Here is a 112,599-nt window from a genome sequence, read left to right as displayed (position 1 = left end):
ATGGCAACCGGACTAATTGATAACTAGCAAATAGAGGGAGAAAACGTGGAGGCAGTGACAGACTTTGTGCAACTGCAAACGCAAACTGCAGCCAGGAAATCAGAAGACGCTTACTTCTTGGGAGGAGAGCAATGTCCAGTCTCGATAAAATAGTGAAGAGTAGAGACATCACACTGGCAAAGAAGATCCACATAATCAAAGCAATGGTATTCACCATAGTAACTTACAGATGTGAGAGCTGGACCTTAGGGAAGGCTGAGCGAAGGATGATAGATGCTTTTGAACTGTGGTGTTGGAGGAAAGTTCTGAGAGTGCCTTGGACCGCCAGAAGATCCAACAAGTCCATCCTCCAGGAAATAAAGCCAGACTGCTCATTGGAGGGAAGGATACTAGAGACCAAGATGAAGTACTTTGGCCACATCATGAAAAGACAGGAAAGCTTGGAGAAGACAATGATGCTGGGGAAAATGGAAAGAAAAAGGAAGAGGGGCCGACCAAGGGTAAGATGGATGGATGGCATCCTTGAAGTGACTGGATTGACCTTGAAGGAGCTGGGGGTGGTGATGGCCAACAAGGAGCTCTGGCGTGGGTTGGTCTATGAGGTCACAAAGAGTCAGAAGCGACTGAACGAATAAACAACAACAATTTCACATTTCAATGTATCCTGAAGACAAGAAAAACAGTGTAGATTTATTTATTTATTTATTCGTGTCAGGAGCGACTTGAGAAACTGCAAGTGGCTTCTGGTGTGAGAGAATTGGCCGTCTGCAAGGACGTTGCACAGAGGATGCCCGGATGTTTTGACCATCCTTGTGAGAGGCTTCTCTCATGTCCACGCATGAGGAGCTGGAGCTGATAGAGGGATATAACCTACAGTTAGTAGTCAGAAATTGTGCTGCTGTCATTAAGGTTGGAGTCCTATTCAGTGGAGCATCTATGAACTGCTAAAGGTTATATATTCCCATTAAATCAAAAGTGGTACTGTTGGGACTGCACCTCCCATCAGCCCCAGCTTGGTAAGGAAGACTGGAAATTGTAATCCGAAGATTGCACTCTTCCTTTTCCCCACTGAGTTTTGTTTGATACTGCCTCTTTAAGATTGTGAGAAGTGAGCAGCAGTTTGGTGAAAGCAGCTTTTCTTTCTGGGTTGTTGTAGGTTTTTTCAGGCTATATGGCCATGTTCTAGAGGCATTTTCTCCTGACGTTTCGTCTGCATCTATGGCAAGCATCCTCGTCCTATCTCTGAGGATGCTTGCCATAGATGCAGGCGAAACGTTAGGCGAAAATGCCTCTAGAACATGGCCATATAGCCCGAAAAAACCTACAACAACCCAGTGATTCCGGGCATGAAAGCCTTTGATAATAGCTTTTCCTTCCCTTTTCTCTCAGCAGAAACGCGGCTTCCTTGAACGAAGCTTCATGCAGCGGCCAAACCAATCAGAAGAGCCTGCGCGTGCCAGGCTTCTCCCCCTCGCGCGCATGGGGTACGTGAGGCAACGTGATTGCGTCACCTTCGGCGCGGTGGGTGTGGCCAGGTTAACCCCGCCCTCCGCGTGTGTGTGTGTGAGAGAGAGAGAGAGAGGGAGGGAGTGGGCCTCAGGGCCTGGGTCGTCGGCTATGGCTCACCGCTACCTCTGGTTGACGCGGGGCTGTTGCCGGCGCTCTTCTCCCATCGGGGCTCAGCCTCTGCTCTGGGGCCGAAGCCTGGCAGCTCCTTCCCGCTCCCGGAGACTGGTGAGTCCCTTGGGAAGGAAAGGCAAGGACGTCCATAGCTGAAGGCTGTTGAATCCTGGGAGTTGTAGTTTTACAAGGCCTTGAGCCCTTCTCTGCCCAAGAGTGTTGGTGCCCCACTAAACTACAAGTCCCACGATTCCATAGCATGGAGACAGGGCATGTTTTTTGTATTATGCCACAATGCTTTCAAGCAGGCCATTATTTTTCCTACCTTGCTTTTTAATGAGGTTGAAAGAAGAGTTACATAAAATGACCTATTGGATTCCAAAGCAGAGATGAGGTTGAAGCTGAGGCCCCTTCCACACAGCTGTATGAAATCCACATTGAACTGGGTTTTATGGCAGTGTGGACTGAGGAGCCTTCCACACACCTGAATAAAATCCCACATTATCTGCTTTGAACTGAAATATAGGGCAGTGTGGACTCAGATAACCCAGTACAAAGCAGATATCATGGGATTTTCTGCCTTTATACTCTGGAATATAGGGCTGTGTGGAAGGGCCCCCAGTTCACAATGGTCCTACCACAGCCATATAACCCAAATATCAAGGCAGATAACCCACAGTATCTGCTTTGAACTGTGTTATCTGTGTCCACATTGCCGTATATTCCAGTTGAAAGCAGGTAATGTGGGATTTTATACAGCTGTGTGGAAGGGGCCTCAGTTCCAAGTAGATATTGTGGATTATCTGCCGTGATATTCTGGGTTATATGACTGTGTGGCAAGGCCCTGAGAACTTCCTGGTTTTGCAGTTCAGCCTCCTGTGCCAAAGAGGCCTTGAAGGATTCTTGTGTTGCTTGAAGCCAGCTCTTAAATAAACCTAACCATAAAGTTCCTACTCAGTATTGTTTTAAAGTTAACTTGGGAAGATAGCTAGTAGTCTACATTTCCATTCTCACTGGAGAACGATGGATTATTCTGCTCCCCGTCCTCCATGAATGCAACTGCACTATAGAATTAACAATATAAGATTACAATAAACACAGTCACAGTAACAATGGGCAGCTACATGTGCGAGAAAATGATTTAAAAAACTGATTAAAACTGATTAAAAACACAGGTGAGATAAAAGGAGAAGCAGGTTATTTGCGGAGGGGAGCTCATTAAAATGAGGATTGTGGAATTGAGCTTTCCCATGAGATTATCAAGGCAGAGAATGCCACAATATCTGCTTTGAACTGGGTTATCTGAGGACCCTTCCACACAGCCGTATATCCCAGAATACCAAGGCACAAAATCCCATAATATCTGCTTTGAACTGGTTTATCTGAGTCCATACTTGGATAATGTGGGATTTCCTGCCTTGATATTCTGGGAAGTAGTGCTGTGTGGAAGCCTTCCTCCCCACCCCCTCTTCAAGGCCATTGCTGTGCCTAAATTATTCAGCAACAAAATTATTCCAGAAATGTAGTTCTCGGGGAAGGCTGAGGGCTTTCCACACAGCCGAATAAAATCCCACATTATCTGCTTTGAATTGGAATGTGGACTCAGGGCTCTTCCACACAGCCCTATATCCCAGAATATCAAAGCACAAAACCCCACAATATCTGCTTTGAACTGTATTATCGAGTCCACACTCAGATAATTTGGGATTTTCTGTCTTGATATTCTGGGAGTCCACACTGCCATATATTCCAGTTCAAAGCAGATAATGTGGTATTTTATTCAGCTGTGTGGAAGGGGTCTCTAACTGCTGTGAAATATTGGGTGTTGGAATTTGGTCAGGTACCAGCACTCTTTGGTAGAGAAGGCTAAATACCTTCTAAAACTACAATTCCCAGGAGTTCATAGTATGTTACCATGATAGTTAAAAAGATGCCAAACTGCATTTATTCTACAATGTGCATGCACTCCATGTCTGGGTTGGGTGTGGACAAGGAGGCACTGCTTTTTCTGTATTTAGCCCCCAAAAGAAGCAGGTTGGTGGTAGAGAGGTGGCCTGCCAGTCTACTTATCTACATAGGGTCACTCATTATGGTGGCTACACAAGCTATTCAATACAAAACAACCTTAACCACGAAGAACTGTTGTTATTGTTTGCTGTGGTGTTGTTGTCGCCGGCACATCATACCTATCATTCAATTATTCATTTCCTCTTTTAAAAAATCCAACAGATGCCAGGAGATGCATTTGTTTTGAAAGAATGAGAGGCACTTTCAGTATCTGCTGTGGTTTGGATCCAAAGCATCCCAAGGAGACCAAAATACTTTGATGTTTAAATCCCTTCATGTACAAAAACAGGAAAATTGCATTTTAATCCGGGGGGACAAATGTATCACTATTCCCCCACTGCACAGGAATAAGCTTTCAATGTAGCTTGCAGGAATGGAGTGGGAAGGTGTCTCTCTCATGTAATACTGACTAGGGGAGAATCCCAGTAAGGAGTATATTGAAACCAGCAGAAAGTATTTCCAATCAAGCATAGAAACTGTAATTTTAAAAAGCTAGTTTATCAAACAAGTTTTAATGTTTATATTGGAAAGTGTATACTGTACTTTTTAGAGTTGTATTTTATTTGATGTCATGACCAATGACAAGTACAATAAACAACTCATTCATTCAGTAGTGATTACGTGATTTCGAAAAATGTCTTTCAAATTTATATTAAGCTTGTTTTTTCCCAGCTTCATGACCAAGTGGCTACCCAAGTTCCTATGAACAGAAATAACGATGTCTTTGTAAATGTCATTGCTGCTTATAGACGACTATTCTCCCAACCTCCAAAAGGTAACGGTTGCAATATCATATTAATGCACTCTTTATTATTATTCACAAGAAATGTGAATGTGAACTAACTCTGAATAATGAGAGAGATAACTGAAAACCACAAGCAAAAGGTGTCCTACCGTTGGTTTTATCTATACAGTGTTCCATCCCTACTACACGGTTCACTTTTAGCAGACTCGCTGTTTCACAGGGTTCTGAAAATATTAATAAAAATATTAAATATTTACGTCCAAGGGAGGCCAGGAACCCCAGAAGTGCGGTGGCCTGAGGCATGGCGGGAAAGGCCTACCTCCCAGGCGTCCACAAACCTTGGAAGTGTGGTGGCCTGAGGCCCGGCGGGGAAGGCCTGCCTCCTTGGCTGCTGCTGCTTGCGTGGCTCCAGAGGCTCTACAGAGGCCAGGGAGGCAGGCAGACGCCCTTGGGATAGGCCAGGAAGTGGGTAAGGAAACTCAAGTAAGAAAATAATATATAAAATAATGTATAAATATTAAAATTAATATGGCATCCCTACTTTGTGGATTTTCACTTATCGCGGGTGGTCCTGGAACGGAACCCCCGCAATAAGTGAGGGAACACTGTACTAAGTTGGAACCAACCTCCTTCCCAAACAGGCATATTCTCCTTCCTTTTCCCCACATTCAAGGCCATAGCTGTGCCTAAATTATTCAGCAATAAACTTCTTCCAGAAATGTAGTTCTCAGGGAAGGCTGAGGTCCCCTCCACACAGCTGAATAAAATCCCATGTTATCTGTTTTGAACTGGAATATATGGCAATATGGACTCAGATAACCCAGTTCAAAGCAGATGTTGTGGGATTCTCTGTCTTGATATTCTGGGATATAGGGCTGTGTGGAAGGACCCTGGGTTATATGACAGTGCCGAAGATCCAGAGTTACTTGGTGGGAAATTTAATTGCTGTGGTTCTCTGTTTAGAGAAAACACATGCTTTTGTCTCTTATTCCTGCTTGTTGCATTGCCTCCTTTTCTATATGCAGTGCAAGTGGATTTCACTGATGCTACTTTTTTTCAATAGGATTTGAAAAATATTTTCCTGAAGGGAAGAAAACTAGTGACACAAAAGGTTCAGATGGAGAAACCAAAGGTACCAAGAAGTACTTTCACTTGATGCCTGTATGTAGAAGAAATTTATTGATGATCTTTATTACTTTAAACAGAGTCTGTTGTTTATTCCAGTAGTCCCTCTGGCTGTGTACTATTTCCGTATCTAAATTAGAGGAAGTGACCACCAAAAATGCCATTAATTTCCTATGCTTTAGTTCCATGTTGTGCCTTGCTTATTTCTTATGTGGCACCTTTACATTCCACTGAATTTCAAGTTAGCAGTCTGCATTTCTACTAGGCAGTTCTTGGCTAATATAAATTAGGCATTTTAGTAAAAGTCTGGTTCCCTTTACTTCCCTCATTTTGTGTATTATTTGGATTTTATTTATCTTAATGGTCCTAAATGCTAAAATTTGAACAAAAGTAAAGTGAGATGAAAGAACATAAACAAAGCTAGCTTCTGAAAATAATAAAATTCTCGATTTCTCTGTGTGACATATTTTATGTTTGTGTGTGTCTTGAATGTACCTACTAAGATGTTAATAGATGAAACAGAAGTGCTTAATGTTAGAAATAAAGCTGAACTGAGTATGGAACATCTTTCCATTAAACTGGCACTGGTCTTTGCAGAATTTGATATCTAAATGTAAAAGAATGCATTTGTCAGAGACATCCCAGTCACAGACAGTTTCTACCCAGTTGTCTTCCTGAAAGTCCATCATTATTTGTGAATATTACATAGTTCTTCTTGTTCCTTTTTCCAAGTACTTAGGACTTAGCATAATACATTTTAATAATAAATCATTGTAATGCCGGTATAGTGATTTCCTGGATGTTCCAAGTACTTAATTGAAATTTCTATAAATAACTATTGTAACATCTGTGGTAAGGATCGAGATGCTACAATCAAGCTGCAGTGTGATGTCCAATAGAACTGACCTGGAATTGTATGATCATGATATTCTGTTTACCTACAGCTTGCCATCCCCATTCAGTATTGTAGGGAAATTCATAATGTTTTAATGTCATGGCAAGAAGGAATTCTTCCAGAACCTAAATTTCTCAAAGCTCTGGTTGTACAGTACGACCCCCATATCCACGAACGATTTATTCCTGGACTTTGCATGGCTACAGAAAACCCTAGATAATAATGAACCCTATTGAAATTGAGAACTGCTGACCTCGAAATACCATCATGTTATGCTGGACCTTAAAAATACCTATTTTGTAAGACTTAGATACCATTCCCACAGATGTGGGAGTCATACCATACTAGATATTGTGAAGTGAGGCATAGGATAGAATATGCAAAAGCTGGTGACTGACCATTGTCTTCTAAAAATATGTTTTTTAAATATTATGTTAAATTATGGTTTTGCAGAACTGTGGTTTGTACTGAAGCAACAAAGCAAAGCCCATCACAGGGATTCTCATATTATTTTTAGTATTTTTGGTCTTTAAATCAATTTTGAATCACAGAGTGGGAAGAGGTCACAAGAGTCATCCAATCTAACCTCTCAGCCTTCTTTTCTCCATGTGGACATACCCAGCTCCCTCAGCTGTTATCAGAGGGCTTGGTTTCCAACCCTTTCATCATTTTAATCACCCTTCACTGGACACCTTCCAGCTTGTCAATATCCTCCTTGAATGGCAGTGCCCAGATCTGGACACAATATTCCAGATGAGATCTGACCAAAGCAGAATCGAATGGGACTTCGACTCCCCTCGATCTCAATGCCATATGCCTAGTGATGCAGCCTAGCATTGCATTTAGTTTTTTAGGTGCCACATCACACAAGTGACTCATGTTCAGCTTGTGTCTACTAAGATTCCTAGATCCCTCACACAGACTGTTGTTGAGCCAGGTATGACCCATCTTATAACTGTGAATTTCATTTTTGTTGCCAAAGTATAGTACCATACATTTCTCCCTGTAACTATTTATTCTATCAATTTCAGTCCAGCTCTCTAATCTCTTAAGGTCATTTGGATTCTGATCCTGTCCTCTGGGGTATTAGCTATCCCTCCCAGTTTGGTGCCATCTGAAAATTTCATAAACTTGCCCTCTGTTCTGTCACTCAAGACATTGATAAAGATGTTGTACAGCACTGGGCCCAGGACAGACCCCTGTGGCACCCTGCTGGTCAGTTTACTCTAGGAGCAGTTTTCTCTAGGAGCAGTCTTTGGCCGGCACCTCTTGGGTTTGTCCAGTCAACCGATTACCAATCCATCTAATAGTAGCGTTGCATGTAAATTTTTTAGATGTAAAGCAAGCTAATTCCCAGCGACCTTCCAGGACGAGCAGCAGTGGAGGTGGTGGAGGCGGAGGAAAAAAAGGTGGCAAGAAAGAAGATACTGGCTGGTGGTCCAGAGTGCAAAAGGTCTCTCAATCCATCTTTTTTAGTGTTTCTGGTTGTAGCTTTGCTTTGCTCTGAATCATTATTTTTTAATGCTATGATATCCTTTCAATAAACAATTATGATAGCTGCGGTATCTAGATTATTTTTTGTTTGAAATGTTGTTACTGAAATAAAAGGGTGCATGAGGTGAAGTGTATTATGCCTCAGTAGATATTTGAGCTCATAGTAGTGTTGACCCAGGAACATGGATGTGGTCCATTGCTTGGGATGAGCTCTTCCAAAAGTCAGCAGCCCCAGTCACTTTAACACAGGCTGTGGCTCAATGTGTGAACTCCTTGTTTACATATAAATGTCTCCTCTGCAGTGAAGTTTATAGGGACATCTTAGTGGATGTTTTATCTGAAAATATGTGCCTATTCTTTTATGTGGGTAAATTAGAAAATCCACAATGTTCACACATGAAGCTTTTGTCCTGATCTAATATATTTTCCCCCCTATCCTATTTTTCTTTCAGGGCGACTTTCCTTGGGATGACAAAGAATTCCGTTTCTATTTCATGGGCGCTGCTATTTTCTGGGCTGCTGTGACATATTACTTTTTCTTCAGGAATTCTGGGAGAGAAATCACATGGAAAGACTTTGTCAATAACTATCTTTCCAAAGGAGTAGTAAGTAGCATTGGATGAAAGCTCATTATTCAGCTTTCAAATGAACGCTTATCTTTCAGCACTGGATAAGGTTTCATTTCACAGAACAGGCAACACAGATTGATCTAGATTAGAGACAGGAATTATGTGGCTTTCCAGTTATTATTGAACTACAGCTCTCAGTATTCTTCAACATTCATTGGCTATCCTAGCAAAAGCTGTTGACAGCAACATATTGAGGGCTGTATGCTTCCCACTTAGATTCCAGAATAGAGAAATAGATTGGGCAAGATAAAAAAATCATGTTGATGACACACTTTTTAGACATGTATCATTTAGCAACATGGTGTTTCAGTTTTACTTGAATCTCCCTTTAGGACAGTGGTTTCCAACCTTTGGGTCCCCAGGTGTTCTGATCTACAACTCCCAGAGATCCCAGCCAGTTTACCAGCTGTTAGGTTTTGTGGGAGTTGAAGTTTCAAAATATCTGGGGATCCACAGGTTGAGAACCGCTGCTGTAAGAGATAAATACGCATACATAAATTGTAATAATGAAATCTATAAGAACACAACGTATCTCAAGAAAACCATTCACTCACACACACACACCGTACACACACATATATAAATCATGATTTATTGCTTATTTCACACAGACACAGAGGTTTCTCATTTTGTTTGCACAACACACCTACACACTGGAGCCGACACACTAATGTATCATAACACATAGTTTAGAAAGCTCTGCTCTAAATGTTCTCCAAAGAAAACTGAGCAGCATGGATGAGTTGTTAACCAAGTTAGCGCTGATTGCTTGATCTCAAAAGTTACATTGACATTACCCAAATTTGGAAAAAGCACTATTGCCTACACTCAGAAATGTAAATAATTTGATTTGAAAAGCAGCTTTCAGATAATAAGAAATTTGGTCCTCGGAGACCAGCATCCCTTGAAACATAGGATGTTTCCATGCACTAGGAGCAGGGCCACTGGTGTAGATGGCAGTTTCTTCCAGCAGATGGTCAGCTTGCATCCTGCTGTCTTTCTCTCAGCCTGAATTTTTCTTCTGAAAGAATCTGTCTAGAGAAAGCAGATATTTTGGGATGGATTTTTAAGCACACACAAAAGTAATCTTCCTTACACAACTTTAGTATTTTAAATTTTTCTACTACTATTGTATGATGAGGTTGTAGTGCCACGGAGCCCCCAGTGGCACAAGGGGTTAAACCCTTGTGCTGGTAGGACTGCAGACCGAAAGATCAGCAATTTGAATCTGGGGAGTGGGATGAGCTCACTTCTGTTAGCTCCACCTTCTCATGCGGGGACATAAGCAAAGCTTCTCACAGGATGGCAAAACATCCGGGCGTCCCCTGGGCATCGTCCTTGCAAAGGGCCAATTCTCTCACACCAGAAGCAACTTGCAATTTCTCAAGTCACCCCGACACAAAAAAGTGTCATATTTAAAGACATAAATCTGTCATGTTGCCCTCTCGTTCTTTTTCTTTTCTTTTCCAGTCTCATTCTTAATGGCATTTTACATTACATAGGTTAGTGATGAATACAGATGGAAAAATAATCACCTGTTTTGTGTTTTGTTTCTGGGGGAGGATAGTTCTAACTCGAATGTATTTTTGCCATAGTGTGAATAAGTTTGCAAACAAAGGAGAAACAAATGCAATCTCATGCAAGGAAATAGTATTGGTAATAATTCATAATTGTATTTATTTTCTCATAGGTGGACAAGCTAGAAGTGGTGAACAAGCGCTTTGTTAGAGTCGTGTTTACACCAGGAAAGACTCCAATTGAAGGGGTAAATTTTAATTTTTAACTTTGACAGAATTGCCTGCCAAGGTGGCAGGAAGATACCCAAAGACAATCAAAACTAAATTTGGATCCATAATCTTCTTCATGAGGAGCATCCTAATAGGTTCTCTTCTCCTTTATTTTTTTGAATCCCACCAAGTCTAAACCTCACCAGGTAGAGACTCATCCATGATGATAAACTATAGTTCCCCCACCTCCAGATCACCATAGCAGAAAATAACATCCAGAGTATGCCTAGCAGCATGAGTCAGATCAGATCCCACTTGAGGTAGACACATGATTTTTGTAGTGGACATGAAGTCCTCGGCTACTCCCAACAGGGTGGTTGGAATTTCCCAGCTCTACAAATCCTGAAGACTCCAAACAATTTATTGTTGTAATTCCTGTGCAGCAAGAAGTTATGGATAGTTTTTTTATTTTTCTCTCTTAACATTTTTTAACATAATGTTACAAAATGGGTTGCTCAACATCAGTCATAACTTTGAAAGAATATATTGTTGCAATAGTGCTGTTAGTGACTTTTAATGTCCTATTTTTGGCTTGATCTCTGTCCTTGCATTTCAGGAATAAACTGTTCTCCCCAGGGGCTTTTTTTCAAGTCTGAACTTACACAATGAAAATCTTAGGAAACTAAAATTACAGCAGGCGTTTTAGTAGTAGATCAAATGTGACTCAGTCTAATGTTATAATTTGCTCTCTAACCATAAATTGTGTGTTTTCACTGAGATAATATTTAAGTGTACAGGCCCTAACTTGGAAAGCTTTCTATGCTGCTTCAAATGCTCAACAAACTTTTTCTAGACCTCCATACTTACTCCACAAATCAACCACTATACTTTGTTGTGAGCTTCACAAATAGCCATTGAGACAAGACATTAAATATGTTTGCAGATTAGTGTGCTATGGCAGGAGTGTGCTACAGTAATCCTGGGTTTTACAGGATCCCTTTGCAAAAAGGAAAAAAAGGAGGAACCTTGGAGCAAACTATAAATGCACTATAAATGTAGAAATTATAGTTAAACCTTTATAAACGTATTTTTCTGTAATATCTTTATGATTCTTGCCTATCATTGCAAGTACACTGTCAAAATAATAGCATACAAAAATCCTATATTAAAAACATAATAGTAAAGGTAAAGATTTCCCCTTGACATTAAGTCTAGTTGTATCTGACTCTGGGGGGTGGTTCTCATCTCCATTTCTAAGCTGAAGAGCTGCCGTTGTCCATAGACACCTCCAAGGTCATGTGGCCAGCATGACTGCATGGAGCGCCGTTATCGCTGTGCTGGAGCAGTACCTATTGATCTACTCACATCTGCATGTTTTCGAAGTTCTAGGTTGGCAGATGATGGGGCTAACAGTGAGAGCTCACCCAGCTCCCAGGATCTGAACCTGTGACCTTGAGGTCAGCAAGTTCAGCAGCTCATTGGTTTAACCCACTGCGCCACCAGAGGGCCCATAGAAGCCATAAAATCTAGCCAAAGTATAAAGACAGCAGTTAGGAAATCATCCGGCAATCAATTATATGCCTTTTTCTATGCTAAAAAGTAACCACATTAGTCAAGCTTGTTTGATGGAAGTAATTCCACATTTCCATATTCAGAAAAAAGTAAGTGTAAACAGTACAATTAAAATTATTCTATGTCTAGTTGATATGATAAGCCAGGTGTGGGTAGTGTCTCACTTGATAAAACCATTTGTTTTGTTTTGTTTTGTTTTTTATTTCTGTGTGGCTCAGATTACTTATAATTTCTGAAACTGAGGCACTGTTATTTTATTTTATTTTATTTTTTGCTTTTGCTTTGACAGCAATATGTATGGTTTAATATTGGAAGTGTTGACACCTTTGAGCGAAATTTGGAAACTGCACAGCTTGAGATGGGAATTGAAGGGGAAAATAGGCTACCTGTAGTGTACTCAGCAGAGAGTGACGGGTAAGTCTTTTCAATCATAGAAATCACAATAGAATTTATTTCATGTTATCTTTAAAAGATAGAAATCTTGGTAATGAATGTCTGTAGACTCCGCTGTAAAAAATCAGTATCATTGGTCTCGCAAGAAGGTTTGAGTTGACTATATTGGGACAGAAGATGGATTTCATTGAGAAGTCTCTGAGTTGTGACCTCTCAATTCAGAGAAATAGTTCCGCAACGGTTTCATCCTAGAAGTATGCATTCTGTGAAGTGCACCCTTACTCCCTTGGGGTCATCCAAACTTCCTCTTCCATCTATTTCAAATACTGGCTGAGATCAAAATTGCAATTTAAGTTTGCACCAAACAGAATGTTTCATTTTTAAAGTTTTCCTTTTATGGGATGTTACTTCACATCTTATGCAGACAACTTGCCACTCTGAGTCCCCTTTGGGGTGAGAAGGGCAGCATATAAATGTCGTAAACAAACAAACAAACAAATAAATAAATAAATATTGCAAGTGAACATTCAGGGAAAGGAGTATATGCTGTTGGGAATTCTTTAGGGACACTTTCTTGTAGCAAATTGATTTGTAAATGTCTGGTTTTACAAAGTATTGTAATGAACAATACATATATTCATTTTTATGTTCAAATAATCCACTTTGCATTTAGATATTAAATAAAAGCCACAATTGAATGTTGCTTCCTAAGCTGAAATAATATTTTTTGTCCATTGCATTGTAGATCATAAATATTCTATAAATTACTTAATCTTTTTAGGTATCGTAACAAATTCAACTTCACTAAGTGCCATCACTCATAAGATGCAAATGCTTTTGTATGCCTGTATATCCCCCACTTTTTTGTTACAAGTTAGCTAGTTATTAACATTTACGTTTTACTCTTCTTTTTAGCTCATTTCTTCTGAGCATGTTGCCCACAGTCCTTATTGTTGGCTTTCTGCTGTACACATTAAGAAGAGGCCCGGCTGGAATGGGCCGGACAGGACGGGGAATGGGGGGACTCTTTAGCGTGGGTGAAACAACAGCCAAAGTCCTAAAGGATGAGATCGACGTAAAGTTCAAAGACGTAGCTGGCTGCGAGGAAGCCAAATTAGAGATCATGGAGTTTGTGAACTTTCTGAAAAATCCAAAACAGTATCAAGATCTTGGAGCCAAAATCCCAAAGGTGAGCAATTTCTAGTCATGTATTTATTATAATAAAGTTAGCCTAAAATATCAAGCTGTTACAGCTGAAGTTCTATTCCTTTTTTTAAACAAAATTAGCAACCTCGAATTTAAGGCCATTTTTAATTCTCCCAAATCATAGCCATAGGTCAGGTGGGGTTATTTTTGTGATGGTGCTGTGTTTTTTGGATATGTACAAGAAGAGGAAGCCTTGCTAGCATGTGAATTCAGAAGAACTTATTTTATATCTATCAATCTTCCTTTTATAATCTTACGGTATTTACTTTGCTTCTTTTTTCAGTAAGAGGCAAGGAGCACTTGTTCTTTTCCACCAATTTACACACACACACAGACAGAGTTTATTTTGAAACCAAGAATTAGTTTAGAATAGTTTTTTCTAATTGGTCTTAGGGTGAATCTAGGCTGCATAATTAATATGCCGTTTGATGCCATTTTAACTCAGCAACAACAACAATAATAAAATATTTATTACCCTCGCTATGTCTTTTCTTTCAGGGAGCTATTCTGACAGGGCCTCCTGGCACAGGGAAAACTCTCCTAGCAAAAGCAACAGCTGGAGAGGCCAATGTCCCCTTCATTACAGTAAATGGGTCTGAATTCCTAGAGATGTTTGTTGGTGTGGGTCCTGCAAGAGTAAGTCCTTGGTTCTCTTCTGTTATTTCAGTGTCCCTTGTTAAAAGGATGTTGTCCAGATTGGTAGGCCAAAGATGAGATAAAGCACGACACTTTGGTAATTACGCACATCATAGTTCAATAGCTGACTGCAAGCTATTATAAAAGAGAAATGTAACTTCCATTCTGCTGTAGTATTGTAGAATTATAATTTCATCTGATTGTATTCTGAGATAAAAGAATTTCTTCCAAATGTTTCTAATATTTGATGTTACAACTTCGTGATTATTAAAAGAAGACCACATATTAACATTAACATTTTTGTCCATGTATTAACAACAAAAGAAGTGAGAAGTGAAATGGCACCCGCTGGCTGCTATTATTATTATTATTATTATTATTATTATTATTATTATTAAAAAGTACAGTAATAGTAATTTATTTTTATCCTCCTTTTCTCCCATGGGTGAAATTCAAAACAGTGAGCAATGATTAAAACAATAAAAATTGCATAATACTAAAAGCGCTCCAAATAGCACATTACATAAATCAGGTCACGAAGAGTCAGAAGCGACTTAACAAATAAACAACAACAATAAACCATCAACAATAGCTTAATAAATACAACATATACATTTTTTTAAATCCCTAATTTTTCCCTAACTGCCAATCTCCAGAAGACTTCAGTTAGGAAAAGTAATATATACTGTTTAAAATGAATTGGGAAGTAAATATTTCCAATTTATAATAAAAGGAACTACTATATGTGGTGTGAAACATTACTTACACAAGTAGTGTGTTTTTAAAAAAAAATTCTAGCAGGCTATCACAAATTGGTAACACACAGTCCTAGAAATGTCTTGCTGAAGGTCATGTCATGAAGAGTTCTTGAAATATGACAAGTTTTGTATAGTCCAGAATCCATCCTTTTCTCTCATGTAATTCTCTGGGGGCTCAAAATGCTCCAAAAACTCTTGGGAAAGGAAGGTAGAACCAGAGACAGATCTTCATGAGCAGGAAGGAGGTTATACGCACCCCCACACACATACAGCTTTTCCACATGGAATGGCAAATGGGATGTGAACTGTAGTAAGCTGAGACCTCTAAGATCCAACCTCACAATTATCTGGATATTATATCATTCATTAAGTGCACCCAACTTTTGTCTCTTGTTGCTAGAAATAGCACTTGAACCAAGATCTACAGTTCTTGCTCTTACATATTGCTGGCAAGCACAAAACAGTTGTTTCTTACCCAAATACAAAAACGTTTGAATGCTTCCTAGAGTTGTCCTTTCGAGCTTTTAAAATCTCAGCACTCAAATTTATTTTATAACATGTTGAACACAATTATTCGTTCAAATAGAAAGGAAATATTAAAACAGCCATGTAATCTGCTCAGTAGCATTGATCAAACAGTGTGTGGTGTAGCATTACATAATTGCATGTATCTTTTGTTCTTCTTGTTAAGGTCCGGGATTTATTTGTCCTGGCTCGTAAAAATGCCCCTTGCATTCTGTTCATTGACGAAATAGACGCAGTAGGAAGGAAGAGAGGACGAGGTAACTTTGGAGGGCAGAGTGAACAAGAAAATACGCTCAATCAACTGTTGGTAGAAATGGATGGTAACTATTTTTCCTTCTGAAATTTTATGGTGTGAGTCACTGCTTTTATATGAAAGTAATACTGCTGTTGTAAAGAGATTGTCTAGTTCAGTGGTTCCCAACCTTTTTTTTTAATCAGGGACCACTTTGACCAGGGACAGGGACCACTCTCCAACATTAGTAGCAAAAGGGTTACGAATCAGTTTTTGGTCAACTTTAGATATGGTTTGGTTATTTGGGGTGCTGATTCAGAAAATTGCATTGAATAGACCATATCAGCTCTAGTTTCTGATACAGAGCACATGCCATTCAGGAGTCACCATCTGCATGCCCACAGAAAACAATATTTAATAAGCCTCGGCTCTATAAGAGGGTTTCATGAGGCCAATCGCTCTTGTTGTAACGATATAGTAACAGTGAGGCCACAGACCATATTTTAATTCTTGCAGACCACTTGTGGTCCACGGACCACAGGTTGGGAACTACTGGTCTAGTTAGCATCAAGTAGGTTGTTCTGATGACATATAAGTTTTAACAACGAACAATAGCAAATCAAGCGATTGTTTGACCCTGTGTAAAGTAGTAGTAGTAAGATCCTGGCAGATACTAATTAGAGCATTAAGTACTACTTAGTAAGTCATGTTCTTGACCGTGGTTTCACGATGCCAGTTTTTATCCAAAACTGTTTCTAACACTTCAAAGCCTTATAGCTATGATTAGTTCTTATAAGTTGGAGTGAGATGTTCAGTTGTTGGTCTGTGCTCTTTTCCTGTTGCCTTATATAATAACTTGGTGAGTAACACCTTAACCTTCAGAGTAGAGTTGAAAATAAAAATGCCCTAGCTTTTTATTAATAAGTAAAAAAAAATTAGTTGCATATTGAATTTTTAGTCCCTGTAATGGTTAACCAACATTGCAGAATCTCTAATTACTTAAAGATGATAACAGTTCTAACAAAAACAAAAACAATATTTTATTATGGCCCTTATTGCTGCATAAGTGTACAAAATATGCAAGCAAAATGCCATACATGTAAACCTTTACCAGAAAAAAAGTGCAAATATAACTTTCTGGCTTTTGGAATACATTATACAAAATACTTCCAGCTTTTAAGATCCGAGTGCAAAGAATTCTCAAATTCTAAGCAAAAGCAAAACGTTTCCATTTAGATTTCACGGATTGCATTTCTCCATCTTCCAAGTTTAACATATGACATATATAATTTTTTCATAATTATAAATAGAAGCAGAAAGCCTCTGATGGTTTAGATCTCACAGAATGCATTTCTCAACTTTTAAAACCCAACAAATACAGTGTATACAAAGTTTGCTCAGAATATTGAAAGAAACTATTTAACTGTATTGTAAATGCTTGTGCTATAAAGCTTTCATTGCAACTGTTTTGCACTTCCTCCTCATTCTTTGCTGTTGACTTGCTGTGCTCACATGGTGGCATAACTGCTGTTGGCATAGATATTTTCAGCGTGGACCTGTGATAAATTGGACTGACATGAGAAATTTTAAGTTAAATGTTGGAAGAAAACAGTCTCGTTCCGAGAACACTCTCAAAGAAACATGCATTGAATTCATTAGAGTTGTTTTGACAAGAAAGCATTTGCTAGCAAGGAATATATACCTAATTCTTTAATTTTGATCGTTTTTTTGTTCTGTCCACAGGTTTTAATACCACAACAAATGTAGTTATTCTGGCAGGCACCAATCGACCAGATATCCTAGATCCTGCACTGATGAGGCCAGGTCGTTTTGACAGGCAGATCTTCATTGGTAAGCTGTTCTCCATTGTGGTAATTAACTTCATAAAGAAATCAACTTAAATAAATGAAAAAAATTAAATTATGCAGAAAGCAGCTTAGGGATGAGCCATCATGTACCTGTACCAGAAAGGTTGGATTGCTAGTTTGAAAAGATCTTCACAGCAGAAGCTCTTTGTAAATGGAGAGTTATGTTCAATGTGTTGTCGAAGGTTTTTATGGCCAGAATCACTGGGTTGCTGTGACATCACAACCTCTGAGGATGCCTGCCATATATGTGGGTGAAATGTCAGGAGAGAATGCTTCTGGAATATGGCCATGCAGCCTGGAAAACTCACAGCAGAGAGTTATGTTTTTTAAAGAGAATGTATTTAAAAGACTTAATACTATATCCAAGTCACTGGACAAGTAAAAAACATAACTATTGCAATTCTTTTCAAAAGCCCATTTTAAATATATTTTCCTTTTTTTCCTTCAAGGGCCACCAGATATCAAGGGCAGAGCATCTATTTTCAAAGTTCACCTTAGACCTCTGAAGTTAGATGCTAGCTTGGATAGAGATAATTTAGCGCGAAAGCTTGCATCACTTACACCTGGGTTTTCAGGTAGGTATTCTGTACAACAGCTACTGTGTAATGGTATGCTTTAAAAAAAGACAATGAAATTAATATTCAATGATGTCCTAAACCTTGTTAAGGAGTCCTGCTAAACAGACAAAGCTGACGTAAGTGGGGGAAGGAGGGTGGAAGACGAAGTAGCCTTTCCCTTATCAGAGTCATAACATAGTAAGGCATTATTCTGAAGGGTAGTCCTTTGCCAGTAGAGGCTCCCCCCTTAATTTGGGAAGTTCTTCAGAGTAACAGGAGCTCTCCCCTACAGAAAATTGCCCTCCATATATATAGAGAGTGAGGGGGCAGGTTTGTAACAATTCTAGGGCCCTGATCCACTCAGTTTTGGCCAACTAGGCTCAAAGGCTCTCAAAATGAAACTTAAGTCAGAGATGCACTGAAATTATGCTTAATGGTTGCTGAGACGGTGTTGAAAGGAATGCAACAATAAAACATCATGTAAAAAGAGCTCACATCCCTTGAGATGATTAAAGCTATCTTTGGTCACTGGAATCCACACAGTGATCTGGATGTTGCTCCAATGAACTGATTTCCTGGTCTGAACTAAGGCTAAGGACCAAATTGCTGGTCTGCTTTTACTTTAAATGTTCTCTTCCTTGGTCTAAAAAGCACTGACTCCCTCTCAAACGAAAGAGAAGAAGATTGTCCCATTCTAACAAAGGAAGAGTGTTCTCCGCATTCTAGGATGCAAACGTTTTTATCTCTCTCTACAGTGGGAGCTGACCTTGCACAGCCTGCTAGAGAAACTGTAACAATTGACTACTGCGTTGTTTTTATTAGTTGCGAGAGGATTGCTTAATTGCATAATTCAGGGAGGTGAAGAGTGGATACCTTTCTTGAACTGTTCAACAAATAACCAAACCAAATCCAAAATTGACCAAAAACTGATTTGTAACCTTTTTGGTACTAATGTCAGAGTGTGGTCCCTGGTCAAAGTGGTCCCTGGTCAGAAAAAGGTTGGGAACCACTGGTTTAGACAATAGCCAGAACTGATTGCCAATTACTTAGCACTTTATATCTACATTCATTGGGCATACAGCTGGGCTGCTACATTGATTGTATGGATTTTTTAATCAACGGTTATAGCCATATTTTACTGATTCTATTTTAATAGAGGTTGTTTTTCATTTTATATGTCTGGTTAATGTTATTGATTGTATATGTTGATGTATTTTATTTTATGTATTGTATGGCACCTTTGTGTGCTGTTTTGTAAGCCGCCCTGAGTGTCCCTATGGGAGATGGTGGTGAAGTATAAATGATTGTTATTATTATTATTATTATTATTATTATTATTATTATTATTCCTCCCTCGAATACCCCATGGCAAATCTCTTTTGGAATTATTTATGATGCAGCACTGATGCAGGAATTGAATGAAACAAAATCCAGTAAACTACTAGACCAGGCCTGGCCAAACTTCATCCCTCCAGGTGTTTTGGACTATAACTTCCACTATTCTTAACAGCCAATAGTCTGTTAGGAATTGTGGGAGTTGAAGTCCAAAACACCTGGAGTGACAAAGTTTACCCAGGCCTTCATTAGACACCTCTGAAATTGTTCTGGCCAGCAATTTGTCTTTTGTTTGACCGACAATGGCATTACAAAAGTTTTGTTGCTGTTAACTGCTCTAAATTTTACTTCCACTTATGGTCACTCTGTGAATGTCAGTTAAAAGAGAATTACGCTTCTTTAGGTATGGCTTATCAAATTAAAACATCTAAAATATTTCAACAAGCTTCACAGATGGGAGGATTCCACCAATGATGCTCTTCAGCTTATGTTAACCCTATGAATGTGAGACCTCCAACTCACCCTGTTATCAAAAGGCCTGTTTGGGACTTGTAGACGGAGAACAATGGCTTCCTTGTTTGAATTATACTACATACGTTCCCATTGTTCTTACTAGAGGATTTTTTTTTTTTGCCTTATTCCCCCCTTGAAATATTACTTTCCCGCTTCAAATCAATGGTAATATTCATTGTGATAACTGGTAAATAATGTAAATAACTTTTATCACTGCTTTTTTTTCTTTTTGCTTTAGGTGCCGATATAGCAAATGTATGCAATGAAGCTGCCTTAATTGCTGCCAGACATCTTTCAGATTCTATAAACCAAAAGCACTTTGAACAAGCCATTGAAAGAGTAATAGGAGGTGAGGCAAAAAAAATGTGTTGTAATTTCATTACCAGTCATGTTTTTTAGTTATTTTGCTCATTTCTTACGTCTCTATGAGTGCTGTGTTGAAGAGTAAAGTGGGAGCAGGAATAAGGAGACAATTTTCCACAGAAAAATACAGCATCAGGACATTTTCTTCCAATATCCCCGTTTCAGTTGCTGTGTTGAAGAGTGGGAGCAAGAATAAGGAGTGTCCAGATATTATTTTCTCAGCTTGAAATGGAACTTATAAACTGTGCAGAGAATGAGTGTATCAGCCTTGAAAGTACTATAGTTATATCACAACAAAAGTTAAGCTGTTGATATATCAGGTATAACTCTGTTTATGTTGTATTCTATGAAAATTGTATTAAGATACTGTATTTTTTCCATTCTGAGACACACATTTTTCCTATATAGACATCATTAAAAATGGTTGCATTCTGGAATCGTAGGTGTATCTTGCATATTTTTGTTGGTGGCGGTGGTACTGAAATTAGGGTTCACTTAAAATATGATACATTTTTAAAATAGTATTTTTTCTAATGTAGTCCCTTTTAAAAAGTGGAAAAATTATGTACTATTGTGGATATTCTAGAAAAAATAATTTCCACATAAAGCTTTCAATATTTTTAAACTAGATGTGTTGAATCTGTTGTTATTGTTATTATTATTATTATTATTATTGTTATTATTATTATTATTATTATTATTATTATTTGAAACACCACAAGATGAGTCCACAGCAGATACTCTGCTGGCTGTTGTATTGGATCACACGTCAGACACTTCCCAAGTGTCTAGGACTGTGTGATGTATCGGCGAATAATGCAGATCCCAGTAAGGTGGCCTTTTGCAGCTGGCAGATGGTAATCTTGTCAGCGCCAATTGTGTTTAAGTGCAGGCCAAGGTCTTAAGCACTGCACCCAGTGTGCCGATCACCACTGGGGCCACCTTTACGGGTTTGTGCCACAGTTATAATTATAATTATAATTATTTAGCACTCTGAAGTTTTTTCTTGGAATTTTTTTTCTTGGAAAACAAAATCAATTCCGCTTCTCCATAAAACCCCCATCTCTCCTGAGAAGGACACCACAGCAGTAAAGGGATTTACTCTATTGGGTTTTTTCTAAATCACAGGTTTGGAAAAAAAGACCCAGGTCTTACAACCAGAGGAGAAAAAGACAGTAGCATATCATGAAGCTGGCCATGCAGTGGCAGGATGGTTTCTGGAACATGCTGATCCACTTCTGAAGGTACATTGACTTGATAAAAAAAAAACATTCACATATGTGTGATCTTATATTATCTTAATAATGTAGACTATTTGCTCCTCCCTTTGTTGCACAAAAAATCTTTTAATTATCCACAAACATATTTAGTCTGGACTGAGAAACTATCATTACGTAGTTTGCTGTGAATCTTCTGGGCTGTATGGCCATGTTCCAGAAACATTCTCTCCTGACATTTCACCCACATATGTGGCAGGTATTCTCAGAGCTTGTGAGGTCTGTTGGAAACCAGGCAAGTGGGGTTTATATATAAACTGGACAAGTGGGGTTTATTATATATGTATTGGCTGCCATAGATGTGGGTGCAACATCAGGAGAGAATACTTCTGGAACATGACCATACAACCTGGAAAACTCACAGCAACCCAGTGATTCCGGCCACAAAAGCCTTCACCAAAATATCATTACCTATTTTAGAACAAATAAGGAATTTTTATATAAAAAGGTAATTAAATGTAGAAATGTAGCTATATTATATTGGGGTTTTTTCTATCTGCTAGTTTTGTGTTTTCTGCAAGTTTTGTTTTTGCGTTTACAATAAGGAACTTTGTTTGTTTATTTATTTATTTATTTATTTACAGTATTTATGTTCCGCCCTTCTCATCCCGCAGGGGACTCGGGTGGATTACAGTGCACATATACATGGCAAACATTCAATGCCATGGACACACAACATATATAGACAAATACAGATTTGTAGTAGGTTAATGACATTTTTCTAATTAATAAATCTCACCATTTTAAAACATATAACCTTAAAAAAACTTGTTTGCATGTTCTGTTATTTTTGTCTATCTGTCTATCTATCGAACTGTGCTTTTCTGAAAGTCCATACCATTAAGACATTCTTGTTTGTTCTTTTTTTAAAAAAAAAAAATCAAGTTTGTGGCAGCCGCTATTTTGTCTTTGTAGGAATAACCGTTTTGTAAAGGAAATGATAAAAGCCACTGTTGCAATTGTATATAGCTAAATATCTTTGTTTCCCATCTGACCAAAGGTGTCTATTATCCCCCGAGGCAAAGGCCTGGGATATGCTCAGTATTTGCCAAAAGAGCAGTATTTGTACACCAAAGAGCAGCTGCTTGACAGGATGTGCATGACGCTGGGAGGACGCGTGTCAGAGCAAATCTTCTTTGGAAGGATTACAACTGGGGCACAAGACGATCTGAGGAAGGTTACACAGAGCGCATATGCTCAGGTATGTATTTCCCACCCTACATCTCTCCAGCAACTTGGTATTAGTAGAACAGAAAGAAATATCAAACGATTGTGCATATTGCCGGTTTCTACCATTTTTTATACTTAGTTGGCTCATGTGTTTTTATTCAACAAAATCACTATGAAGTTATTTTATTCTTAAGATTTTAGGTGGAAATATTCATTTTTTTCTATATTCTGGAGTATACTGTGTTTTTCCATAAAAAAGTTAGCATGTATAAATTGCTTGCAAATTTTAACTTATATTGTGTGAACTGTATATACTCGAGTATAAGATGAGTTTTTCAGCCCTTTCTTTAGGCTGAAAGGACTCCCCTCAGCTTATACTTGAGTCAAAGTTATTTATTATTTTACTGGGTTATTATTATTTTTATTAAATTTATTATTTTACTCTTTATTATTACATTTATTGTTTTCTTTATTTATTGTTATTACATTTATTATTTTACTCTATTATTGTTATTATTATATTTACTATTTTATATTTTATTTTATTGTTGTTACATTTATTATTTTGCTTTATTGTTGTTTTACATTTATTATTTTACTCTTATTATATTTATTATTTTACTCAATTATTATTACAGTTATTATTTTACTCTATTATTACTGTTACTACATTTCCATTATTTTACTCTATTATTATTTTTATTACATTTATTATTGTTCTCTCTTTATTATTATTGGAAGGATACATAAGCACATTTACATTGATGAAGGTTAGAATAATGTTTTAAGCAGAGTTGGACAGTCTTATCTTAAATTACAGTTTTATGTAAATATTGAAAAAACATTTAGCCTACTAAATGGTATCAATTTTAATTTTGAAATCTACCAGTAGCTGCTGCATTTCCCACCCTCTGTTTTTGCTCGGGTAAATACATTTTCCCAGTTTTTTGTGGTAAAATTAGGTGCCTCGGCTTATATTCGGCTTGGCTTATAGTCAAGAGTATATGTTTGTTATGATTCTTACTTCATCAGAGGTTTAGAAATAAATCAGTTATTCCTGACTAATGGAATAACTGGAACTTGAAAAAATCTGGGATCTTATTGATATAAGGGGTTAGGACTAACATTGAATTAGGTTTTCATATTTAAGAAATACTTAAAGAATTGGATTACTGATGCAGTACATTTATAATATCAAATTGTAATGGTTCATGATCATATTTCAAGTGTATAAACACTCTTTCCCAATAAATATTCACGAGCCTTTTAAGAAATAAGCATAAGAATGCCCAAAAGCCAGTTTTGCCATGTTAACCATGTAGTGTCTGGTCAGTTTTGATGGCTAAAGCTACATTGTTATTTTTGTGGTGAGAACTAACAAGTTTTTATTATAACTTGGCTGAAATGCTGTAGAAATCCCATCAATTAATAAGAAATACTGTATGCCATTCATTTCCCAGATTGTTCAATTCGGAATGAATGAAAAAGTAGGGCAGATCTCATTTGACCTTCCTCGACAAGGGGACATGGTGTTAGAAAAGCCATACAGTGAGTCCACTGCAAGGTTGATTGACGAAGAGGTGCGGATACTTATTAATACGGCTTACGAACGGACACTATCCCTCCTGACGGAAAAGAAAGCAGAGGTTGAAAAGGTATATGTTGTCTTGATTACACTTCCATCGTTACAGGTTTCTTAAGTCATCAGAGGTACGCAACTCTTGGTGGTCTTGATGAATTTAGACTACAGATCCCACCCATTCCATACAACATGCTTAGGGATTGTAGGAGTTATTTCAAATATTTGGCACTCATATGGCCCCCTCTTCTTTTATACACTGGATTTGACCCTCCAGGGTCGTCTTTTTTTTTTCTTTTGATAAAAAGAGGGAGGAAAATTGGTTTTTTGTCAACTCTTCCTTCTACTTTGCAGCTCACATTGTAATCTCAGATATTGTTCTAGACTACATGTATCAAACACAAGGCCCACAGCACAAATCTGGCCCACCTTGCTGTTTCATGTGGACCTCCAGTTGCTGGACTACAACTCCCATATTCCTCAACATGCGACATGACTAGAGTTGATGGAAGTGATTAGTCACAAGATACAAGTCTTGTGGATATGATATCTAACTTTGAAATGTCCTTTAACCTTTCTCCAATCGAGAGCCACAAGTGCAGTTGGGTTGTCATTACCATTATCTCCAGTCAACATCAAAAGTGATGGGAAGTTTTCATTCAGTGGCATCTTGGGACCCAATTTGGGTAAAAACTGGAGAATACTTACGACTATGTACAAAAATTATAATTGGCCCTTTGTATCCACAGATTCTCCACCCATGAATTCATGGGCATTTGAAAGCAATCATAAGGCAAGTGTGGCACTCAATGAAAATGAGTTTGACATTTATGTTCTAGAGCAGGCATGGACAAACTTTGGCCTTCCAGGTGTTTTAGATTTCAACTCCCACAATTAGGAATCGTGGAAGTTGAAGTTCAAAACACCTGGAGGGCCGAAGTTTGCCTGTGCCTGTTTTAGATAGTTTGTCAACTCTCATGAGCAGACAGTTATAAAGAATTCAGTGAGAATTGTCTCTCTCCCAAAACACACATAGGTCATGTCATTCTGTTTGTGAAGTTCGGTTTTCCTCAGAGAGCGGTCAGCAAAGTACTCGTGCAATATGCTATTCTTTGTCCTTTATAAGATGTGCACAGAAATATTAGCCATAAGGTAAAGGTAAAGGTTTTCCCCTGAAGTCATGACCGACTCTGAGGGGTGGTGCTCGTCTCCATTTCTAAGCCAAAGAGCCGGCGTTGTCCATTGACACCTCCAAAGTCATGTGGCCGGCATGACTGTGTGGAGTGCCATTACCTTCCCACAGAAGTAGTACCTATTGATCTACTCACATTTGCATGTTTTTGAACTGCTAGGTTACAGAAGCTGGGGCTAATAGCAGGAGCTCACCCTACTTCCCTGAATCGAAAAATCGCCAACCTTTCAGTCAGCCAGTTCAACAGCTCAGTGGTTTAACCCACTGCGCCACCAGGGGGCCCTATACTGTTTGCCCAAATGTTTTGACTAGATTATTTTTGTGTGTTTAAGCATGGTTTTCCTAGCACATATAGAGAGAATATATGTGTGAACCCATTAATTTCTCAAACTTTTCCATTCACAGCCCCTTTTGGCCCAGTTTTACTTTACATGACCCCAGGTATATAGATATATAAAATAGGTATAAAAACCAAACATGTACTGATAACAAGTCAGCAAGGCTTTCTAAACAGATTGATTTCTCTTTTTATGAAATACAGCTGAAGCATCTTCTGCAGAGTCCACTGTTAATGCTACACATCAGATCCATGTAAATGTCTAAAACAGCCACTAGGTGGTAGTCAGAAAACAGTTCCTGCTGCTATACTTTTTATAACCCCAGCATTGAACCAAGGGGACCCCATTTGGGGTCGGAACCCACAGTTTGAGAAGCAGTCTTCTACATCATAACCTAGTGAACTGTGAAAGTCAGACTACCGTTTTACCTGTTATGCAAAATGTATTGTGTTTGTTTCAGGTTGCTTTACAACTTCTGGAGAAGGAGGTTTTGGATAAGAGTGATATGGTCGAAATGCTTGGTCCCAGGCCATTTGCTGAAAAATCTACCTATGAGGAGTTTGTCGAAGGCACCGGGAGCTTAGATGAAGACACCTCCCTTCCAGAAGGCCTTAAAGACTGGAACAAAGATCGTGAAAAGGAGAAAGAGGAGACCACGGATGAACAGATTGCGAGACAGATTACAGGAGACATGCCTTTTTAGTGCTTGAAATAGTGGGTTTGGCATCACAGACTGAAAGAGATTGGAGACGGTCTGTCACCGTCCTCTGCTTTGCAGAAACAAGCAAGGCTGGAGCTACAAAGGAAGGGGACTTCTTAAGAATTTGACATGAGAATATTCCAGTTGGATGCTATGTGTTCAAACTCCTGACAAAAAATTGGAGCTATCATGACTACTACACTTGAGGCCCGTCTAGCTTTGTCACTTCAGTTTCATATCCAAACTGTGCAAGTCTAGACAATTACAAGATGTGCTTAAGATGACAGAATATCAGTTTATGAAAAAGCTCAGAAAAATCACCTGTCTGTGTTAAGCTCCCTCTATCAGATGCAAGTGGTTCTGATGCAGGAAGAGCATTGCTGGCACTTACCAGGAGTCCAAATAATGTATAAAATGCCTTCTGTTCTGTGGGCACCTTCACTTTTCATCCACCTATTTAAATGTGGCCCTTTGCCTTGCAGTTAAAAAAAACCCTATGTGATTATCAGTCATGAAACTGGGAGAGTTTTTCCGTCTATGTTATAATGACGTGTAAAATCTAAATTATATTATTGCAGTTTTAATAAAGGGTTTTTTTATACAGGCAGTTGTAATATATGGAACATATGAATGTATTCTATTTTGTAAATAGTTTGGGAACAGTCAATAAAATCAGCAGTTATGAGACACTATGAAGAAATGTGCTGTGTCTGCAACAGCGGTGGAAATGTCATGGGCATAAAAGCTTGCCCAAAGGAGGCAGATGTCCTCAAAAGTGATCAGCTAGGGAGGAGCATCTCTTTTGTGTACAGCTTTTCTGTGTTAGCATTTTCTGTGTTAGATTTGGAAACTTTTCAGAAGTTTGACATTTCCTTGTTAAGCAAGGGGGTGGGGAGAATTTAATGTGTAACTCAGTGGTTCTCAACCTGTGGGTCCCCATGTGTTTTGACCTACAACTCCCAGAAATCCCAGCCAGTTTACCAGCTGTTAGGATTTCTGGGAGTTGAAGGCCAAAACATCTAGTTGAGAACCTCTGATGTAACTGGAGCCACCAAAAAAATACCAGGGAAAAGTGATTCTAGGTTAACTGCTCTGTGGTAGAATCAACGTATTACGGAAGCAGCTGTTTTATTTATCTGTTTGTTGTCACATCCCAACAAACAAGAAATGCCAGTGTTGAGCTTGTTAGTTGCTTGTGGTTGGCTAAACTGAAATCAAAGGTTTTATGTTCCCTTGTGGAAAGGTTCTTTGAACCCAGTAATAAAATACAAATAAGTGAACCTCTTGTCTTACAGCATAACATATGACATCTAGAAATGCTTATGAGAAGCTGTTCATATTTGGGGACAATATGAGATACATGTCCACAAACATGGATGCAGCCAAAGAAAAGGGGACTGAAAGATTTCTAAGTCGATATTGATATTCCAAACTAACATGACTATATCTTAGTTGGATGCCATGAAATGACCCTAAAAATTGCCAGCTGGAAATTTCCCCTCCCGTGGTAAAGGTACGCATGGTGTGGTGAACCCATGGTAAAAGTAACAGCCTGAACTGTGGAGAGCAACTGCTGTAGTATGAGGGGCAAGGGAGCATTTTTCTTCTCCTAGGACTTGGAGTTTGTGGCATGGACCACCTAAAACTAAAACAAGACTTAGAGTGATTACAGGTCTACTTTACTAGACAGTGCACAGAAGCTGCAGTCTTTTTAGATATAAAATTGCAACCTCTAGAACAGTGGTTCCCAACCTGTGGTCCGTGGACCACCAGTGGTCCCCAAGAACGAAAATGTGGTCCAGGTTTCACCATTATTACACTCTTGTCTCGAAACCATGTGGTCTTGCAAAACCCTGTTATAGTGCCAAGATAACGGGAATGTCAGGAGAGTAGAGGATGACTACCCACGAAATATTGCTACTACCACATCAGCTCTAGATTATTAAATACGGTTTTCTCTGGGCGAGCAGATGACTACTACTGGTGGCCTATGTTCTGTACCAGAAATTAGAGCTGATGTGGTCTGTCCAGTGCGGTTTTCTGAATTGGCAACCCAAATAACCAAACCAAATCTAAAGTTGAGAAAAATTGATTTGTAACCCTTTTTGGCTAATGTTGAGAGTGGTCCCTGGTCAAAGCGGTCTCTGGTCAAAGCGGTCCCTGATCAAGTAGTCCCTGGTCAAAAAAAGATTGGGAACCACTGACCTAGATGCTACAAGAGAAGGAATTCATTTCATTTTTGGCCAGAAAAAAGGGGGTCTGATGAAAAAACAATTGAGGGGAAGCAACCCACTTCTGTTCATTCCAGGCCCTGATCTAGTTTTCTGTAAGATGCACTTGAAAAGCAAGCATTTTCCAGTGTCAACCAAAGATGTTCTACTACAACATTTAATGTGTTTGATCCCTTAAACATCCCCCACTTCAAAGAGGCTCTCCTCCCCTGTCTTGCCATTAAAATGTCACTTTTTCAACACTAAATTGTAGATAGGTTATATGAAAGATTAGAGATGCCTTTTCCTATTATTTTTATTAACAGAATTTGTTCCCAGCAACTCAGTACAGAACAGCACTCAAAATATTAACTCACTGCAAGTCTAAAACATGTTTACTTAGATGCACATCCCATTGCGTCAAGGAGCTGTGCATAAGACTGCAGCCTGAGCTTATTTTTATTCACAGTTCAAGAAAATAGCTATTTAAAAAAACACACATTCTGCTCTGAAACAGGGACATTTTTAAATATGTCTCCTATTACCTGCATTAACACTTTCAGACAAAATTCTCAATCCAGGAGAATAAATGATTGAAGTCCAGAGCAGAATCTTTGATTATTATGTGGTACAGAGTGCAAAACATCCACTCCAAAGTCAGTAGAGGTTTAGAAGACCCAGATTCTTGGGTAGAGTCCTAAAAACTATCCTGGAAAAGTGTTGAGCAAGTGCTAGCTATTCAGACTTGAGCATTTTTGGAACAGGATTTATTTGACCTTATTCATTAATTTCTTCCTCATCATCTTCAAATGCTTCCTCTCCATCATTTGCTGTGGCTTCTTGATATTGCTGGTACTCGGACACAAGGTCATTCATGTTGCTCTCTGCTTCTGTGAACTCCATCTCATCCATTCCTTCCCCCGTAAACCAGTGAAGGAAGGCTTTTCTTCTGAACATGGCGGAGAATTGTTCTGAGATTCTTTTGAAGATCTCTTGAATCGCTGTGCTGTTGCCAATGAAGGTGGAAGCCATCTTGAGACCACGGGGCGCTATATCACAAACAGCCACTTTGACGTTGTTTGGGATCCATTCCACAAAGTAGCTGCTATTCTTGTTCTGGATGGCCAGCATCTGTTCATCAACCTCTTTCATAGACATGGGACCTCTGAAGACTGTGGCTACCGTCAGATACCTTCCATGCCTTGGGTCGCAAGCAGCCATCATGTTTTTGGCATCAAACATCTGTTGAGTGAGCTCTGGGACTGTGAGAGCCCTGTATTGCTGGCTCCCTCGGGCTGTCAAGGGAGCAAATCCCGGCATAAAGAAGTGTAAACGTGGGAATGGAACCATATTTACTGCCAGCTTACGTAGATCAGCATTTAGTTGGCCTGGAAAACGCAACGATGTTGTTACACCACTCATTGTAGCAGACACCAAGTGGTTCAGGTCTCCATACGTTGGAGTGGTGAGCTTCAGAGTGCGGAAACAGATATCATACAACGCCTCATTATCAATGCAGTAGGTCTCATCTGTATTTTCAACCAGCTGGTGGACCGAAAGTGTGGCATTGTAGGGTTCTACCACAGTGTCAGAGACTTTAGGCGATGGCATGACACTGAAAGTATTCATGATCCTATCAGGATATTCTTCTCGGATTTTGCTGATGAGCAGCGTGCCCATCCCAGAGCCTGTTCCTCCTCCAAGAGAATGAGTGAGCTGAAATCCCTGCAAGCAATCGCAGTGTTCACATTCTTTTCTTACTATATCAAGCACTGAATCCACAAGCTCTGCTCCTTCTGTATAATGTCCTTTGGCCCAGTTGTTTCCAGCACCAGTTTGTCCTGAGATGACAAAACAAAATAAAAGCAGGAAGATTTGAAAAGATGTAGTGTGTCATGAACAGTAAACTCAATATTACCAAAAGCAACATGACCGTGTCATGTTGACATTTCTGTTATTTTGATACTGTATGTATGAACTGCTCTGTTAACACTGAAAGCTCCTTTCACTGCCAAATAATATCCAAAACTTTATGCCAAAAGTATTTTTTTTAAGTTTCCACCCCTAAGCTCATAGAGACATGATGATATTGTAGGAGGAACACAGAGCATATATTATCCATCCTTTGCCACCCAGCACTCTCAATATATCAATATACCCATACACTGAGTTTTGTTTCCATATGTAAATCACCTTTGTTGAATGGGATGACTGCTTTTGTGCCTTATTAAGAGTATTATGCCTGAAATATTGCTAAGAACATGTGGCTAAGATGACTGTTGTTGCATATTAAATTAATGGCAACTATATGTGTTAAGCATGCCTACTATTTCCATTTCAGACTTGAAATTTCTTCTAAATAAGTATGCTTAAAATGCTGCTGTCAGACAGCATCTAATCTGCTATTTTGCACTGGGATGCTAACAAAAGAGACATTAACTAATGTGATGTTTGGGACTTAGTTTGTATCCACTTTTCCCATATGCTGTAGTCCTGATGAGTGAAGGGATTGCTCAAGGAGTTGCTATTTCTATTGCTACATGAAAAGAAATGTGGGAAACTCCAAGTGCACGGTCAGCTATGATGTTGATATGATATCACCCAACACTGAGGTGGTTGTTTTTACTTCTTGTGACTCAGCTCCTTGTTCACTACAGATCATGTAGTCTCATAAGCAACCATTTCACAGACACGGTCCTCTGTGGTTAACTCACAGACTGTACACTTGTGGTGTTATGAAGACTAGGTTCTGGAATTCAATAATGTCAACTTGACTGTGTAAATATATCCAGATTAAAAATAAAACCAAATATAAATATAAAGTATCCCTCCCAGAAGAGCTCTTGAGCAATGTACATTTGGAAGTTAACTGTAGTTTGGGTGCCTCTTCCCATTTCAGGCATATTGTTTTAGTGTTCATTTTTAGCATTACAACCATACAATCAGCAGCTCCTTCCTCAGAAATTTCCAAAAGGACAGTAATGTGGCAGCAAACACAACAGTCATGTGGCAATTTATATTTTTGAATATTTACTGTGGCCTGAGCATTCTTGGGCTGCAGCTGAATGCATTCTCTAATAATTTTGCAGGCTACACAAAAACACACTAGCAATCTCCAGGAAGATTTGTGGCATCATCTCGTTTCATAGGATCATAGAGTTGAAAGAGACCCCACGGACCACTCAGTCCAACCCCTGACATGATTTAATGTACAATCAAAACCACAAGTAAGCAATGATTTCCAAACTTTGACTCTCTTGCATTTCAATGCCTAATATACTTAACAAATCAACAGTGTTTGTAACAGAAAAGTGTTAACATACCAAATATAAAATTATCGGGCCGAAAAAGTTGTCCAAATGGACCGGATCGCACGCTGTCCATGGTTCCAGGCTCCAAGTCCACCAAAATTGCTCTGGGCACATATGTTTGGGCTGCAAAGAAAGGAAAAACAGCTCTGTATGGAGTGATGTCTACAGCTATACAGACATTAGTTTCATTCATTCAGTCCCAGCTGCTTAATGTATCTGTGCATCAGTTCATTATTATTATTTTTTCATGATCTCAATAACAAGGTATTAACTTTCCCATAGTTGTTTAGAAAAAGTCTTAATTGCCTTGGGCACTGATTCATTCACCTTAGGCTCCTCCCTTTATTATGAAAGAGGGTTGTTGTTTTTTTGCAAGTCAGTTTTGCTTACATTCACCCAAGGCATCTGTAACACCCAATGCCTCACAATCCCACAGAGATCTCAGTCAATACCACTCTTTTTAAATGTCATATAACAGGTTTCGGTAAGTGTACAAATATGTAGATGTGCAAGCTGTGGTTGTTAAAAGCAAAACAATAGAAACTTTGAACCCAATATCCAGAGACAAGTGTGAATATTACTAACATGATAATGAAGTAAAACAAAAGTGGGAACAATGTAATAAAAGCCACCAGTATAAACCTATCTAAGAGCTCCAGTTTTCACAAGATTATTAAAGAACCAGTTTGGGGGAAGCAACCTTCTCAAGCCTCCCCTATATGATGTTTGTCTGTTTTTTAATGTGTCATTTTATAAACTGAAGTATATGTCTTATTTGATTTGCAGTTTCCTTATCTCTATATACCTAAAGCAGTGGGAGGGGCTGCAGGTCACATGATTGACTCATTGACAGTTTAGAATGTTCAGATTTAAACAGGATGAGTGAATGTAAGGCATTGTGGGTGCGAGGGAGGGAGGGAGGAGGAGAAAGAGAAGAAGTGCACAGGCTTTCATGTTGAGCTGAGTTTCGTGTGGGGAGGGGAATTCCCATTTTGTGCTTTTGAATAAATGGAAGACACGAAATAAACCGAAGAAGCTGTAAGAACAAATTTTGTGTGCATGTATACAAATAAACTCTGCTACTCTGATTAGATTCTGATCCTAAGAGGCCATGATCCATTATCCCCAAAAGAACCAGCTGTGCTGAACAGAGTGTGAGTTATTTATCAGTCAAGTTTGCAAAGACCAGAATCTCGATGGCACTTATGTTAGCTTGACCTCCAGATCTTGTCCAATGTTAATTTGCTAGTGGTAAACTAATGGAGTTTTCCTGCATCTATACGTTTTCTACTTAATAGCATGGCCCCAAATCAACTACTATTAATATTTCATTTGATTGTGAACTTTGTGGAAAGTATTCACATTTTTTACCAATTAAAATGGTCTGAGAGATGTCATTTTCATGACCACTTGGCAATACCATCTGTTACTCTCTCTTCCTAATGTTTTGAACTTATATGGAAACATACAATTTGAGGAACTGATATTGACTGATCATCTTTAATTATTTAACTGTTATGGCTTGGAATTGTTGCCAGTTTGTGAACCGCTCCGAGTCGCCTCTGGGCTGAGAGGGGTGATATATAAATATAGTAAATAAATAAATAAATAAATAAATAATCTTAAACAGGAGGATTGTTACATAAGTTATTAAAATTCCGGTTCCAGTTCAAGAAAGTATAAAGGATTGCACTTGGTACAAATGTATGCACGTGGAGTGTTGGCTATATCTATCTCACCAGGAATTTTGGAGATGTAATAGACACTTTGCTGAAAATATCAACCCAACATGAAATTGTTGTGAAAAGACAAAATCCATGCTGGTAATAATAAGGGCCCCTGGTGACACAGCGGGTTAAACCACTGAGCTGCTGAATTTGCTGACCAAAAGGTCAGTGGTTCAAATCCAGGGAGTGGAGTGAGCTCCCACTGTTAGGCCCAGCTTCTGCCAATCTAGTAGTTAAAAAACATGCAAATATGAGTAAATCAATAGGTACCGCTTCTGCAGGAAGGTAACAACGCTCCAGGCAATCATGCTGGCCACATGACCTAGGAGGTGTCTATGGACAACTCTTGCTCTTTAGCCTAGAAATGGAGATGAGCACCATCCCGCAGAGTCGGACACAACTAGACTTAATGTCAGGGGAAACCTTTAACTTTACCTTAATAATTAGGAAAGCAATTTAAAAAGAAAGAAAGAAAGAAAGATTTAGGGTGGGAGGATGAGAGCTTTGCCCTTCCCAGATAAGAATTCTGCCCTCCCTCCTTAAATTTTCCTTCCGTTCCCATGCAGAAGTCTTCTTGTTTGCTTGTGCAGCATTTGGCACTCTTGAGCAACTTTCATTGCTTGCAACCATCAATCCGCTGATAACTCCAGGGAATTTCCTGTAACAGCTGTTGATGAACCACAGCTCTTTCCCCTTCCTCTTCCCCTAAGAACAGGCCTTTGGTAGGATAGAGATTGAGCAGCTGCTGTCAGGGAAACCCTTCGTTTGCATTTTGTCAGAATGTGAGAATGTTATTTTTTGGTCTACATATCCCAGAAAGCCCCAGCCATCTACTGGCCCTTTCCTCTATAAAACGTGTGATTCAAATATTACTGTGATGGGTTGTTGTTTTGAAAAGTGAGAGAGATTTTAGCCCAAAGAAAAGGGCATCCACTCCAACTGTCCCAGTCTGGCAGGGACAGTCCTGACACATTTTTCAGCGTACTTCAGCTGCTACAAATTCAATTTCAAGTACACGAGTTGTGTTGTTTTGTTCCTTCAAGTTGCTACTGACCTATGGCAACCCTCAGATAAACTTGTCACAGGGTTTAGTTGGAAAGATGTGTTCAGAAGACGTTTATCATTGTGTTGTTGATGGCTTTAATGACCGGAACCACTGGATTGCTGTGAGTTTTCCGGGCTGTATGGCCATGTTCCAGAAGCATTCTCTCCTGATGTTTCACCCACATCTATGGCAGGTATCTTTAGAGGTTGTTAGGTCCATTGGAAAACAGGCAAGTGAGATTTGTATATCTGTAGAATAATGTCCAGGGTGGGAGAAAGAACTCTTGTCTGTAGGAGGCACAGGTGAATGTTGCAATTGGCCACCTTGATTAGCATTCTCCCGCCCTGGATATTCCACAGATATATCAACCTCACTTGCCTAGTTTCCAACAGACCACACAACCTCTGAGGATGCCTGCATAGATATGGGCGAAACATCAGGAGAGAATGCTTCTGGGACATGGCCATACACCCCAGAAAACTCACAGCAACCCAGACATTTATCATTGTTTTGAGGCTGAAAGTATATGACTTTCCAAGCTCATCCAGTAGATTTCATAATTAAGCAGGGATTCAAACGCTGCAGCCTTTCCTACCATAGCTTGCCTGTTCTTCCTCATAATAATTGTTTCATCTTGACCACAGCCTGACATTTCTTGGCCAGATGTATCTCCATTTTAATCTCTGAGATGCCAGAGCGTATGGAAGGGACAGCATGTCTGCCATCCCTTTCACCAGCCCCCACAGTGTGACTTGACTCCCTTTTCCCCTTCCTATCTGCGAACAATGCTGTGAGCGACAGAGGGATTAGAGCACATCGTTACAGTGCAGAGCATCACAGGGATGAGCCAAGAATGGCAGGGATGGGGAAGTAGGCCTCACCCGAAAGTGTTGGGAGAGGGAAAATGAGCTACCCGGCCTGGAATTCTTCCAGGACAAAAGCTTAGCCTGCTCACATTTGCAAAGAATGGCAGGATTTCATGCTACTGGGCTGGGACAATGGTTCTAGCATTTAGGGGGCAACTGCTATTCGCGAGCCACCATCGAGCGACAGCTGAGGTATTGCAAATGTTGTCCTCATCATTTTCCACAAATGAAGAGAAACAATGCTTTAGACTCTGCAACAAGAACAAGCAATATTTCCACACATTACAGAGCCGCATGTGTCAATGAGCAATGGTTTGGGAGCAGCAGGCACACACATACTCAGATCCAAGGTTGGGAAAGTTACTTTTGTGGGACAACATTCTTCCAGAATCTTTCAATCATAAATGTAACATTTGCTTGTGGAATTAACATAACTCAAAAACCACTTGAAAAACTGACATCAAATTTGGCCACAATACACCAGCTAAGCCAATGTATGTCCTTCACTCTAAAAAAAATTAACCAGAAAGAACTTAAACCCTCACAAACCTAAATGACTATACATTAAAAGAACACCCTCCCCCACCCCTCCCTCCTGCACAATGGGTAAAAACCAACAGTTGAGAGAGAGGTAGTTTGAGAGAGGGAGGGAAAGGTGGCCAGTATATCACTCTTACTACCCCCTGCTCTCTCTTCCCAAAGGATTGAGAGAGAGGGAGGGAGGGAAGGAGGGAGAGAGAGAGAGGACACCCTCCTCCAGATCCACCCCTCCCCTTCCTCTCCTTTCCTTTCCCTCTTGGCTGTTGGCAGCATGGAGGTGCCTCTGCTGGGCTGCTGGGAACTCACATGGGAGGGATTCTGTGTGTGTGTGTATGTGTGTAGGCACATACATACACTTATATGCACACACACACATTTCTACACACCTCAACACCCAAAATAACTCACCCATATTGAGTTATGGGAAGGAATTCTGGGAAATGCAGTCTAGTGTGTGTGTGTGTGTGTGTGTGTGTGTGTGTGTGTGTGTGTGTGTGTATATATATATATATATATATATATATTCCTGAGCTGAAGTCTGATACAGATATATAGGCACACAGGGACATGTCAGCATACAGGAGCAGGAAAGTGAAAGCCTTCCTCCTGTATGACTCTTTTTCTCCCTATCAACACTAGTGATTGACATCAGGAAAACATTCCTAGTGCCAATTTGGGAAAAGGAACAATAATCTTTTTGCATGGAGTAATAATGTATCAGGTTAGACTAGTGCCATTCATCAACATTTAGCCATATCTATACTGTTTGCTTTCTGATCTATAGCATTTTGATCTTCAGCAATGTGTATGTGTATATGTTTGTCTTGGTAAATTTGAATTTGAACTTCATTTTTTTTGCTTTCTTATGAAGTATTTTGAGAATAATTAAAATCCGTTTTGTATTCTACATCTGTTTAGTTTAATGATGATATATATATATATATATATATATATAAAATCAGTATATATGTATGTATGTATGTATATCAGTATATCTACATATATATAAAATCAATGTGTGTGTGTGTGTGAGTGAGTATATCTTCAAGGAGCCATGGTGGTGCAATGGATTAAGCCCTTGTGCCGACTGAACTGCTGACCTGAAGGTCAGTGGTTCGAATCTGCAAGACAGGGTGAACTCCCCTCTGTCAGCTCCAGCTTCCCATGCGTTGACATGAGAGAAGTCTCCCACAGGATGGTAACACATCCGGGCATCCCCTGGGCAACGTCTCTGCAAACGGCTGATTCTGTCACACCAGAAGCAACTTGCAGTTTCTTAAGTTGCTTCTAACAAGATTTCTGAAAAGTATATTTACATTCTATCTATTTCAGTTTACTGATTTCAATATATACCAGAAATAGGTTTTCCCATGGACCCCATCTTTTGATTTCTGCCAAAATAAATTTGCCTGCATTAAAATATTACATAAATTCTGAACAAAAATAAAGTTAAGAAGCAGCCATGCATACAGTATGTTATGCTACTAATATATATGATATACATCTGTAGGTAACACAAACTAACCAGTGGAAGTTTGGCTTTCTCATAGAGAAGGAACAAAAAAATGACAACAATAAGGGGCTGTAATACCAAACCTGGAAGTCATGTTGACTGGCAGAAGTGAGGTCAGCCCTCCACTGCCTCAAACAATACACAGGGCAAGTGAAGGAAAGGAAATGGGAAATAAGGAGCAACTGATATCGTCCCCAGGAACTGCCTGTACTTTCTTAAAGAGTCCTGTAATCTACTCAGAGCACCAGATTCAGACTTTGGATACACTCTGTGTGGGAAAATTAACAGCCAGGAAAATACTGTATCTTTCTACGAGGATAATCTACACAATGTGGCACCCAAGCTTGCACTTTTTAAAATTCTGTATCAGATAGTGGGGTAAAGAAGGACACAAAGCATCAACATCCCTTTCCTGGCCCTGAAAAATCCAAATACTGTATAATTTATTTTTTTGGAATGTGTCCAAAGAAGGGCAACTAAAATTATCAAGGGTATGGAGAACAAACCCTATGAGGAGCGGCTTAAAGAGCTGGTCATGTTTAGCCTGCAGAAAGAAGGTTGAGCGGAGACAGAATAGCAGTGTATAAATATGTGAAAGGAAGTCATAGGGAGGAGGGTTGTTTTCTGCTGCCCTGGAAACCAGGATATGGAAAAATGGCTTCAAACTACAGGAAAGGAGATTCCACCTGAACATTAGGAAGAATTCCTAACGGTGAGAGCTGTTCAGAAGTGGAACTCTCTGTCTCAGACTATGGTGGAGGCTCCTTCTTTGGAGGCTTTTAAGCAGAGGCTGGATGGCCATCTGTCGGGAGTGTTTTGAATGCAATTTCCCTGCTTCTTGGCAGGAGGGTTGGACTGGATGGCCCACGAGGTCTCTTCCAACTCTATGATTCCTATTCTTAGGAGATTTCAGCCCTACTTGACTTTATGTTTGTGCAGTCTTACAAATAAGATCAGTCTACCAGCCATTAGGAATTGAGAGAGTTGAAGTCCAAAAACTCCAGGAGGGCCGAAGTTTGCCCAGGCCTGATCTAGACTGTGAAACCAAAACAAACGTGAGATCCTCAAAGTGTTGAGCATCTGCCCAGTGTCCACTTCTGCACATGTGTGGCATAGTTGCAGGATGGAGGAATGCTCCTGGCTTGGCCATTTTCTCCATCTGCAGTTAAGATTGGAAATCAAATCCAATGTAGTGCGACACCAGGCATGGGCAAACTTCGGCCCTCCAGATGTTTTGGACTTCAACGCCCACCATTCCTAACAGCCTCAGGCCCCTTCCTTTCCTCCCTCAGCTTAAGCGGCTGAGGGGGGAAAGGAAAGGGCCTGAGGCTGTTAGGAATGGTGGGCGTTGAAGTCCAAAACATCTGGAGGGCTGAAGTTTGCCCACACCTGGTGTATATAGTTCACACCCTGGTCCAGTTCCCTTTTCAACCTCCCTTGAGTGAGAGTACAGAAGGTTTAGAACAACAATGGGATGGTTGGTTCCTAAAACAGCACAGCTACACACACAGAGGAAATGGATGAGCAACCTCTTTGCTGTCTTCATCGTCACCTTCTCCCCACACCCCAAAGACCACATACATCACCACCCTTGGCCAGGAAGGCTGCACTCACATGATGATTCATTGTAGTAGACATTGATCCTCTCCAGCTGCAAGGGTGAGTCACCCACATAGCCTCCGGCGGGGTCAATCCCGTGTTCGTCGCTGATCACTTCCCAAAACTTTGGCCAAAGGAGACAAAAGTGAGACAAACCCTGTGACACTCTTCTCAAGAGCTCTGCCAACCTTTCTCTACCCCTTGCCATGCTCCCATGAGCTCCCTCCCCTCCCCACTCCCTTGCACCCTCATTGGGAGCTCTCCAAAGCCACCCAGGCTTGGCAGAGAGAGAGCAGGCCTTCCAGGCATGTGTTGGAGCAACAGCTGCTGAATGCCTGGCATGTTTGAGCAGTGCTCCTCTCCACCCCTCCCTGCTCCTGGCCTGGAGACTGAACAGAGCAGAGAAGAGACAGGGTGGGGCTGGAAAAAGAGACAGAAACCAGGCATTTCTCAGGCAGAGTTCAAACCCAGGAGAAAACAGTTAAGATCCCCCAGTAGCTTTTCTATTTCGGGCCACCCTTTCATTTGTCGTTCATCTTTTCCTTCTCCCTTCATTTTCCCCTCTGCCACTCCAGTATGTTCCCCCCCCCCCCCCCCCCCCGGTTTCAGTTTTTTCCCCAAAGCCTTTTATGGTCAACATGAAACAGTCTGGTTTTAGTTCCCATTTTGATGGGTTGGCTTCCAGCTCTTTCCAACCGTTGAGTCCTCAAAAGCATCTAAAAGCCACAAAACAAAACAATCCACCTCTCGAAAAAGTTTGCTTCAGCAGATGAAACTTTTCTCTTAAACCCTTAAAATACAATATGACAGATCCCTTTCTTTTTAAATCTTTGAGATACTCAGCAAGGAATCTACCTCTCCAAAAATACCTAATTTTGTAATATAAAAGATATCATAATAGTAACTTTATTTTTGTACCCTGCCTCCAAAAATAGTTATTATTATTATTACTATAAATAAAGTTATTATTTTGACCAGCATATATATCTCATTTGCTGTGTCAAAATACTAATAATAATAACTTTATTTTTGTACCCTGCCTCCAAAAAGTTGTTATTATTATTATTCTTATTACTATAAATAATAGTATTATTTTGACCAGTTATTATTATTATTATTATTATTATTATTATTACTATAAATAATAGTATTATTTTGACCAGTTATTATTATTATTATTATTATTATTACTACTACTACTACTACTATAAATAATAGTATTATTTTGACCAGCATATATATCTCATTTGCTGTGTCATAATAATAATAATAATAATAACTTTATTTTTGTACCCTGCCTCCAAAATAGTTTTATTATTATTATAATTATTACATAATTATTATTATTATGTACCCTGCCTCTGGAGCCCCTGGTGGCACAATGGGTTAAACCCTTGTGCTGAAGTACTGAAGTCTGACATGTCGGAGGTTCAAATCCTGGGAAAGCATGGATGAGCTCCCTCTGTCAGCTCCAGCTCCCCATGCAAGGACATGAGAGAAGCCTCCCACAAGGATGGTAAAACATCAAAACATCTGTGCATCCCCTGGGGAACGTCCTTGTAGACAGGCAAGTCTCTCACACCAGATCAACTTACAGTTTCTCAACTTGCTCCTGACACAAAAAATCAAAAAACCATTCTGCCTCCCTCTCCCTGAAGGGACTAAGGATGTCTTACAAATGGCACAGCGTGCCTGAAACAATGCATAAAATAAGCAAATAATACAATACAGAATAAAATCAAAATCATATAAAACAATAATTTAAGCTCAAAACAATGCCCAATAACCTATGGCGAGAACTATTGTAAAACCTGACCAACTGTAAACAATAACAAGGGAATGGATTATGCAAATTGCAGCTGATGACCAAGGGCATGGGACAAAAGTGCAATGCTGTGTCATTAATATAAAAGGAAGCAGGGATGGTTGAACATCATGCATTGATCCATCAAGTGTCATGATCAGATACTATTTGCCAGGACACTCACCACCACAGCTAATATACATATACTACTGAAAGTGATGGCAATAAAGTGACATTAAGAGAGTTTTTCCCCATACCTTGGTTCCAATTTGGTTTCCGCACTGGCCGGCCTGGATATGAACAATCTCCCTCATGGTGATAGTCAAGCTCCCAGTCTCTCTGCTTTTGCTTCTCCGCCTCCTGGTCCTGACTCTGCTCTCGAGAGTTCAGCTCTGAGCCCAGCGCCTGACTCAATGAACGTTTTATTGGCTCTTGCGGGTGATTCACTCTCCCGGCTTTGCTCACTCTGCAACTTCACATAAGAATGGAAATGTGGGAGGCGGCAACCAAGAGGAGCAACTGCTGTGGGCTTTGCCCCTGGCCCACCCTTGGCTGGGATTCCTGTCTTGTGTGAATGGCAAACGCCTCCCTGTTACTACGATGTGCAATTTTAAATGTTTGAACATCAACGGTCTCTGTATTTTTTCACTACCACACACATTTTGATTCCTAATGCTAGCAGCGCACAGTATGGACTGATGCCAAAGTCAAGTGAATAACTGCAGTTTAGAGACTTTATTTAGGATAATACATTTCACAAAAACACTTGCATATATCATTGCAATATAACTGCAAAGCTGAAACTTTAAGCTTATTTACTTTTTTGAACCTAATGCACATGTTCTCTGGTCAGAGCTGTAATTGTTATTCGATTACAATGACATTTTGAATTACTGTAGAGTCTTGCTTATCCAACATAAACAGGCTGGCAGAATGTTGGATAAGCGGAAATGTTGGATAATAAGGAAGGATTAAGGAAAAGCCTATTAAATGTCAAGTTATGTTATGATTTTACAAATTAAGCACCAAAACATCATGTTTTACAACAAATCGACAGAAAAAGCAGTTCAATATATGGTAATGTTATGTAGTAATTATTGTATTTATGAATTTAGCACCCAAACATCACAATGTATTGAAACAGCTATGGATCTGGGTGGGAGGCAAACTACATTGGATAATACAGAACACTGGATGAGCAAGTGTTGGATAAGCGAGACTCTACTGTACATGGTTTCACTTGCATCTGCTACAAGCATGCACTGTTTTCATTTCTGCTGGGTTTTTACTGTTGTTGATTTTGACAAAATCCTGATGTTTTAGTTACAAAATTCTGATCTGGTCTGCTATGGGACAACGATTCATGTGGTAAAACCATAAGTTATTCCATTGGATGACACCAGCCCTAGTGACGCCACCGGCACTTACGCTCTCTAGTCGAGCACTAAACACTCCTCCCAAAACTGCATATCCCAAGTTTCCATAGGATGGAGACATGTTAAAGAGGAATAATTGTGCTACATTTGTGCAATGCAGAATTGGGTTGTTTGTACCTGATGATGACCTTGAGAGATAAGACAACAAATAATTTTCATGTCTCAACCAGTTTGCTACTTATCAACTCTCTTTTCTGTGCTGATGGAGGTGGGCTGGAATATTTTCTAAGGCTCATGTCATTTCCATGGGTGAAATTGGCTACAGACTTCATGGCTGCCACCACTATTATTGGCCTGAAAACATTTTACACTGTTAAAAATTGGTGGCCCATAGGCCTCTTCTTCTTACCCTCCTTGCCAATCTAGATTAGGTCCCTGATAACCAATAAGTAGCAAAGGGAGTGACAGAAAAGCAACTTACACTCAACATGTTTTTTACATGGGTGGAAAACTATACCCCCTGAGGTTACCAGACTGTCCTTCAAATCAGCATATAAGACTGGGATATATATCTAGTGAACAGAATTGCACATAAATCAGTGGTTCCCAACTTGTGGTCCACAAAAATTAAAATATGGTCCGTGGCCTCACCGTTACTACACTGTTGCGACGAGAGTGACTGGTCTCTCGGAACCCTCTTATAGTGCAGAGGCCTACTAAATATGATTTTCTGGGGGCAAGCAGATGGTGTCTACTGGATGGCATATGTTCTGTATTGTAAACTAGAGCTTATCTGGTCTATCAAATGAAGTTTTCTGAATCAGTACCCCAAATAACCAATCCTAATCTAAAGTTGACCAAAAACTGATTCATAAACTTTTGATGTACTAATGTTGGAGAGTGGTCCCTGATCAAGTGGTCCTTGGTCAAAAAAAGGTTGGGAACCACTGGCATAAAGTGTTTTACTTTTTAAACTTATAGCTTCATCACACTAAAGAATGAATCAACTTTAAATCTGGTTTCTGCCTCCTGCAGAATTCTGGGGTTTGTAGTTTAGGGAGGAGCCTTTAACAGCTTCACTGAACAAACCCCAGAATTCTGCAGGAGGCAGAAATAATATTTAAAGTGGATTCATTCTCTAGTGTGATGAAACCCTTAGAAAAAGGTGCTTAAACAAAAGGGGAAATCAAAGTTGTCATAACTCACCATATTGCAAAGATATACAATACAAACTAACACGCACAAGGAATCTATCTCAGTTCTGTAGAACTGTTCTATAGGTAGTCCCCAAGTTAGGAACAAGATACGTTGTGTTGGTTTGTTCTTAAGTTGAGTAAGTATGTAAGTAGGAACAGGTACATTATTTAAGTGTAACTCCAGTCTCCCTCCCTCCCTCTCTCTAGCACAGGAAAGGGTTAACACCTCTGTCGTGTTTGTTTTGCTGCCTGTGCCCCTGTCTAGAAGATTTCACCTCACTTTCTGTCCCTGTGAGAATTGGATTTTGAAAAATGTAGCTTGTTATGCAAACAAGGACTGGTTAGAAAGCTTCAGTGGAGACCCCTTTTCCCCATGATAACTCTTCCAGGGGTGAATTCCCCTTCCACTTGCTCAACTATGAGTCATTTGTATGCCGGATGTTTGTAACTCAGGGACTGCCTGTACATATGAAGATCATATAAGTCGTAAGTCGGCAGGTAACTGGAAGTCACACACACACACACTGGATGGGTTAAAAGCTGCAAATATCTGGGGGCATACTTTGCCCACCTGTGCTTAGATAAATAGCCATAGCTCTCCCTTGCTGTATCTCCCTTGCAGCTTAAAAATTAAGCAGCACAAACAAGCTAGGGAGGTAGGAGCTTTGGTTTCCCTCTGTTACCAGCTGGGTGACTTCAAAACAGAACAATATAAATTGCTTTCTAAGTTTGCCTTTGTGAGGGATTCTCACATTCCAATAACATTCTCACATCGCCTTTGAGAGACCCTCTGTTCTCTCTTCCATGTTCTATCCGTGACTATTAACATCCCCAATAAATGGTGAGTTAGCTGTATATTTATGATGGCCCAGTAGTGAAAAACGACAACAACTTAATGTGTTGTCGAAGACTTTCATGGCTAGAAGCACTAGGTTGCTATGAGTTTTCTGGGCTGTATGGCCATGTTCCAGAAGCATTTAATTCTGATGGCAGGCATCCTCAAAGGTTGTGAGGTCTGTTGGAAACTAGGCAAGTGAGATTTATATATCTGTGGAATGTCCAGGGTGGGAGAAAGAACTCATGTCTCTTAAATGGCCTTGCAGCTTCAAAGCCTGGCTGCTTCCTTCCTGGAGACATCCTTTGTTGGGAGGTGTTAGCTGGCCCTGATTCTTCTCTGGAATTTCCCTGTATCTGCCTAGTTTCCAAAAGACCTCACAACCTCTGAGGATGCCTGTCATAGATATGGGTGAAATGTCAGGAGCGAATGTTACTGGAACATGGCCATACAGCCTGGAAAACTCACAGCACCCAACAACTTAAATTTTACTCTCTTTTAGAATCAACTAGTGGTCCATATGATCTCTGGTGTGCAGTGTCCTTTACTGAGAAATGGCTCTAGATTTCTTTAAACAGATAAGCAGGGACTTTTCTGAGTATGAGTCATGCTGCTATGCAATATGGCCCTTCCCTTCTGCTTTGGTAATGGTCTAAGTGTGATGGACATTAAGGGCAGTTGGCAATTCCAAGCATATGGAATCTGAGTTATGTCCACCTGTTAGGGTGGGACCTGAAACAGGGTCTGGCAGAGTATTGTGATGAAGGCAAACATTTTGGATTTTCCTGGCAGAGAAATTAGTCAAGCCAAGAAGAAGCAGGGAGACGAGTATTGTATTGTTGAAGACTTTCCCATCACCACCGCATATTGTGCAGACGGGTATTGCTTTGGCACTGGTCAGCCAGGTTTGCTTCTGCTTCTTTGTTGACACTTGCTCAACATGTAGATAAACATATAATTACACAACTCATCCAATGTTAAACACTTCAGAGTCCCACTTATTTCAAAAGGAGAGGCTAAGTATGCAAAAAATGCTGTGGTGATGGGAAAGACAATACTGAGGGAAATGTTTCTGCATCTTTATTGAAGACAACGAGAATTCCCCTTCCAACAATTCAACAGTAGCACTTGGGAGAGGGCAAAATCATCCTTCCCTGGTGCTTAATATTAATCTTCCAATTAATATTGTTGGCGCATGCAATTAATATTGTTGGAGCCTGGGACTTTTGGATTCTGTTACATTTCTGTTCAGGCATGAGCCATGCATGTTTTCAAAGAGAAGAAGAAAGAAGCAAAGAGAGACAGATTTTGGAGTGTACACTTGCTCCATAAACTGCTGAAGGAGACCATTTTAAATCTCTCAGAAGTTGACATTATGTGAGCTGATGCAACTGATCACATGATTGCATATACGTTGTTTTATATCATGAAGAGTAAACTACTTGATTTTTATTGATCATCTGTGTGGCATATTTTCTTTCTCTGGCAAGGCAGTGTGTGGGTTGATTAAACGTGAACTACACCTGATATTTGTGGCTTATTTTACATTACGCCACAAATATCAGGACAAAACAAAACTTTTATTCACAGTGGTTTCATAAATAATGTTCACTACGATTGCTGAATGTCTCTAAAGTGGCAAGGTAGGGAAACATTGAATAAACAATCATCACTGATTTTGGTATTGACAATACCTCAAGCATTTTCTTCGTCTCTAACTTAGGACTTCTTAAACTTTTTCCACTTGTGGTCCCTTTTGGCTCCAGAAAGTTTTTACGTGTCTTCAGGTATATAGGTAAATTAAATAGGGGACAAAAATCAAACATTAACTGATAACAAGTAGCATTTGCACAACTTGCTAAGTAGGGTGATTTTCCTTTTTGTGGAGTGCAGCTAAAGCATTTTCTGGAGAGTACATTGTAAACATGGCATGTTGTAGCTAACAGATTTGTGTAAATGGGTGGCGTTCAGAAACCTTTTACTATTTTCAATTTTTTTTGTGACCCCAACATTGAGACCGCATTTAGGGTTGGGACCCACAGTTTAAGAAGCAGGGCTCTATGGATACTTGGAACATAGCACATGCTATGTACTGAAAGATTGTCATGGGAATGGAGGCCTTGGGGTCAGGTGAGCTAGAGCTGGTGTTCTAGCGCTGTGCATTATGCAGTCATGGATCTGTATTGACTATAATAATCTACATTAATGATCATATTAGGAAAGCTTCCTGTCATACATCAAAACCTTTTTCACATGGATTAAATATCTGGGCAGCGAGGAAGTGTTTCTGCCATGGATGTGATCATAGCACAAATCAGCCTCAAAGGTAACGCCAAGTCTCACCGCAGTGCCCTGCCTCTAGGAATGTTTTGATTGTTTTGTCTTTGTAATAGCGAAGACAAAAGAATCAAAGATTTAAAAAATAAAAGCATATAATAGATGGTTAGTCATAGATAGAAAGCTGAACTCTGTAAGATATGTGTTCAAGCAGACAGGGCAGGGACCTGGACATGTTCTTGGAGTGTGAGCGTGTGTTTAGAACTCAAACAATACTCATTTTATATTTATATTTATTATAGGCTAAGCACGCAGTCCTGAGAAAAGGATTCTACAAAAAGGCTGGATATTTGTAATATATTTAAAGTATTAAGAATATGGTATAGATCACTGCTTCTTAAACTATGAGTTCTGATCCCAATTAGCTCAAAGTTGGGGTCAACAGTAAACAGGTTCTGATTGCCACCCATTTACACAAATCTGTTAGCAATTAAGTGCAGTGTTTACAGTTGACTCTGCAGAAAATGCTCAAGAAAATAGTGCCCAAAAGGAAAATTAGCTTCTTTGGCAAACCTTGCAAATGCCGATTTATTATCAGTAAATGTTTGATTTTTATACCCATTTCATATACCTATATACCTGGGGTAACATAAAAAAAACATTTCAGGTGGAAAGGGATAATAAATGGGAAAAGTTTATGAAGTCCTTGCATAAATAGGCAAGATAAAAAGTTAAAATTATTGTGTATTTGTACAATACACAAAAAACTAATTAGACCAGGACCAACAACAAAAGTCACGTGATTATAAACCATCCAATAACTTACCAAGGCATTTCTAACGTTTTTTTTTTAATTGTGTCAGAAGCGATTTGAGAAACTGCAAATCACTTCTGCTGTGGGAGAATTGGCTGTCTGCAGAGACATTGCCCAGGGGATACCCATATGTGTTCCCATCCTGTGGGAGGCTTCTCTCATGTCCCTGCATGGGAAGCTGGAACTGACAGATGGGAGCTCACTCAGTCATGCGGATTCGAACTGCCTATCTTCAGGTCAGCAGTTCAGCTGGCACAAGGGTTTAACCCATTGTGCCTGTGAGAGAAATTAACACATACAATTTAACCAGTGAACTGTGTGATACCCACGCTTATTTTAATACCTTTTTCAAGTTACTGCAAACTAAAAAGAAAAATAATCTCCATACACAAATCTTCTGCAATTCAAGAAAGGCTGTATTTTCAACCATTTTTTAAGCTTTGGTAAGAGTCTTGTTGTTTATTTATTCAGTTGCTTCTGACTCTTCATGATCTCATGGACTAGCCCATACCAGGGCTTCCTGTCTTAGAGATTTGTAAGAGTCTTAAGGATTCACTTTTTTAAAAATGCAGGGGGAGGTCAGGGTAACAACAACAACAACAACAACACACTTTATTTATATTCTGCCCTTCTCCTCTAGGGGACTCAGAGCAGATTACAGCATTTACATACATAGCCAAACGTTCAGTGCCTTTACAATTGTATAGGAGACACACAAAAAAGGCAGAGGCTTCTCCTTTCATTTCTGGCTTCTGGAGTTGGTGCTCATCTCTGGCTCTGGGAAGGTGCTTTCTCCATTTTTAAGCTGAGGAGTTTGAATGAGGATGTTGATTGGTGTAAATGTATTTATAGATATGTATTGACTTACTTTTTTTAAAGAAAATTTTTTCAAAACAAACCAAGTGTCAGGATTCTATGTGGTGGCTAAATTTTGACTAGGAGAATAGCTACCCAATAATAATTATTTTAAAATGCCCTGTAACATTTGCACAAAAATCCCCACAGAAAGTGTTAATGCCCTGGAAAAACATTACACTGCAGTTCCTCCTTACACAGTTGGTCATGAGATCTGTTTTGTTAAGCCCTTTCCTGATTTTCAGGAAATGTATTTAGACTCAGATTATGGCATTGTTCTCAGTAGAATTCCTGTTTACTGGTGCATTTGATCAAGGCCGGTGTGGAAAAAGCTTTCCTGCAGAACGGCACAAGGAGACTTCGGTGGGAGAAAGGCTTGATCTAAATGCTTAGTTTCATGGTAAGAAGAAGCTCATCCAATGTTTCAAGCCACTGTTTACATGCTGTACTTCCCCTTTGGCATTGTTTCTCTTCCTGTCTCAAGAAGTATACTCGGTGTATATACTTTTGTTCTTCCTTCACTTTGCTGCACTACTGAGAAAAATGAAATGGTGACCCGCACACATATTTCCTCACATGGAACAAGGCTGTTCCGTGTGAGGAGAGTCTACAATATAACAAAAGTGGGGATCATGGAGCTCTGTAGCTGTTGTTGGACAGCAAGCCCCACCATCTATGGCTAACACAGCCAATGGTGAAGAATGCTGTAGTCCAGCAACATCTGGATGGCAACATAATTTCCACATTTGGGGTACACTTTCATGAAAGAGTACTCAACTGTTTACACTCAAGGGGCAACAGCAACTAAACGGTGAGAACGCCTTGCAGGGCACCAGCAAGAAGCACATTGATGGACAAGGCCTATTAATGTACAATGCACATCTGGCACAAATGTGCATTGTGTACTAATGTGCATCGATCGCTTTGCTGACTTATCAATAAAACAATAGCTGTCTACTGAATACAGGCGGTATACAAACACGCAGTTCTAATTCCTGCAGGTGCAATTCCACTTACAAAGACACAATAACCAGCAGGATTCCAGTGTTAAGCATTAAGTTCTTTTAAGTAATAATATACTTTATTTATATTCTGCTCTATCTCCTCAAGAGGACTCATAGAGGATTACATAATAAACAGATGGCAAACATTCAATGCTATTATACAATTAACAACAGTGACAGACAGTACATAGACAGAGGCAAAGGCTTCCCTCTTTTCATCTCGGGCATTTGGAGGCTGTGCTCAACTCCATCCATGGGGAGGTGCTGTTTTTCCTTTTTCCATGCCAAAGAGAAGAGTCTATTGTCCGTGGACATCTTCCTGATCGAATTTCCAGCATGTCTGCATGGGCGCCTTTTTCCTCCCTGCCAAAACTATACCTCCTCCTCTGGTACTCCCTCCCTAAAGAGATAAAGTTGGCCCCCTCCCTTCTCTCCTTCAAAAAACAGCTGAAAACCTATCTTTCCTCACAAATGTATGGAGAGGAGGAAGATTAGATAAAGAGAAACTACTACCAGACTGTTGACTGGATAGTGGGCCTTGTTAGATCACATTAGCCTTACAATCTATGCACACATTTGTGAACCTTCGTGTTGTTTTGATATATTGACTCAGATGTTTTATGTTTAAGTTCTATGTTAGTTACAATTTTCAATTGATTATGTTTTATTTAAATTGTAGTTATGCTTAAGTTGCTCTTTATGCGGAGTTATCTTGGGTTTTTATATCTGTATTTACTGTCATTCAAGCATTGAACGTTTGTCTTTTTGTTTGTTGGAATCCGGCCTGAGTCCCCCAGGGGTGATAGGGCAGAATATAAATAAATATTATTATTATTATTATTATTATTATTATTATTCTGACACAAAAATACAGTATGTCGCAGCAAATGAGATATATATGCTGGATTTCGTATCACAAAATCACAAATAATAATAATAATAATAATAATAATAACAACAACAACAACAACAACAACAACAATTAATTGATCTATTGATATTACTGTTTTCAAACTGCTAGGTGGGCAGAAGCTAGGGCTGACGGTGGGAGCCCCCCCACCCCACCTATGGCTTGAACTGCCAACTTTCCAGTCAGCAATATTTTCTGCAGCTGGCAATTTAACTCACTGTGCTACCCCAGCCCCATTAAGATATTAAGATATAGTCTGTACTTTTAACATTACAACTCACAGCTATCTATCAAATGAAATAACTAAGCAAAAACTTAATCCTTCTTTTGATTTAATGTTACTCTGGCCTGGGCCACACATACATGAAAGATACATTATGGTAAGGGGATTCTAGCAAGATCAGTGAGTGAAACATATAATGCAAATAATTAAATTTCTATGCATTTCCAAAGTAAAATATTAATCTTAATGTACACCACCTGCATTCTATGGTAAAAAAAAATATTGAGAGGTCAATTATGATTGTTGTAGTCTTTCTGGAGTGATTGGATTTCTAACAAGATATATTTATCCACAATTTGCAATAACTAGTAGATGACTCTTAGATAATTTACATCATGCAATCTTATCTGAGAATGCACTCATAAATAGAATAATTCAGTCCCTAATCTCCAGAGCAAGGATGAACATGACAACAGAAACTTCAGCTCCATAGTTCCAAAGCTTAAAAATAAAATAACAACAAAGTCTGGAAGCCAACTGAGTGCCTTCTAGAGCTGATCCATTGGTTCAATGGAACTTGGATTAAACACTGACTTATCAGATTCAATGGATCACCTCCAGCTGGGACGAACAGTCATTTAGTCCTAAACCTACTATTGGGTGTATGGAAACCATGGGAGTAAAACCCTGGTCAACGGAGCCCCTTTCTCAAACAAGAGAGCTCTGTAAAGATCACAGATAAACATAGACAAAAGCCTTGTCTTCCAGCAGAGCATTGAAGAATCATGGTAAAACTTCAACAGAAAGGAATTGTCACATATTTGCTTGTGATTTACTTTGGGCATTTTTCTTTAGAGAGGAAGCCAGTTGTTAACACACAGAGGACTGTTAGCAATGCTACCATATGCATGATTTAAAGGCATATGAATGCTGAGAATGTAAAGAGGTCAGTATGGCTTCTGTTTATTCAGAGCCCATCCCACGAACTGCCCACAACAAAAATCCATTTTACAGCCAATACATTAAGCAGTGTCCCCAGAACATGGGGTTACATTACATGTCAACTGAACCCATCGCACGAAGAAACAAGAGCAAAAGGCACAATTTCAATCTCTGATCTGGGAAAATGGAAAGAAGATGGCAGTTCGCTTTGTGAAACCACTGTTGCCCTTACTTTCACTCTAGCATGGGATTTATCATTAAATCCCATGTCAGCTCTCTGTATCTATGGATTCAGAATTAATGGATTCAACCATCCGCACCCTAAAGCAAACCTTGATTTTGCCATTTTATATTACCATTTTATTATGGTACAGATTTTGGTATCCACAGGAAGTTAGGGAACCAACCCCAGCAAATTCAATGGGCCATATTACATCAACGTTTGTTCAGAAAAATAATAAATGGGATATTATAGGAGACTGAACGAATGAACAACAACAAAGGTTTCTCCTTGACATTCAGTGTAGTCGTGTCCAACTCTGGGGGTGGTTCTTGTCCCCATTTCTAAGCCAAAGACACCTCCATAGACACCTCCAAGGTCATGTGGCCAGCATGACTGAATGGAGCATCGTTACCTTCCCACCAAAGTGGTGCCTGTTGATCTACTCACATTTGGATGCTTTCGAACAAGCTGGTAGAAGCTGGGGCTAACAATATGAGGTCATCCTGTCTGTGGATTTGAACCGCCGACCTTCCGATCCGCGTTTTGCATCTTATCAGTTTAATCCATTGCACCCCCATGGCTCCTATATAAATGGTATAGTTGTATTAATCTTTGTAGCAAAAGCAATCAATGTTTTGTAGTCTTTAATGTTCCTCAGGATGATGATGACAACAACAACAGATTCTTCTTATTATTACCATAATCACCACTATTTCTCTTACATGGAGATAAGGACAGTAAGGTGAAACTTTCTGCAATACAAAATGTAAAATTGAGCCGAAGAATATGTTTATCAATATTTTATGATTCTCAAAGAAAAAGTAATAGCAGTTTTAGAGGTTGAATTATGATCCCTGTACCGTAGTGGTTCCCAACCTGAGGTCCATGGTCCACAAGAACTAAAATATGGTCCGTAGCCTCACCATTACTACACTGTTGCATCTAGGGCGACTGGTCTCACAAAACCCTCTTATAATGCTGAGGCTTATTAAATATGGTTTTCTGTGGACAAGCAGATGGCGACTACTGGATGGCATATGTACTGTATCAGAAACTGGAGCTGATGTGGTCTATCCAATGCAGTTTTCTAAATCAATACCCCAAATAACCAAACCGAATCTAAAGTTGACCAAAAACCGATTCATAATCCTTTTGGTACTAATGTTGGAGAGTGGTCCCTGGTCAAGTGGTCCCTGCTTAAAAAAAGGTTGGGAACCATTGCTATAATGCAACCCCCATAAAATGTTGCATGCATGTTATCAGCATTAAAGGAAACAAACACAAAAAGTCCAGTTGAAAGTCAAGGTGAGACAGGGTACAAAATTTTAGCACATTATTCATCAAAGTAAAAAACACACGGATCCCTTAATTAGTTTTTCTTCATGATGAAAGGTGATTTTTTTAAAAATCTGCTAGCAAAAATACCTGATGTACAAGTGAAAAATGCAGCTATTAGGAAACAGTACTACAAGTGAACACATAATTTAGCCAATCAAACTGCTTTTCCACAACCATAAACCATAAAGCAGCACATTTTAGCATGTAAAGCTAAGTAAATGCTAATAAATAAGAAGCATCTAAAGCAATACCTTTTATTGGAGCCAGCACTTGTTTAAGTTTTGAGCTTCACCAAGCTCTTACTGTAGGATGAAGAAATTAGTAGTAGTGGGGAATATTATGATTTACAACTTGCAAAATAACAAAGAAAAGCAGCAGTGAAACCTTGAGGTCACACCTTGTGATCCAACATTTAAAGGGCCTTCACAAAGGAATAGAGGAATTCAACCTCAAAATATGATTCAATTCCCAAATAATAATCTTAAAGTAGTTATGTTTCTTGTCAGGAAAGGATTACAAAGCTATGTAGAAAGAGTCATCACACTAGAAAAATATTACTCTGCAAACCATTATTTGCCTTTGTCCAACTTAATAGCTCTCAGACTCTAAATTATAACTTTTTTTTACAAGGAATTTATAGGAGGGTCTTGCTAAAATCAATGCATGAAATAGATTATCAATTCAAAAGGCAAATAGGTATACATATTTATATCTGATTGTACAAAAACCAATGTTGCTGTTAATAGTCTATACTAAACATTTGAAAATAGTTAAGAAAGGAGAAACCAAGAGATTTATGTGAAATTGGAAGATGTGGGGCGTGATGTGACATACTCAACAATTAGAGATGTAAGACATGTTTGAGATTCTTTCCACTATTAACAGGAGTCCAATAATTAACTATGCGACAAGCAGCGATCCTTTCCTTACCCAGCTTCTTTCATCTTAGATTTGCAAGAACTTCATAACATCTGCTAAGCCTCACCATAAAGCCGTGAGATTAGTAGTTACTCTGAAACCAAAGCTAACGCTAAACATTTTAGCTAGCGTTCAAAGGCCTAATTCTCACAGAAGTGATTAAACAAAGCAAGGTCTATATATTCAGAGATAGTCATGTTGACCACACAGCTAAAGGGAGACTGTATTTATATCTTGTATATATTTTGCTACCAGTAAGCCATATTGAGCACGTTTCTCTACTTAGTTAAAAATTACAAGAAGAGTCTAGGGACCTCATTCCACAAATTCTGGAAAATGGAGTCCCATGGAGGCCATCACATGATGTCAGGGTGCTTCCAGTGGGACTCAGTTTCCACAGCACATGGAAACGGAGCCCAGGATGTAGTTTGAGGAGTCGGGTGCTACCCAACTCCAAATGGGGGAAAGACAGATCTCAACAGGAGGGAATGGAGTAAGACAGTTCCCTCTGCTTTTCCCTGCTCATAGGGTGAGACACTTAGTCATATTTAGTCTAGGACAGGAGAAATGTAAGCCCTGTCACAATTAGGTGAATATTCCTATTGTACTCATGACACAGAAGGTCTTCTGGTTCTGTGATCTGTGTTGGATGTCAGCCTGTAATTGTATCTAATGATCAGGTTGCTTTGGATGATGGGAATGACAGTGTTGTTCATGTACAAGTTGATTCCTCTGATGGGAATGGGGATGCTGCTCATGAAGATGCTTCTGAAGGGAATGGGGATGATTGTCTGTTTCCTGGGCCTAGTTTTAGGGATGTGGGGCCTGAATGCAGTTCAGTTGATGGCTTAGACTGGCCTGTGTTGCTGCAAAGGGAATCTCAAGGTCTTGAGCCTGGGAGAAGCTCTGAGCTGCAGTCCCAGGGCCAGTTATCTCCAGGTGCAGATTTTAATGAAGCCTTGAACAGAAAAAGAGAGTTTAGCCAGCAAAGAAAACAAATCAGAAACTAAGGCACTCAGTCAGATTAGAGCAAAAGCTAGTAGAGAAATTAAAACTAAGGAAAAGCTGTTTGGGAAACAAAGTAGATATATAGTGCTAAATACAGAGTCTAGCTTCAGACAAAGCAATGTTGGATTCACGAATAGTTCTCCATGCCATGTTCCTGGATCTTTGTCTTTGTTTGATTCCTGTTTAAGTGCTTTTGCTGTTATTTTGCCTTTGAAATCAAGCCTCTGGTTTAATGAATTTTCTTGGACTGTTTGTGGATTTATTGCTCTCTGTTACTTCCTAATCAATTGGATTTGTCTTTTTACTGCAGATTACTTTTATTGCTTTGGCTTTTACTATCTTCAATAAACTGCTTGCTATTTTAACTCAACTGTGTGGTGTTGGGAGTCAGAGGGAAGCTTGCTCTGGAGTTCAACAATCTGTAATAGAAGTTGGGGTCTAGACCCTTTTCTTCAGCCAGTGACTAAGCTGCCCTAGATAAGGTGGACTGGCAGCACCTCACCATAAATCTCCAAGTGACAATTTATTTGTTGCTGTGTGTGCTTTGACACCTCAAGTTTGTATAACCTCTCATTTTGAAGCATCTCAGCATTCTCTTCAAACTAGTTACCCTCGTTGGAAATAATCTCTTGTGATCTCTATTGTTCCTCCCAGGATGCTGTCCTCCAACATATTTAATTTAAAAGCAACACAACATTGACCCTTTGTTCACGTGGAGGAGGGGCTCTACTCCCCTGCTAAGTTGCCCAGATAATGAGTGATCCCATTTTAACTGCCACATATATGTATTCTACATACACACTATCAGAATAAGTCATAGCCATTGTTTTCCTATAAGAAGCAACGGCAAAATAAAAATTGGAAACATCAATAATGATTCAGCCAAGCAGAGCAAGTACTTGAAGTTATTCCTTTTTTGGAACGAGTCAGCTGCATGTTTCCGTTAGTATTAGATTGCTTTGTGAAACAGAAAAAGATTAGTCTATATTAGGATATACTACACTAAATTTCTTCAACTTTTATCACATTTTTGACTTTAGCATGACCACTGCTCCTTTTTATCACTGTATTCTTTTTGTTCTGATGAGTTACGATACTTACCAATCCCATCTAGGCCCTATATTTAATGTATTTCATCAAATAAATACTGGACCCTTTGGTAGAGCAGGTTAAACCACTGAGCTGCTGAACTTGCTGACTGAAAGGTTGGCAGTTCGAATCCGGGGAACAGGATGACCTCCCACTGTTAGGCCCAGCTTCTGCCAACCTAGAAGTTCAAAAACATGCAAATGTGAGTAGACCAATAGGTACTGCATCTGTGGGAAGATAACGGCGCTCCATGCAGTCATGCTGGCCACATGACCTTGGAGGCATCTATGGACAATACCGGCTCTTCATCTTAGAAATGGAGATGAGAACCACCCCCAGGAGTAGGACACAACTAGACTTAATGTCAGGGAAAATCTTTACCTTTACCTATTTCAGCAAAAAAGTTTGAGTTCTTGACATAAAATACTCTAGTAGTCATAAAGTTTAAAAGAATGATTATCAGGTTGCAAATTTTTGATAGCGTTTTTGAACTGTAGATTTCCAGCAAATGGAAATATGGATTGTGGTATTATTCTACCAGTGTCTGAAATAAAAGCATATTTTTAAAAAGAGATATGTTTATTATGTGAAATGCCATTTTTCCTCCCAGTGCAGAACTTTCTGAGTATACAGTATATGACTCTTCTTCTAAATATTTTCCTAGATTTGGTATGCATCTTCAAGTCCCAGTCATTTTGCCATCTGAACCAAAGGCTAAAAGGTGTCTTCTGTGATTAAGTTAACCACACTGGCATCTATTCTATGTCTGAGAAATCTGCAGAGCAAGGCATTGAGGACAAAGCAGTCATGGAAAGTGCCTCAGTTGCAATGGTGAGTAATTTTTGAATGGTCTGAAAAGGATCTAATCCAAAGATTGTAAAATTATGTTCTGCACTGAAAATGAAAGCAATGTAGCTTTCTGCCTTAGACTTTGCAATGTAATTTTCATCAGATTACTATAAATGTCAGCTTTTTTTTTTGCTTAGCAAATTGAGACAATATAAGTTTGCATTACCAGGTGCAATGCCGTATTTATTAAAATCTAATCTCAGCTTCTTTTTTTTTTTTTTTGCTAAATGACATAGCTGAAAGTGAAGTGCACATTAGATTCAATGTCACATTAGAATTGTGCAAGTAATGTCCCTCCATCAGCTTCCCAACTGGAAGCCTATGTCCCTCCATCAGCTTCCCAACTGGCCTCATTCATAAGGCTTTCAAAACCTTCCCCTTGGTCTTGAGGGCCTTGTGAATGACGGCTGCCACCAGTCCATCAGGCCAAGACCAGCGAGTTTGCCATCCGAGGTCCGATGGAGGGGCATGGCTTCCTCTTCACTATAGGCCATCTCAAGGCAGGCCAACAGGAAAGGGGAAGCTGCACATTATATTTGAGAACAAATCTTTTTTTTTTAAGTACCCTTCAAAATTGAGGTGTGCATTACAATTGATGGCACATTATACTTGAGTAAATATAGGTAAATGTACTTTATGAACAAGATTTCAAAATTATGACAAATATTTTTTCTGTTTTTTACTGCCGCAAGTCTTCAGACAGTGATAATACGCAAGACCACCATTTTAGATATGTTTACTAAGGTGGTACATAGCTTTTTAACAGAGCGTAACAATCTTTTTTTAAACTAAAAATACTCACAAGCTCTGGAAATAACATCATTCTAGACAAGAACATTTGAGACTTTATCTTTAGCTGCCAAATAATTTATTTTAATAAGCATTTCATTCAGAAAGGTTCATGGCATGTGCGGCTGTCCATTAGCTTTATCAATTTGCTGAACGACAACAAGAATGGTGAATCACATTCGCTCTCACCACTCAGAATGGACTTTGGTTGTGTGATTTTGTAGCCACATTTTCTCTATAAAACTTTTTCCTTACTGTAAAGAAAAGGCAGAAATGCACAGGTTTTGTTCTTCCGAAGGTTTAGCTTTGAGTAGGCTTCCATGCTGAATTACCAAGATGCCTCTGGTAATTCAAAAGTAAAGATCTTCTCTTGACCTCAAAGCACCTTCCAAACACAGCACAAAAACATGCTTGGAGCAAAACAAGTCTGCAACTGAGCAGTTCCATGATGGAAAGTTGTCTGGAACACACCTGCATTTCATGTTTAGTTCCTTACAAAAGAGTAGTATAAAGACAACCAAGACATTGCACTTATGCTAGTTTAGGCCACTGATTTCCACATTTAGAACATTTTCTCTTACAGCAGCTGTAAGGTTTTTGCTTTCCCCAGCCAAATAACAATTTCTGCGATTTACATGGTAAGATGACAGATTCACCAATAGGTCAATGCTCTTTCCCCATCACATCTTTCTTGAAAAGATATGTAGCATATTTACAAAAAAAAAAGTATAGAAGAGAGAATCAACACTCCCAGAAATCCTAACAGCTGGTAAACTGGCTGGGGTTTCTGGGAGTTGTAGGCCAAAACACCTGGGGACCCACAGGTTGAAAACCACTGCCTTACACAGTGTAGTATAGCGTAATCACACCTAAAACTCACACTGGTTTTTCTTATCTCTTCCATAGAAGAATTCTATAGATTTCATCTCTTTGAAGATGTTCATCAAGTTGTGAAACACACATATATGGCTAAATACACAGGCTATGGTGGGTCCCAACCTGTTTCCCTTGCTAGACTTCTCTGCCTCTTTAGATTCCATTTATGATCCCTTCAAAAACCATTCCAGATATTATAATGCAGTGGTTCTGAACCTATGGGTACCCAGGTGATTTGGCCTACAACTCCTAGAAATCCCACCCAATTTTCTGGGAGGCCAAAATATCTGGGGACCCACAGGTTCAGAACCACTGTTATAATGTATTTCGTTAATATTTCAGACTGCTATTTTTTTTGCCTCGAAGTCACTCTGGGCCCTTTATGTCCAGCCTGCTAAACAGAGTTGTCATTGTAACTTTTCTTAAATGGAAGGATGGATAGCATCCAGCCAACTTTGCCTCCTCATATTACTGCAGGAAAAATTGAGAGGTTTGAGCCCTCCAACATATTGTGGAGGTCCAGTGTGGTCCCACAACTCTTGGTAGTTGTCTCATTTTATCTTAGTGCAGAGCACGTTAAATCAAAGATAGTGTGAAGTGCATTGGTGTACTCAATCTGAAACATTTTTTCATGAAATTCCCCTTCACCAAAGTGGGAAATGCTAGCCTTCCAGCTACAGCTGAACTATCATCCTTGGCCACCATCTATGCTGGCTGGCCCTGTTGGGGTTTCAAGTTCAACCACCTCTGGAGAACTCTTTCTTCCCATTCCTGCCCTGTACGATGAAGGAGTGCAAATTAAAAATAGCAACAGAACATTTCTTGCTTTTTCTCCAAATGAAGAGTCGAAAACACTGTACCTTTTATTTTCCCTGTTCTTTGCCTCCCATGCTTATATTGGCAAAGATGTTCGTGGAAGGGGACGAGAACACTCTTATATAATTTTAAGACATGTCAAGACTCAATAGATTGTGTTGAGTCATTTGGGTAAATCCAAGCTAGACAATGAGTTCTCCTGTTGAAACCAAGTTGACCTTCAAGATTTGCCAAGAACTCTACCAAGAAGACTGGTTGAACTCTTAAGGTAAGGTCAGGTGGCTTACCCAGTGGAAAGGTTTCAAAATAAGGCATTAACACTATAGCTTTTAACACTGGAACTTAATACTGATATTTATTTACAAGCTAGCAAAAGTGAGACAGTTTGAAGTGGTAGCCAAAGTTTAGTATTAAGCTTCTACAAAAAGTCACACATCTCAATCCAAATACACTACATGGCTATCAATGAAGAACAACAATGTAGTTGATACAAGCTAGTAAGTAACCCCCTTGCCATGTGTGTGACCTCTTGCTGAAAAATTTGGCACAAAAATTTCTCTCCTTAAATACAATCCCTTTTGCCGCATTAAAAAAAGACTCCGATCACATTTACTATTATGACATCATCATTATCTTAAATAAAAACCAGGACAATAGAGAGGAAAGCTAGTTTAGTTACACTTTGGTAACTTGAGTGTTAACACTTTTAACACATTAAGCTATAATTCCTCCCTCTCCACAAAAAATGCTTAAAGTATCACTTGCAGAACCAATATTATAAGGTTCAATGCTTGTTTTTAGCGCTTTGTTCCTGTAAGCTGGTCATCTTCACAGTCACCCATGGCTTGTAGTACGTATGTTCCCGTGTAGAGAAGCAGTTGTCCTGTCACCTGTGCAATATGCGATAAAAACCGAAGCATTCTCCTGCAAAGAAGTAAAATCATTTAGTTGGTAAGATGTTAAGGTAACATATGCAAAACACTCATGCAGATGCATACAGACACATTATTTGGCTGTGCATGATTGATATTTAAAACCCACTTTAGCAGCCATGCTTCCCTTGCACTTGTTTCAGACTGCTTTTGACTTTTCAACAAGGGACATTGGAAGAATGCAGCAACATCAGTCTAGATCAGGGTCCTCAAACTTTTTAAACAGAGGGTCAGGTCACAGTCCCTTCAAACTGTTGGAGGGCTGGATTATAATTTGAAAAAAAGAATGAATGAATTCCTATGCACACTGCACATATCTTATTTGTAGTGCAAAAAACACTTTAAAACAATACAATAATTAAAATGAAGAGCAATTATAACAAATATTAAACTTATTTAATATTTCAATGGGAAGTGTGGGCCTGCTTTTGGCTGATGAGATAGGATTGTTGTTGTTGTGTGCTTTCAAGACATTTCAGACTTAAGTTGACCTTGAGCGAGGGCTGGGTAAATGACCTTGGAGGGTCATATCCGGCCCTTGGGCCTTAGTTTGAGGACCACTGGTCTAGATGCTATAGCTAATATGTGTTAATCTGATAGTTAGATCTGGATCACAACCAGACACAGTGCAGACATCTGCCCTTGTACTTTGCTACTCTGCTGCTGACTACGCATGTCCAGGGTGGAATACATCGCATCATGTTAAAACAGTGGATATGGCTCTTAATGAGACTTGCCTCATTATCACAAGATGTCTACGCCCAACACTGTTGGAGAAATTATACTGTATAGGTAGTATTGAACTACCTGACATTCATCAGGAGGTAGCAGCTAATAATGAAAGAACCAAGGCAGTGACATCTCTGGCCCATCCTCTGTTCGGATATCAGCCAGCATGCCAGTGCCTTAAATCAAGAAACAGGTTTTTTTAAGTTCAACAGAAATATTTGCTGGAACACCTCAGCAAGTGAGAGCCCAAAAGGGGCAGGCTAAAACCCGGAACCTCAATCAGTGGCTGATTCTGAATGAGACACCCCTCCCCCTGGGCACAAAGAAGACTGAACGACTTGGAAGGCACTGAACAGACTGATCTCTAGGACCATGAGATGCAGAGCTAATCTTAAGAAATGGAGCTACAAAGCAAAGTCCATGACATGAGAGTGCGGAGAAGCTCAAACTACAGACTACCTACTACAATGCAGCCAGAGTCCTGTCACATGCACAATGGAGGACCTCCTCACAGCAACACCAGAGGCACTCCAAGTGGCCAGCTACTGGTCAAAGGACATTTAGTATAATGCCAAGTTTTTAGCTGTGTTTCTTTAAATACAGCTTCTTGGCAGGGGGTTGGACTGGATGGCCCATGAGGTCTCTTCCAACTCTAGGATTCTATATTTCATTTTGTGCCAGTTGTTTTTTAGAAGCTGTACTTTTATTTTGTCATTTATGCTGCAATGCTTACTCAATTAAAATATCCTAGAGTTTAGATCAGGGTATGGCCAAACTTTGGCCCTCCAGGTGTTTTGGACTTCAACTTCCACAATTCCTAACAGCCGGTAGGCTGTTAGGAATTGTGGGAGTTGAAGTCCAAAACACCTGGAGGGCCCAAGTTGCCCAAGCCTGGTTTAGATAAAGGGCAAATTTTATTTAAAGATCAAAATGCAGTAGTACTACAAAGTTTGTTAAGTGTCCCTCTTTTTTGCTGCACCCTAAATGTGCTTATTTTGAATTAAATTCCTCATTATATGCTTAGAATACCCATATATCCAAATACAATGAATGAACCTTACGCTATTTTCATTTGAGAAACAAGACACTGTCACCACCTAGTGTTTGAAGAGCCTGAAACTGCAAGTGCCCACAGATCTCACTAGAGTGAAACCTGCCCATTTTTAATATTCAGCTCATCCAAGTCTTTTCTTCACCATAACTTCTTACACAAATTACAGCAGATAGCCTATTTACTGTATTTCTAGTCTGGGGAGGGTTTAAGAGGTTTTAAACTGCTTCACTGATATCACTTTCTGCTGACAAGAAGTCACAGGTTTAATATTTTAGCAACTCTCAACTCCTTGGGAGTTGCAACATTTAAGGAATGTCTTCTCCATGTAGACCTGTGGTTCACAATCTGAGGTCTAGGGACCAACAGTGGTCCGCAAGAACTACAATATAGTTCACGGCCTCACTGTTACTACACTGTTGCTACGAGAGCGACCCTCTTATAGCGCCGATGTTTATGGTTTCCTGTGGATGAGCAGATGGTGACAACTGGATGGCATGTTCTGTATCGGAAACTAGTGGTAATCTGGTCTATCCAATGCAATTTTCTGAATCAGCACCCCAAATAACCAAACTGAATCTAAACTTGAGTTGACCAAAAATTGATTTGTAATACTTCTGGTATTAATGTTGGAGAGTGGTCCTTGGTCAAAGTGGTCCCTCGTCAAAAATGTTGGGAACCACGGATGGAGACAGTCTTGGGGAGGGGGGCTTCAAAGAATTGAACCAGCTTTTTTATTGGGTTAAAAGTGATAACTCTGGTGTCCATGTTGCCAACCACCACCAGATTATTTAAAATCTGATGGTGGTTGGCAACATGGCAACCACCCTAGCAGCCTTTAAAAAAGATCTAAAAACTTGGCTTTTCTGATGTGCCTTTGGAGAGTGACCATATATTCAATTTTTGTTGTTCCATCTACACTGTTTTCTTCATATTGTACTTCCCCCATCTTATTGAAAGTTTAACTCCACTGTTCAGTCACCTATGATCTCCCTCCCTACAAATTGTACTTTTCATTGCTATCGCATCCAGAGTTTTATCATTTTATGTCATACATTTGGCCCACCCACAGTGTTTGATTTTCTATAATGTTATATTGTATTATTTATTTTATTGGACTGGTTTATTTTGCTGTGATTTTTGTTGTTTATATTTTATGTTGCTGTACTGTTTTGCTGGGCTTGGCCTCATGTAAGCCACTCCAAGTCCCCTTTGAGGAGATGGTGGTGGGGTAGAAATAAAGATTATTATTATTATTATTATTATTATTAATAATAATAATAATAATAATATATTTAGATTAATCTAAATATATTATTATTAATATATTTTGATTGAAAATGGCCTTTGACCTTACAAAAGGTCAAAGGTCATTTTCCCTTCCGATCCTGTCTTGTTGCGATTTCTTTCTATTTTGGGCAGCTCTGAGAGTTGCCTTTTTGGGTGGATTTGGGATTGCCTGGGTGTAAGAAAATCAAGCCAAAAATTAAAATATTTTAGGGGGATTGTTGGGGACGGGGGTCTAAGGGGTTTCTAAGGACTTCTGTGGGCCACAGGAAATTTCATTATTAAGGAATTGAAAATAATTTTAATTATTAGAATGGCAAAATGTTGCAATTGCACTACTGCACATCCCATCACAAAAAGGTAAAATAAAGCTGGTTAAAGTACAGAACATGGTGATGAAAATGAGAGGAACCCTATCCCCCTTACGTTTGTGGCATTTGTTTTATAATGACAGGCATGAGAGGGATCTGTTGGGTTTTTCTTGGTATTAGGATATATATTCCTTCTTCTTTCATACTAAGATCTCTGGTCCTCCAACAATATTGAATATAGGAAAATTCGATATAGAATCAAAGAGTTGAAAAGACCTTGTGGGCCATCCAGTACAACCCCCTGCCAAGAAGCAGGAAAATTGTTTTCAAAGCACCCCTGATAGATGACCATCCAGCCTCTGTTTAAAAGCCTCCAAAGAAGGGCCCTCCATTACACTCTGGAACAATGCTTTCCATTACACCATCTCAGCTTATATTGCTTGCAACTAAAGATGTGTGTACTCACCTTAGTACAGTCTTTGCCCCCATACATTTGATGTCATAGGACACAGAATAGATTTCATAGAACGTAGCTTTGATATTTAGGCATCCAATGAAGTCCTTAGGATTCAGTTTGTACAAGTCTAAGGTGATATTTGCAACCCCCATTTTCTTTGGTTGCTGTACTCTTGCAATATTATAGCTTGGTCCCTAGATCAAGAAAAAAAGGGGAAAACGTATGTGAACATTAACTTTGTTTTATATACAAAATAGCCTGGATTTTATTAATTCACTTCAATCAGTGTGAAATTTGCTATACAGACACTGTTCTGGGGGTTATAAAATGATATTAGGTGATAAAAACGTATTTTATAGTTAATAACTGAGAAGAACAAGTTTTAGCCACTCCTAACTAACTAGATTATGTTTCTAATCAAGCTTTGAGTTCCTTCTCCACAAAAAAATTAAGAGAAGATGTTAGAAATATTTAGTTTGGATTCGTAGACAGAAACTGATTATTCTTCCTGAAATTCTGGCATAATTTAAACAAGCCAGAACTTTAAAAAGATGGAAGATAAAATTTCTGGCTCATTGTTTTGCATGTGCTACTGTAATAATGGAAACTTTGCAGAAAGTTTTTGTTCTTACTCATTCTCCACAATGAAGTACAGTCTTCTGGGAGTTTTTGTTTCCTGCCGGCACAATGGTTTAACGCATTGTGCCATTGGGGGCTCCTGGGACTTAAAAACCACAGGCAGGGTAACAAGCAAGACCAGGACGGCCTTTAACTCTAGGGCCCCTTCTACACTGCCACATAATCCAGTTCAAAACAGATAATCAGGATTTTATAAGGCAGTGTAGAAAGGGCCCAGGTCTTCTTTCTGTTGGGACACAGCTTGCAATGCTAGCCTTCAAGCTCCATCAACAACTAAAGCAGGGGCAGGGAATCTTAGTACTCTTTGTTTTGTACACAACAACACTCAGTCAGTATGCAGGTAAGGAAGTTGGAATTCAAGATATTTGCAGGACTACAAGGTTTCACGCAACATACGAAACCTTCACCTCAACTCACAAACAAGTTTGCCAGCTGTAATATTCCACTCCAGAGAACAACACTTACTGGCTTCCATTTCTGCCCCTTCTCCAGAACCATGAAATATGTGTTGTCTGGCAGGGACTGGAAGAAGTCTTCTGTATCCACTACTGTGCCATCTTCTTCCAAGACCAGTGTTATCAAGCCAGCAGTAATCATTAAGGCATCCAAGGTCTAAAAAAGATAAAGAGAAAAATCGTATTCAAAGTGCCTTGTTATGAGATCAGCCCCGCTTCATTTCCCCCACATTTGAAGCATGTATGTGACATAGAAAACCATGTCCTTAAGTATTGTTGGCCGGAATCACTGGGTTGTTGTAGGTTTTCGGGCTATATGGCCATGTTCTAGAAACATTGTCTCCTGACATTTTGCCTGCATCTATGACAAGCATTCTCAGAGGTTGTGAGACCTCACAATCTCTGAGGATGCTTGCCATAGATGCAGGCAAAATGTCAGGAGACAATGTTTCTAGAACATGGCCATATAGCCCGAAAAACCTACAACAACCCAATGTCCTTAAGTGTTTCATATGTACCAGTCAGCAAAAATGTAGGTGCCACATGAATTCAATTTTCTAGCCACTATACTAGAACCAGAAGAGCAGATTTTCCTCTGTACAGCATTAGAACCACCAAGTCTGTGGATAAGCGTTATTTATGAAGAGAGAGGCATACCTTGCTGATAAGTTCTTGCAGACTGTTTGCTACAACTCCTCTCCGGTTGTTTCTCTCGCAATTACAAAGACGGAAGGGCCGAGCGGCAGGGGAAAGGGGAGCTAGCAGGGCCTGTCTTGTGACTGATCCCATTGATGTTCCTACAGAGACCAGTGATCTAGAACAGAAAAAAAAAATCTTCGTTCAATACATCTACTGCATCATGAGAGTTTGCAATTTAAAATGCCAAATTAAGTACTTTGTGTATGCAGTTTAAATCATTTCCCCCATTTGGAGAGCAACGGATACCCAGATGTGGATGGCTTGCTGTGACTTCTCCCATGGGCTATTAAAATGGGGAGGAAGGGGTTTCGTGTTACTGCAGCGTTTCTCAACCTGGGGGTTGGGATCCCGGGAAGGTTGCGAGGGGGGTGTCAGAGGGGCTGCCAACAACAATCAGAAAACACAGTATTTTCTGTTGTCATGGGGGTTTTGTGTGGGAAGTTTGGCCCAATTCTATCATTCGTGGGGTTCAGAATGCTCTTTGAACTTAGGTGAACTATAAATCCCAGCAACTACAACTCCCAAATGTCAAGGTCTATTTTCCCCAAACTCCACCAGTGTTCACATTTGGGCATATTGAGTATTTGTGCCAAGTTTGTCCAGATCAACCATTGCTTGAGTCCACAGTGCTCTCTGGATGTAGGTGAACTACAACTCCAAAACTCAAGGTCAATGCCCACCAAATCTTTCCAGTATATTCTGTTGGCCATGGGAGTTCTATGTGCCAAGTTTAGTTCAATTAAATCACTGGTGGAGTTCAGAATGCTCTTTGATTATAGGTTAACTGTAAATCTCAGCAATGATAACTCCCAAACGACAAAGCCAATCTCTCCACCACCACCCTACACCACCACCACTATTCAAATTTGGGCATATCAGGTATTTGTGTCAAATTTGGTCCAGTGAATAAAAATACATCCTGCTTATCAGATATTTACATTATGATTCAAAACAGTAGCAAAATTACAGTTATGAAGTAGCAACAAAAATAATTTTATGATTTGGGGGTCACCACAACGTAAGGAGCTGTATTAAGGGGTCACGTCATTAGGAAAGTTGAGAACCACTGTGTTATTGGGTGCCTTCAAAGCAGTTTCTGACTTATGGCAGCTCTAGAATGAATCTTTCTCAGGTTGAGGAGTGTTTACTTTTGCCCTCCCCCGAGTCTGAGAGAGTGTGACTTGCCCAAAACTCAGTCAGTAGGTTTTCCATGGCCGAGTATGTATTCAGACCTGGTTTCCAGGGTTACAGCCCATTGTTCAATCCACCATGCCACACTGGCTCCACACAAGCGGTGTCTTAATCCACATCTATGCAGTGACTGTCCACTCTTTCAACTATTCTGATCTGTAGCCACATAAGTAGTAGAAGTTATTTTCTACCAAAGAGATTCCTGGCAGTATTATCTTTTTGGGTTAGAAGGGGAGGTTTACATAAAAATTTCATCACATCTTGCATTTGCCCTTTGGACATAGTACTTGTTGAACACCAAAACCAGAAAGTCTGGCAATAGGTTTCTCATTCCCCAGGGAACATGCAATTCTCTCGTTGCAACAGCTTCACTGGCTGTCAGTGTGTTTCTGGACAGAATTCGAATTGTTGGTTATGATCTATCGGAGACATCAGAAACTTGGGTCTAGACTGTTTGAAATACCATGTCTATTTCTGAATCTGCAGAAGTTTTAGGAACTTGTCCTAGTCAAGTGTGGAGAGCACACGGGAGAAAGCCATCTCTCCCCCAGGAGGCCCAGTTGTCCCCCTTTTTGCTCTCTTTCAGACAACAGGCAAAATACCTTTATTTATTACATGATTGTGGCAGATTGTCCTTTTAACAGAATGGGCTATGCTGTTTGTTGCTGTTTATTCATTCGGTTGCTTCCAACTCTTCACGACCTCATGGACCTTACTTTACTTTACTTACTTAGGTGATCCCTCATTGGTCGATCAGTATTCTTGCGGGTCCGTAGGTGGCTGTGGAGCCCTATTCTTGATCTGCATCTTCTTTCACAGTGAGGGCACGAGTTTCCAGGTGGAAGGCGGTCTCGGTCGGGGTTGGCTTGACGCACCTTCCTCTTGGCACATTTCTCTTTCACCCTCCATTCATGCCTCTTCAAATTCTGCAGCACTGCTGTTCACAGCTGACCTCCAGCTGGAGCGCTCAAGGGCAAGGGCTTCCCAGTTCTCAGTGTCTATGCCAGAGTTTTAAAGGTTAGCTTTGAGCCCATCTTTAAATCTCTTTTCCTGTCCACCAACATTCCATTTTCCATTCTTGAGTTCGAAGTAGAGCAACTGCTTTGTGAGACGATGGTTGGGCATCTGGACAACGTGGCCGGTCCAGCAAAGTTGATGGCAGAGGACCATCGCTTCAATGTTGTTGGTCTCTGCTTCTTCCAACACACTGACATTTGTCCGCCTGTCTTCCCAAGAGATTTGTGGGATTTTCTGGAGGCAGCACTGATGGAATCGTTCCAGGAGTTGCCTGTGACGTCTGTAGACAGTCCACGTTTCACAGGCATATAGCAGGGTTGGAAGGACAATGGCTTTATAAACAAGCACCTTCGTCTCCCTACGGATGTCCCGGTCCTCAAACACTCTCTGCTTCATTCGGAAAAATGCTGCACTCGCACAGCTCAGCTCCCTGTCAGCGGTCACCACCCCCAGCTCCTTCAGAGTGAAGCCAGTCATTTCAAGGATACCATCCATCCATCTTGACCTTGGTCAGCCCATCTTCCTTTTTCCTTCAGTTTTCCCTAGCATCATTGTCTTCTCTAAGCTTTCCTGTCTTCTCATGATGTGGTCAAAGTATTTCATCCTTCCAATGAGCAGTCAGGCTTTATTTCCTGAAGTATGGACTGGTTGGCTTTTCTCGCAGTCCAAGGCACTCTCAGAATTTTCCTCCAGCACCACAGTTCAAAAGCGTCTATCTCCCTTTGCTCAGCCTTCCTTATGGTCCAGTTCTCACATCTGTAGGTGACTACGGGGAATACCATTGCTTTAACTATGCAGATTTTCATTGCCAATGTGATGTCTCTACTCTTTTCCTTTTCCCTATATTTTAAATGTGCATTTTAGCTTCAGTGACGTCCAGCCTGGGTTGAATGGTATCTTAGCTCATGTGCCAATGGCAAAGCAGAATATTGCTTCAGCTTCCTATACTTAGAAGCGTCATATTCCTCTTCACAATGAGAGGAAGGGACAACAGCAGCCCGAGGCAATGCCAATCCCAAATGAGTGGAAAAAATACTTGTTTTATCTGATCTGTCGATCGCAATACATTTATCTGAATACTATTTTGGTAAAACACACACAGTTAGAAGAAAATGCAATTGATATACACAGTCTTCTATGGCTACCTGGGTTGCAGACCTTTAAATAATCAGGATAAAGTTCAAGCCCTTAAAGATCTACTAATGAGTCAAAGAATATAATAAAGGTTTACTATCCCGTATCTGAAATGCTTGGGACCAGAAGTGTTTGGGACTGGAACACCTGTTTTACATATATTCACATACTGAGATATCTTGGAGAAGGGACAGAAATCAAATACAAAATTCCTTATGAAAATAATTTTGTACAGTATTTTAAAATAAATTTATGCATGGGACCAAACTGTGTTCACTGAACCATCAAAAAAGCAAAAGTGTTACTATCTCAGTCACACATGTGGACAGCTTTATATTTTGGAATATTCTGGAATTATGGATGCTCAACCTGTACTGCAACTTTATTAGGCAAACGACTACAGCATTAGCATGGATTATAGGGCCCATCTGCTGTAAAGAAGCACATAAGGATTCCTGGTGCTTAAGATTTAGTGTTAAATTGAACCATACTTCACTTTCCAGGGGGTCTAAAGAAGATATCGGTGTCAGGAAAGGCACTCCACACAGTAATTCCTAGCTCCAGATTTTGGACTTCAACTTTCGGAATTACTTACTATTTGCCTTGTTGGCTGGGACTTTAGGGAATGGGGTCCAGTAACATCTAGAGCAGGTGTGGGCAAACCCAGGCCTGTGGGCCGGATGCAACCCCCTTGGGCTCTTTTCTCAGTCCCTCCTCTCTCACCATCCTATCCATCCTTCCTTCCCTTTTTCCTTTCTCCTTCCCTCCTTACCTCCCTCTTTCTCCCTCCCTCTTTCATCCTTCCCTCTTTCCTCTCCTTCCTTCTCTCCCTTTTTCCTTTCTTCCCTTTTGTCTTTCCTTCCTTCTCTCTTTCCTCCCTCCCTCCATTCCCTTCAACCCTTTTGTCCTTCCTCCTTCTCTTCCTTCCTTCCCTTATGTCCTTCCTTCCCCCCTTCCTTCCTTTCTCCCTTCTTTCTCTTCCCATCCTTCCCTTGCTCCTGTCTGTCTGTCCGTCTGTCCGCCCTTTCTTCCTTCTCTTCCATCCTCTTAGCAGGAAGTGCTAGCATGCGGTCCCCATGTTAGAAAGTTTGATGTTGAGGAATCGATTCATTAGACACGTATTTTCTGTGTATTTATGTTGGCCCTATTAAAGTTACTCCCCAAATAAGGACTTTGTTCCTTAAGGAGATCACAACATAAGTAAATATTTTCTAAGCTACCACACTTTCTAGAAAGCTGTGCACACAAAGACTTTGCTCCAAATATACAATACCTTAGCTAGTGGTTTCAATTGTCTGTGGATATTTGTCCAAGATCTATGGTAAACAAGTATTTAGATACCTTACAGCAACTTGATGCAAGAGCAGTTTACTAAATGAAGATTAGCATTAGGACATCATCCCCATCTCCAGGATTCAGCCATCTCACCAACATCCATCTAAGACCGTGGTTCTCAACCTGTGGGCAGCCACACCTACAACTCCCAGAAATCCCAGGCAGTTTACCAGTTGTTAGGATTTCTGGGAGTTGAAGACCAAAATATCTTGAGACCCACAGGTTGAGAATCACTGATCTAAGTGTTCTTCCTCACATTTCCTCATTTTTCTTAAGTATATTGGGCTTTTTCCAATTATATCGCAGAAATGTAACTACAGTATCACGCCACATCGCTGCCTTGGCTGTACTAACTGCTGATATGCATATTTACGCAGAAGCAAACTGCTCCATCTGCCTAAGATTGTAATGATTTAATGTTGGGAAGTGTGTGCCTTTGCTATAAGAGGGAAATGGATCTGTAGCCATTACATTATGTAGTACATTACTACATAATGTAATTTCCCATTGAAACTTCATTTCTGTGGTTACATTTCTGCACTGGAATTCATAAAAGTTTCACAACTTATGAAAGTGCAGTTTCACCAGTGTGCTTATTTTTTTCCAGGGCTTCTGGAACAGAGGTCTGCATCAATCCCAATATGATCCAGACTTTAAAGCGTGCCTATTGTGTTTGCTTTGGATGCAGGCCATGCAGGACATTTGTCTCCAGAGAGGTCTTGCTTCTCTGGAGTGTTTACAGCCTTGTGCAAAAAGTAATTTGAGAAGATTAACTGTGGCAAGATCTCCCAGTGGAGTAAAGCTAGACATATGTCAAGAACGCAGATTAGATGCCATATGGCATCTGACTACAGTTGGCAACAGAGAAAGCCCTCAGGTCAGCTCTAATGAAAAATTCAAATATGGAATTTATCTAACTTGGAACTTAAGTCACATTTATTGCAATTCAGATTTGTGTGTATATGTGCCTGTTGCCTTCTAGGGACCCCATTAATTACATAGGTTTTTGTCTCGGACAGGAAATACTCAAGAGTCATTGGCCAGTTCCTTCCTCTGAAATATAAACTGTAATACCTGGTATCCATTGGCAGTCTCCCATCCAACTGCTAACTGTGACTGAGCCTGTTCAGCTTCCAAAATCAGATGGCATCTGGTGCCTTAAGGTTTGCCTATGCATTTCTATGTACCTACATAGAATCATAAGAGTTGGAAGAGACCTTCTGGGTCATCCAGTCTAACCCCTGCCAAGAAGCAGGAAAATTGCATTCAAAGCATGCCTGACAGATGGCCATCCACACTCTGCTTTAAAACCTCAAAAGAAGGAGCCTCCATCACACTCCGGGGCAGAGAGTTCCACTGCTGAACAGCTCTCACAGATAGGAAGTTTTCCCCAAACATATTTCCATTTTTTAAAACTATATCTCATCTATTAAGAGTAGGAGCCCCCAGTGGCACAATGGGTTTAACCCTTGTGCTGGCAGGACTAAAGGTTGGAGGTTCAAATCCAGGGAGAGCGTGGATGAGCTCCCTCTGTCAGCTCCAGCTCCCCATGTGAGGACATGAGAGAAGCCTCCCACAAGGATGGTAAAACGTTATAACATCCAGGCGTCCCCTGAGCAATGTCCTTGCAGACGGCCAATTCTCTCACAACAGAAGCGATTTGTAGTTTCTCAAGTCGCTCTTGACATGAAAAAAAACCTATTAAGAGGAAATTATTTGTTATCATTGCCTTCACCTTGTTTCTAACTTACGGCAACTCTATCACAGGGTTTTTGTGGCAATGCTTGTTCAAAGATAGTTAACAAACGCCTTCCTCTGAAACAGAGAGAGTGTGACCTGATGCATTTCATGGCTGAGCAGGGATTCAAACCCAAATTTCTAGTGTTGCAATGCACCTTAACTATTAACTACACACACCAAAGACAGAAAGCTTCACAGTATATTTAGCTGGTTCAAACTAAATTGATTTCAAGAAGTCTTATCAACCAGCACCTTGTACCAAGTTCAACGTCAATTATCATCACACACCACTGAACCCCATGTAATACCCAAACAATGGGTTGGATTCACACAAGAATGTCTACACCTTAAGCATGGACATTCATTTAGATGTTGCTGTCTTCCTTGAGCAATCCTATTATTTCTTTTGTGTTTCCTGAAGCTGAGAATTAGTGGTTGAGAATTCCTTATATGGAATGAGTATAGTCCCAGTGAATTAGGATAGTTACAGTTATGAAGATGGATCCCAGTTGTCAGAAGTACTTAGCCTTATTGGTGTTAATGGGTCTACTCTAAGGGAGGATTGAAAAAGAAACAGGGAAGTTTAAGCTAGTGCTCTTTTCTTCCCGAGTAGTAAAGTTTCACATATATTAAATTTAGGTACTCCTTATCCACTCCATCCTCACCCCAAACATATACCTACTAGCCCTGTATGTTGTCATGTATGTGCCCCAAGTTGCCTGTTGACTTATGATGATGCTATGAGTTTTGTAAGGTTTTCTTAAGCAAGGAATATTTAGGGCCCTTCCACACAGCCCTATATCCCAGAATATTGAGGCAGAAAACCCCACAATATCTGCTTTGAACTGGGTTATCCGAGTCCACACTCAAAAAATGTGGGATTTTCTACCTTGATATTCTGGGATGTGGAAGGGCCCTTAGAGGTGGTTTTGCCACTTTCCTCCTCTAAAGTATAACTGACCACATATGGAACTTTTTGTCTCCCATCCAAGTACTACCCAGGGATGGCCCTGCTTAGCTTTGAAGATCAGACAAGATCTGACACCTCTAAGACAGTTAAACCCAGGCTCCTAAAAAGGGGCAATTTTCTTGCTTAAAAGTTTCCAGAAATTTATTTTTACTTATAACTAGGTTGTAATTCTTCCATAGGGTTTCAACATGGTCTATTCAGCCCTTGGAGGACCCTAGAGCAGAACGCTGTCCCATGAAAACGACTAAGTAAGCCTAGAGTGTGTGGTGGTGTTCACTGGCGGTCTCCCATCCAAGTACTAACCAGGGCTGACCCTGCTTAATGTCTAAGAATTGGACTGGATCCGCTGCCTTTCCGCTATTCAGGAAATATATTGCCTGACTCATAAAGTCACAGATATCACTATGTATCCCTGGGTTATAAATGTCATTTCCTAATTGGTTCTATCATTAAAACGCGGAAACAGTTTATTATATTGCTGAAGGCTTTCATGGCTGGAATCACTGGGTTGTTGTGTGTTTTCTGGGCTGTATGGCCATGTTCCAGAAGCATTCTCTCCTGACGTTTCACCTGCATCTATATCAGGCATCCTCAGAGGTTGTGAGGTCTATTTATTAAAGTTTATTAAACCGCCAAAACTTTGTTTTTGTGGGACATTCTGCAGCACATTTTGCTATAGTTTTTCGATGAGTATGTTCTAGAGCAGGCATGGGCAAACTTGGGCCCTCCAGGTGTTTTGGACTTCAACTCCCACAATTCCTAACAGCCTACCAACTGTTAGGAATTGTGGGAGTTGAAGTCCAAAACACCTGGAGGGCCCAAGTTTGCTCATGCCTGTCCGAGAGTCTCAACCAATTCAACATAGTTTGTGGCAGCGACAAAAACAAAGTTTCTTGAGTATGAATTACTACTTCAAAGTAAGTACCACATAATTAAATAAAACATAATGCTGTCGAACCAAGAATGGAAAGTTTTTCAAAGTTTGTTTACAGTGTATTAGATCAGTGCTAGCTAATGCAGAAGCTCAGCATCTCTCTTCTATGGAATTCCCAACATGTTTGGATGAGATTGGGGCAGCTTTGCTTTCTGGTGGTTCAATGTACACAAACTCTCTTTCCTGCATTAAAGGATTACAGTAAAACATTTGTGTAAAAATTACCTTCAGGATATTTGTGTAAGTTTATATAGGAAACATAAATAGACTTCATATTTAAACCTGGGTCCCACCTCCCAAGATATATCTCCATACATACAAGTAAATATTCCCAAAACCCTACTCTCTCTGGGCCCGGACATTTCGGGGTAAGGAATGATTCAAACTGTTCCTTGTAAAGAGCGTTTCTAATTGCCTAAAGGAAGACAAAAGAGCAGTGAGGAGTTGCACAAGCCATGGCTCTCCTAGGAGACGCAACAGAAGGCATGACAATTACACTATGCAACAATCTCAAAAGATATTCTGTTTCTGGTTTGAAAGTGTTATTTCCTGTTTCGTTGTCCGGTACTTACTTTGAAAGTAATTCTACTCCAGAAACTTTTTTGTGCCATTCCCAACTGTTTGTGAAGACCACAATAACAAGTTTTTTGCAGGGTTGCTGTGAGTTTTCTGAGCTGTATGGCTATGTTCCAGAAGCATTCTCTCCTGACGTTTCACCCACATCTATAGCAGGCATCTTCTGAGGTTTGTTGGAAACTAAGCAAGTGGGGTTTATATATCTGTGGAATGTCCTGGGTGGGAAACAGAAGTCTTTTGTTTGAGGCAAGTGTGAATGCTGCAATTGATCACCTTGATTAGCATTGAATAGCTTGGCAGCTTCAAGGCTTGGGTGCTTCCTGCCTGGGGGAATCCTTTGTTGGGAGGTGATTAGCTGGACCTATATAATATTTAGAACAATATTTTTGGAATATTTTAGACTATTTGGAACAATTTTGGAATAATTTTTGGTATAACTTTTATAGTATTTGTAATGATTATAGTAATAATAATCTAGTGTGTTTGTGTATCCCACTATCCTAGTTTCCAACAGAACTCACAACCTCTGAGGATGCCTGTCATAGATGTGGGTGAAACATCAGGAGAGAATGCTACTGGAACATGGCCATACAGCCACAGCAACCCAGTGATTTCGGCCATGAAAGCCTTCGACAACACAAAGTTTCTACAGTTTAATAAAACATTTTCCTCCAAGGTTTTTGAATGATAGAACCCCTTAGGAATTGTGTTACATAGTGTTATAGTGTTTTCAAACTGCATGTTGTAGTAGCTGCACCCCAGGAAAGAGGAGTGATATGGCATATCTAAAGCCCTAGGAGGCTCTAAGGAGGAAAAGGAAAGGGAGGGAGGCAGAATGTGGCTGGCCATATCTGTAAATATTAGTGTGTGTATATTACACAGATTATTACTATAATTATTACAAATATTCTAAAAATATTCTCAAATTATCCTAAAAATATTCTCAAATTATCCTAAAAATATTCTCAAATTATCCTAAAAATATTCTCAAATTATCCTAAAAATATTCTCAAATTTACCTTAAAATATGCTAAAATTTACCCTAAAAAATCCTAAAATTTACCCTAAAAATCCTAAAAATTATCCTAAAAACATCCAAAATTTATCCTAAAAATATCCAAAATAATTCCAAATTCCAAAACAATTCCTTAAACAATTCCTTAAACACATACACATATATATACAAAATTTATCCTAAAAACATCTTTAAAATATCCAAAAATAAGTCTGAAAAAAATCCAAAAATAATGCCTTAATAATTTCAAATTCCAAAATAATTCCTTAGATAATTCCTTAGACCAAATTCCAAAATAATTCCTTAAACAATTCCTTAAACACATACACATATATATCCAAAATTTATCCTAAAAATATATTTAAAATATCCAAAAATAATTCCAAAAGTATCCAAAAACAATGCCTTAATCATTTCAAATTCCAAAATAATTCCTTAGATAATTCCTTAGATAAATACACACAAATATTATGCATATTATTATTACTATAATTATTACAAATACTCTAAACACATCCCAAAATAATTGCCAAAATAATTGCCAAAATATCAAAAAAAAATTCCGAAAAAAATCCAAAAATAATGCCTTAATAATTTCAAATTCCAAAATAATTCCTTAAATAATTCCTTAGATAATTCCTTAGATACACAAATACATATTATATATTTATATATTATTACTATAATTATTACAAATACTCTAAACATATCCAAAAATAATTCCAAAAATATCCAAAAATATCCAAAAATAATTCCAAATTCCAAAATAATTCCTTAAATAATTCCTAGATTAAAAATATTTTTACAAATATTTGTACAAATATTACCCATTGACTCAGCTCCCCAACCCCACTACCCTCTTGCAAGGAACCCAGAAGCTGTGCAGCAGGCATTCCAGCCGCTATTCCTGGGTTGCGTGGACGCTAACAAAGCCCTGGAAACTGAAGCCCCAAAGGCTGGAGGGAGCTCCAACTCGGAGGAAAGGCAGGAGTAGCGGCTACTCACCGGATGAGGACTACGGCGCATCCCCGGGCGCTTTCCACAGCCATCTCGGCGCTGCTGTCTCTCCCTCTGCTCTGCCTCCTTCTCTTTATGAGCCCAGGATCCGCCTCCAAACCCAGATCCTCCCCTCGGCACCGCCCCTTGCACTTCTGGAGAAAGTTGCAATTAGGCGCATAGCCTCTGCGCACGTGCAGAGTGCTTTCAATTCTGATTGCCCAAAGGTGCCACCTGGGAGCTGGGATGCCTCTAGAGTAGGCTTGGGTAAACTTGGGCCCGCCAGGTGTTTTGGACTCCAATTCCAACAATTCCTAACAGCCGGTAGGCTGTTAGGAATTGTGGGAGTTGGAGTCCAAAACACTTGGAGGGCCCAAGTTTGCTCAGGCCTGCTGTAGAGGCATCCCAGCTCCCAGGATCTCTGCTGCTTAGGCTTGTAGTCCAAAAATGTTCCAAGCTTGGCCTTTCAATGTAGTAGTAGGAGAGGAGTCCAGATGTGATGACAGGGTCTACTTGCGCCACCTAAACAGTAATTCCATGTCCCTTTGTTGTTGTTGTCCCTTTGTTGTTGCCCCATGTCCATGTCCCTTTGTTGTTGCCCCATTCCTTGTAGTCCCCCAAAGCTCACTCCCACAGCGCTTGCCCTGGATTCAACCGTGCCTGGGCTGAACTCCAGCCATCCAACTTCAGTCTCAAGTCTTTCTTTGTGTCTCTGGAGGGAGGCCAGAGCAGCTCCGATCCAGGGGAAGGAGGACATGGGTCATGAATGCCCAACAATGGCCTTCCCTTTGCAAACACCCTTTGCTCAGAGTGTGTGGATGTGTCTTGAAATCTAATTGGAACAGCTCGCTTTGCCTCAGTCCTAACCCCACACACATCTGAGATACTAAGGCGACCCCTCGTAGCCCGAGGATGATGGTCCTCCTTATGTAGTGTCTTGGTGGTGGGTCCATAGATGGTTGTGGAGCCCTATTCTTGATCCCACAGTGAAGACATCGGTTTCCAGGTGGTCAGGATTGACTTGGCGCACCTTCCTCTTGGCACGTTTCTCTCTTTCACCCTCCATTTGTGCTGCTTCAAATTCCACAGCACTGCTGGTCACATCTGACTTCCAGTTAGAGCACTCAAGGGCCAGGGCTTCCCAATTCTCGGTGTCTATGCCACACTTTTAAAGTTTGAGATACTTATAATAAGATTTTTCTTCCATTGCTCTTCATCCCAAAGCTATATCAGCAAACACTTTTATTTGGACTCCTCCAGTGCCAAATACGCAGTGACTTATCAGCCTGAGTTGGCATTCCTAGTGTGTTTTTGATATACAGTCAGTTCCCGAGTTACAAACATCCAACTTACAAACAACTCATAGTTAAGAATTGGGGTGAGACAACAGAAAGTGAGACAAATCTCCCCCTAGGAAGGGAAAATCACTCCTGGAAGAGTTATCATGGGGAAAAGGTGTCACCACTGAAGCTTTGGCACCAATCCTTGTTTCCACAACAAGCCATTTTTTTTTCCAAAATCCAATTGTCACAGGGACAGAAAGAGAGGTGAAATATTCTAAATGGGAACACATAGCAAAACAAACAGTGCAGGGGTATTAACCCTTCCCTATGCTCTCCAAAGCGCTCTCTCTCTCTCTCTCTCTCTGCTATCCAAAGCTATATATAGCTTTGGATAGCATAGGAAAGGGTTAATACCACACTTGTGTGTATATATCACACAAGCATTAGGAAGAACTTCCTGACTGAGAACTCTGCCCCGGAGTGTGGTGGAGGCTCCTTCTTTGGAGCCTTTAAAGCAGAGGTTGGATGGCCATCTGTCGGGACTGCTTTGAATTCGATTTTCCTGCTTCTTGGCAGGGGGTTGGACTGGATGGCCCACGAGGTCTCTTCCAATTCAATGATTCTATATTTGGCTGTAGCTATACTTAAAAATGAACTTTTCAGGGATTATGATGTTTTCGAGGGTTGAAATCTGCCCTGAGCCCCCCTGGAGATAATATAAATAAAGTTTTTTTAAATAACAATTATTATTATTATTATTATTATTATTATTATTATTTTATTGACACAAAACCACGGTGTGTCACAGCAAACGAGATCTATATGTTGCATTTCGTATCACAAAATCACAATTATTATTATTATTATTATTATTATTATTATTATTATTATTTGAAACACAACAAGATGAGTCCACAGCAGACAAGATCACTCTACTGGCTGTTGTATTGGATCACACATCAGATATTTCCCAAGTGTCTAGGACTGTGTGGTGTATCGGTGAATTATGCATGCAGATCCCAGTAAGGTGGCCTTCTGCAGCTGGCAAATGGTAATCTTGTCAGCGCTGATTGTGTTTAAGTGCAGGCCCAAGTCTTTAGACACTGCACCCAGTGTGCCGATCACCATTGAGATTTATTATTATCATTATTATCCAACTTACATACAAATTCAACTTAAGGACAAACCTACTTGGGAACTGCTTGTAGTGCTAATTGAGCAGCAAAGCAACAATAACAACAGATTATTTGGATCTGGAAGACAGCATTTGCCGTTGGTATCAAATTGTGAAACAAGAGGCCCTCTTCGGGTCTTGGCAAATTAATTGGATGACACAATTGAGAATCAAAAGAGTGGAAAGCATTAGGCAGAATGCCTCCAATTACATATTTCCTCACTGTGTGCACAGCGACCGTTCATTTTACTCATTCTTCATCGCAGTGTTCCTTTCCGTTCTCTTTTTTTGCAATCACTGTGGGTCCTTCCACATAGCCCTATAACCCAGAATATCAAGGCAGATAATCCACAATGTCTGCTTTGAAGTGGGTTATCTGAGTCCATACTGCCATATAACCCCATTCAAAGCAGATAATGTGGGATTTTAATAGCTGTGTGGAAGGGCCCAGTATTGCAGGCATAGGCAAACTTTGGCCCTCCAGGAGTTTTGGACTTCAACTCCCACAATTCCTAACAGCCTACCGGCTGTTAGGAATTGTGGGAGTTGAAGTCCAAAACTGTTGGAGGGCCAAAGTTTGGCCATGTCTGCTGTATCGTAAAAACTGCAAAACTAAATGTAATTTTGGACTTCTTGCATACCTGAAGTATGTTGAATATGGGCTTTGAGAACAGCAATAGCATGGAAAGAGATAGTACTTCTAATAAGTCTTTCTTGAAATGAATTGGGGTTTATAGTTGACAATTTAGAAAGTGAAATAATAATAATAATAATAATAATAATAATAAGAAGAAGAAGAAGAAGAAGAAGAAGAAGATCCTTACTTGGATCTGCGCGCATCATTCGAAAATACATCACACAGTCCTAGACGCTTGGGAAGTGTTCAACTTGTGATTTTTTAATACGAAATCCAGCATATAGATCTTGTTTGCTGTGACATATTGTGGTTTTGAGACAGTAAAATAGTAATAATGAGTTATATAATATCAACTGGGATTTATTGGAGGGAAAGGAGATGATATTGAGGGAAGGAAGGAAAATGGAGAAAGAAAGAAGAGCAACTCAGGGTCCTTCCATACAACCCTATAACCCTCCCATACAATCCTATAACCCAGAATATCAAGGCAGAAAATCCCACAATATCTCTGGGTTATCTGAGTCCACACTGCCATATATTCCTATTCAAACCAGAAAATGTGGAATTTTATTCAGCTGCGTGGAAGGGGCCTCGACATATTGTTTTTTTTCCTACTCAACTAAAAATGGTAGTTTACAAAGTTCTAAAATGGATAACACATAAAATGCAAGTAAATAGTACAAATTCAGGCCACATAGTATTTGGAACCAAGAAGAAGTCAGCATGAAACCAACACAGAACAGCATGAAAATCAATATAAGAACATCATTCTGAAGTTCTAGGAAAATAAGTGTTTTCACCTGATACTGAAAAGATTCAGACATGATTCAGGTGAGCTTCCCAGAGGAGAGTATTTCCTCACTGAGCTTCCTACTTACCAGCACCTTTTAAGCCAAAAGTGATTGAGTTGCCTTTTCTCAGTAGTTTTCCAATCACATAAAAGTTTCATTTGACAGCACTCTGGTTACTTTTCCATAGTTTCAGTGACATTAACACATTAAGGAGCCAGTGTGGTTCAGTGGTTTGAGCATTGCAGTATGACTCTGGAGACCAACGTTCAAGTCCGTGTTCTGTCATGAGATCCATTGGGTGTCCTTGGGAAAATCCCACACTCTCAGCCTCAGAACAAGGCAATGCCGAACCTATTTTGTTATTGTATTTATATGTTTCTTTCTTTCTTTTATGTCATTTTGGTGCTGTTGCTTGTTGTTTATGTTTTTGGTTTTATTTTTGCTGTAATATGTTGTCTGGGCTTGGCCCCATCTGCTCCGAGTCCCCATTGGGGAGATGGTGGCGGGGTATAAATAATAATAATAATAATAATAATAATAATAATTATTATTATTATTATTATGAACATATCTTGCCAAGAAAACCCTTTGAGGTTTGCCTTAGGATGACCAGAGGTCGGAAATGCCTTGAAGGCACACAACAATGTATTGCATTAAGTCATATGGGCTAAAAACACATCCCTTTGGATGGATTTTATTAGTGATGGAATTAGGAATTGCCCTTCTTCGTGACTAGTTCATGCAGTTCTTTGCATATCCTTCTATAGTTTGCGTTAAGAGCGACCACGTTCTACTGGGAATTTCGTGCCATCGAGTTTGCACCGTTTATTCATCTTTTTATTTTAAAACCAATTACTCAAGTTCATTGGTCTTAGGTCAGAGGCTTCTAGCATTTCATGATGATGACACAGGAAGGAAATTACTAAATTTATTAGGGTTGTTGTATTAACGTTGTGGTTTATTTGTTCAGGCACTTCTGACTCTTCGTGACCTTATGGTCCAGTCCATGCCAAAGCTCCCTGTTGGCTATCACCACCCCCAGCTCCTTCAGAGTCAAGTCAGTAACTTCAAGGATACCATCCATCCATCTTGCTCTTGGTTGGCCCCTCTTCCCTTTTCCTTCCTTTCCCCCCAGCATCATTGTCTTCTCTAAGCTACCTATCTTCTCATGATGTGGCCAAAGTACTTAATCTTTGCCTCTAATATACTTCCCTCCAATGAGCAGTCGGGTTTTATTTCCTGAAGTATGGACTGGTTGGATCTCCTCGCAGTCCAAGGCACTCTCAGAATTTTCTCCAACACCACAGTTCAAAAGTGTCTATCTTCCTTCGCTCTGCCTTCCTTATGGTCCAGCTCTCACATCCATAGGTTACTACGGGGAATACCATTATTTGAACTATGCGGATCTTTGTTGCCAGTGTGATGTCTCTTTGTTGTTCATTTGTTCAGTCGTCTCTGACTCTTCGTGACCTCATGGACCAGCCCACGCCAGAGCTCCTTGTCGGCCACCACCACCTCTTCACTATTTTATTGAGATTGATCATTGCTCTCCTCCCAAGAAGTAAACATCTTCTGATTTTCTGGCTACAGTCTGCGTCTGCACTAATCTTCACACCTAGAAATACAAAGTCTATCACTGCCTCCATGTTTTCTCCCTCTATTTGCCAGTTATTGATCAGTCCGGTTGCCATAATCTTGTTTTTTTTTTTTATGTTTAACTGCAACCCAGCTTTCACACTTTCTTCTTTCACCTTGGTTATTTATTTATTATTTATTTATTTCCAACATTTCTACCTTGTCCTTCTCAACCCCCGAAGGGGACTCAGGGCGGCTTACAATGGCAGCATTTCAATGCCGACAACATACAAACACATTACATACAACATTATACAAAATATACAGCATTAGATTAAAATATATTTAAAACATTATTATTAATCATAATAATGTTCATCATAATTCATCATAATTATTATAAATCATATAGCCGAATCAAAGTCTGATTTAGAAGGCTCCTCAGCTCCTCCTCGCTTTCAGCCATCAAAGTGGTATCATCTACATATCTAAGGTTATTTCTTTCTTTCAGCAATTTTAATTCCAGCCTTGGATTTGTCAAATGGTATTAATGGCATTGAGTAAAGCTTTGAGAGCTAAGACAAAAGCATTAACTGTGAAATCTGGCAGAACACTTTTCCAACTTTTTTTCATGTCTGGAGCTACATGAGAAACTGCAAGTTGTTTCTGGTTTGAGAGAATTGGCCATCTGCAAGGACGTTGTTCAGGGGACACCCGGATGTTTTACCATCCTATGGGAGGCTTCTCTCATGTCCCCGCATGGGAAGCTGGAGCTGACAGATGGGAGCTCACCCCACTCCCTGGATTTGAACCACTAACCTTTTGGTCAGTGGTTCAGCCAGCACAAGGGTTTAACCTGTTGCGTCACCGGGGGCTAATTTTTCTAACAAAAAGAGTGGCAACAGATTAATGACAAAAGTTGCAAAAATGATGACACCAATTATGCTGTCATCGAAATGAGGTGACATAGCTCATTAGAAAAGTGGGGAAAAGGAGAAAGATACATTTTAAGTGGACATTGACTTAATCAAGGAAGCCACAGCCCTGACTTGCAAGATTTAGAAGGACTATGCATAACAAAACCTCTTTAATAATTGAGTCCCTTTATGAGATAACGTAAAGGTAAATTTTTCCCTTGACATTAAGTCCAGTTGTGACCGACTCTGGGGGTTGGCGCTCATCTCCATTTCTAAGCTGAAGAGCCGGTGTTGTCTGTAGACGCCTCCAAAGTCATGTGGCCAGCATGACTGCATGGAGCACCGTTACCTTCCCGCCAGAGTAGTACCTATTGATGTACTTACATTTGCATGTTTCCAAACTGCTAGGTTGGCAGAAGCTGGGGCTAACCATGGGTACTCATGCTGCTCCCCGGATTCGAACCTGCAAACTGTGCCATTGGGGGCTTTATGAAGGTGATATTAAATAACAACAAGGATCTCCTAGACTCGAGTCTGTTTTTAAAAGGGAATATATTGCAAGTGGTCTACCTCTAAGGTTGTCACATAGGTTATAACTATGTTACGACTCATTTAAGAGTGGATTTATTGCCATCTTCGTTTTTAAAATGCTTGTATCTCCCAGCTGTTGTCGAGGAAAGTAAAACCTCTTGGCTGGACAATCTCTTTGTTAGATGTAATATGCCGTGAAAGGCAAAGGTCAGGAAGATACTTGCTAAACTGGATTTGGACAAACACCTTGTTCCTGCTCCTTGGGTTTAGGAATTAAAGCTCATCTAGTAAAACTAGAGCAGCTGGTGCTCAGCATGCATCCAGTAAGGAGATGCAATGAATTATTGGGTCCCAATCTTCTGAGGGCTTGTCTATGCTGACAAAAGAAAATCTGAATGGTACACTTTCTTGGTTCACACTGACTTTGTTGCGATCCTGTCAACACCACACACATTAAGGCAAGATCAGCCACTTTTTGCCCTCCCAAACTCACCTTGCTGTTAGATGGCAGTCTGCATTTCTGATCTTTCGCTTTCTTTTTGGCAACATGGTCTTGGACACTCTACTTTGTTTTTGTTTCTTCCATCACACAAGTGAGTGAACGTATTTTGTGTTAAGCAGAAGTGTGTTACTATTGATATACTGATATGCAAGTTCCTATACACATCTCCTTTAAAATAATAAAGTGCAATTCAAATTGGGAAAGAACTACTTTCTAGAGCAGCGTTTCTCAACCTGGGGGTCGCAAGGGGGTTTCCGAGGGGTCTCTAAAAACCATTAGAAAACATGGTTTTAGGAACCCCTTTGGCAAACAAGGCTGAAGATCTCTCCGCCTGTCCTTATCTTCCTTTTTGGAAACAGATGGCGAATCCTCCCACCAAAAGCCTTCCTCCGCTGTGATTAGCTGGCCTTTCAGCCAAGAGGAGGGCTGTTTCTGATACTCCAAGTGGGGAGGAGAGAGCAGGCATGCTCAGCACATGGCAGTGTGGTGCGCATGTGCAGGCAAGGGAAAGCGTGTGAGGCTGGAGGGAGGCTCATGCCAGTGAGTCCCTTCAAGGCATGGGGGGTTCTGTGTGGGAAGGTTGGCCCAATTCTATCGTTCGTGGGGTTCAGAATGCTCTTTGATTGTAGGTGAACTATAAATCCCAGCAACTACAATTCCCAAATGGCAAGGTCTATTTTCCCAAAACTTCACCAGTGTTCACATTTGGGCATATTTAGTATTCGTGCCAAGTTTGGCCCAGATCTATAATTGAGTCCACAATGCCCTCTGGATATTGGTGAACTACAACTCCAAAACTCAAGGTCAATGCCCACCAAACACTTCCAGTATTTTCTGTTGGTCATGGGAGTTCTATGTGTCAAGTTTGGTTCAGTTCCATTGTTGGTGGAGTTCAGAATGCTCTTTGATTGTAGGTAAACTACAAATCCCAGCAACTACAATTTCCAAATGACAAAATCAATTTTCTCCAACCCCCCAGTATTCAAATTTGGGCGTATTGGGTAAGGTCTTGCAAGGAATTTTCTAAGAGGAAGTTGGTACCACTACTATGTAGCAGGAAGCCAGCGGAAGTGACCGAGCAATGCCAGTTATCAGTAGCTCAATGACTGGCATTTCGGTGAAGGTTAGAGATGGACGTCCTCATTCTGTTTCCCTCCAAGTGCAAAGTTCACACTATAATACGCTATCTAAATGCTGAGGGCATAAATGCCACTGTGAAATTGTTTGCAGTTTATGGAGAGGACGTAATGTGAAGACAGCATGTGACAAAATGGGTATGGAATATATTGTGAGACCATGAAGAAACTTCGCAGAGCCATCCAAAACAAACGTTGTGGGATGCTGAAGGCAGGAGTCTATCTCCTTCATGACAATACATATCCACACACCACTCATGCAACACAAGAGTTGTTGATTTCATTTGATTGGGATATTTCAAGCCACCCCTCTCACAGCCCTGATCTCACACCCAGTTTTTTCTCTAATGCTGTATCATCTGTTCATTAAACTGAAGGAACACCTGGGTGGAAAACACTTTTCTGATAACGAGGTGAAAATCTAAGTGACAAACTGGCTGGAAAAGGCAGAGGGAAACTTTTATGACACAGGCATTGAAAACTCATCCCACAGATAACAAAATGTATTGAACTGAATGGTGATTATGTGGAAAAATAACGTAATACCTATGCTAAAATCCCTGTTTTCATTCTTTGTATTTTTTAAAAAATCTTGTAACCTTACTTTCAGTAGATTCCCCTGGATAACACTGGTAAGATACAGCATTAGAGGAAAAACTGATTTTTTTGCTGATGCTGCCATTGTGATGGGATAAGCTTGTAAATATGTCCAGTTTTGTCTTTGGTCTGAGTAAGAGTGCAGCTTCTGTTTGATGCCACTTTAACTGCCATAGCTCAATGCTTTTGAATCCTGGGATTTATAGTTTTGTGAGGCACCAACACTCTTTGGCCGAGAACGTTAAAAACCTGTAAAAACTCCTATGATCCCATAGCACTGAACCATAGCCATTAAAGTGATGTCAAACTGTATTAATTTTACTCTGTAGATGCAACAATCTCTCATTCACTATCATGTCAGAGCTTTATGAGGAAGATCTGTTTGGGTTATTTTCTGAACCAAGAACATTTTGGCATGATACTTTGTGCTTCTCAAATCATCTCCACATTCCAGAGAGTGACATGTAAAAGATCAGCACTAACCACAGCAATAGGGGGGGGGGGGGGGGGGAAATAACTGATGTCTGTTTTTATTCTAATTTTCTATGCAGTCTCTTCTTCCTCATAAACAACTCTTCTCCAAAATTCTTCCTCAATGTCAATGGCCCCGTTGGAGTTCCTTGAACCCAAAACAGATGTGCTTCAGTATGTATTCAACAGACTGCATTAAGCTGGTAGATGCTGGCTACCCAATTCCTAATAGAAATCAGTTTCAGAAACAAACCCATATAAAAGCCCATTCAGTGTTTGTAAAAAGATATAGAAGAGAAACAAGAAATGTGGGAAAAGGCTCTTTAGTCTGGAGAAGCCAAAGCCGAATGTTCTGGCCTTGCCACAAAACTTTTAGTTTTGCAAAAATAAACAAACAAAAAAGACAACCAAACAAACTGATAGTGCTCATTTTTATGTTTGCACTGCAAGAAGAGACATGGATCCTGCCCCATTAGGTGCAATTAACTGAGCTTCTATTTCAATAGTTGTTAGGTTCTTAGTAGCACTAAGGAAAATTAACTTACTTAGTAGCAAAATTGAATAGACCCCTCTTGTTTCCTTGCTTCCTCCCAAAACATGGTGCTAGTAAGGAAGTTTTCTAATTCTTCTCAAAGTATGATAGCCACCCTTTCATCCCCTTTCAAACACCCTGGGGTGAAAAAAAAAATACATACAAGATCTCAATTTAGGGTGACTTTATTTTACAGCTCAAGCACAGCTGCCAGCTACAAACTTTACAACATATTTGGCAACGTAGTGCCAGCGAACAGAACGCAAAACCTTTCACCTTCCGATTCCAAAACGTTATCATTTAGTCTACTTTTTGAAAGAAGTGTTTCATTTACAAATACAGATTCTCTTTCATCTTTTTAAAATAATAGAGTTGGTTTTCAAATGTAAGAGTAGGCCAAAAGTCAGAGGGGGTCCTATATATATATATATATATATATATATATATACTGTATATGATGCTGTGATATTGGATGATTTTGTGAGATTTTATTTTTTGTACATAATGTATTTCCTCTGTGTGTGTATGTGTGTGTGAATATATCAAGTCTAGTCATGTCCAACTCTGGGAGGTAGTGCTCATCTCCATTTCTAAGCCAAAGAGCTGGCGTTTTCCATAAACATCTCCAAGCTCATGTGGCTAGCATGACAGCATGAAGCACCATTACCTTCTCGCCAAAGTGATACCTATTGATCTACTCACATTTGCATGTTTTGAGCTGCTAGGTTGGCAGAAGATGGGCCTAACAGCGGGAGCTCACCCCGCTCCCCGGATTCAAACCACCAACCTTTTGGTCAGCAAGATCAGCAGCTCAGTGGTTTAACCTGCTGTGCCACCAGGGGGCAATTCACATATGATGCTATGGTATTGTAAATTATGGTGCTGTAAATAAAGCAAAAATTAAGGAGTTATTACATATTGAAACCCCTTTGTGACTTTTAACTCACCCTGTACTTTAAGGGTTGTCAGATGTGCTGCTCTTTGTTCAGCTGGCTCGAGCTGTATATTTGCGAAAACACTTTTTCCTCTCCTGAGCTCAAGTCAAAAGAGGATTATATACATCTGACATGGCAAATAGACTTTGGTGGTCTTTCCACTCAAATGGATACACATCTGTATCTATCCTATGGCTGTGGTTCAGGCCTATTAACACACAAGAGAGGATGCTTTCCAGTTTTCTTTTGAGCAGTAACCATTTGATACGGGAGACCCCAATTATGCATTGTGTATGTCCTTTGACAAAAAGAACAAAAGTCCCTTTACATGAAAGGCTCTTGGTTGCGTTGTAAGGTTGTCATTGTGCACACAAGTTCACAAATTAAAAGTCCTAATGAAAGTAAAGATTACCATTCAGAAAAGAAATGTGATGTAGACACAATCTGTACTACAGCAACGGTTGTCTATTTCTGCTGACGGACAAACAGAGTTGGAGGAGACCGCAAGGACATCCAGTCCAACCTGCTGCTGATTTGAATGGACTCACTAGATCAAAACAAAGGTCAATCCAACGTTCTACCTCAATTAGTGACAGAATGGATAATCTTTAGAAAATTAGAAAAAAATAATACCAAAAGAAAATACAGTAATAATGACCCCTTCTTGCTTGTAATTGGAAAGCAATTGTAAAAACCAAGCAGGATGTGATAAAAAAAAGAAAATCGAAGAAGAAAACCCCAAAATTACAGACTTTTTTGCAGTTAGTAACTTTCAGTATGTCAGCCCTTCCATGAATGAATGAGACAATTTTTTCATACATGTTTTTAAAAACTAGTGGCCATCGTAATTGTATCATATAGCAGTGGCAAAGGTAAAATATGCATTTGTCTAGACAACATTTCCAGAATCAACTGCAAATCAGTGTCCTTGGAATAACACAGCACTTTAATACTAATTTGACATTTCTAAGAATTTTGAACAATGGAGGTATAATTCTTTTTACCACCGTAAACAGCATTAGAATAATTCTTCTGTATCACATTAGTTATTCCTCATAGGCTCCTATGAGGTAGAAATGCCTGGATCACAAGTTCTTAAACAGCTAATGACAATTTGTTTACATGAAACAGAGGTTCATAAACTTTTATGTACAAACAGTGTAAACCAAGATGTTTTTAAAAGAATATTCAGACACTTGAGACTTGGAGAGTTCTTTATGTTGCCATAGAGACACACAAAAACTCCTTATCATGCATATGAACACTTCATACATACAAAATACTTGATGCCGCACAACAGCACAACGCATTTCTACGAGTGGCATCCAGGTTACACGATCCCTTGTGTTATATTGTTTTCAAGGGGAAAGCTTTCCTGAAAAGCAGAGGTGTGAATTGTGTAGCCCTGTAAGTTTTTTATTATCAAAATCCAACTCCCATCAGGTCTAACCAGCATGACGAATGGTGTCGTGTACTGGGAGCTTTAGTCCTATGTCCTCTGGGGCCCATTGACACTATACAATTATAGCACCATTACTGGTGCTGTGGATATATATTTTCCCACTATCAGAGTCCAAATTCTTTAAAAATGGCAAATGCATACTGATTATAATAACACATTTACTAAGATTACAGGTTGGATATTATTTATTTGAAATGCCTGGGACCAGAAAGTGTCCTGTATTACGGGGGATTTTGAAATATCTGTACTTGGAGTCTCTCTCTCTTTTTGCCACTTGCTTTTGCCATTTGAAGCTGTGGTGGCACAATGGGTTAAACCAGGGGTTCTCAACTTGTGGGTCCCCAGGTGTTTTGGCCTACAATTCCCAGAAATCTCAGCTAATTTACAAGCTGTTGGGACTTCTGGGAGTTGAAGGCCAAAACATCTGGGGACCCACAGGTTGAAAACCACTGAGTTAAACCCTTGTGCTGCTGAACTACTGACCTGAAGGTTGGCTGAACTGCAGATCTGCAGTTGGCAGTTCGAATCCGTGACACAGGGTGAGCTCCCACCTGTCAGCTCCAGCTCATGCCAACCTTGCAGTTTGAAAACATGCAAATGTGAGGAGATAAATAGGTACCACTTTGGCAGGAAAAGGCAGAGACACTCCAAGCAATCTAGCTGGCCACACAAGCAGGATGTGACAACACAGGCTACTCAGCTTGAAAATAGAAAAAGCACCTCCCCAGAGCCAGAGATGAGAACTGCCTCCAGAAGCCGGAAATGAAAGCAGAAGCCTCTGCTTTTGTTTGTGTGTCTCACTGTATATGAAAAGGCATGAATGTCTATGTATGTAAATGCTGTAATCCTCTCTGAGTCCCCTGGGGGAGAAGGGAGGAATAAAAATAAAGTATATTATTATGTGGTTGTGACACTTCTACTTTTTCGCTCATATCCTCAGTCTCCAGCCTCATGTCTGTTTGGTAGCTACTTGTGTTGCGTGAGATCTTTTATTTGCAGTGAAACTAATATCTAAGCCTTGTACTTCCTCCCCAAATTCCTACTGGCACCGCCACACTTCTTTATGAACCATTATAAAACATTTGTTTTGAGCCTTGATGTATATAATAAAACATGTTGCTTGATCTTTAGATACATCATTTGCCCAGATGCTCCACAATCCAAATTTGTTCACATAGTGGCTGAGATATACACTTTCTGATGTACACCAACTTGGTTTCAGGCACAAAATTATTTAAAATATTGTATAAAATTACCTTCAAGCTATGCATATAAGGTATTTATGAAACATACATGAATTTAATGTTGGGAACTGAGTCCCATCTCTAAGATATCTCTGTGCTACTCAACCTGTATTGAGTTACCAGTCAGGGATGTCTAGTTTGCCCTTAGCTTCTGCTGTGAGTTTCCTTGTTGGCCTTAGTCATAATAATAACAATTAGACAAGTCATATTCTCACAGCTTTAGCACAGCACCCCAATTTTCAATACAGCAATGAACCTGACTTCCTGTTAGTACTTTTACCACATTTTAAAGATAACATATGGTAAATGCTATATAAATGCTAAATTCTGGACATTCTGAAGTGCTGTATAAATTCTAAATACTATTAAGCAAGCATCAGTTAAATGTACAGAAATTTTATATATTTGTGCGACAGCAGTGTATCACAGTTTATGATCCTATTGTAATTGTTTATTGGCACAGCATTTGTTTGAAAACTTCTAGTGTCGTAGCTGTTGGAACGACTAGCTTTGTCGTCTAAGGGTGTATATCTTACAGACTACAGAAAGAGAAGAAATTGAGCAGCCACAGATTTTTCATAGCAGCTGCAATAATAGGAAACACTGTGATCTATTTCCTATTTGTTAAAATTCTGCTACCCACTATCTCAGGCATGGGCAAACTTCGGCTCTCCAGGTGTTTTGGACTTCAACTCCCACAATTCCTAATTGTGGGAATTGAAGTCCAAACACCTGGAGGGCCAAAGTTTTCCCACACCTGCTCTAGCTGGCAAAGGAACAGAAGCAAAGGAAATGGCATTCCTTTAAGCTAAAAGGTCAATTATGAGTAAGGATCAGTGTTCAAGTACGACATGAGCTTTTAAGCATTGGCACAATGAGGTTTAGAGTTTGTCCTCACCCCACTAACTGCACCCAAACCAAAGGCTTTAAAAATCCCTTTAAAAACAAAAAAAGTTACCAGCTTAGGAAACTGATGACAGTCTTTTGCATATATAAATATATACACATACTTTTAGGCTCTTTCTGCATAGCTGGCTCAATGCACACATTCTTTGTGTCTTTCTTCGAAGTTTTAACTTCTGTCTGGAGACATCACATTTCCTAAGCACTCAAATAATAATACTTAGGAAAAAGAGACATTTCGCAAAGCTAACACATTCATCGCACTGTATTACTCTGTGGAACAGGACTAACAAAGCAATTTATAGGCACCTGGATATTTTTGTAGTATAGTTAGCAATGAGTGACAGTGCCCGTGTCATAGGGCTGAATTTTGGTAAGACAATTATAATACAATATTATGATTATAACTTCCACATGGAATGGTGAATCAAATACAACACTGCTTTTCAAAGATTACTGAACCTTACAGAAGCACCACTAATTCCAGCAATGCCCTAACCTTGTATTTGCAAAATACTTTTTCAATTAACACATAAAAGTGTTCAAAACAACATGCAGCATTATGACCTTCTCCAAATCACCTCTTTCAATATTCTTATCTTTCTTGGCTCTGAATGCCTGTCTTGTCAAGTAGAGCAGGAAGAACCTCTTAGAAAATACAACTCTATCTATTTAAAAGGGAAGAGGCTGTATTTCTTTGGAAGCATTTAGTCCCAAGTTTACATATTATGCCAACTGTCCGAGACTCTTGCGCAGTGGTTCTCGGCCTGTGGGCCCCCAGATGTTTTGGCCTTCAACTCCCAGAAATCCTAACAGCTGGTAAACTGGCTGGGATTTCTGGGAGTTGTAGGCCAAAACACCTGGGGACCCATAGGATGAGAACCACTGCTAAACACTATATATTTATTTGAAGTATTGTTTGTTTCAGTAGTACTACATTTAGAACTAGGAGACCTAGGAAAAAAGTGGACACAAACAAGAGGCTACATTAGAGCTAATGTCCTCATATCTGGGTAGATATTGAAAATCAACAGCACCATTTAACTCCTATAGTTATTGTGAAGAACAGTAGCTCACGTCATTCTGAGAACGAATACAAACACCAGACAAGATGGGAAATATTTCCCTGTCTGCACAAGTTGGAACTGCAGATATTTGTTTATTGATTGAATAATCCACCACATTGATGGAAAACTGGTATCTCAAAGGAACAGACCAGGTTAAAAATCCTTTCTTGACATGCTTCTTTTCTATATTGAGGGATTTCTGTCTTTTGGAATAGATGACCATTCAGTCATATATCCCATCGTAGCTTCTACAGACCAGCCAGATCTTGACTATTTATCACAACTAAGTCTAAACATGTCAATTGGCCAAGCAAGGTCTGGTCCCATGGCTCTAGCAGCAATGAAAAGCTCTCAAAGCAGGGCATTTTAATGACATAACGAAGTAGATGCATTTCTAGGCATTAAATCTTTAACAGAAAATCTGACACTAAAGGCAAAAATAACATGGAAAGCATAGGTTCTTATCACATAAAAATGTATAACAGCTGAATGTGTTTCAGCAAACAATTTATCCACAATTGACAATGTGTATGTGTGAAATGAAACACTGAGGTCCAGTAAGGGTTGCACAACTAAACAAAAGTTTTGCAAATTTCTAAAGACCACCGGAAAGGTTTTTCTGAAATGCATCGAGGGATTATTTTTCCCCCCTTTACCATTCTCCATCTTCTTTATTATTTCCACACAATAAATCTATGGCTTTTAACATGCTTGGCGGACCTGGTTATCTGTTTTCCCCTTTTGTCTCTTTACTGCTGCTCCTGCATACTCACTAAGGGATTTTGCTATTTGCCTGGCTTCTGGAAGAGAAGCACATAGATCTAGAGAACTGCCCAATTATCGCATTTGGCACACTGTTGCAAAACAATACAATGCACTGTTCCTCCAGCCCTTCTTCACCATCCCCTAAGTACTAATGCTGCTAAACATTCCAGCTACTCAGAGGATGAGAAGGAAAAGGGGAGGGGCCGAGAGGAGAGAGGAAGACTTTGTAAAAAGGAGCTTCATTTTCAGAGGCTTTGTTAGCTGAGGTATGCCTGTATTTGTTAGATGAGCCTCTTCAGTCCTTTAAATATATCTCCCATTATGAGTTTAATACTATTTAAAGAGCTGCAAGACTCTTTTCTGCTAATATTCTATCTAACCCACAATAATGAATGGTACTTCGTGAATTTTGGCATCCTGTTATAGATGTGGGCAGGCTAGTGGGGTCGCCTTTGTTTCTGATATGAACCCTATGGTCCATCATTGAAATCTGGATGTAAAACACTGAATCAGGAAAATACATACGTTTATAGAACGAAACGTCATTGAGAATACGTAAAGCATCTACTTGTGCTTTCCCCTCACACTTTTGTGAATACAGTAACTTAATTTGAGAAGAAAAAAACTTTTTACTGATCCTATTACCAACGTAATATGCTTGCTGATCTACCTTTGAAATTCATCAGGTTTATCATCCTACATTTTGTCCTTCTCTTCCTCATGATTTTTTTCAGATGATATCATTAAAATTGCAAATATTTTGTTTTGCTCCTAGAATCAAGATTTTTTTGTGGGGAAATAGCCCCCTTTTACCTTCTGATCAGCATTAAAAACATTTGCGTCATTATTTACACAAGGACAATACACAATTCAAGGATATGTACCATTATCACTCTTGCGTGTACCATATAAATAAATGTAAATATCTAAAGGTATTTTCAATAAATGTACTTCTAACTTTAGACAAGAATAATATTTTTTTCTCTCAAGTATGGTTAAGCTGAGGGTAATTTAGGCACGCATTTTAAAACTGTTTGTCCCTTGCTGTGGGACAAAAAACTAGTTTACCTGAGTTCTGCAAAAATAAAGGGTTGTTTCTGGTTTGTAACAAAAATGCCATTTCTATTTCAGTCTCAAAAAGGTAACTAAGCAACTCAATCTGGGATATCTACAACATTGAAAAAAAAGAATAGCTGGAAAAAAAATCTTACTAAAAGGGGACCAGTTGGCATACAAAAATTAAAAGTTTCCCTTCACCTTCCTATAACACAATTAAAACCTCTTCTTAATACATTTGCTATATAGACTGTACAGGAAAACACACTACTAAGCCAGTTACCCTATAGGCAATCCATCTTGAAGGAAGAGAAAATTGCTCCAAAATGGCAGGTTTTCTGTTGATTTCTGAAATATTCAAGTCTTGTCAATTCTCATCATCTCTCCTGTAGTGAATTGTCTGTATTTCCTGAGCTATAAATGTAGCCATTTCCTGGGTACCTGCTGCAATGACCCGGCATGACATTAGGTCTAGAGGACCACCTAGGAAAGAGGAGGGATTTTATCAAAATATGTTTGTATATAACTTGGATTCAGAAGTAATACAAGACTCTCCCTCTCTGTGTACTCAAGGCATCAAGTAACTTCTTGATTAAGTCAGTAAATGTAGCTGCTGGATTTCATTGGGGTATATGAAGTAGCAAAAATAATTGCAGTGTTCACCTTCCTTCTATGGAAATAAAAAGCAACTGTTTGTAAAATTGAGACAGCACGTGTTATACAATTATAGTCACAATTAACTTTCTTATATTGTTCATTTGTATTTTATATAAGTTCGCTTGAACAACAGGATCCTACAGTCTGGCCCATTTTTTAAAGCCCATTGTAGCCCAGAAAAAAACTTTCCTGAAAGCTGGGAAGTCCGAGTGGGACAAACAAAATATGAAAATTGGGTAGAGGCAGTTTGCACAGGTCTATATAACTCTGACTTTGGAACTTTAGTTTTCCTGAAACTTCTTGAATCAGCCTCCTTGAATAATAGTAATAATAATTAATATATTTTTATACTCTGCTTTACCTCCCCAAAGGGAAATAACCCTGATATGCTAAAAGGAACTGTTTAACACCATCATAGTTAGGGAACTGATTTGAGTACCAGTCTGAACCCCATTTTGTTAAAAAAAAAAGGAATATAAATAAATATAGCAATAATAATAATAATAACCAACAACAAGAAGGCTCCTTCCAAAGACAGGGTGAGACATAAAGAACTCCCACATTTTCAAAGAATATTAAAAAATGAACAAAGTTATGGAGAAAAATATTGTATATATTTATAAAAAGTACATAAAAACAGTTTTGTTGTAATGGGTTTTAAAAATTATATTAGACAAATTATTTTGTAAGGATACATGCAGAATCCTCCTCAAACTGACTTGATATCCCCAGTACCATGGCATGCTTATGAGCAGAATGCCTTGAAGATTGCTGAGTGGATGCTCTCATTGCTTCCACATTTTCTGACCTTCTAACAGTCCTAGGTCTGCCAGAAATTTTCTTTTTTGTGTGGATCCAGTTTTCCCAAAGATTAGAAATCCATAGCAAAATCATTTTCCAATCTGGTACAGATGCATTTCGACCAAGCACAAAGCATATATAGAATGCTCTCTGTATCATCATCACAGAACAGTTGTTCTCATAATACGCTTGAACAAAGCTCCAATGTTCACTGGCACAACTCATGATGAGTAATCAAAATGACACAGCCTAATCTACCGAATTAGACCTATCCCACCTCTCTACTCCCACTACAACCTTCACAGTGCCCCCTCAAAATATGGGAGATCTTTATGTCCCACCCTATATTTTCTTCTGTGAATTAGAAAGCAGAAAAAAGTCCAACCAGATTATGTAAAAAAACACAAATCCTGTGACTCTTCTTAACAAAAATGTTTCTGCTCACCTGACGTATCTATCACAACACCACCTGCCTCTCGGATAATCACAGTAGCTGCTGCCAAATCCCAGCAGTGCAAGCCAAACTGGTAATAAGCATCTGCAGCACCAGACGCTAGATGGCAGAGGGCTAAGGTAGCACTTCCAATCACCCGCACCCTGTAACAAATTAAGGAAGGGGAGGGAAGGGAGACAGGCAAAAGACATGTAAGAACAACATTCCTGATAAAGCAGAATTCTATCCCCGCCCAAGTCATGCACAAAGGCTTGAAAACTAATAGTCTAAGTTTCTAGTGTTAGAATAAAATACTAGAAAAGAGACATTAAATTAGCTGGATATAGCTATGTATTGACTATTCAATAATGGTTTCAATGGGTCTATTCTCATTTATGCCTTAAACTGTGGGACCAATCTCTAATGAAGTCCCCTTAGCTCAATGTTCAGGTCACACAAAAATTTGGCAACTGTAAAAAGTTTCTAAATGCTACCCATTTACACAAATCTGTTAGGAACAGCATGCAGAAAAGGCTCCACCTGTACTCCACAAAAAGAAAAATCTGCCTGTTTAGCAAATGTTTGGTTTCTAAACCTATTTAATAATAATAATAATAATAATAATAATAATAATAATTTATATCCAGATTTATTTATATCCAGCATATTAAAATCATACAAACAATCCAAATACATAATTCCAAACCAATAAGAAAATAAATAAATATAAAACACCTTAAAATGAGCAATTTAAAAACAAATACAATATATATTTACATTCATGTGGCATCATGACGAGTTATATTTCACTCTGCTCCAGTCAATAACATTTTAGCATTTTCTGGCACTTTATATATACCAATATATCCAGGGGCACAAACACTTCTCAGATGGAATGCAGTTGCGGATGGGAAAAGTTTAAAAAGTCCTGATTTAGGCTAACCATCAGGATTCCAATCAATATGGGTTGGTATCTATTCACCAACTAGTATATATTCTGAACTATGAAAAATATCTGCCCATTTTCAATTTTTTGACCCAATACACTTCTGTTCTTTGTAATCTCGCAATGAATGCCAAGCCAGCAGTGGACAGTTTGTATCTTCCTCATTCACTTTATAAAAGAATGCTTGGTTACTATCGTAAATCCCAGGCAAAAAAGAGGGCAGCTTCCTTTCTTAATAGCAAAGCTGGAGACAGTTTAAAGGCAGTATTTTCTTTGGTGCACAAGAACTTCCCCTTGTACAGGTAACAGGGTAGTCTGGTTCAGCAAAAACTCTGGTTCTCAATTCCTACAAAACCTTTGTGTGTGTTCATTATGTTTCTGTGTACTACTCCTTCACCAAAATGTTGATAAAAGGATTACTACTGAAATATTAAGAAAATCTTACCCGTGAGCTTGGGCCCTGAGCAATCTCTCCATGTTACTAAGAAATACTTTCAAAGTGTCAGGATCACGCTTTGGGCCAATCTCTGTTAAAATCAAGGCCTTTGAGATGTCTGTAAGATAAAATAGATGATATGTATTATTGGAACTGTTTTTCAAAGTAGATCTTTTCCAAATGCTACTGCAAATCATATTTTGTTTTTTATAGTACATCTCAGTTTCCACGTACATATATCTTTTAATGCTGATTCTTGGTAAGTTCTAAATTCCAAAACGGTAATAGTTTTTATCTTGAAACTACCTTTAGCATTACATTCTTTACACTTTATGCAGAAGCAAATCTTAGTCATAGCAGCAATTCAATATTGAACAACTGTTATCTCCTAATCTACAACTTCTGTTTTGGAAAGGCATGACCTTTTGGAAAACCAGAAATCTCTATGGCCTTTTGGAAACGTGACCCATTTGGAGATTAATTGCATTCACACTATTTGGAATAATCATAACCTTTTGTGAAGTACGATCTTCCTGAGAAGAGTTAAATATTTGTTTGAGTGAATCTTCTTCTTAGTGGTAAATACCCACTAGTATTCATGCAAGGCAAATTAGGCTTGTCAGTTGTTAGACTGATATACCCAATTATCTCTCTGAATTGTGAGGAACAAAGATATGCCAATGGACAAAATATATAGCTGATCTTCAGAAGTGTTATTTCAATTGCCCAAAAAAAACCTCTACTCTCCCATAAAATATATTGGTTTTTAAATCATGCTCTCAAGAGACCAAAAGTAAGTAGTTTTTGTTAACAGTAACATAGTTGATTTACTTACAAACTTCATGTATTCAGCATACAGGCACATTTCTTGCCCCACTTTGTGCTGGTCAGTGACCGTAATAAGGTTTTGTATTGTATAGGTACATTTCTTATTGGTTGACAGTTTAAACAGTACGTTCTCTAAAGCATTTTATTTTAGTCTCTTCTTTGTTGCATTCAGACTAACACTCTCTTCAGTCTAATACATTACTGAACACTGACTCAATACAGACTGACTACTAACTGCAGCACACTGACACTACCAACTGCATATTGTACTAAACTGTACTTTACTACTTCTGATGCAAATTGGCTTCTAAAATGCAGTCTCAGTCTGAACAGTCCCAGATCTGGTCACATGGTCTGCAGTCCTTCCCACAACCACAAACAACATAGAGTTAAGGGAAAACTGCATATCAATAGATACATGCAATATAGTAAGCAATCACAATTATGTACATAACAAATAACTGGTATAGGAGTCTTGTAGAAGGTTGCTATTGTTAATAATAATATTAACATATATTAGGAAAAAGACAGTGTTGAAACTAAACTGCAAATTTAAATATATATATAATTTATTAATAACAAAGCCAAACAAAAAGAAATCTTGGTTTCTTGTTTTTGTTCTGTTCCTGGGATTACCTGAGGTGATGATTCAGAAAATTGCATTGCATAGACTGCATCCCCTCTAGTTTCTTAGACATGTTTATCGTGGTTTTCTATGACAACTGGTAGGTGGCATATATATTCTGTATTTCAAAAAACTAGATCTGATGGGGGAAACTGGTGCCATTTTTGGAATCAGCAGGTCAAATATAACCAGGAACAGGTCTAACATCTGAGGCACCAAAATCTGTGATAGCCAGTATAATTTATGTTCATTGAGAAAGAAGCACGAGGCCATGCAATACTTCAACAAGTAATCCCCTTACTATGTGTTCTATCCTAGGACTAACTAATTGTACTGAATTTTTTTGGGAATTCCTCTGCTTTCATTTTGTATCATCAGGATGTTGTAAAAACATTTGAACATTAAGTAAAGGTAAATCTTAAATTAAATTAACATTAAATTAAGTCTAGTTCTGTCTAACCCTAGGGGGTGGTGCTCATTTCTCTTTCTAAGCCGAAGAGCTGGCATTGTTCGTAGACACCTCCAACATCATGTGGCCAGTATGACCGCATGGAGCGCTGTTACCTTCCTGCAGAAGCGATATCTATTGATCTACTCACATTTGCATGTTTTCGAACTTCTAGGTTGGCAGAAGCTTGTGTTAACAATGGGAGCACACTCCGTCCCGTGGATTTTAACCGCCAACCTTCCGGTCAGCAAGTTCAGTAGCTCAGCAGTTTACCCATAACTAATCTTCCAGCCAATGTGAGGAATATAGGAGCTACAATTCAACAATGTCTGAAGAGCCACATACAGGTATTCATTATCTCTGCCTTCAACTCATGGCATCAACTCAGACTATCAGACCCATTCCACTATGAAATCAGGGCTGCTTCATATGTGCCCCAATATGGAATGGAGGCTTTTAAAGTTGATTTCCTTACAATAAGCTTACTACCCAAAATAAGCTTTTCAAGTAGTTTGACCTAAATCTTTAGATCACCCTCAATTGTAACATTTTAAATGTTAGTAATATTTCACTATAGAGTCATCCCAAATAGAAGTGTAGGCAGCAATCATCAGTTCTGTTGCATCCCATTTTACAGCGATTTTTAAAAGTTCCTTGTAAACAAAGTTTAAACTAAATAAATAGTTTAAAACATGGGATAAAAATGAGCAAGAGTTACACAGATGGCACATTAATTACTTGGGAAATAGCATCAATTCTGTGCAATTATAACATTTGAAGCATTTATTTTAGAGTGCTTACAACGTATAAACTAACCTGTCACTTTCGATACCTGTAGCCTTTTGTCATTACAATATGCCCCTTGACCTCTTCTACCAGTGTATAACCGTTCTTCAGTGCAGTGATAAATTACACCAAATTCAAGCTTTAGGGTTTTAAGAAAAGAAAAGTAACATGAATGCAATTTTAGACAATGTATAAATATAAATCAACTAATATTGCTTAACAGCATTCAAGTAGAGTCTATTATTTATAATAATTACTCTAGACCTTCAATTTAATATATTACATAACATGTAAATAGCTGAATTGCTCTATCTCCTTATACAGGTATACTATGGCTCCTAATTACATTCATTATTAGAAATCCAGAAAACAGGTTTTCTTCACTGTACTGATATGACTGGCAACAGTGGCAAAATATTTAGTTTTAGATTTAATCTTCTCAGCAAAGATATTCAGACATTTATGGAAGCTCATAATAAAATTGCTCATGGAATAATTGGCTTGAGTATCATACAAAACTTACCAAAGCATGCAAATCAAAATTAGATTTTCCCAATTGGAAGGACAAACACCTTTAACGGTTTTCTCTAATTTGTGTCCATAACATTTAGATTTTATTAGCCAGATTCCTATATAATGGGCCATTTATTCCTATATATTCAGCCAAAGCGTTACAGACCAACGCACAGAACATTATGTTTTACCTCTTTGTTAACAGCAAATCCAATACTAACAGCTACAGTCGGAAATCTGTATAAATAAAATCAGTTGCATCTGTTTAATACACTTTAAAACAGAATCACTTTCCAGCAATATGACAGTGATGATTCTTGGCCAAAAATATTACATATTTTTAAATGAATGCTTTTTTTAAATTTTAAAACACATTATTAATTTTAGAAAGTGGTTCCATGGGTCAGTTCAGCAGTGCTTTTCCACTGAAGCATGGAAGAAATGTCAAATTCTGCCTTGGTTCAGAAAGTGCCTTTCCATTCTCTTAAATCTTGGGATGATGTGCAAGTAATGGAGACTAAGAGTAGAACCAGTGAGTAACGAGGTTATGCTGTGAAGAGATTAAAGGATGTGGCATTTGATCTTCTAGAATGAAGTTCAGAGCTCAATCCAACTTCCAGACATGGCAAAGTAAGAATTATTTACAAGGTAGACGAGTCTCAAGAATTTCCTCCTCAAAATATTTAAAAGTCAGTTTTTCTACAATTTCAACATGCTAGAACCTGTACAGTAAAAGAATGTCTATGTTATTACGAACAACAGGCTCAAACTTATATTTCGTGACAGCAAAGTAACTTACAAACTGGAATGAAGTTCTAAGTTAATGAAGGCTTTGCTACCATCATAAGGAAAATATTACTATCATTTTCAGAATGATTAGTGATTACACTATGTAACACAATTGATTTTTGTCCCTGGGTTATAAATGTCAATTCCTAATTTGTTCTATCATAAAATCATGGAAAAGGTTTATTAAACTGCAAAAACTTTGTTTTTCCAAGACATCCTGCAACACAATGAATATCTGATAAAGCCTCAACCAATTCAACATAATTTGTGGCAGCCACAAAAATGAAGTTTCTGGTAAGTACCACACAAATAAACAGGAAATAACACTTTAAAAACATGAACAGATTTTTTTTCAAATTTTGCTACATAGTGTTATCATTATCAATAATATTGATGTTTAAACAGTCAAACCAAAAAAAAAAAATCTTTTCTTGGTGTCTTGGTTTTTAAGCCTGTTCCTGGGGTTATTTGGGATGCTGATTCAGAAAATTGCATTGGATAGACCATATCAGCTCTAGTTTCTTATATTATTATGTAGAATGGTATATGGCATATGTTCTGTATCTCAAAAACTAGATCTGATAGGGGAAAACTGCTGCTATTTTTGGAATCAGCAGGTCGCATACACCCAGAAACAGGGCTAACATTTGAGGCACCAAAATGTGTGTTGGCTAGTGTTATGGGCATAACTTTTTCTTAGAAAAGGAAGAGTAAAGAGTAAATACTTTGGAAGATAAACACTTTCAATAAATTGGAAAAAAAAAGAGCAGTGAAGAGTGTCATCTTTTGAATAAGAGGAACTGTAAGCAGACCAGGGTCCATTTTTGTCAGATCCACAGTATGTTGCTGCACCCCTCAATTGACCAAAATTATAGATGACTAGAAGTTTTGAAAGAGTCAGGAAAAATGTACATTTAAAGAAGGAAAATACTTCTGACCTTGACAGATGTAAAAGAAACTCAGCTAGCATTTAAGCCAGCCTTATTTGGAGACATCAGACACAGAAAGAAATCTTCAAACAAGAACACCACACAGTAGGAGAAGAGAGAAAAAGAACTAGGCTCACTGTCTTTATATTTACCGATGAACAAAATTACAGGTGCCATCAACAGGATCAATGATCCAGGTAGGACTGTCATTGAGGATGCACTGTGAACCAGCAGCAGTAGCTTCTTCGGCAATAAACCTGTTAAGTAATGCACATTTACACCATGAATGAGAACATTCAAATTGGAATTTCACTGGAGGCAGACACATTTTTGTACTGGCATCACTCTAGCTGTTCCTTGTGACATTTGACTTCAGAGAGGCAAAACATGAAGTAGGTTCTTGTGGGTTTTTTCGGGCTATAGAGCCATGTTCTAGAGGCATTTCTCCAAACATGAAGTGTTTTTGAAAGTCATTCAATAGGATTTTTACCCATATTTTATGATGTGAAAGCTTCTTCCTCTCACCATGCTGGAGACCCCCCTCTTTGAGTAACAATCCAGAAGCACATAAATTGAAGACAGGCCAAAATGCTCATTTTGGGATGTATTCCAAGTATTTGTTTTCATAATGCTTATTCTCATCTATAGGTTTTCAAGGATAAGGGCATTTACACTGAAATCATTTTTGAATTTGCCTTGTACTCTTACAGTATTTCTGTATGAATGCTATTAAAATGGGAAATAAATTTTATTCAACACAGTATTGCAGTATGGGCAATACAGTATCAATTTTAGGCAAACATTAAGCTCAGCATGATGATCAATAATGGGCAATGTATTGTTTCATCCCAATATGTGCTCTGTTAAATCTGTATGTCAACAGACTATAAACATTTTAGCTGAGAATCCCTATCACATCACATTTTCTGGGGTTGTGTCTCTTAGTATTATGTGAACAGATGTCAGCTAAGAACAGGCAGAAACCACGATATTCATTTCACTAAGGGGAAATCTAATCTGGATTTCAGAAGACAGAGTCTGGAGCATTAAAAAACCCCAACACATAATTGTCAACTGACTCCATATTGTACCAGTCCAAATGCTTCCCTACTGTTTGAAACAGATTCTCCATTGGCATGCAGGAGGAGGAGGAAAGAGAGAGAGAGATACTTCTAAATCCTAAACAATTATATAATATCCAAACTACAAAGATCAATATTGTCATCCATTTGGGAAAATGAGTGACTGTTTCTCATGTCTCAAAATTAACCAGTCTGCAGGAGGTATGTTCCTGAACTTATTGTAGAAACAGGAAACAGGATAGTAGCAAACCCTATTGAAATCGAGAACTTCTGCCAGACATTACTATAGAGTCACCCTGGAAAACATAAAAAATTCTGGGAATTTGCTAGGTCCTTAAGGGCACAACTTCTTAAATTGTGGTTCCAACCCCAAATGGAGACCCCCTGAGCTCAGTGGTTCTCAACCTGGGGTCCCCAGATGTTTTTGGCCTTCAACTCCCAGAAATCCTAACTGCTGGTAAACTGTCTGGGATTTCTGGGAGTTGTAGGCCAAAACACCTGGGGACCCACAGGTTGAGAACCACTGCCTTAGCTCAATGTTGGGGTCACACAAAGAATTTGGTTTCTGCTTCAATGCTATAGAATCCAGGAAGTTCTAGTTTTAGCTTTCTCTGCCAAAGATTGCTGCAAACTACAGCTCCCAAGATTCCACAGAATTGAGACACTGCAGTTAAAAGGGTGTCTAAATTACATCAATGTTGCAACCTATATCCAAGTCAAATACACTTCACAGGACTATTATAAAATAGATTCACAACAGGAAAGAAATATAAATATAACTAGTAGTTTGATTTTCTTCCACCATGCAAGAAAAGTACAAACAAAACACCCCCAACAGATGGCTATCCAGATTCTGATCAAAAACCTCCAAAGAAGAAGACTCCACCACACCCTCAAAGAGCATATTCCACTGCCGAACATAACCAAATAGAGGTTTTTCTCCATTGCATTTATGCAGGATATTATAATTTAAGCACATCTGGCACCAAATGTACAATTGATAACAAGCTCCAGCCAATCCCATTTCACAAAATATTGTGCCCTATGGGACAACCATATGCTCCATTCATACATACAATGCATGAGGCAGCCTTGCTACTACTGACATTACTTGAACTTCTATATTCACAGAATCCCAGAGCAAAACATTAATTCTATAAGGATAACATACTTGTGAGAGGGAAACTTCTCTTTCAGAGCAGAAACAATTAAGTTTTCCACGAAGTGATCCGTTTCTGTCACAAGATCTGCTGCAGAGGTTTTGGTGGACACCTTCTTTTCCTCAGTGAGAGCGTTCTTAATGATCTAGAAAGAGTACATCAGATATTACTTTACAAAGCATTCCTACATCCCTTAAAACCAAGAACAGATAGAACTTTCAGCTCACATATATCATAATAAAACAATTTCTTACCTACCTCTCCTCGTTCTATATGACAAACATATAGAGAAAAATACAGTTCCCAGTTGCACCCGTATACAGTTCTGATAAGATAAATGCTGGCATTTGAAACAGTGAAATCTTCTTTTGTGGATTTAACTGTTTCACAGTTTGATTTAAAATAGCCTCTCTAGGAAACTCTAGGTCATCTAGTATGACACTATAGTCAACTTCCTCCAGTCATGCAGAAGCTGACCATAGTTAGATGACCAAAAAAATTCCTCAATTAAAAAAATAGCATTTTCTTTATTTGAGGTTTTTAAAACTTTTATAGAGTTCCTCTGCGCCCAACCAGCAAATATGGAGGGCTGACGTATTACATCTGTATTTCTATTGGCTTATTTTTGTATCAACATATAAAGTGTAATGCAGCCTTCCCCAACCTGATGCCCTCCAGATATTTTAGACTACAACTCTTATAATATTCAGCTAATATCAAGAACACCAGGTTAGTTGGCCACTGATCTACTCTTTTAATATTAATGTTCTTCAACTCCATTGACTTTTTATCATTTCAAGTTTCAGTATGATGGAAGTCAGATTATTTTCTCTTCAAGCCTTTCCAACATCCTCATGATGCTTCAAATTTACACACTAAATTCAGAAATAGGTGAATACAGTTTATCACTGGAGCCATATTTACCAAAAGTTAAGAGGAGAAGGTATATGGAACACAATAGAATCACGTGTTTATTTTCTCTTCTTATCGCTGTGACATTAGACCAGATACTACTGTGAAACAGGGATCTCACTTTGGCATTTATATGTGATATTGGAGACCTTTCCTGAAAGATAAAGGTGGGTAACTGCATTTTTCAATCCTGCATTTGCCTTCAACAGGCAGCAACTGTGCACCCAACATGACTAGAAGGGACTTCCAGTTTCAGCTGACCCTTTTCTTTTAAAAAGGGTTTTGCAGTATGTGAGACTCTTTGGGATAAAACCCATGCTCTTTGCAACAGATCTGACCCAGATTAAGTGGGAGATTTGCACATTTTAAAGAAAACCTTTATGGGTCTGGATGCTTTAGTTTTATTCAAGACTAGAGCCTGACTGTGAAGCTAGGGAAGCTACAGTGTTGTTGAAGGAGGTAACCGTTTCCCTTGAAAGCAAAGGAATTTCCTTTGAATTAGGTCCTTTTTCTTTGACAGGTGCAGCATTTGGTTCCCCACGTATATAACAAGTGTGAAATAATAGTTTAAAGTATTTAATACGCTTAGGACAAACACTCAGGCTTGCCATTGCAACTGGATGTGAAGTTACATAAGACATAAAAATAACAATAATGGACAAGAAGCTATTCAGAAATTGAGGTAAATGTCAAGGGAACAAAAAAATAGACAAGTTTTCCTTTCTTTGATTTCTGCTCCTCCCTTTCCATTGATAAAATAATGTCATTTTAATCTAATTCTCTTTCAACATTTTAAAAAAGACAATATATGTTATTAAGAAATACCATCATAATATTGATGTTTTCTTAAAGGTATGTTGGTAGAAATATGATATTTTTGAAGTGAATTCAGAGGAGAGATAATGATTACAAGGCTACACTCCCTCAGAGTCATAAATATCTGCATGGGTTATATTAAGCCATATAGCCTCAACCTCAACTTATAGAAATGCCTCTGAAGGCCCCAGCATGACCATCCCATGCTTTGCAGCAGGAAAACAAAATCTTAGAGGTCTTCAGCAGCTTCATCATAGTCAAATGCACAATGATGAGAGAAGTTCTTAAGATTACTTGGAGGATCTTTGTGGATCTCAGTGCTACTGTATCTACTATGTATGCATCTGGGGATGTAGCTAGATGAGTCTTACTGGAAAGGACAGTATAGCCATGTGAAATGGCTTGAGGGGTTTACTTCAAGCTCTGCAGAAGAAGGAAAGGAATATACCAACCCCCATAGAGCCTGAAAAATACATCCTTATATTCTTAGGCCCCTAAGAGAAATTCAGAATTTTGCCTCTTAGGGACCTATTATGAAGCACAAGGAATAAAGGTCACTCATATTCGGCAGTAACAAAACTCTGTTATTTAAATGTGTTTTAATCCTTATGCTAAATAAAAATATACCCACATGCTCATTTGGAGATACTGAGGAATGAATAAGGAAGGGTACACCTACACTGTAGAATTAAAGCAGTTTGATACTACTTTAGCTACCAATGCTCAATGCTATATTATTGTGGGAGCTTTATTTGGTCTTTAGTCTCCTCTGCCAAAGAGCACTGGTGTCTCATCAAGCTGCAATTCCAGTGATTCCATACTATTAAGCCATGGCAATTAAAGTGGTGTCAAACGTTCATTCTACAGTGTAGAGGACCCTCAGCTATGCAGTCCCATAATAGTTATATATATTTATCTTCGCTTTCTTTCAATATACAGACTCAAAGTGGCTACATAGCCACAACAAGCAATGGCTTTCTTTTTTCTTTTTTTTAATAATAACTTCCTGTGTTTTTCTCACTTTGACAGCTAATTGTTTTCTGAGTTGCCTTGTGTTTCAGTTTTGAGAGAGAGGATACAAAATAAATAAAAATATAGCTAAGGAAGCCAGTAAACACAGGTTTGCATGGACTGAGAATTTCAAGTAAATGTGCATTTGGTCTTTAGGATTTTGTTCCTATAAAGCACAACAACATGTACAACTGGTAAGGTATTACCGTACATACTCGAGTATAAGCCGACCTGAATATAAGCCGAAGAACCTAATTCTACCACAAAAAACTGGGAAAAAGTATTGACTCGAGTATAAGCCAAGGGTAGGAAACGCAGCAGCTGTTGGTAAATTTCAAAATAAAGATAGATACCAATACAATTACATTAATTAAGGCATCAGTAGGTTAAATGTTTTTGAATATTTACATAAAACTGTAATTTAAGATAAGACTGTCCAACTCTGATTAAATCATTATTCTAACCTTCTTATGTATCCTTCCAATAATAATAGAGTAAAATAAGAAATGCAATAAAAATAATAGCAATAGAGTAAAATAATGGAAATTTAATAAAAATATTAGAGTATAATAATAAATGCAATAATAATAATCCAATGTGTGATCCAATACAAAAGCCAGCATAGTGAGCTTTTTTTTGCTGTGTACTAAACTTGTTGTGTATCAAATAATAATAGAGTAAAATAATAAATGTAATAAAAATGATAAGAGTAAAACAATGTAAATGTAATAGTAACAATAAGAGTAAAATAAATGCAATAATAAAAATAGAGTAAAATAATAAACGTAATAATAATAATAATAACAGAGTAAAATAATAAATGTACAGTAATGAGGACATAATATACATATTTGAGGAATGCAGTTTGAAACCACTTGAATTGCCATGGCTCAATGCTATGAATTCTTGGAAGCTGCAGTTTGGTGAGGCACCAGCACTCTTTGGCAGAGAAGGCTAAATAGCAGTACCCTGTAAAACTACAACTCTCAAAGTTTCAATGATATTTTAAATAAACATATTGTAATTCTATGGGGTCAATTTAATTCGTACACTTCTGCACTTAGATAAGCACACAAGACTGATAATAAATGCTTTTTCTTAATGTCAATCACTAGAAAATGAACCTCTTTTGTGCTCACTTTAGTCTCTCTCATCCTATGTCCTTCCACAACTAAAAAGGTCATTTCCTATTTCTGCAGCTACGGCAACCAAAAATGTGTGAAGACATTCAGTCCTGTGAAGTCAGCATGGCAGAATGTTGCCTAAACTGCACTTGAGTTTTTGAAATAATAGTACCGTAACTAAATAGTGATACAGGTTTACTGGAAATCTGAACTGCAGCTCGACCATCCCTTATCTGGAAATCCAAAATACATCTTGGGAATTCCACAAATCATAACACTCCAAAATCCAAAACTGCCCACTTGAAATATAGTAACATCTCTGCTTTCTGATGGTACTTGTAAACAAACTTTTGTTTCAAGCACTACATGATTTAAAATACTGTATAAAATTGCCTTCAGGCTATGTGTACCAGTGAATGTGAAACAGAAGTGACATTTCATGTTTAGACTTGGGTCCTATTCCAAGGTATCTCACTATGTACGTATATGCAAATAAAGGTATTCCAAAAATAAATCCAAAACACTTATGGCTCCACACTTTTCCAAGAAGGGATATTTGACCTGTATTTTAAAAAGTAAACAGCACATCTTTTCAGAATATTTCCTTTATGATTTTCAAGACATTCTGAAATAGAGCGCCTTGAGTCAGACGCTCAGAAGAGGCTTTGTCCTTTACCAGTTCCTTTGACCAGATCAAACCGAATCCGTTCACCTTTTGCTCTTTTAATCCAGTTTTATTTCTCAGTTTTTTATGAAAAGTACCATGTACATGTTCCCTCTTTCCTATCCCTCTCCACTCTCCTTACATAGGACAACTCAGGCTTACTTTGACATAAAAAATCTCCTGGACAGACTTATAGTGCATCTATATTGCAAAATTAATCCAGTTTGACACTGCTTTGACTGGACTCAAAGCTGCAAAACCATAGGATTTGTACCTTGTTGAAGTCCAAGAGTGTTGATGAGTTAGTCCAAGAGTTAGATTGGCCCCCTCCAGCCTGACTTTCCGGAAAAAAAGTAAAAACCTGGCTCTTCAAACAAGCCTGTGGATATACACACTATAATAGATAAACACGGTACTATGGAAGAGTGAACTCGGAACAGCTTATACGATGCTAATGGAAAATGAGTTTAACGGGAAGACATTGATGATTATAGTTTGAATGGTTTTATATGTATTTTTATTATGTTCTGTTAAATATTTTAATGGTATTTATTAATGTTGTGGCATCAAACCGCTGCCAATTGTAAGTCGTCTTTGGGCTGAGAAAGGCGGGATAGAAATACTGTAAATAAATAAATAAATAAATGGATGCCAAACTAAGAGTGTTGACGCCAACCTTGTTGATATCCAAGAGTGTAGAAGCCAAAGCAAACTACGACTGCTCTGATTCCTTAGCATTTGAGTTCTGGCAAAGTAGTACCAAACTGCATTAATTCTACTGTGCAGACCAGGCATGGGCCAACTTGGACCCTGCCTCCAGGTGTTTTGGACTTCAACTCCCACCATTCCTAACAGCCTACCGGCTGTTAGGAATGGTGGGAGTTGAAGTCCAAAACACCTGGAGGCAGGGTCCAAGTTGGCCCATGCCTGGTCTGCACTGCAGAATTAATGCAGTTTAGTACTACTATTCCTAACAGCCTCAGGCCCCTTCCTTTCCCCCCTCAGCTGCTTAAGCGGAAAAGGAAAAAGGAAAAAGGAAGGGGCTTGAGGCTGTTAGGAATGGTGGGAGTTGTAGTCCAAACATTTGGAGGGGCCCAAGTTGGCCCATGCCTGTATATCAGACATGGGCCAACTTGGGCCCTCCCTCCAGGTGTTTTGGACTACAACTCCCACCATTCCTAACAGCCTACCGGCTGTTAGGAATGGTGGGAGTTGTAGTCCAAAACACCTGGAGGGAGGGCCCAAGGGAGGACATTTATTTTGTGCAAAATGAATGCAGCTCAGCCCCACATTGAGCTGCCCAGGCTGAAGCCATGAGAAGAGGGAAGCCGGGCAAGGTCTTGCACCTTCTCTGCCAAGAGCACAGCACCCAGCATTCCTGAGCCTCGCTGTGGGGGCAGTTGAGGCGGTGCTAAAGCGCGCCAACTCCTGAGTGCGGCTCCCACGAGGGCGAGGGAGCGAGGGCCCGGCTCACCTTGCCCGCCTTCCGCGCTAGCTCCACGGCCGCCTCCAGGCACTCCTTCCAAGGGTCCGCGGCTCCGGCCTCCTTGCTGGGCTTCATGGCTGCCTGCCTGCTTGCTTGCTTGCCTTCCTTCCCCGGAGGGGCCTGGCTCTTCCCAAGGGCAGGGCGGGCAGGGAGGCCGGAGGGCGGGCCTTTCCTCTCCCTCGCAGGAGCGTCACAACGAGGCGGGGTTGTTTACCTCACACGCGGCGGCCCTTCCCCTCTACGCGAGGAGGAGGCGGCTTTGAGGCCTAAGGCCCGCCTCCCTCCTTCCCCCTAAGGCAGGGGTCCTCAACCTTCCTCATGCCACGACCCCTTGATACAGTTCCTCATGGTGTGGTGACCCCCAACCATCACATTATTTTTGTTGCTACTTCGTAACTCTCGTTTTGCTACAGTTATGAATTGCAATGTAAATATCTGATATGCAGGATGTATTTTCATTCACTGGACCAAATTTGGTACAAATACCAGATACACTCAAACTTGAATGATGATAGTTTGGGGGGAAATAGACCTTGACATTTGGGAATTGTAGTTGCTGGGATTTATAAGTAAAGGTAAAGATTTTCCCCTGACATTAAGTCCAGTCATGTCTAACTCTGGGGATTGGTGCTCATTTCCATTTCTAAGCCGAAGAGCCGGTGTTGTCCATAGACACCTCCAAGGTCATGTGGTCGGCATGACTGCAAGGAGCACCGTTACAAGAAACAATGGCTTCAAACTACAAGAGAGGAGATTCCATCTGAACACGAGGAAGAACTACCTGACTCTGAGAGCTGTTCAGCAGTGGAACTCTCTGCCCTGGAGTGTGGTGGAGGCTCCTTCTTTGGAAGCTTTTAAGCACAGGCTGGATGGCCATCTGTCAGGGGTGATTTGAATGCAATATTCCTGCTTCTTGGCAGGGGGTTGGACTGGATGGCCCATGAGGTCTCTTCCAACTCTTTGATTCTGTTACCTTCCTGCTGGAGTGGTACCTATTGATCTACTCACATTTGCATGGAGCCCCCGGTGGCGCAGTGGGTTAAACCCCTGTGCCAACAGGACTGAAGACCGACAGGTCGCAGGTTCAAATCCGGGGAGAGGCAGATGAGCTCCCTCTATCAGCTCCAGCTCCTCGTGCGGGGACATGAGAGAAGCCTCCCACAAGGATGATAAAAACATCAAATCATCCAGGCGTCCCCTGGGCAACGTCCTTGCAGACGGCCAATTCTCTCACACCAGGAGTCACTCCTGACATGACCAAAAAAAAAATTGAATGTTTTTGAACTTCTAGGTTGGCAGAAGCTGGGGCTGACAGTGGAAGCGCACGCCACTCCCCAGATTCAAACCTGCAACCTTTCAGTCAACAAGTTTTAGCAGTCAACAGTTTAACCCACTGCGCCACTGGGGGCTCCAAGATTTATAGTTCACCTACAATAAAAAAGTAATCAAAGAGCAAAACTCAAACAATGATGGATCTGGATCAAATAATAGAATTGGGCCAGGCTTCCTACACAGAACCCCCATGACCAACAGAAAATACTGTGTTTTCTGATGGTCTTTGGCGACCCCTCTGACACCCCCTCACAACCCCCACAGGGGTCCTGACCCCCAGGTTGAGAAACACTGCCCTAAGGTGGT

The 112,599-nt window shown here is 39.4% G+C and overlaps 4 protein-coding genes across 4 annotated transcripts; 1 reads left to right on the top strand and 3 right to left on the bottom strand.

Annotated features, from left to right (window-relative positions):
* The first annotated feature begins 1,542 nt into the window (after positions 1 to 1,542).
* AFG3L2 (AFG3 like matrix AAA peptidase subunit 2) lies at positions 1,543 to 27,796 on the top strand. Its single transcript, XM_060775023.2, has 17 exons — positions 1,543 to 1,734; positions 4,360 to 4,462; positions 5,496 to 5,564; positions 7,787 to 7,905; positions 8,399 to 8,551; positions 10,266 to 10,340; positions 12,164 to 12,288; positions 13,183 to 13,456; positions 13,972 to 14,109; positions 15,559 to 15,712; positions 17,368 to 17,475; positions 17,942 to 18,067; positions 20,136 to 20,246; positions 21,389 to 21,504; positions 22,538 to 22,738; positions 24,168 to 24,362; positions 26,277 to 27,796. The coding sequence occupies exons 1-17, from the start codon at positions 1,618 to 1,620 to the stop codon at positions 26,517 to 26,519; spliced, it is 2,427 nt and encodes an 808-aa protein (XP_060631006.2). The 5' UTR covers positions 1,543 to 1,617; the 3' UTR covers positions 26,520 to 27,796.
* Positions 27,797 to 29,024: 1,228 nt separating this feature from the next.
* Positions 29,025 to 41,623, bottom strand: TUBB6 (tubulin beta 6 class V). Its single transcript, XM_060775024.2, has 4 exons — positions 41,389 to 41,623; positions 39,343 to 39,451; positions 32,050 to 32,160; positions 29,025 to 30,567 (listed from the first exon to the last, which is right to left on the bottom strand). The coding sequence occupies exons 1-4, from the start codon at positions 41,443 to 41,445 to the stop codon at positions 29,504 to 29,506; spliced, it is 1,341 nt and encodes a 446-aa protein (XP_060631007.1). The 5' UTR covers positions 41,446 to 41,623; the 3' UTR covers positions 29,025 to 29,503.
* Positions 41,624 to 59,796: 18,173 nt separating this feature from the next.
* On the bottom strand, positions 59,797 to 77,055 carry CIDEA (cell death inducing DFFA like effector a). The gene is made up of 5 exons (XM_060775025.2): positions 76,947 to 77,055; positions 65,988 to 66,144; positions 65,341 to 65,487; positions 64,246 to 64,430; positions 59,797 to 60,393 (listed from the first exon to the last, which is right to left on the bottom strand). The coding sequence occupies exons 1-5, from the start codon at positions 76,988 to 76,990 to the stop codon at positions 60,267 to 60,269; spliced, it is 660 nt and encodes a 219-aa protein (XP_060631008.2). The 5' UTR covers positions 76,991 to 77,055; the 3' UTR covers positions 59,797 to 60,266.
* A 10,197-nt stretch (positions 77,056 to 87,252) lies between these two features.
* IMPA2 (inositol monophosphatase 2) lies at positions 87,253 to 111,175 on the bottom strand. Its single transcript, XM_060775026.2, has 8 exons — positions 110,950 to 111,175; positions 104,960 to 105,093; positions 102,859 to 102,963; positions 101,180 to 101,225; positions 100,506 to 100,614; positions 97,798 to 97,906; positions 96,419 to 96,570; positions 87,253 to 94,998 (listed from the first exon to the last, which is right to left on the bottom strand). The coding sequence occupies exons 1-8, from the start codon at positions 111,034 to 111,036 to the stop codon at positions 94,883 to 94,885; spliced, it is 858 nt and encodes a 285-aa protein (XP_060631009.1). The 5' UTR covers positions 111,037 to 111,175; the 3' UTR covers positions 87,253 to 94,882.
* Positions 111,176 to 112,599: the final 1,424 nt, after the last annotated feature.

This window comes from Anolis sagrei, chromosome 4 (genome assembly GCF_037176765.1).
Source record: "Anolis sagrei isolate rAnoSag1 chromosome 4, rAnoSag1.mat, whole genome shotgun sequence".
In the NCBI taxonomy this organism is placed as follows: domain Eukaryota; kingdom Metazoa; phylum Chordata; class Lepidosauria; order Squamata; family Dactyloidae; genus Anolis; species Anolis sagrei.
The sequence above is the reverse complement of the archived record's forward strand: the minus strand, read 5'-3'. Positions and strand labels throughout refer to the sequence as shown.

What these genes read in the sequence shown, in the direction of transcription:
- IMPA2 (XM_060775026.2), bottom strand. Translation starts at nt 111,036, where the DNA reads ATGAAGCCCAGCAAGGAGGCCGGAGCCGCGGACCCTTGGAAGGAGTGC. An exon ending in GAGAAGTTTCCCTCTCACAA is followed by an intron (nt 102,964 to 104,959) that starts GTATGTTATCCT and finishes ATTACTTAACAG; the next exon opens with GTTTATTGCCGAAGAAGCTA. An exon ending in TGTTGTGATAGATACGTCAG is followed by an intron (nt 94,999 to 96,418) that starts GTGAGCAGAAAC and finishes CCTCTTTCCTAG; the next exon opens with GTGGTCCTCTAGACCTAATG.
- AFG3L2 (XM_060775023.2), top strand. Translation starts at nt 1,618, where the DNA reads ATGGCTCACCGCTACCTCTGGTTGACGCGGGGCTGTTGCCGGCGCTCT. An exon ending in TTGGTGTGGGTCCTGCAAGA is followed by an intron (nt 14,110 to 15,558) that starts GTAAGTCCTTGG and finishes CTTCTTGTTAAG; the next exon opens with GTCCGGGATTTATTTGTCCT. An exon ending in CACAGAGCGCATATGCTCAG is followed by an intron (nt 22,739 to 24,167) that starts GTATGTATTTCC and finishes TTCATTTCCCAG; the next exon opens with ATTGTTCAATTCGGAATGAA.
- TUBB6 (XM_060775024.2), bottom strand. Translation starts at nt 41,445, where the DNA reads ATGAGGGAGATTGTTCATATCCAGGCCGGCCAGTGCGGAAACCAAATT. An exon ending in CTACTACAATGAATCATCAT is followed by an intron (nt 32,161 to 39,342) that starts GTGAGTGCAGCC and finishes CTTTCTTTGCAG; the next exon opens with CCCAAACATATGTGCCCAGA. An exon ending in GCCCGATAATTTTATATTTG is followed by an intron (nt 30,568 to 32,049) that starts GTATGTTAACAC and finishes TTGTCATCTCAG; the next exon opens with GACAAACTGGTGCTGGAAAC.
- CIDEA (XM_060775025.2), bottom strand. Translation starts at nt 76,990, where the DNA reads ATGGCTGTGGAAAGCGCCCGGGGATGCGCCGTAGTCCTCATCCG. An exon ending in TGCAAGAACTTATCAGCAAG is followed by an intron (nt 65,488 to 65,987) that starts GTATGCCTCTCT and finishes TATCTTTTTTAG; the next exon opens with ACCTTGGATGCCTTAATGAT. An exon ending in AGGGGCAGAAATGGAAGCCA is followed by an intron (nt 64,431 to 65,340) that starts GTAAGTGTTGTT and finishes TTCTTGATCTAG; the next exon opens with GGACCAAGCTATAATATTGC.